General features: G+C 44.1%; 4 protein-coding genes across 4 annotated transcripts; 1 reads left to right on the top strand and 3 right to left on the bottom strand.

Annotated features, from left to right (window-relative positions):
• Positions 1-5,880: 5,880 nt before the first annotated feature.
• Positions 5,881-37,235, bottom strand: dars2 (aspartyl-tRNA synthetase 2, mitochondrial). Its single transcript, XM_056293880.1, has 17 exons — positions 37,061-37,235; positions 35,239-35,338; positions 33,221-33,287; positions 29,631-29,732; positions 25,770-25,865; positions 25,528-25,651; positions 24,870-24,916; positions 22,362-22,468; positions 19,571-19,640; positions 19,059-19,238; positions 17,984-18,091; positions 15,725-15,787; positions 12,996-13,148; positions 11,421-11,639; positions 7,517-7,627; positions 7,154-7,229; positions 5,881-6,939 (listed from the first exon to the last, which is right to left on the bottom strand). Exons 1-17 carry the CDS (start codon positions 37,233-37,235, stop codon positions 6,755-6,757), a joined length of 1,983 nt encoding a protein of 660 aa, XP_056149855.1. The 3' UTR covers positions 5,881-6,754.
• Positions 37,236-41,856: 4,621 nt separating this feature from the next.
• On the top strand, positions 41,857-57,425 carry cenpl (centromere protein L). The gene is made up of 5 exons (XM_056293709.1): positions 41,857-41,873; positions 42,479-42,653; positions 44,029-44,280; positions 50,035-50,628; positions 57,351-57,425. The coding sequence occupies exons 1-5, from the start codon at positions 41,857-41,859 to the stop codon at positions 57,423-57,425; spliced, it is 1,113 nt and encodes a 370-aa protein (XP_056149684.1).
• Positions 57,426-62,967: 5,542 nt separating this feature from the next.
• On the bottom strand, positions 62,968-85,270 carry klhl20 (kelch-like family member 20). Its single transcript, XM_056292985.1, has 14 exons — positions 85,199-85,270; positions 83,503-83,566; positions 80,095-80,352; positions 79,207-79,315; positions 78,724-78,930; positions 73,560-73,718; positions 72,835-72,929; positions 72,191-72,306; positions 71,005-71,188; positions 70,681-70,824; positions 69,739-69,872; positions 69,142-69,350; positions 68,072-68,178; positions 62,968-63,939 (listed from the first exon to the last, which is right to left on the bottom strand). Exons 2-14 carry the CDS (start codon positions 83,523-83,525, stop codon positions 63,855-63,857), a joined length of 1,830 nt encoding a protein of 609 aa, XP_056148960.1. The 5' UTR covers positions 83,526-83,566; positions 85,199-85,270; the 3' UTR covers positions 62,968-63,854.
• Positions 85,271-89,562: 4,292 nt separating this feature from the next.
• On the bottom strand, positions 89,563-97,364 carry LOC130124420 (LIM/homeobox protein Lhx8-like; the record flags this gene model as incomplete). The annotated part of the gene is made up of 7 exons (XM_056293878.1): positions 97,295-97,364; positions 95,919-96,074; positions 95,364-95,485; positions 93,859-94,076; positions 92,480-92,592; positions 90,026-90,121; positions 89,563-89,610 (listed from the first exon to the last, which is right to left on the bottom strand). Coding segments are annotated over exons 1-7 (780 nt in total), but the record flags the coding sequence as incomplete, so codon positions are not given.
• Between the last annotated feature and the right edge of the window lie 14,822 nt (positions 97,365-112,186).

Here is a 112,186-nt window from a genome sequence, read left to right as displayed (position 1 = left end):
AACAATGCTTCTTAGCAACAAATCTTATATCAGGCACCTGATTGTCAGCACCTGGGGTACCAGAAGCTCAAAAGAAAGTATTGTAACGTGCATGGATAAGAAGACACGCTGGCCGCTGGCTCGCGGCTCTGACCCTTTAGTCGAGCGGTATTCGCTACAGTATATTGTTGGTTTTAAGTTTTAGGACGAACATATCGCGATGCGAACCTCAGAATGGCACCAGTGGTAGGCGACCCATAATGTACGCTAAGATATCCACGAGAACGAGAGCACTTAAATACGTAATAGTTTACAAGTAATACGTTTAAGTGTTGTATTATTCATATTGTATTTATGCAGCTCAAGGTGCTTTACATTTGAAGCACTAAAACAACAAATATGGCAAGAAAAAATAATATATAACCGCATACTGTAGATGAAAAATCAAATTATTAAAAAAAATTAATAAAATTGTAACTTGAATAGGGACTAAAACATAAGATAAAACATCTTAACTAAGAGCCTTACAGTAAATATACGTTGTCTTTCATTTCAAAATATTTTTATTGAATTTTTACCAAAAATGAACAGGGTTGGGCACATATATTCCATAATGCTACACATCAATGTATACAAAACAAGCAAAAACAAACAAAACCCTGTGGCAGCGATAACAGTGATATCGTGAAACAGCCCCCCCCGCCCCACTGATTATCTGGAATAATTCTAAGGCACAATGTCTTGGAGAAAAGAAGTAAATAATATAGCTATTTCCATGGAGTCAAGCATTGTTTTTCGTGTCAGGGGCCGAGTTAAATTGAATATCGTGCTCACATTGTTTGGGTGTTACGAAAATGTGTTAAAAAGGGTTCCCAGGTTTTATAAAAATTTTTCCTCTGAGCCACTGACTGAAAATCGCAGCATCTCTAATGTGAGACAGGCCATTATGTCCCGAAGCCACTGACTAAGCGTGGGCGGGGCAGCATCCTTCCATTTGAGCAAAATTGCGCGTCTGGCCAAGAGCAGAGCGAAGGCCACCGTGCGGCGCTCCGCAGATGTCAGAGGAGAGTCATCTCTATCAGTAATGTCAAACAGAGCAATAAGAGGGTCGGGGTGTAGATTTTAACATTTTAGATAGGGTACGAAAAATATCTTTCCAGAAGTTTTGTAAATGAGGGCACAGCCAGTACATAAGGATCAAGGTGTCTGGGTCTGTCATGTCAGTTTCCCGTTTTATTTTGATAGTCTTGTCTCTGTGTTCACGCCCTGTTCCCCATGTGATTACCTGTCCCCGCCCTTATGTGTTTCACCTGTGCCTCGTTATCCCTTCCCTCCTGTGTGTATTTAACCCGTGCTCCCCTGTGCGTCAGTGCCAGATTGTCTTGTCTCCTAGAGCAGCATTTCATGTAAGAGAGTTTCCCCGTGTCTAACTGTTTCGTTCCTGGTTTCCGAGTCTCCGTCTCCTGTTTTGGTACCATCGCCTGTTTGTTAGTCCGCCTGGTTCTTGAAGTCTTCTGCCTGCCGATTTTGTACCTCTGCCTGTCTGATTGGATTTTGACCCTTGGACCGAATTAAAGACCCTGAGAACTGGTTACTGTCTGCCTGCCTGCATTTGTGTCCGCCAGTCTCTATGTTCCTGACACAAGGTAGCATCACTGTTTTTGCATTTGTCACAAGTGGGGGAGATATCAGGGTAGATGCTAGATAATTTAACCTTGGGCATGTGGGCCCTATGAACCACTTTAATTTGCACTAGGCAGTGTCTTGCACGGAAGGAAGATTTGTGTATTGATGTGAGGATGGAATCCCATTGGTCATCAGATATAGTATGCCCCACATCGTGTTCCCAAGCCATTTTAATCCTGTCCAGAGGTGGGCATGCGAGATGTTTCTATATAATGCTGACAATGCACCCCTAGATAATGGGTTAAAGAAAAGAAATGTCTCAGCCGGGTTAGTTCTGCAGGGAAGAAAGGTAAGATGGAGCACACATAATGTCTGACCTGTAAATATCAAAATAAATGTGTTTTGGGTAAGTTGTATTTCTCAGACAGATGACTGAAAGAGATAAAACAGCTTTCTTTGAACATGTCTTTAAACCATCTGATGCCTTTCCTGTGCCAATCCTGGAAAGTTGAGTTGTGTCAAGATGGAATGAAAAGATCATTAGAAGCAATAGGGCTTAGGAGAGAAAAATCTCTGTAGCCAAAAGACTTCCTGAACAGGGCCCACACTTTAAGGGTATGACACACAACCTGGTTGTCTATTGATTTTGTTAGGAAGTAGTTGAGTGGTCAGCCAAGGAGTGCTGGAAGCAAAACATCCGGGCATGATCCCAACTCCAGAAATGTCCAATCTGGGCTGTTGGGCTGAAGATAAAAGTGGGTCCAGAAAGCAAGACAACGAATGTTAGCAGCCCAGTAATAGTGAGGGAAATCAGGGAGCCCCTGTCCCTTTTGAACCTCTGAAGTAAGATCCTGCTAATTCGTGGCTTTTTTTGCCATATATATAAAGAAATAACCGAATATAGTGAAACAAAAATGATTTTGGGATGAACACTGGTATACACTGACATAAATATGTAAATTTTGGTAGTATATTAATTTTTATAGTTTGCCCGGCAATGACAATGTAAGAGGGGACCACTGCAATAACAATGTTTTAACCTGATTTAGTAGAGTCATAAAATTTTCTTTAAAAAGATTTTTGAATTTCCGTGTGACTACTACTGCCAGGTAAGTGAATTGTCTCCAATTTGAAATGGTAAGTCGTTGTAGTCTAGGTCTAATGCTTCTTTGTTAATTAGGAACAGTTCACTTTTGTGCATGTTTATCTTGTACCCCGATAATGATCCAAACTGTTTAAGCAGAGACAGTGCTGCTGGTAGAGAGGTTGTTGGGTCTGAAACCTACAGGAGAAGGTCATCTGCATATAAAGATACTTTACGTTCCATACCCCCCCTCCAAATACCAGCGATATTTGCGTTGTTTCGAAGAGCAACTGCAAGCGCTTGTATGGCTAGGTCAAAGAGGATTGGGCTTAATGGGCAGCCTTGGCAGGTTCCATGTACTAGAGCAAAAGGTTGAGAAACTGCACTAGGGGAGCAACTTGTCAGAAAAATGCGATCGTATATTTTTGGTTTTAAGACGAACACGCTGCAATGCGAACCACAGAATGGCACTAGTAGTAGGTGACCCATAATGTACGCTAAAATATCCACAAATAAGTTACGAGAGCACTTAAATATGTAATAGTTTACAAGTAATATGTTTAAGTGTTATATTATTTATATTGTATTTATGCAGCTCAAAGTGCTTTACATTTGAAGCATTAAAACAAATATGCCAAGAACAAATAAATACAACCGCATACTGTAGATGAAAATAACTGAAAATTTATTAAATGTTTTTTAAATAAAAAAAATAAAATTGCAACTTGAATAGGGGCTAAAACACAAGATAAAAACAGGTTAACTAAGAGCCTTACAGTAAAGATCTGTTTTAAGTGCTTTTTAAAAAAATGTCTAGAGCTGGCCTGGTTGATAGACACGTGGGCAGAGCCATTCACAATGTTGGTGGTTAACACATCAAAGCAGCTTCCTGCTTTGTTTGTGGAGTACTTTGGGCACGATTAAAAGACCAGCATCGGATGATCTAAGGGCTTTTTGAGGTTGAGATGTGTGAAGGTGCCACGTCATCAAGAGCCTTGAAAAGACCTTAAAATTTACACACACACTCCTCCCCTGGTGTCTGTTTATTTACTGTGGTTACATCTTAGGTCACACGCTTGTAGTTACACCAAGGGCAATTTTCAGACCCCGCCCCCAATCACAATGGTGTTTAAGTTCCACTCACAAATCACAAACGTTGCTTTTTTAAATCTGAGTGTTGTAATATTTAAACTGTAATAACTTATTTGTATTTTAATGAATATAATTAATAAACAGTACACCAACTTTCTTTGGTAAATTATTTTCTTGGTTTGCATAGCCTAGGCCTATAGGCTACTTTATTTTACTACTTATTTTACATAACTAGTTTAACAGTGTTACTGAAAAGATATTTCCTCCATTATGAAGTCTTTTTGTTTGGGAGTAGAGATTCTCAGTTCAATGCAATGAATAAGGTGAAGTTAGATGAGGCAGCTCACTGTACTTGTGCAGAAGGACAGATTTATTTTTCTCACACGTTGACAAAGGGTTTACTGTTAATTTAACAAGGAGCAGAGGAGCTACAGGCGTTATTGCCATTTTTCATTTCCTTATGTGAAATGGAAAAGGGTTTATATGAACAGCAGTTGAATACGAGGGGCACATATTCTAAGATGAACACAAAATGTGACACCCAACCTGAGGTTTTCAGGCCTTCACTAAAAGCATACCTCTTTATTAGCCTTTTTTGTTTAGCAGCTGTTTTTTGTTTTAGTGATGTTTTACTATAAAATTAAAAATTATGATTTTGTTTTGAGATTTTGATTTTACTGTAGTCAGCTTTTTTCTTGATTTATCTTGTGAACACATACTGGGCCCCTGCTTCAACCTCAACATTCACCTAAACTAGGGTTTGTATCCAACAAGGTCACTTTTGTGCAAACCTACCCACAAAAAGGAAGTTTGTCGACTGTAACGTTTTTTTCTTATAAATTAACACATTGAAACTTAATTTTGTGCCTCAAGAGCTGCCAAGACCATGAGGGAGTTTGTCAGGATCCTGAAAGATGGGGAGCCAAAGAATCTGTTCTTGACAGTAGAACTCCACCATGCCACTGCTATCGGACACTGTGCCTGTGATGGCCTGGCGACCTGTCCAGGGTGTCTTCCCACCTGCCGCCCAGTGACTGCTGGGATAGGCTCCAGCATCCCTGAGAGCAGGATAAGCAGTTTGGATAATGGATGGATGGTTTTTCATCCAGTGTTTCAGTGGTGGGATGAAAAAATATTGTATACTGCCCGCTGCTGGATTTGTATTTTGCATTATATTTACCAAAGTAAGAGCAGAGATAATTTGTGTCTATCACTGGGGCAACTGCATCCTGATGCTTGTTGTTGGGTGGCTCTCAGTTGGAGCTCCTCAAGACTAAATTGTGGTTCCCTTTTATTACATAAACTCTAACTACATATTCATCAACTGAAGTGATCAGATTTCCTGTCATATCTGTGCATTTACTACATCAGTAATATAAGTTGCCTTCTTCCAGTGTATGCAATGGGATCTCTTTGAACATTTAACACATTTTGTACCATCAGAAGTATAATTTATGGGGGTGCCCGGGTAGCGTAGTGGTCTATTCTGTTGCCTACCAACGTGGGGATCGCCGGTTCGAATCCCCGTGTTACCTCCGGTTTGGTCGGGCGTCCCTACAGACACAATTGGCCATGTCTGCGGGTGGGAAGCCGGATGTGGGTACGTTGTCCTGGTCGCTGCACTAGCGCCTCCTCTGGTCAGTCAGGGCACCGGTTCGGGGAGTGGGAGTGGGAACTGGGGGGGAAGAGCGTGAGCCTCCCACGCGCTACGTCACCCTGGCGAAACGCCTCACTGTCAGGTGAAAAGAAGCCGCTGGCGAGTCCACATGTATCGGAGGAAACGTGGTAGTCTGCAGCCCTCCCCAGCTCGGCAGAGGGGGTGGAGCAGCGACTGGGACAGCTCAGAGAGCAGGGTGATTGGCTAGGTACAACTGGGGAGAAAAAAACGTATCATTTATGTTGCAAAATTGGTTACTGGGGTACTAGGGAGTAGGGCCTTTTCCTTGTGACGCCCCCCCCCCCCCAACTTAGCAATCCTCCCCCATCACCCCTTAAGACACTCATACACTTATAAGACATATGAGACGATACCCATGTCCTGTTATCCTCTATTGGCAGATCATTTATAGGTTCCTCAGACTATAATTAATGGAATTTGTTTAATCTTTATTTGAGCATAATCTCTGTATTCAACATTGCCTTCATGGAACCTTCTGTTGTTTCTTTGCCTTGTAAATCTATACGTTTGTTTATGTCTGTATCGGCCCAACTAAAAAGGAAAAAAAAGATGTAGTTTATATTTAATATTAAGTTTTTGCTTTACATCGACATTTCCTTAATTACTGTGTCATGGACAGGGTCCTGCCAGAGCCGGTGGACAGCCAGACATGTAGTCCCCCAAACGCACCCGCGGTGCCCGTCACAGAACAGCCACACAGCAGGAGTAAGTCCGATAGCTGCCACCCGCTCCACGGCCCACACCCATGATGTCAGGCCGCCCACCCAGGGGTCCCGGAAAGCAGTGCTCACCACAGACCTGCTAGAACGCAGTTGGAAGAACACCACCCAGCACAGAGGACAGACCAATCCACCTGGGCATGGATCCCTCCCGGCCGACCACCCATCCATCTACGTCGACCTGCCCATCCCAGTTGTTTCAGTGTTTATTGTGTGCTCGTGTCATGTATGGAGATTCTCCTGTTGTTTAAATCGCACAACTCCTGAGAATATTTTTGCATGTCATGAAACGCAGTTTCTCTTTTGTTTTACTTTTAACACATATCAAATTTTTTCAAGTAAATGGACTAAAATGCAGCCCTAACATAATCGTCTTCCTCTCATCTTCCTTTCCTTTGGCCAGCTTCTTAGTTCTTATTCCAACACATCCTCAGATGAAATGGCTGTCTCCTCAACTTCTCCCCCTCATCATTCTGTTTCCCAACCTCTTTGCTCTGTTGTCCCAAGTGAGACAGAGGTCCGGGAACACTTCAACGCCTCCTCTGATGTTACAGCTGTCTCTTTATCTTCTGCTTCTCACTTCTCTCTTTCTCCTCTCTCTGTTGGCCAGTTGACAGATATGTGGTAGGACTTCAGTTCCTCCTCTGACACATAGTCAGGTGCCTGGCTCATGCCATCATGACCTCGGAAGGACTTGGGAAAGGCAATGACATCACGGATGCTGGCAGCCCCGACTATGATGGAGACCAATCGATCCAAACCTTTAAAGTAGTGAATGTGATATTTCAATAAATATACAGCCTTCAAATCTTTTTAAAAATCAGTTAAAATGCTTTGTATACTGTTTGCTCAGATGAAGATTACATACATGTATGGTCTGATTACTATTTGAGGCAGAGGTCTGTCTTTCCACAAAAACTGAAAATATTTAGGGAGCTGCTGAATGATTTTGTGGTTGTTCAGAGTCCAACTTACCCAGGGCAATGCCTCCATGTGGGGGCGCACCTGAGTCCAGAGCCTCCAGCAGGTGAGAGAGAAGAGAGGGATCCTCCTAGCGCGCACACATACACACACACACACACAATAGTGTTGAGGTCTTACTAACTGTTGCTCATTATCATTCAAGATTGTGTGTCAACTTCACATACTTGGCAAAATCTTCTGTCTATACTACTGAGAAAACTAGAAACGAGTGTGCAGTTCCTCTGGAAATGGGCAGAGGGATCTGCCTCGAACAGATGTGTAAATTTTCCTGTTTGGGAATTTTGTGGGAAAACTCATCATTGACACCCAGATATTGCACAACAAAATGTTATACGACCAAGGCACATCACTGACCTTGAGTATATTCTTTAAGACGTGAAGCTGCTCTGAGATCTTGTGGATGCGGATGGAGCCTCCTCCAATTTCATTGCCATTCAGCACCAAGTCATAGTGCTGTCCACGAACCTAGGAGAGGGAATCCACAACCTTGAGTTGATTTTGTTTTTCTAACCATTTTTTAAAAAAGCAGGCAGAGGGTTTGCATCTTGATGCCACCTTTGAGTAGCTAGTCAACCAGCCTAACTTTTCTAAGTGTTTAATGATTGAACTTTATGCTTGGGTGAATCATTAAACTAAATAGGACTTCACATGAAGCGCAAATAGGACACACCTCAGCATAGTGCACAAAATGTGTGCATGGTACAAAATGTATTTACATCTTTAATGGTGTAATGTGGTTTCCGGTGTGGGAAGATGGCGGCGCAAACTTACGTTTGCAGCGGCTTCACCCAGTACCGACAGTGTCTTTGTCCATGTCTACATTACATTATATTACATTACAGTCATTTTGCCGACACTTTTATCCAAAGCGACTTACAATAAGTGCATTTAACGTAGGAGATCAGGAGAACTACTAGTCATCAGAGGTCATAAGTGCATCTAAACAAGCATCTAAGAGCAAAACCAGGGCTAAAGTAAAAGTGCAAGAATGAGATTTTTTTTAAAAAAGAGTAAATACAATAAGTGCTAAGAACAAGTAACAGGGTAGTAGTTCTTGAAGAGGTGAGTTTTCAACCTGCGCCGAAAGATGGGCAGTGACTCCGCTGTCCAGACATCAGTGGAGAGTTCGTTCCACCACTGTGGGGCCAGGACAGAAAAGAGCCGTGACCGGGTTGATCAGCAGCAAGGGCCTCTGAGCGATGGGGCAACCAGGCATCCTGAGACAGCAGAGCGCAGTGGTCGGGCGGGGGTGTAGGGCTTGACCATGGCCTGGAGATAGGAAGGAGCTGTTCCTTTCACTGCCCTGTAGGCTAGCACCAGAGTCCTAAACTGGATGCGAGCAGCTACTGGGAGCCAGTGTAAGGACATGAGAAGGGGAGTTGTGTGGGAGAACTTAGGGCGGTTGAACACCAGACGAGCTGCAGCTTTCTGAACAAGCTCCAGAGGTCTGATGGCCGACGCTGGGGCGCCAGCAAGGAGGGAGTTGCCGTAGTCCAGCCGGGAGATGACCAGAGCCTGGATGAGCACCTGTGCCATCTTGTCGGTGAGGAATGGGCAAATCCTCCTGATGTTATAGAGGAGAAATCTGCAGGAGCGAGCAACCGATGCAACGTTTTCAGCAAACGACACTTGGTCATCCAGGATCACACCCAGATTCCTCACAGTCCGAGCTGGCGTTACCACGGTGTTGTCAATGGTGATGGCCAGGTCTCGGTGCGGGCAACCTTTCCCAGGGAGGAACATCAGCTCTGTCTTGTCCAGATTGAGCTTCAGGTGGTGTGTCGCCATCCACTCCGAGATGTCAGTCAAGCACGCAGCAATGCGTGTCTCTACTTGTGTGTCAGAGGGAGGAAAGGACAAGATCAGCTGGGTGTCATCGGCATAACAATGGTAAGAGAATTCATGCGAGCGAATAACAGAACCCAGGGATGTCGTGTACAGGGAGAAAAGGAGAGGACCCAGAACCGAACCCTGTGGAATGCCTGTAGTCAGTCTGCGAGGCTCCGACACAGATCCCCTCCATGTCACCTGGTAGGAGCGACCCGTCAGGTGGGTTGCAAACATTGAGAGTGCAGAGCCTGTGACACCCAGCCCCTCGAGGGTAGAGAGGAGGATCTGGTGGTTCACTGTGTCGAACGCAGCTGACAGGTCCAGGAGTATCAGAACAGAGGAGAGAGAGTTTGCTCTCGCAGAGTGCAGCGATTCTGTCACTGCAAGGAGGGCCGTCTCTGTCGAGTGCCCGACCCTAAACCCAGACTGGTTGGGGTCCAGGAGGTTGTTCTGGTGGAGGTACAAAGGAAGTTGGTTAAAGACAGCACGTTCAAAAGTTTTGGATAGAAAGGGTAAAGGGAAACTGGTCTGTAGTTTTTGACGTCAGAGGGGTTAAGTGATGGTTTCTTGAGAAGGGGGGTGACTCTAGCAGTCTTGAAGGCAGATGGAAAACATCTTGCCTAGAGGGAGGTGTTGATGAGGTGGGTTAGATAGGGAAGGAGTTCAGGTGCTATAGACTGAAGAAGAGGGGAGGGGACTGGGTCAAGGGAGCATGTGGTGGGGCGACTGGATGTGATGAGGTTTAGAACCTCATCGGGGGAGAGGGGAGCGAGGTGGGATAGGGTGGGACATGGAGAGGTGAGGGAGGGTGCAGAGGGTGGGATAGTGCAAGCAGCACTAACTGGGTGGTGAGAAAGGAGCATCTCATGTCGTTTACCTTCTTGTCAAAGAAGTTAGCGAAGTCAACGGGGAGAAGGGAAGAAGTAGGAGGAGGAGGTAGGGGTTGAAGAAGTGTAGAGAAGGTTTCAAAGAGTTTCTTAGGATTAGAGGCAGAGGATAGGATTTTAGAGTGATAGAAGGCAGCCTTAGCAGCAGAAAGGGAGGAGGAGAAAGTTGAAAGAAGAGATTGGAAGTTGAGAAGGTCATCTGGGAGTTTGCCTTTTCTCCATTTGCGCTCTGCCACTCTCAGGCTCCGTCTGTCAGTACGTAATGAGTCGGTCAGCCAAGGGGCAGGTGGAGTTGGACGTGCAGGCCTGGAGGTTAGGGGACAGAGATTGTCCAGAGAAGAGGAGAGGGTAGATCAGTAGCAGTGTCAGGGGGTAGGAGAGAGAAAGATTCAGGTGTAGGGAGGATAGAGGTAACAGAGGAAGGAAGATCAGTGGCGGAGAGAGAGCGGAGGTGTCTATGGGTGGAAACCATGTGGGTAGGGGAAGGGGCTGAGGGGGTGAAGAGAGGGAGAGAGAGTAGGACATGAAATAGTGGTCAGAGAGCTGGAGGGGAGTAATAGAGAGATTAGAAATAGGACAGTGTCTAGTAAAGATAAGGTCCAGCTGGTTGCCGGCCTTGTGGGTAGGAGGAGAGGGTGAGAGGTGAAGGTCAAAGGAGGAGAGGATCTAGCTTGTTAGTGTGGATGTTGAAGTCACCGAGAAGGATAAGTGCAGAGTCATCAACAGGGAACATCTGCGTCTAGGTTTGTGTCATAGTGTGACGTTCTTATTTTGATCTTCAATTTTTTTTCCCATTTAATGGCTGGGAGAGCTGGCTTGGATCAGCTGAGAGAGCTTGGTCTGCTGCATCCTGTGGGCCCAGGGACCACAGCCCTGCTCAGAGTTGCGCCCGAGAGGAAACACTGAGGTGATCTGGCGGCGGCCTCGCCTAACATCGACTGTGCAGTGTTTTTGTCTGCGTCTGTGTTTGTGTCGTCGTGTTGAATGGGGGGGAGGTCTGTTGAAGGTATCCGGCTGGGAGAGCTAGTGTTGCATCGGCTGAGGGAGCCTGGTCTGCTGCGTCCGGTTGGCCCAAGGACCACGGCCTTGCCTGGAGCTGCGTCCGAAGAGGAAGCACCGAGGGCAGTCTGACAGGACGTGGAAGCAGGGCAGGCTAAGCTAACTGCTAGCCTATGCAGACTGGCAATTCCGACAGTCATCCTGGCTGTCTTTCGTTCTCTGCCAGCTATGTTTATTTTGAATTGACGAATTAGAGCTGTGCAAAAACCCACACACACTGCTTGTGTGTGTGGTTTTTTTTTTTCTTCTTCCTTTGTCCCCCCTGTCTTTGGTGGTGTTGTTTTTGGAAATTTTAGATATGTGTTTTTATCTTTTGTGTTGCACTGCTGTGGGCTGGGTGAAACGAAATTTCGTTTCTTTTGTGTATGCAAGTACATGATAGAAATGACAATAAATTGTTCCTGAGTCCTGATTAATGAATGTAAGAAAATTATATCTACAGTGGGATTGTCATAGCACATACAACACTCTTCATAACTAACCTTGTGAGGCTCTGTGTAGAGCAACGCCGTATCTTCAGGCACTGGAGCTGTAAATGGATGGTGGGCCGACTCCAGCTCCTCTGGATTCTCCTCTTTGGGCAGGAAGAGTGGGAAATCCACCACCCATAGGAAGTGGAATGCCGAGGAGTCCTGGACAGGAAAGCCGCAAGATTCCAAGAGCTCTGCACATTTCAGACGTAGTTTGCCCATCAAGGGGCGCTAGGAGGAGAAAGATTCAGGTGGCAGGAAAAGGACAAAGAACAAGGGAAGGATAATACCAGAAGAAAAAAGTATGAAGGAGAAAGAACATTTTTTTTAATTTTATTTTGCATTCTGCATGTGAATTATCACAAAATGAGTAAACTTAGGCAGGAGGGATGTTTCTTTTGTGATGAAATTTATCTCACTGTGTATCAACCATTGCTGAGCATCTCCTTCAAGCTGATACTGTATGTGTTAAGTGGGCATGAGGTTTATAATGGCACATTTCACTGGAGTTGCAATTAGTTCATACTAGGAGGAAAAATGGTATGATCAATCTGAGGTGGACTCACAGGGGTCTGAACAAACATTTCTTTGTTTTGCTTTAAGCCTCTAAAGCCTCACTGAACACTTCGACTTATTCTAACTGAACATATTTAACCATTCTTTGAGACCCCCCCCCCATTCCTTTCACAGATGGACTTGCTAATCACGAGTATGTTAAGGAGTGAGTGAGTGAGTGAGTGTCTTTTCACGTTAGTGGCTTGCCTCGCATCCAAAAAACAGCATCAGTTTAATGTGTGGGCCCTATGAACACGATCGTTTTTCATGTAGATGACGCGTAAATATTCCTTCAAGTGAAACAAAGCATTTTTCATCAATTTCAATAAAGCAACAAACATGGGTGAAAAAGGATGCAAACTCAGGAGATTTCCAATTGATAAACTGTTCCCCCCCCTCTTTTTCTCCCCAATTGTACCTGTCCAATTACCCCACTCCCCCGAGCCGTCCCGGTCGCTGCTCCACCCCCTTTGTCGATCCGGGGAGGGCTGCAGACTACCACTTGCCTCCTCCGATTCATGTGGAGTCGCCAGCCGCTTCTTGTCACTTGACAGTGAGGAGATTCGCCAGGGGGACGCAACACGTGGGAGGATCATGCCCTTCCTCCCAGTTCCCCCTCCCCTCTGAACAGATGCCCCGACCGAGCAGAGGAGGCGCTAGTGCAGCAACCATGACGCATACCCACATCCGGCTTTTCAGACCCTACAGACATGGCCAATTGTGTCTGTAGGGATGCCCGACCAAGCCGGAGGTAACAGGGATTCGAACCGGCGATCCCCATGTTGGTAGGCAACGGAATAGACCGCTGTGCTACCCGGAAACCCTCCAGGCTGTTTTCTTACATTACAATTTTTCTCCACCCTCTCAATTTACTTCTCACACCCGTTACTACTACTTCTCCTAATGCAGTTATCTAATCAACTGTCCGCTGCATCTAGTGTTGACACCTCCTCTCGATCTACTTCCATCTTGTAATACAACGCTATAAAGTGAGAGCCAAGTTCACCTGACCCGGTGAGGTCAGTAGCTTACCACAGTGTTCAGGGGACCGGCTGATATTAGCAGTAGATCCCCTGGTTTGGCCCCAGTCCTCTCCAGCAGCTGCTCTGTGTCTGGAGCAGAGAGTAGTTTACTGAGGGGAGACTTCAATGTTCCATTTGCCCTAACCAGCAGGATGCTTAGCTCCTTTTGGGGTAAAACAAAGCACACATATACACCAACAAAGACACACAGGGAAAAGGGAATGTTGTCAGTAAATATGGCCACATATTTACACAAACATTTATGCAAAGTAATTTACATAACCCAAAAAGTGTTTAAAACCACAATGCTGAAGATTGACGTTTTTGTTTAACTTACAATGTCTTGGTTATAGCATTGGTATATGGCTGCTCTAATTACATCCATCCACTATCCAAACTGCTTATCCTGCTCTCAGGGTCACGGGGATGCTGGAGCCTATCCCAGCAGTCACTGGGCGGCAGGCGGGGGGACACCCTGGACAGGCCGCCAGTCCATCACAGGGCCGACACACACACACACACATTCACACCTAGGGACAATTTTAGTACGGCCAGTTCACCTGACCTGCATGTCTTGGACTTTTGGAGTAAAACAGAGCACCCGGGAGAAACCCACGCAGGCATTAGGAGGACATGCAAACTCCACACAGAGGACGACCTGGGATGATCCCCAAGGTTGAACTATCCCAGGGCTTGAACCCAGGACCTTCTTGCTGTGAGGCGACTACACTAACCACTACGCCACCATCAGGGTGTTCAACAAAGTCGTAAAATTATAGCTGTGACAGGAAGTAGACGCATTTTCGTGTATGTGTTAAACATGCATTGAACAAATCGGGTTTACTGAACGGATCAGGTAATGACAAGGCCCCAGCCCGCCGAACGAATGATGGAAGTAAGAAGGGAATGAGGGAAGGATAGACTGAGGAGGTCAGGAAGTGAGTGGAAGTTGGATGGGGGGGGGACCATGAGTGTGTATGTGTGGGGGGGTGTATGTGTGTGTGGGGGGGTCTGTGGTGGTGGTGGGGGGGGTCTGTTTTTTGCACGCACGGGTGACGGAGGGCGGGAGATGTGTGCCCGGTGTGACAGCTCTAATTCGTCAATTCAAAATAAACATAGCTGGCAGGGGTATTACATCAGCACCTTGCCTATCGCTGACCCAAAGAAAAAAAAAAAGGCTGACCTTGAGCTCTCACAATTTGATGTTGTATTATCTATTGGTAAAGGTCTTCTATGAGCTTGGTTTGCCAAAACTGTGTGTTAACCAAAACAACTACACTTTTTCTTCAAGTTGTCACTACCTCCCTTATTCTTCTTATTTTGGATGCTATGGTAAAGATGTAAAACCCTGTGCCATATCATTTCTTTTTTCCTGGAAAAGTCCTATCAGACAAACCATGAAAATGACCAACAGCAAAAGCGTTCATATTTGGGATATTTGTGGATTAGCTATTGTCTTAAATAAGAACTGAAAGTATCAGGGAAGACATTTTTTTTGTTACGTAAATCTTCAGGACATACATTTAAGCATTCGTTAACAATAACCAAGCCAACAACAGGAGAAGGGAGAGAGAGTCGCCCACCTATGAGTTACTTGGAGCACCAACAACCATCTCTTAACTGACTGTGTAAAGATTACTAAAACTTATAAAACAGGATTCAGGTCAATTCTCTTTCTATTTATTCAACTCAGTATAAACTGAAAGTGCAAAACTTTTGCCACTGATATGGGATTCATTGCCAGTTGACTGGTTAAGAAATATAACAACCCACTCAATGCAAAAGGTTTTGGGGAGAAGCTAACTCATTCAGTTGACTGAAAACAAAGTTAAATAGATACGAGTAGTCTGAATGAAGCTTGCTATCAGCTAGTGACTACTTAACCTCACCTCCTCACCTAGGTCGTCCGCCAGGACGCCTCATAACTGCCTCCACACTGGTGTGTGTCTCCATAATAGGGTTTTGGTTGCGCATGTTTGTTTAAAGCATGGGGCGCTACTCCACATGCAGGTCTATGGTTCTCCGCTAACTGGAGATTTTGTGCCTTTCCGTTGTCAAGATGCATTGATCATCTGCAAAGCCACGATGTCCTCCGGTCCATAACATCAACCTATCATTGAATGCACCTAGGACTACTGCTACCCATAGGAATAGCAGGAATTATTATCGAGGTTTACACCTCTAGATTTGCCATGTTCTGCTCTGTTGCCTCCTGACAACGTTAACAGGATTACCGCGAGGAGGGTGTGGCTCTTCACCATGCACGGATGGTCATTCATCATGGAGAGGCTATATCTTGCACTTCACATGATGCTGGGGTGTATGAAGACCAGTCTATGATGCCACGAAAGGCCATCTAGGAAAGGTACTATTCCTATGCTTTACCCTTTAACCCCCTTAAACCCTTTGACAACTTAAAACGTCTCATAAATATGTCTCAGGTGAGGAACGAATTCTCTGATGGACAAATATTCTCATCAACACCGTTCAGACACATTTTCTGGGTCTTCACACACAGTCGATCAGGTACTCCCATGCTGAAGGAAACAAGCTGTAAAGAGTAGCTCGTCTGAGCTTCTGTTCGGTTGTATCATTAAAAGTCTATCGTCCTCCTCTGTGTGTGGTGCAGTGATGTGTGCAAGCCCACACGTTGCAGTCTGCTCGCTGAGGGGACATGAGTAACTTTCTGTTGTGTTTTTTTTCCATCTCTTTGTTCTGTTTGTGGTGAGCCAAACCTACCTGGTCAAACTGTGTCTTGGCTGTTTGCTTCAATGCTTCCAGATCATTGCCTTTGAAATGCTTCTGCCATGAAATAAAAGAGACTTTATTTTTTGCTATCTTTTAAAATGTCACACGGGACAATCTCTAAGACACAAGCAAGAGAAAACATGGCAGTCACCAAACTGGTTACATATCAAATACAGCTGTCTCTAGCTAAACGGTAAATACAAAAGTTATCGTATCTTTATAATTCTATTATGTAAATCGAAATCTGGGTCCAGCGTTTTTACCATAATAGATGGTAAAGTAGTTTGTTTATTGTACTATTACAATTCTATTATAATTTATATTGTGTTCAATAGCGATGGATAGCTTGATAGGCAGGTTTTACAAACCCCAATTCCAATGAAGTTGGGACGTTGTGTAAAACGTGAATAAAAACAGAATACAATGATTTGCAAATCCTTTTCGACCTATATTCAATTGAATACACTACAAAGACAAGATATTTAATGTTCAAACTGATAAACTTTATTGTTTTTTGCAAATATTCACTCATCTTTAATTTGATGCCTGCAACACGTTCCAAAGAAGCTGGGACAGGGGCAACTAAAGACTGGGAAAGTTGAGGAATGCTCAAAAAACACCTGTTTCGAACATTCCACAGGTGAACAGGTTAATTGGAAACAGGTGAGTGTCATGATTGGGTATAAAAGGAGCATCCCCAAAAGGCTCAGCCGTTCACAAGCAAGGATGGGGTGAGGTTCACCACTTTGTGAACAGCTGCGTGAGCAAATAGTCCAACAGTTTAAGAACAACGTTTCTCAACATACAATTGCAAGGAATTTAGGGATTTCATCATCTACAGTCCATAATATCAAAAGATTCAGAGAATTCAGAGAAATCTCTGCACGTAAGCGGCAAGGCTGAAAGCCAACATTGAATGCCCATGACCTTACATCCCTCAGGTGGCACTGCATTAAAAACCGACATCATTCTGTAAAGGATATTACTACGTGAGCTCAGGAACACTTCGGAAAACCATTGTCAGTTAACACAGTTCGTCGCTACATCTACAAGTGCAAGTTAAAACTCTACCATGCAAAGCGAAAGCCATATATCAACAACATCCAGAAACGCTGCCGGCTTCTGTGGGTCCGAGCTCATCTGAGATGGACTGACGCAAAGTGGAAAAGTGTGCTGTGGTCTGACGAGTCCACAATTCAAATTGTTTTCGGAAATCATGGACGTCATGTCCTCCAGGCTAAAGAGGAAAAGGACCATCCAGATTGTTATCAGCGCAAAGTTCAAAAGCCAGCATCTGTGATGGTATGGGGGTGTGTTAGTGCCCATGGCATGGGTAACTTGCACATCTGTGAAGGCACCATTAATGCTGAAAGGTACATACAGGTTTTGGAGCAACATATGCTGCCATCCAAGCGACGTCTTTTTCAGGGAGGTCCCTGCTTATTTCAGCAAGACAATGCCAAGCCACATTCTGCACGTGCTACAACAGCGTGGCTTCGTAGTAAAAGAGTGTAGGTACTAGACTGGCCTGCCTGCAGTCCAGACCTGTCTCCCATTGAAAATGTGTGGCGCATTATGAAGTGCAAAATACGACAACGGAGACCCTGGACTGTTGAGCAACTGAAGTCAGACATCAAGCAAGAATGGGGAAGAATTCCACCTACAAAGCTTCAACAATTAGTGTCCTCAGTTCCCAAACACTTATTGAGTGTTGTTAAAAGGAAAGGTGATGTAACACAGTGGTAAACATGCCCCTGTCCCAGCTTTTTTGGAATGTGTTGCAGGCATCAAATTCAAAATGAGTGAATATTTGCACAAAAAAAACCCCCAATAAAGTTTACCAGTTTGAACATTAAATATCTTGTCTTTGTAGTGTATTCAATTGAATATAGGTCGAAAAGGATTTGCAAATCATTGTATTCTGTTTTTATTTACGTTTTACACAACGTCCCAACTTCATTGGAATTGGGGTTTTGGGAGTTATTTTGTCTTGATTCTGTTTCCGCTCCTGTTTTAATTCATATGCAGGCTGTAGAAAAAAAAAGAAAATGATAATACAAGTGCCAAATTTAGATATTTGGTCAAATTCTAAATATACTTTTTTTGGAGGCTCGATACTTGTAAGTTATTAGTATTATTGGTATTGTTATTAGCATTATTAGTATTTTTTGTAGAAATAATGCCCCATATGGCATCACAGACATTTTTATCTGTTAGATATATGGCAACAGGAAATGCCTGTTTTCTTACCACTCCATTGGGGACACAAATGGCTTGTATGGAACCTCCTGGCTGGCCGAGAGCTGTCTTGAGGAATTCTATCTTCGAGCTTCTCAACGCCTCACTGATGTCAATCAACTAGGCAGACAAATAGAGGGATGAGTTGAGAGACAGGCATACAGAAAGACAGATGGGTAGACGGACAGCCAGATAGACATACATATAAACAGAATGATGGGCAGACAGTCAGACACGGGGGGGGTGCAGTGTATTTTGGAAATTGATTTGTTGATTAGTTCTACTATTAGAAAAACCCCTATTTCCATCCAGTCTTGTACACTTAAATGTAGCCACCAAAAGTTATGTTTTTTACATGATATACTAATGTATTACTGCTGCATTGTTTCTCCACAACAAGTTACTTTTGAAATTAAATTGGCACAAAAAATGATGTAATATCCAGTCTTAGGGTGTCTGGCTGGGAGAGCTGGTGCTGGATCGGCTGGGAGGGCTTGGTCTGCTTCGTCCGATTGCCACAAGGACCACGGCCCCTGCTTGGAGCTGCGCCCGAGGAGCAAACACAGAGGGCGGTCTGACAGGACGCGTAATTGGGGCAGGCTAGGCTAACTGCTAGCCCATGCAGACCGGCGGTTCCAACAGTCATCCTGGCTGGCATTTGTTCCCCTGGACAGTAATTTTTTTTTTTTTAGTTTGGATATACTGTGTTAGTTTGAATATGTGTGTTCTTGTAGTGCTTGAATGTGATTTTGTCTGTATGTTGCACTGCTGTGGGCTGGGGGAAACGGCATTTCATTTCATGCGTGCAAATACATGAGGTGACATGACAAAGTGCTCCTAAATAGACAAATCACTTTTATGTGTCAGTATAGCCATAGCATGTCTATTTTTCTTCCTGAGTAAAAGAAGATGCTGCAATAGCAGTTGCAGCTATAACGAACAGAATGTTAAGAAGGCTCATGTTTGCTCAATTAACGGATACAAATGCACACAGAGTACTGTTCTCATCAACCCTTTAATACCACCCACCAACCCACACTGAACACATAAAGCGAAACACAATGTCAAGCAACCCAAAATAACCCACCTTCATGTCAAATCTCGTGTCAGGCTTGTCCACACCATAATCCCTCATGGCCTCTTCATACGTCATGGTCTGGAAGGGAATGTTTATGGGACCTTTCTCTGCAGGCCAGGAGTATTGTAACAAGCCCTCCACCAGAGCCATGACACCCGACTGGTCCACAAAAGACATTTCTATGTCTACCTGGAGTGACAGGAAAAGAACAATTCATTTCTTTTTCTCCCCGTGATATCGTGGTAAAACAAATCGATTTGGTGTGAGATTATCAAAAGATCAGAAAAGGATGTTTAGGAATGATTAGGTTAAGGTATCACATGTATCTCAATGTTGGTAGCAGAGTTGGGGGTCAATTTAGCAATTTGGATTTGGAAATTCGTGTGCTATGTAAGGGATGTTTAGTAAAGATTATGTGTGTGTGATAACGTGTGTGATAATGTGTGTGATAACGTGTTCATGCAGTTTGTCCTCATCCCACCTTTCTATTTATGGCCATTCTTTGCCTTCTTCTTCCCTACCTGAGTGAATTCTGGCTGCCTGTCTGGCTTGGAGCCTTCATCTCTGTAGCACCGTGCCAGCTGGAAGTACCTGCCACATTGAAAACAGAGAAAAGAAACTGACATAAAGAGACAGGACTATAATAATAATAACTTTATATAGCACTTTTCTAAAACAATGTTACAAAGCGCTTTACAAAGAAATAAAACCAGGCAAGTAAAAATAAGAATAAGACCAAATAAGTAAGAGTAAAAATAAAAACAGTATGAATAAATAAAAACAAATACCAAACATTTGTAATAGCTTCACAAAAAAAAAAATTAAGACAAGATTTAAAAGAAGCTAGAGAGTTGGTTTGTCTTAGTTCAATAAGAAGAGAGTTCCGTGGTGTGTGGGCTCTAACATCAAAAGCCCGATCACCTTTTGTGCAAACCGAGACTTGGGAATAACCAGCAGGGCTCTATCTGCGGATCTTAATGGTCGAGAGGGTGTATACCATGTCAATAAATCACAAATGCATGTAGGAGCAAGACCATTTAAGGCCTTAAAAGTGAGCAATACATTTTTAAAATCAATTCAAAATATAACAGGGAGCCAGTGTAGGGAGGCAAGCACAGGAGTGATATGGTCATGCCTCTTTGTCCCAGTAATGAGCTGAGCAGTGGCATTTTGTACCAACTGCAGATGGTGGAGGGAGCCCTTGCTAATACCCGAGGTAAAGTGCGTTGCAAAAGTCAAGCCGAGAATAGACAAAAGCATGTACAACTTTTTGCAGATTGGCAATTGATAAAATTGACCTAATTTTGGAGATTACCATGAGCTGAAGAAAGCACGACTGAACAACATGTTTGATTTAATTATCAAAACCGAGGTTAGCATCAAATATTACCCCAAGATTCCTAGCAGCCTGCTTAAAACTACCTGGCAGACCACCAAGATTAGTACCAAAAGGGCTGATGGAATTTCAGGGACCGAACAGAATGACCTCAGACTTATCATCATTAAATTTAAGAAAAATTTCAGACATCCAGGATTTAATGTCAGAGAGGCAAGTTGTGAGATTTGCTAGGGTTCTAAGATCAGTGGGTTTTAGTGACATGTATAACTGAGTGTCGTCAGCATAAAAATGGCAAAACACATCATGATTTTGAATGAACTAGCCAAGGGGCAGCATGTATATAGAAAACAGAAGGGGGCCAAGAACTGAGCCTTGAGAGACACCACAACTCAACTGAGCCATCAAGTAAGTAGAGTTACCCAGAACAGAAAAGTTCTGTTGGTAAGGTAAGAGCGTAATAAACTAAGAACCGAGCCCTTGATGCCAACCCAAGTCTCTAAGCGATCTAAGAGGATGCTGTGATCGACTGTGTCAAAGGCAGCACTTAAGCCTAAAAGAACTAAAATCAAGCAGTCACCTCTGTTTTCAGTCAGTAGTAGGTCATTAGTGACTTTAAGTAGAGCTGTCTTGGTACTATGAAGTGCTCTAAAACCAGACTGGAGACTTAAAAACACTATTAGTGTTCATAAAAGAAATCAATTGAGATGAAATTACTCTCTACAGAACTTTAGATAAAAAATACAATTTGGAGATTGATCTGTAGTTACTTAAGGACAGGGGATCTAAATTAGGTTTCTTAAGCAATGGGTAAACAATGGTATGCTTAAAACTGTGGAAAAGAACCAGAGGCCAGAGAATCATTAAGAATTTGCAGAATAATGGGGCTAACAGTTGAAAATACCTCCTTGAGCAGTTTAGTGGGAATGATGTCTAAGATGCAGGAGGAGGAGTTCATATTGGAGACTGTACTCTCTAACGCTGAAATTGTAACTGCTTGGAACTGGGTAAAAGAGGCAGAATTAACATGGGGAATGGAACGTATGCAAGGGCCAGGCTGGATTTGAGACCTGATATTCTCCGCCTTATTTACAAAATGAGTGAGAAATTTTCAGACAACTCAACATCAGGTTCAAAAAAATAAAGTGGAGGGACCATTAACAGGAGAATCAATTACCCTAAAGAGAACTTCAGGATTGTTGATATTTCTTTTGATATCAATTCTGTACACAAATTAAAACCAGTGGTGAATTGTCTTTTGTGATGCAACAATAGTTTGAGTCAATCTGCTATTCAAAATGCATCAAATCCCCCCCCCCTTTTCTCCCCAACTGTACCCGTCCAATTACCCCACTCTTCTGGGCCGTCCTTGTTGCTGCTCCACCCCCTCTGCTGATACAGGCAGGGCTGTAGACTACCACATGCCTCCTCCGATACATGTGGAGTCACCAGCCGCTTCTTTTCACCTGACAGTGAGGAGTTTCGCCAGGGGGACTTAGCACATGAGAGGATCACGCTATTCCCCCCATTCCCCCTCCCCCCTGAACAGGTGCCCTGACTGACCAGAGGAGGCGCTAGTGCAGCAACCAGGACACATACCCATATTCAGCTTCCCACCTGCAGACACTGACAATCGTGTCTGTAGGGATGCCCAACTAAGCTGGAGGTAACACGGGGATTCGAACCGATGATCCCTGTGTTGGTAGGCAACGGAATAGACCGCTACGCTACTCGGACGCCTCATCAAATTTTAGTTTAATCAATCCAAGAGGTTTCAGCTAATGGACAAGAGTGAAAGGAAGGGGCATGGATAGAGAGGGTTGGTTGGTATTCACAAGTCTCAAGAACAGGGAGAGAGACAGTAAGACTTAATTTTTCAGTGTTTGCATGCATGTGTGTGTGTGTGTGTGTGTGTGTGTGTGTGTATCTATATATTTCAGTGTCTGCATGTGTGTTTGTGTGTGTTATGTGCACACCTGTCTATACCAGCAACCATCAGAAGCTGTTTAAACTGCTGTGGGCTCTGTGGTAGTGAGTAGAACCGACCTGCTTCTCTGGAAGGAACCAAAAACTCTTTGGCCCCCTAAAATACAAATGTAGACAATGCTAGGTATCCAAATTTGTAACACAGGAAGAAGATGTCATGTAATTTTGGTGACACATATTTCTTTGACATTGTTTAAAAGGATTTTGGCAAAAATATGAAATGACATTAAAAAAAAAAATCATCAGACAGGAACAAGGAAAATTAGATCCATGACAAGGCTACAGACTTTCTTTAATGGAGCCTGACAGCTGACTCAAAACCAAGACTGTGCTAACAATTTATCTTGACTATGTGCATTATTTTATCCTGTTGTGTAACGCACCTTGTAACGTTGTTTAGAAAGGTGTGATTTATAAATTAAAGTTTAATCTTATTATTATTATTACATTCCTGTTCTGACGTGCTTGTGTATTTTTGCCTTGGATGTGATGTGCTGTTCAGGTAGTTGTGTGTATTGTGTAATACGTCAAGTCTTTGTTGGCCAAATGTCTGAAGTCAATAACATACAATAATGCTCAAAATTAATAGTTTTAAAGTCCAACTTGCGGGTCTTTTTTTTTTTAGCTCAGTTGAACACTGCAGATATGACCAGATATGATGGCATGGTGCGAATCCCACAATCTCTCCCTTAAAGTAAATAAAACAAGAGATGGTGATTGACTTCAGGAGGACAGGCAGGCACCATTGTACGCTGCTGACCATGCTGCCGCTGTGGAGAGGGTCAGTAACATCACGTTCCCAGGAGTGCACCTGGCGGACGACCTGACCTCAACCATTAACACCTTGGCCATCATTAAAAAGGCTCAACAGCAGCTCCATCCCCTCCGGAGTCTTAAAAGGGCAAGTCTTCCCATTCCAGCACTCATCACCTTCTACAGGGGCACCATTGAAAGCATTCTAACCTATGGTCTCACTTAATGGTTCGGTAACTGCAAAGCAACCAAAGGACACCAGCTGAACAGGATAGTGAAGACAGCTAGCAAGATCATTGGTGCCCCTCTCCCTTTCCTGCTGGAGATTTACCATCAACACTGTGTTTGCAGAGCCTCCAGCATCATTAAGGATTCCCACAACCCTTCTCACAATCTGTTTTCTCTCCTGCTGTCTGGGAAAAGTTACAGGAGCATATGTGCTAAATCCTGCAGAATGCTAAATAGCGCCCACCCACAAGCAGTCAGGATCATTAACAAACTGTGTCCCAGGTGTCAAGGTGGCATGGCAGTCTATTTCATTGCCTACCAACACGGCTTGAGTGTGTTGAAAGTACAGACCGGGCATCCGGCTAGTGTAGCAGTCTATTCCACTGCCTACCAACATGAGGATTGCCAGTTCGAATCCCCGTGTTGCCTCCGGCTTGGTTGGGCGTCCCTACAGCACAATTGGCCATGTCTGTGGGTGGGAAGCCGGATGTGGGTATGTGTCTTGGTCGCTGCACTAGTGCCTCCCCTGGTCAGTCGGTCGAGGCGCCTGTTCAGGGGGAGGGGGAACTGGGGGGAATACTGTGATCATCCCATGCGCTACATCCCCCTGGCGAAATGCCTCACTGTCAGGTGAAAAGAAGCGGCTGGCAACTCCACATGTATCAGAGGAAGCATGTGGTAGTCTGCAGCCCTCCCTGGTTCGGCAGAGGGGCTGGAGCAGAGATCGGGAAGAGTGGGATAATTGGCTGGGTGCAATTGGGGAGAAAAGGGGGGGTAAAAAAAAAAGTGTCCACATTTTGAGTCCAAATTGTGTCAACCTTGAACTGAAACTGGACTGTGTTGTACTTTAATTGACTGTGTTGCACTTTAATGGCTGTGTTAACCGTTTGTGTTTTTTTTTTTAATTTTGTTTTTGTTTTTCTTTCTGTTTTTTATGCTTTTAGTGGCATAATTTTTAGGGAAATTTTATAAATAGATATTTTGTCTTTTCTGTTGCACTGCTATGGGATGAATGGCATTTCATTTCTTTATGTATGCAGGTACATAAGGAAAATGACAATAAACTAAATCTTGAATCTTGCCCTAAGTGACATAAAAGAGAAAAAAATGGAATGAGATGCCAACTCTTTTTGCCATGAATTCATGAAAACAAGCTGTTAACCTGAGAGTTGGACTTTAAATTAAAAATTAGATCTCAACCGTTTAAATAATGTACCTACTCTCACAAAATGATTGACAGCATGAAATGACAGATAAAATCAAAATGAGTGATTGTAATCTTAAATTTAAGTCAGCTGTCTAAATTGCTTATTGACAGTTAAAACACTTTGGCAGATTAGCTTGTTAATGTTTTACAATTACTGAAAAGCAAAAATGATGGTAGTGATTTCCCTTAAAATGGATAGAAGGTGTTCTGTAAACTGTTTTTAATGTTTTTGTACATGTACTTGGCAAAAGAAGGTGATTGTAAACCTATGTCTGTGTTACTGAAGTGGTTGGGGTAGAAGGACTCCTACCCCTGGTGTTCTTTTGAATAATGTAGGCGTTTCCACATCCACAAAACCTGCAAGATAGGAAAAAATAAATAAATAAACAATGCTTTTCCAATGATTTTAGCAGAAAAGCAACTGATAAAACATAATTTTTTTTCTAAAACCAATTCAAATCAATTATTTCTATAGTGCCATTCGGCCTGGCAAGGTGGAATATACACACACACTCTGATTACAGAGACCTTCAATCATCTCAGCTTCATCACCAATGGATATTTAGGCTACAGATCACAACAATTCACAGAAAACTGTGATATACGGTAAAAAAAATAGTAAACAAATATTATTTTAACAGTTTGTCAGCTACTGCTTATTTCCTACAATATAATTAAAATTTCTCGTGGAAGGGAAATGTACACAACTTTGATGGGTAATGAGTCTGAATAATTGTGACCTTGCAAAAACAAGGCTGAAATTCAGGGGGGAAATGTGAGGGTGTAAGAAAACTGACAATTTGTAACCAAATTTTTCTCAATACCACAGCGTCCATATTCACTCCCAAGATGGATTTTTTTTTCTTTAAAACAAATTTGAATTGTTAATAATATTCGTCTGCCATTCTACATGCTGTGTTGCAGATATGCTATTGTAAAACTGGTTATTACACAAAGCTTTCCTTTACCGTGAACATTACAGAGGTATTCTCTCATTTTCATCACTAATTGAGATCTCAGTCTGAGGTTGTGTTGCATCTGCGTGGAGCGCAGGTCCAGGTAGCGATACTGCAGCCGCAAAGCCTCTGATTTCTGGGCAAAACAGGGAAAATAATCCTACTAATTACAAGCATGAACAACACTGAAAACTACTTTAACGATAATCATCTTCTCATTTATAATGTTACAGGTGTATAATGAATCTACTTACCTTGACAAAGTCTTTGATTTCAAAAGGAAGCTTCTTGCACATATTAAGGACCTCAACACTCTCAGCCAAAACTTCTATTTCTCCTGTTGGCATTTCCTTGCACGCACAGAACAACATGAAAGATGAGGCACACTCAATAAAATCTTTTTATGGCCATGTCTACAAATGAAAAAATAAGCCGTAGATGTAAAAACAACTAAAAAACCGTAACAAGTGAAGACCTAAAGTTACTAATCCAAGAAGTCTGTAACTTTACAAACACATCAAATCATGAGAACATCGAATGGATATTTCTGTTGGGTGACAAACTGGAGAGGCTGTTGGTCAGACAATTAAAGGGGGCACAGGCAAGCCGTGCAATTCATAAAATTAAATCCAAAACAGGTGATTTGTTAATTAACCATAGAGAAATAAACAACCAATTTAAAGAATTTTATTCAGAATTATACACCGCGAAGTCTCAGGCCACTAGTGCAGACTTTGCCAGCTTCTTCGACTCTCTTGATCTGCCAAAACTGGATGAGTCAGCTAGGTTAGAATTGGATTTAAATTTTTCGGGGAGCGAATTAATCGAGGCAATTAGAACGTTTCCCTCCGGTAAAGCGCGAGGCCCAGATGGGTTTGATTGTGTCATAAGACACTTGCCCCACTTTTACTCCGGATGATTAGCGATTCCATTAAAAATAACATTGCCTAAGTCCCTACACGAGGCAAATATATGTATTTTGTTAAAAAAAAGTAAGGGGGAAACAGAACCCGGAAGTTACAGACCCATCACTGTCCTCAACTTTGATCAATAGTTGGTTACAAAAATACTAGCAGATTGGGGAGGCATATTTTGTCAATTAAACACCCTGGCCAAACAGGGTTTATCCCAGGTAGATTCTCATTTTGCAATGTACATAGGCTTCTGGACAATTTATATACCAGCCAGGTTGGGGACTCTGGAGTGGCCATCGTGTCCCTCGATGCCGAAAAGGCATTTGATCAGATAGAGTGGCCCTATATGTTTGAAACACTTCAAAGATTTGGGTTTGGGGATTCCTTTAATGCATGGGTCACAATGCTGTATCTCTGCCCATCATCCTCTATCCTCACCAATAGTGACAGATCTGGGCCTTTTGACTTACAATGTGGGGTCAATCAGGGGGATCCTCTATCTCCCTTACTTTTCGACATAGCCCTTGAGCCCCTTGCAAAAGGAATTAAGAATCATTCCAGTATCAGGGGTATTCAGATAGGAAACCTGGAAAGCCATGTGAGCCTTTATGCTGATGATACATTGATATATCTCACCGACCCAGAAGCAGAAGCCTCTGTTCCTCCCTTGTTAGATTTTGTTAAATCATTTGGCAAACTCTCTGGTTACACAATTATTTGAGGTAAAAGTGAGTTCATGCCACTATTGGACAGTATAGACGCAGATTTCCTTAACACTCTACTATTTAAACTTAAGTATGATCATGTGACATATCTAGAGCTCATAATACCACGAAATCCCAAACTCTTATTCAAACTCAATTTTGCCGATATGCTCACAAAGCTTAAACTGAACATAGAGAAGTGGAGGATTCTGCCATTGTCTACGGTGAGGCGTATCAACACAATTAAGATGGTGTCTCTCCCCAGATTTTTGTACTTATTTCAGAATCTGCCAATCTTTCTGACATCATCTTTTTTAAGAAACTGGACTCCATTATCTTTCCATTTGTTTGGGGATATAAAGCTCATTGCATAGCAAAAGCACATCTGCAAAAGCCAATAAATGAGGGAGGCTTAGAACTTCCTGTATTTAGGAACTATTATTGGGCAAACAATGCAAGGGCTTTGATTTACTGGCAATGGGGATTCCCAGATAAGGCATCTCAGAAGCCCCCATGTGGCTAAACACTGAAACTACAGCAGTTTTTAAAAAAAACTCTTCCCTTTGTACTCTACTTTTTTCCAAGACAGAATCCTCTGATAAATTGATTGGCAATAATTCTATTTTAAGAAACTCTCTTAGGATTCTGAATCAGATCAGAAATTTTAACAAACTGCCTAATGTCTCGATATACACTCCTATATGTAATAACCATTCCTTTTTGCCATCTCAGACAGATGGGGCGTTTGCTGTCTGGAGGGACAGGCGTATTGTGACCCTTGGATATTTATATATAGATAAAAAGTTTGCGTCATTTAATCAGTTGAAAACAAAATTTAACATCCCTAACTCCCACTTCTTTCATTATCTCCAATTAGGCATTATGTCAAAGACAAAATTCCAAATTTTGAAAACAGGCCAGAGTTGGCCATTCTATGACCTCCTGCAGCTTCCTCTGGACTCCAAACATCTGATGTCTCACTTGGTGTGTCTGTTTACCACCTCTGTATCTACTAACCATCTGAAGGAAGCCTGGTCTACTGAGCTGAATCTTGAAGTGTCTGACGACATTTGGAATGTAGGTTTGACTAGAATCCAAACTTGCTCAACCAATGTCAGATATAAACCGATCCAATTCAAAGTCATCCATAGACTCCACTATTCAAAGACCAAACTACACACAATTTACCTAGCCGTTTCTCCATTGTGTGATAGATGCAAAGTTGAAGAAGGTTCTCTTGTGCATCTTTTTTGGCTCTATCCTCATTTACACAAATTTTGGTGTGAAATATTTCAGTGGATCTCCGGAGTCTATGAAAGGGACATTCCTCCTGATCCAGAACTGGCACTCTTTAGATGCTCAGAGACTGCTTTAAGCTATACACCTGAGGAACAATCTGCACTGACGGTTGGCATGGTAGCTGCCAAAAAAAAAAGATCCAGAAATGGCTAAATGAAATGATCATAATCATACCGATGGAGAAAAAATGCTTCCATAAATCTAAAGCACCCAACAGATTCTTGAGCATATGGGGTCCATTCATTGACTATCTAAAAAAAAAAGATTTTTAATTACAGTCTGTAGTGATGCAACCCGGTACTCTTTACCTTTTATCTGTACTCTTGTAATACTGTGTAAGTTATATTTTATACCTATATATGTCTGGCAGCTTTTTTTCCCCCTTTTTTTTCCTTTTTGTTGTTGTTTTTGTTTTTTGTCTGTTGATTTTATCTTATTTGCGTGTTACTTGAATATAAAACTGAAAAACTGAAAATAAAATATTTAAAATAAAAAAGGATATTTCTTGACTATGCCTTACAGATCTCTGAAGCCATTATAACTCATCAGTTGTCTAATCAATAACTAATAGCTAATCAGTAGTCCACCTTATATTATACATACTTTTAATAAATTCTTAGAAATTTTTGCAAAACTCACATTTAGCCAACACATACTGGGAGTGCTAGCATTAAAAGCTGTGATTAATTTAGGTTGTCAACCCACAATGAAAAGGTACATAGGAGAGCAAATGTAGGTGAGGGGTCACCGGTGAAATTGACTCCTTAACATTTAAAATGCATGAAATAGAAATTAAGTCCCTAATGAGAGGATTTGTTCAGTTTAATTCAATCGAGTTTACCAAACTTTGTTTGTTGAAGTCCCGTTCACTCTGGTTGGTTGGTTTGCAGCATGTGTCCAAACTCAGTATAGTCTTCAACACAATAAATCCCAATGCAATAAAAGCCAGTTGTAAGGACACTGGATAAACAAAAGCACCATACAGTAGTCAGACTCGAATTTGAGCTCTGAGTCCCGATAAAGGTCTAAATTGAGATGGTCCTTCCTTCCTACTTTGTCCTTAAAACTCAGGTGGAACACATATGCTCCATCATCTGCCCTCGAGCCCTCATCTGCACTGACATGAACATACTGATGGACCAAGATGCTCTCCCATCCTGAGTGAAACAGTCACAAACAAAGCAACACAGCAACACACCTTGTTCTCCTGCCCCTCTGGTCTCCGGCTGATTGTTCCCGTAACCTTAATGACAGACTCGACTGTGAGATCACACAGTGTTGCTGTTAAATGTTGTCCAGACTAAATACAGAGCGAAAAAAGAGACTGGTTACATATACACAAATAAAACCCTAAAAAGGTGTCAGTGTAAAAGGTGACAGAAAACTCAACGATCAAAAAATCTGAACCCCAGTCAAAAATATAGTTACATACACATGTGTTTATATCTTTATATCTAATTTTTTTTTGACCCCTCCCCCCTTTTCTCCCCAATTTTATCCGGCTAATTATTCCACCTTCTCTGCTGATCCGGGGAGGGCTGCAGATTACCACATGCCTCCTCCAATACATGTGGAGTCGCCAGCTGCTTTTCACATGACAGACAGGAGTTTCGCCAGGGGGACGTAGCGCATGGGAGGATCACACTATTCCCCCCAGTCCCCCCCCCCCAAACAGGCACCCCGACCGACCAGAGGAGGCACTAGTGCAGCAACCAGGACACATACCTACATCCGGTTTCCCACCTGCAGACAAAACCAATTGTGCCTGTAGGGACGCCCGACCACCGGAGGTAAGAGGGGATTCGAACCGGCAATCCCTATGTTGGTAGGCAACGGAATAGACCGCTATGCTACCCAGATGCCCTTTATATCTAAAATTTAACTATTAATCATGAACAACTCCACATAGCCACTGAATTACTATTATTGGCAGATAGTAAGTTCCACTCAAGCGCTTACATCTGACACAATGACGACCTTTCACTTTGAGTGACCTTCAGTGTTCAGACTCCAAATCATGGCATTTCAGAAGGTTGTAACACAGAAACAAATAGAAACAGACACTTGGTTTCGGTTACTGGCAGAAACGGATTCTGCCCAAGATGCCTAATTGACTTCAAGGGGTAGGGTTTGCTGTGCCTGGTACCACTTGTCAATCACGAGTTGTTCGACAGATTAAAACAAAGTCAATATAGGAAAAAAGAACTGTAGACAATCACCCCACAAAACAACATGGTCAGTCATGTGACACCATAGACCAGTGGTGGATGATTGTGCATTATAGGCTTATGTGAAAAGAATGAAGAGTAGTTCAGCACTCTTTTCTACCCTGCAATGGTGTCCTCCTGCCTGTGCCGATGAGCCAAATAGTATTTCTTCAGCAAGTATACTAGAGCTTTAAACCTCTTCTAATATCAACTTGTTAGATAACCACTTACCATTCTTGATAGGAAAGATCCCTAAATTTCAATTTACCGTCTGCATTTTTGTAATGTTGTGTTACATCTTTTCAATGTTCTTTCTGAGCAACTCATCAAGATAAATTCCTTGCATGTGCAAACTTATAGGAACATATTTTGATTATTAGCAAAGATGTATCAAGGTAAATTAAACTAAATGAAGTGCAGCCTTAGTTTTCTTCGGTACCTCTTGATGTGGTCTTTTTTTTTTAAATGTCATACATTATGTCTTGATGCATGCTCAATAATACAGGTAAGAAAACCAAAGAAGGTTATATCAGTTCATCTGGATACAACATTTATTGACAGATACGTTTCATCACTCAACTAAGTGACCTCTTCAGTCTAAACTGACTGCAGGTATCCCCACCCCTTATAAACAATATAGTTGCATAATGACCGATACCAAGACCAGTTTCATATGCAAATATGGGTATGACCATTAACAAGAGTTTCAATGGCCATGTGTATTTGGGAATGTTTGCAACCACAGCACTGTAAGATGGTGACAGATGTACTCTTATCAACACACACAGATCAGTACTTGTTTGACTCTCATCATCTACTGGAACACAAACTAGGAGTCATCAGGATGCTGTACCACCAAGCTGACAACATCCCCACTGACACAGCCACCGGGGAAGGGGAGAAATCTGACATTAAACAGGCCTTGGTTAAGTGTGGTTATCCTAACTGGGTGTTTGTCAAAGCCAGGAAGACACCCAAAGAGTGCACCAGCCGACCGAAGAGAGAAGGACAACCACTGCCTAAGCATAAACCGGTGGTGATTCCATATGTGGCAGGAGTGTCGGAAAAGCTGAGACATGTATTTTCCAAACACCGCATTTCAGTTGCTTTCAAGCCCCAAAACACTCTGCAACAGAAGTTGGTCCACCCCAAGGATCACATCCCTTGGCACAAACAGAGCAATATAGTGTACATGGTTAAGTGCCAGGAGGATTGCAGTTACTTGTACATCGGGGAAACCAAACAGATGCTGGCCACGAGGATGGCACAACACAGAAGAGCTAACACATCAGGCCAGGACTCCGCCGCAGTCTACACCCATCTACAGGCCAGTGGCCACTCTTTCAAGGATGAGGATGTGCACATCCTTGATAGGGAAGAACGCTGGTTTGAACAAGGAGTCAAAGAGACCGTCTATGTTAAGAGGGAATGACCATCCCTGAACCGGGGGGAGGGGGAGTGGGCGCCTGTATTTGCACCTATATTTGCATATGAAACTGGTCGTTGGTTTCGGTCTTATACAACTGTATTGTTTATAGGGGGTGGGGATACCTGCAGTCAGTCTAGACTGAAGAAAGAGGTCACTTAAGGCTGTGACACACCAGGCCGACGGTTGGCTGTCGGCCAGTGTTGGGCCGTCTGTGAGCGTCTGTAGCCCTAGTTTTTGCAGTGTGTCCCGCACCGTTGGTACTAGTCGGACCCCTGTCGGCGGCTTTTCGGCCAGTTCAGCATGTTGAATCAGCCCATCGGTGAGAGAGCTCACTCTGATTGACTGTTCAGCTTAGCAAATTAGTGCCCGAGAAGAGAGACGTGAGTTACGAAAGCAAACAAACAATAAAGTCAAGAGGCCACACACAGAAGGCTCTGAACAGGAAAGAGCTGAACGAAATTTTTAAAATTGGAGGTTTCATTTGTCTCCAGCTCTAGACACAGGTTCGGGAAAGCCCCTTGAGCCTGTCGCTGTAATATCGATGATTTCACCCATTTAGCACAATTTCTCCTTATTTTTCACCTCCGCCTCTTCCTTTCTTCTTCCACAACCAAAAGACCAAGGGCTGACAATGCCATTTGCAACTTTTTATCAGACGTATTCTTGATTAGAAGTAGCTATATTACAACACCGTCTGTAGTGAGCGAGAGTTGAGTGACAAATACAGAGTACCGCCACCTACTGGTACGGAGAGTTATTTCCTCTCACGCAGGTGCAGAACTTACATGCTAGTTGGCCGCTGGCTGTGGTCTTTGCAGTGTGTTCAAGTACTACTTTTTGGCCCAGACGCAGGCAATGTGAGGTGATGCAACAGTCGGCCTTCGTCGCCACTAGTTCTCTGATGTCAGTTTGGTGTGCCTGGGCCCTTAGTTGTGTGATGAAACATATCTGTCAATAAAAGTTGTATCCGGATGGACTGATTCAACCTTTTTTGAATGTCATACATTATTTTCGCTTCAATTTTTTGAAAGCATTTTATACCTTTTATGCTTGACTTGGAAAGTGCTGTGTGAATAATATTGTGATTGTACTAGTTATAGTAACAACATTAAGTTAATTTACAATGCTGTGCTTGAATGTTTTTACCCTTACCTCATTCTGAGGAATTAGAATTTGCGTTAAGCCACTGAAATCTCGCAGGATGACAAACAAGTTTTGTCTGGAGGAGGAAAAAAACAAAACAAAAACGACATGCTTAATATACACCAAAGTAAAACACCATCCACCATCAAAAGTACCTTTCAAGTAATCTGACACCACACATTTGTGCATTTGTGGCCCTTGTGGAAGCCTTAAACCTGACCCGTGCAGTGTTAGGGCAGTGCAACACAGGGAACTACAGTTGAGCTACAGTATGATGACCTGCTTAACCCGACAGTATTAGTTCCATGTTTTATCCACTTAGCCTCAAAGGAAACAGATCGCGAAGTACGTCATTCATTCAGCTCCACAAGACCACACAATATCTCTCTCTCTCTGGAAAACTAACAGTATTTACAGTATTTAAGTAAGTTTAAACATCCATCCATCCATAATCCAAACTACTTATCCTGCTCTCAGGGTCGCGGGTATGCTAGAGCCTATCCCAGCAGTTTTCAAAAATAACATATTGAACAGATATAGGATGGATGAACAAAGAGGTTTGTTTGACTTGTGCCATTTTGTTTAATTTGATTTCTATGTGTGGTGGGGAATGCTTCACTGGTAGGTTGAGTGGTTGTGAATGCAGCTCCAGGCCTGACTCCTCCCTCAGCCAATCTCCTCATTACGGCCAGGTTATCTAAGCCACCTGTGCAGTCCTTTTTTCCTTCTCTCTTCCTCGGCCTCTGATGTGTCTGGTAGTTGGTGCTGCAGTTCCTGAACTTCTAGTGTGGAACCCCTAGTGTTTGCTGCCACTGTTGTGCTGGTTATCAGGAGTATTTCCTGGCGTCAAGGTCCCCTGCTAGAGGCGGTTCACCTGCTGCTGTTTTGTTTCTTTTGTTTGCTTTAGTTTATTTGATTACTAACTGGGTTGGCCCTTCTTTAGTTTGGTTTTTTGTTGACCTATTTGATTTATTTTGTTAGTTATTTCCCTCAGCGGTCTGAGTGTCATCTTGTGGGAGGCTAGGCACTTGTGGTGAGGTCCCTTCGTGTGTGTGCGTGAGTAGGAGCACCGGGACACGTGTGGAGAGTTCACCAGTCTGCTGTGCTGCACGTTAGGTGAGGATTGGTAGCACCCCTGGGCACTCCTCAGTTAGTCTGCCTTCCACAGTTGGCCTCAGCCTAGCTTTCTAGTTTGGTTACCATTATTTGTTTAGGCTGGGCATTTTTTTTGGTATCTTAAAGTGGATTTTTTTTTCTCATTTGTATTAAAATAACCTTTTTACAAAATTATTTGTAATAAAGATTCAATTGCTTCATGTTGGTTTTAATCATTTTTTTCTTGATTTCCTTAGCAGCTCCAGTTCCGGTCCTTTCTTGTTTTGATTAATTAAACTAAGTATTTATATTTTTGAACCACGTCTCTGTCCTTCATCAGTAGCGAATCTGTTTGCCTGGCTAAGCTCCAAATCCTTAATTCTGGTTTTAAAGAGAAATAGTATTTCCTGGTGTGCAATTCCCCAGGTGGCGTCGTTGGCCCTTTTCTTCGTCTTAGCCCTCCGTCACATATGTATTGGTCTTTCTTTCCTTTTTTTCCCACTTTTGTTTTGAAAGTTTTGTTTTGTTTTGATTTGATTGATAATCTATAAAAAAGGGGTAGGACCAGCAAAGTTCTTCACTTCATCCTACGCCCTTTTCGAACATGGACTAGTTATTATTTGTGTTGTTACAGAGAGTTTGCAAAATATGTTCACTGTTATTTCCATGTTTTTGTACTCCTGCCTATATATTTTATTTATTTTGTTATTTTAACATGTTCGAAATAAAATCAATCATTCATTCACAATCCTGAGTTTTTCCACCTGCTGCACTCCTGCACCAGGAGGCATGTAATATACAGCATATTAACTATCATTTCACTTTTCATTTCAATATCTTAAATACCCATTTTGATATAGCAAATCAAATGACGATACCATAATTATTCTTTGATCTCAGAACTTTAGTACTGGCATTAGTTAGTATAATACCTCAGGTACTGGACCCAACCACAAAGAGTGACCTTCTCTCCCACATGCTTCGATCTCAGCTCTCCACAGGTGTGAGTCCTCCATGACAGACTACTGGGACCTCAAGACAAAAAACAACATAAAACACACAGACTATGTAAGCTGTCCAGCAGCCTAGATGTTTATTTTCTTTAATAATCCAAATAGCCACAAACTAACATGTATGATAGACAACGGTGGTGAAAAAGCTTTATATCCTGTCAACCATTACCAAATTGATATATCAATGTGATCAATGTGCAAATCTGTACACAACAGGCAAAACTATTTCATTGCTCAGGCAAAACTATTTCACTGCAACATGTTCCACTTATCTACTGGGCACAATCTGCTGTTTCAACATTGATACTGTGGGCGATTCATCTTGACCAGAGCCTTCAGAGACCCTTTCGTCTTTTACTTGCACTATGGATGAACTGGGGCTACCTTTTTCTGGATTTTTGCTGAATGAGGTACTTTGAGATATGAACAGGTTCGAGTGTGTGTATGCATCTTCTCTGATAGATATTAAGGATACTCAACCAAGAACCAAAATTGGAACAGTTACCCATGTGGGTCTATACTACACACTGATCAGCCAAAACATTAAAACCACCGACAGGTAAGTGAATAACATGGATTAACTTTTTACAGTGGTAACCATCAAGGGGTGGGATATATTAGGCAGTAAGTGAACAGTCAGTTCTTGAAGTTGATGTGTTGGAAGTAGGAAAAATGGGCAAGCATAAGGATCTGAGCAACTTTGACAAGGGCCAAAATTGTGATGGCTCGACGACTGGGTCAGAGCATCTCCAAAACAGCAGGTCATGTGGGTGTTCCCGGTATGCAGTGGTCAGCATCTACCAAAAGTGTTCCAAGACAGGACAAACCGGTGAACCGGCGACTGGGTCATAGGCAACAAAGGTTCATTGATGTGCATGGGGAGCGAAGGCTAGCCTGTCTGGTCCGATTCCAAAGAAGAGCTACTGTACCTCAAATTGCTGAAAAAGTTAATGCTGGCTATGATATGATATGTGTTCTAATTTGGATATATGTGTTCTAGCTTGGATCTATGTGTTCTTGTAGTTTTTGGATATGTTTTTACCTTTGTGTTGCACTGCTGTGGGCTGGGGGGAAACGATATTTCGTTTCATTACATGTACACAAGTACATGAAGCGAAATGAAAAAGTATTCCTGATTCCTGATAGACAGATGTCATGACACAGTGCATCGCAGCTTGCTGCGTTATGGGGCTGCGTAGCTGCAGACTGGTCAGAGGGCCCATGATGACCTCTGTTCACCACCGAAAGCGCCTACAATGGGCACGTGAGCTTCGAAACTGGACCATGGGGCAATGGAAGAAGGTGCCCTGGTCTGAGGAATTACGGCCGGGTGCGTGTCATTTACCAGGATGCACTATGGGAAGAAGGCAAGGCGGTGGAGGAAGTGTGATGTTCCAGGCGATGTTCTACTGGGAAACATTGGGTCCTGGCATAGTTGGGACCTAAGCATCGTTGCAGACCAGGTACACACCTTCATGGCAACGATATTCCACAACAGCAGTGGCCTCAGGTGGTTTTAATGTTTTGGCTGATCGGTGGAGTCTGAAATATTACATTCAAAAAATATGTTTTCATGCTTACATTTTGGCCATTTAAATGCTCTCTCGACTATACAACGCCAACTATTTGGGACTCAGTCTCTGGTAAGAGCCGAATACCAACTATACCAGTTTTATCATACCATGAACGCATGTAAATTAATCGGTTAATGAATCAATGACACATGGGACCAGACTAATACCTGTAGTGGAGCTTACAAGCCGCCTGTTGGGGTTTGAGGCGCAGCTCAGACTCCTGATGTCAGGGTTCATCGGACGTACTTGACATGAGGTGGAAACTGTGCCGCCATGCCGAAGTGTTTGAGCTCCGAGCACAAGTAGCGTTCGCTGCATAAATACTCCAATTCTTGTTGCCATTTTCAAGGACATTACATTGATTTCAGTTTGACAAATCCACCAGTTTCATCACCTTCATCTTCTTCTGCTTCTTCTTCTTCTTCATTCGTTTTACAGATGGACTACAAACCAACGTCAACAGTGTATGCCGCCACCTACTGTACTGGGGTGTGTAACACCATCACAATTAGAATCCACTAGTGGCCAAGTGTGCTTATACATACGAGGAATTTGACTCCGGTTTACAGCAGCTTCTCGTACTTGCATATATCACACACACACACACACACACACACACACACACACACACACACACACACACACACACACACACACACACACACAAAACCCAAGAAAAATAAATAAATAAATGGAATAATAGAATACTGGAGGTAAGTATGTATGCACAACAGGTATGTCACAACTATACAGAGCTTTCTTATGGCCAAATGACAACTTATGCTTATATATTATATTGCTTATATATTATATTATATACGTATAATATCATTTATTTAACTTTTCATGCTTATATATTATATTTTATTATATAATAATATTATATTATATTATATACTAAAAATATAATAGTTCTTTGATACACCATGTGGTGCAACCTGGACACATCGTCAGTAATGAACACAAGGTCATCAGGTGTTTCAGATCTTAACATTAGACACCCTCACCCAAGCAACCCAGCCAGGGGTGATCAAACCCCGACTTGTGTCCAGGTAGTGCATTACATCAAGTGTCACTCCTCTTCAACCCAGAACCAACAGGAAGCCTTTTCCACGGCTTCCAAGATGTTCCTAATGGCTCTTCTTCTTTGCAGCCCACATATCCTCAAGAGTCCCAGGACTCGGTGAAGGGGCTGACCTGCAAAGTCCCTGCAGCCCACTTCAACCGACTCACAGTGGACCTTCCACCCATTCCTCTGACACTCAGCTACCAGATCTGCATACCTGGCTCTCCTCCTTTCTTACACTTCTTCCATCCGATCTTCCCAGGGGAAAGTTAGCTCTAGCAAAACCACTTGCTTGGTTGCAACAGACATCAGGACCATGTCTGGGCTGAGTGCGGTAGTTGCGATGGTGTCCAGGAACCTCAGTTGTCTCCCTAGGTCAACCAGGAACTGCCAGTCCCTTGCTGTTGCGAGCAGCCCACCTTGGGCCTTTGGCTGGGGCTTCTCCCCTGCTTAAACAAAGGCGATGGTGCATTTTGTTCGGTGTTGCTGCTTGCTGTAGCTGATCCCAGTGAAGATGGTGTCCACTACGGCCCGCAGAACTTGGTCATAGCACCAACGATACCACCACTCTCCCAAGGCCTTTGGTCAGCAGCTCAGGATGTGCTCCAAGGATCCTTTTCTGGCAAATTTGACAAGCAGGTGAGTCCGCCAGGCCCCAGCTGAACAGGTTGGAAGGGCTTGGGAGGACATCATACACCAACTGGACCAAACACTTGAATCGGTGTGATTCTGCATTCCAGAGCTCCCAGGTGATCTTTCGGCCAGTATGCTCCCACTTCGTCCAGGCCCTGGGGCCTGGAAAAGGCCGGCTTCAGGGGTCCATTCGCCTTCGTAGATGGTAAAAGAGCCTCTGGATTGTTTCTCAATCTTAACAAATGTATACCAGTTAAAAACTACCCATAAAACAATTCATAACATACCTATTAAAACAGGGGTGAAATACTTGGGAATACATCTAACCAAAAATCTAGAAGAAACTCTTTAAACTTGACAGGGAAATCGACAAATTGTAAAAAATATTTTAAACTCTTGGTTGCAAGAAAATCACATCCAGCACCTGGACAGTCAGTACTGATGCTCCCCAGGGCTGTGTGCTCTTCCCACTGCTCCTCTCCCTCTACACCAACGACTGCACCTCAGGAGACCCATCTGTTGGTCTGTTACTCCCGATGCCATGTTTTTATATTCATTCAATTTATTTTATGTATTTATTCGTATTTTGTGTATGGAGTGTAAAGCACTTTGTAACTGTGTGTTTTTTTAAAGTGCTGTATAAATAAACTGTCCAAAGTAACGGGGAGTGCAGGAGAGAGGTGAATAAGAGAGTGCAGGCAGGGTGGAGTGGGTGGAGAAGAGTTTCAGGAGTGATTTGCGACAGAAGGGTACCAACAAGACGTGTGTGTGTGTGTGTGTGTGTGTGTGTGTGTGTGTGTGTGTGTGTGTGTGTGTGTGTGTGGGCCCTGTGATGGCCTGGCGGCCTGTCCAGGGTGTCTCCCCGCCTGCTGCCCAATGACCGCTGGAATAGGCTCCAGCATCCCCGCAACAGGGTCAGCGGTCAGATACTGGATGGTTGAAAAGAGATCTCACTATATTTGGCCGCACTTACCTCAGTAAAGTTGAAAGTATTTCCAGAATCCTGCACCCTCCCTGGCATTGAACCAATACATTATAAGAGCTGTGAATCAACTAAATTTTAATTTTATTTGGAATAACAAAACACGCTAGCTACAAAAAAAACCTGTCTTTGTTAAAAACTATGAAGAAGGTGGTTTAAAACCCATTGATTTTGAATGTATGAACGGAACAATAAAATTGAAATGGCTTCAATGCTATTTAAAATCCCCAGATAGATCGGGCACATTTTTCCAGATGATTTATTCAATGCTATTGGAGGTTAGATTTTCTTTTGAAATGTGATTATAACATCAAGAAGTTGCCTATTAGCAGCTATCATCAGCAAGTCCTCTTATATTGGCGAGTGTTTTTACAACCATAATTTTAGTCCTCATTCCACACCGCTATGGAACAACAGATATATTCTTTATAACAATAAATCCCTGTTCTACAAAGAATGGATGGAAAGAAATATCTGGTCTGTTTTAGATCTCTTAGATACAAATGGAGACTTGTTAGCATACAATGATTTTTGTGTTAGATTAGATTTTTTCCTGTCGTCCTGAACAGTTTGCCAGCCTTACTAATGCTATCCCAAAACCATTCTTACTTTTGGCCAAAAGAGGCGTCCTACATATCAATTCAACAGCAACATTGCCAAATCTGTACATTGGAGAATTCAAATTCCCTGATATTAAATGTAACAACAGTCTGATGAGACAGACGTTGTCCAATGACTTATACTCAGACCAGTTCATCATTAGAGTACTTGACTTTAGAGACACGGACCCTGCAAAAGTGCTACGATTAAAAACGGATTTCTTACATCATCCCCTACTACCCAAAGCTAAGGAAATCCATTTTAAATTAATGAATGATATATATCCCTCCAATGAATTTCTTAGATTAAGATTCAATTTTGAAAATCATGTTTGTTCATTTTGCATTTCAGATATTGAAACCACGGAGCATATTTTCTATGCATGTTGTCACTCCCAACTATTTTGGAAACAAATGGAAGAATGGTTTAAACCAAAGAATGTATCTGCTGAACTCAAACCACATGTGGATGTAATGTATGGACTGGTGATGAGAGAGAAAAGAGAAAATCTGCTGATTAACACAATTCTCATAATGGCAAAACACTATATACACAAATCACCCCACCGTTTTCAATGCTTTTTGTAATGAATTTAGTCTGTATTGTAAATCCCTGACACGTATGAATTTAAAATCTGCAAAGGAACTGCTGAATGACCCTGAATGTATCAACCTTTAATTCATATTGAAGACCAAAATTATGTGAATTTATCATCTTAGCTTTATTGTTTGTGTGGTATTGTTTGATTTATATATTTTGATTCACTTTTGTCTTTACGAATTTTGATTGTGGATGTGTTGTCTTAGACACATGACCAAATGTTTGATGCCATAGTTGACTTGCCTTGTTTGTAAAACATTGTTCAGTAACATTTTAGAAAAAGAAAAAGTAAGGAAATCTGATCACAAGTGGTCAGCAGGACGCAATTGGAGACGCATGATCAATACAGGTGTAAACTTGGTGATGTGTCTCGCATTTTAAAACCAAGTGTAAACTTTCTGTGACGGTTTCCTTACCTGGATTATTGAGCAAACATAAAGATGCTCAGTAAAGCTGAGGGTAAAGCAATTACAAAGAGACAAATGCAAAAAGTATGACAAGAATACTGGGACATAAATGATACAGGAAGACAGCTTTATAATATTCAGAAAATGTTGGATTGGGAAGAAAGCTGGGCAGGAACTGAAAGAAAGAGGCAGACGTTACGACATACTGGACTTAATAAGACACTGTAAACCAGGTAAACCCGCACACTGTGTTCACCCTGGATCTGTCCAGCATGTGCTGCTGGAGTGTAGGGGCTATGCGGAGGAAAGGAAGGACCTGATCTCAGCATTTAAAAAAAAGTAAGCTAAGTTTCACAGCAGGGACCCTACTTGGACATGTAGCATGGGGAATATAGTCACCCAATTAAGTATCTGAAGGAAACAGGGTTAATAGAGTGTCTTGATTCATGCTCATCCAGGTAAGAAAATCTTGCTGTGAGGCGACCGCGCTAAGCACTGCGCCACCGTGCCGCCCACTCAAGGGTTAATAGAGAGAATTTCACACTCCAATCCGGTAGATGGTGGTAATGCGCCTGAAAGCTAGTTGTCAACCGCCAATCGAAACAGGAAGCAGAAGAACGCGCGAAGTTTTTAAATGTTGTTTCCGGTCATACTTAAGCGTTTTATTCCACAAGTATGGATGGACGGGAAAGGTATTACGAATATAGTTTGTTATTTGAAACGTATCTATTTTATGTCAAATTTGTCGTCAATTGTTTCACACTCTGCAGAAATTAACTTTAGATCATTGTTTTGGCTAAAGAGGATAAGCGGTTAGCGATGTATGTAACACCAAAAACAACGATTTATTCTGTCTTGGGGAATCCCAGATCATTACAGATCTTTGATGTATTCACCGCGGCTCATCTTTATATATGACTTAGTTGAGTGATGAAACGTATCCGTCAGTAAACGTTATATCCAGATGAACCGATTCAACCCTCTTGGCTATGTGCCGTTGTTGTCTATGTCGGTGTTTCTTTTATTTGTTTTAGCAACCTGCTCTGGTCTGTACAGCACTTTGGTCAACATGGGTTATTTTTAAATGTGCTCTATAACGAAATTTGACTTGACTATATGTAAGATAACGTGAGTAGGCGGGGTTTAACAACGTGAGCCAGTGTAATTCATTAAATGCTCTAGCAGTGCTGGTTCACCATCACATCAGCAGATATGCCACTGCAACCAGAAAATGTTGAAAATGCATATTTTAAGACATCATCTCCAAAGCCACAATAATCATCTGTGTTTATGTCAGTGTGGCAAGGACCCCACTCAACAATGTCCTGGTACAGAGAAGAAGTGGGAACAGGAGCAACCGGACGTCTTATCGCAGCTGTGTGACTGCTGTCTCGCACCTTGCCCTCACACCAGGGCTGTCCTCATGGAGGCACATAGCCACCAGAAGATCTAGCAGGTCCCGCTGTGTCACTGTGAGTAAACCAAGTGCTGCTTTGTTTTTTTTCCTCTTCTTCTTCAAAGATGCTTTTTTCAAGGTGGAGGCTGACATTTGCCTGATATAGGGCTGTGCAATATGACCAAAATCACATATCCCGATATAGGTCATTTCATATCCCAAAATGATACATATCACATTTTCTGTAAATTCAATGAATAAATAAGAGACCATCTATCTGAAGAGGGGACGACCATCCCTGAACCGGGGTGGGGGGTATACATCTGCCGCCCTCTGACAATGCTATGATTGCAACCATTCCCAAATTCTCTGTAAATACATGTTGCCATTGTAACTCTAATTAATGCTCGTGACAATTTGCATTTGAAACCGACTGTTTTCGGTCGTTATGCCACTGTATAGTTTATAAGGATGGGGATACCTACAGTCAGTTTAGACTGAAGTGACGTTTCATCACTTAGATCTGAGTGATGAAACGTTTCTCTCAATAAACATTGTGTCTAGGTGAACTGATTCAACTTTCTGTGATTTTCTTACCTGGATTATTGAGCATGCGTAAAGACAATGAATAAATAGTTTCTGGCCCCCCCCCCCCCCCAGCATGTGCACACACTGCATGTGGGTGGGGGGGCCCCGCCCTTGCTGAACCACAGAGAGCAGAGGAGAGTAGCGTGACCCTAAATGATAGCAAAACGCAGTAGAAACACTGATCTGGATACAACGGTTATTGACAGATACATTTCTGAATATAGACTGTTAGATAGAATATAGACTGAATATAGACTTAGATGAGTGATGAAATGATTTCATCACTCATCTAAGTGACCTCTTCAGTCTAAACTGACTGCAGGTATCCCCACCCTTATTAACAATACAGTTGCATAACTACCGAAACCAGTGATCAGTTTCATATGCATATTGATTTCATTTGGACAGACTCCAAATGACGAAAAATATTGCCCTGAAGAGTGATTTCGAAACAGCGAAATAAATGATAGAGTATGCTCTATCATTTATTTCGCTGTTTCTATATGAAATGATAGACATTTTTCTATTGTCACACGATATATCGTCATATCACATAGCCCTAGCCTGATGCAATCCATAGTTCTGTTGAGGGGCAACGTTTTCAGAATACAGTTGTCTTGTTGAATCAATATAATGACAAACATGCAAACCACAGTCGATGCCTACTAAGAATGACGAATCTCTCCCTCCAACCACTTGTTTAGTTCTGTGTAGTTAATTGAGTAGGAAATGGTACCTGAACTGCTAGGGTTAAAAGGTCAGGCTCCCACTTGAGTGTTCAACCCTCCATTCTCCTCCCACTCTTTGTAACCAAACTTCCAAATCAGCCTGTCTTAGCCTTTATCCTCCTCCCAATTTTCCAGGAGAAGGTGGACCCCAAACAGTTGGCCTTGCTGGTGAAAAAGGAATGGCAGTTGTCATACGTCACACCACTCTACCGATTTGGATACGCTCAGCTGAAGGATTACTCCAGAAAACTGTCTGCGTTTATTGCGGCTGAGAAGCAGAAAGGGTTAGTGGTGGAGTTGGGGGCAGAGACCAGCTTCAATGTGTCCTTCTCTGTGGTGCTGGGGCTGACAGAGACAAAGGATGATGCTAAAACCATCTTTATACAGGTAAGAAAATGGACCTTTCCCAGCATGGGCCTTCAGTGAACATAGATTTATCAGGAGCTAAATGGAAATGGGGTCCATGCTAAGACTCTTTACATGTTTGCTCAAAAGCAGTTGTTTTCAAACTGGTCCTGTGAGGTCGTTAATTATGATAACCTGTTTTTTCCAGGTCTAAAAATTCCTGATTATCCCCTGGAATACCTGACACAGGTGAACAAAATTAGCTACCTGGCAAAGTAGAAAGCCAGCAGCACTGTGGGTCTCTGAGCACATGTAATGCCAGTTTCGATCCACATCAACTTGAGTGGCGAAGGGAAGTGAGGGGCAATGCAGCCATGCATTTACTCCTCTACTAAATTGTGTGTACAGATTAGGAACTTGGATTAGAGATTAGGTATGTGTTAAGGCACAAAATTATAATCTACCATATATGCTGGGTGAAATAAAAAGGGGTACCAGTACCACACCCAGTCTTTCCTATAACCGTAAAGAGTAAACACACTTAATGGAAAGCAAGAAAGTGTCCATGTCAGTGAGCACATGCAGGCCTTCCAAATTGTTCTGCTATATGTATAGTTGTCACTCTTAACTGATATTTTAAAAGAAAAAAATACTGGATGCTCAAGATTGTAAAGTATTAAACTCCAGGTAAATGCAAGGGGCTCCTTAAGTCAAAAAGGTCAACTATAGAAAAGGGGAGCCCCTGGGGTTACTTCAGGCACACTCGCACTAAGTCAAGGATGTAGTTAAAATCCCTTTACTAGTTTAGGGCATATCAAAGTAAAAAATAAAATAAAAAATCATAAAAGGAAGGTCAGGAGAATGCCAACCGGTTTTGACCCACACTGGGTCTTGTTCAGGGCGTGGCTGGAAAGATGAGTCAACCAGAGTGGAAAGTCACGATTCCTGATATAGACAAATAGTGGCCAAGAGGCCAAATTGCACCAGCATATCAAACAATAAATTTACAACAAATAGGGTATATGGAAAAGAAATTAATAGTCACTAATAATCAGGGATTAACGTTCTCCGTCACTGCGACAGATTTCCATCAATTGTGGTTTCCTTATAATACTTCAGTGCCTAAGCCATTTTGCCTAAACCAAATGAATGGAAAAAACTACCAAGAGTTCTCTACCGCTATGGAGAGAAAGGATACCGTATCTTAATGGAAGACTTTTTTTTTTTTTACATTTAAGTTTAAAAAAAGTGGCTGGTGGCCACCCACCTATCATTGTTTTCAGTTGTTATGCCATTGTATTGTTTATAAGGGTGGGGTACCTGCAGTCAGTTGAGACTGAGGAGGTCACTTAGATGAGTGATGAAACGCTTCTCGATAAAAGTTGTGATTCAACTTTCTGTGATATTCTTATCTGGATTATTGAGCATGCATAAAGACATTAGTCCGTGAGTCTTTCAGAGTCAGTCAGCACTTAAGGTATTTCAATAGTTCAGTTTAACCTGCATGAATTTCTGAAGGCTGCTGTAATGTGTTTTGCTGCCATAGAGAAATAAATTCATAACTCGTGAAAATCAGAATCAAGAATCAAGTTTATTGGCCATATAGGTTTTGCACATACATGGAATTTGACTCCGGTTTCGTGGCTCTCTCTGTGTACTTAACATAGAATAACAACACTACACCACAACAATCTTCAGATATGTTATACACAAGGATTGACTTATACAGGTGAAATAAGAGGCAATAAAGTGCAGTGGTGCAGAGAATATATCAGAGATGCTGAAATAAATGTTAGCAGGTTACTTACATACATGCCTGAGGTAGATGGACATGACAGAGTGTACCAGTATTTGTACAATGTAAAGTACAGTATGTATATACAACTTAATTGGATTTATTTGACAATGTTAAGCATTCATTTGAATGACAGCCCTTGGAAAGAAACTGTTTTTATATCTGGTTGTTTTGGTGTACAGTGCTCTGTTGCACCTACCAGAGGGGAGAAGTTGGAACAGGTTGTGACCAGGTTGTGATGGGTCTGCAATGATGTTGCTTGCCAGTTTTCTGACTCTGGAGATGTACAAGCCCTCCTGAATGGAGGGCAGGTTGGCACCAGTGATTTTCTCTGCAGACTCAACTGTCCATTGTAGTCTGTCCCTGTCCTGTTTGGGGCCAATCCAAACCAGACAGTTATGGATGTGCAGAGGACAGACTGGATTATTGCAGTGTAGAACTGAATCAACAGTTCCTGAGGCAGGTTGAACTTCCTGAGCTGACGAAGAACGTACATCCTCTGCTGGGCCTTTTTGATGATTGTGTCTATGTTGGATGCCCACCTTAGGTCCTGGGAGATTGTGGAACCCAGAAATGTGTAGGTTTTCACTGCAGACACTGTGCTGTTGAGTATGGTGAGGGGAGGCAGTGTTGAGTGGGTCCTCCTGAAGTCCACTGTCATCGCCACAGTTTTAAGCGTGTTCAGCTCCAGGTTGTTATGGCTGCACCGGAGCCAGCTGTTCAACCTCCCATCTTCCACAGCAGTGCAACACAAAGAAAAAAAACACATCCAAACTACAAGAACACATATAACTAAACTACAAAAACACATATATCCAACATATCCACAAAAAAAAAATTTTTTTTTCACTGTCCAAGAGAGCGAACTCCAGCCGGGATGACTGTCGGAACTGCCGGTCTGCATGGGCTAACAGTTGGCTTAGCCTGCCCCGCTTCCACGTCCTGTCACACCGTCCTCGGTGCTTCCTCTTCGGGTGCAGCTCTGGGCAGGGCCATGGTCCTTGGGCCCACGGGGTGCAGCAGACCAGGCTCCCCCAGCCAATCCAGGGGCTGGCAGGGAGTGTAGTTGGTTGTGTGTTGTTGCCGGAGAGGGGGAGGGGTGTGAAAGTTTGCTTTTCAAACCTGCAGTAAAACCCATTTAGGTCGTCAGCCAGTTGATGGTTCCGTGCAGTGTGGGGGTTGGTCTCCTGTAGTTGGTAATGTCTTTTAAACCTCTCCAGACTAATGATGGGTCATTGGAAGAAAACTTGTTTTTTCAACTTTTCAAAGTAGCACCTTTTTGCCACTCTGAGCTCCTTAGTGAGTGTATTTCTGGCTTGGTTGTACCAGATCCTATCTCCATCCCTGTAGGCTTCCTCTTCCTCAAAGCTGCCTGAGTTTTGCTGTGAACCAGGGCGTATTGTTGTTGAAGGTACAGAAAGTTTTGTTGGGCACATATATCCTCACAAAAGCTGATGTAAGATGTTACAGTGTCAGTAAGTTTGTCCAGGTCTGTAGATGCAGCCTCAAAAACGCTCCAGTCAGTGCAGTCAAGGCAGGCCTGGAGCTCCAGACTCGTTGGTCCATTTCCTCACAGTTTTAACCACAGGCTTTGCAGATTTTAGTTTCTTCCTGTAAGTTGGGATAAGATGAATCAGACAATGATCAAGAGAGGCCCAGGGCTGCATGGGGGACAGAACGATAGGCGTCCTTTGATATTGTGTAGCAATGATCAAGAGTGTTTTTGCCCCAGGTGGGACATTTAACATTCTGTCTGTATTTTGGGAGTTTGTGGCTCAGGTTTGCTCTGTTAAAATCCCCAAGGATAATGAGTAGTGAGTCTGGATATTTGCGCTCTGTTTGACCTCCTCCATAGCCTCGCCAAACTCCTCCCACACCCGAGTTTTTGCTTCCACGACTGCCAAAGCCACAGCCTCCCGGTACCTGTCTGCTGCATCAGGAGACCCCTGGGCCAACCAAGCCTGAAAGGCCTCCTTCTTCAGCCTGATGGCTTCCCTCACCGCCAGTGTCCACCAGTGGGTTCTTAGGTTGCCACCTCGACAGGCACCGATGACCTTATGACCACAGCTTCTACCTGCTGCATCTGCAATAGAGGCTTTGAACATGGCTTACTCAGACTCAATCTCCCCAGCCTCCCTCAGGATACACAAGAACTTCTTCCGGAGGTGGCAGTTGAAGATCTCATGGACAGGGGCCTCCGCCAGACGTTCCCAGTTCACCCTCACTACACGTTTGGGTTTGCCAGGTCTGTCCGGCAGCCTTCCCTGCCATCTGATCCAACTCACCACCAGGTGGTGATCAGTTGACAGCTCTGCTTCTCTCTTCACCTGAGTGTCCAAAACATATGGCCACAGATCTGATGATATGGCCACAACAAAGTCTACCATCGATCTTTGGCCTAAGGTGTTCTGGTACCGAGTACACTTATGAACTACCTTATGTTCGAACATGGTGTTTGTTATGGCCAATCCATGACTCGCACAGAAGTCCAATAACAAGGCACCGCTCGGGTTCCGATCGGAGAGGCCGTTCCCCCCCCAATCATGCCCCTCCAGGTTTCTCCATCGTTGCCCACGTGAGCGTTTAAGTTCCCCAGCAGAACTATAGAGTCCCCAGATGGAACCTTATCCAGGACACCACCTAGAGACTCCAAGAAGGCTGGATACTCCAAACTGCTATTCGGTACATAAGCACACACAACAGTCAGAGCCTTCCCCCCAGGGACTTGTCGTCATATAGAGGCGACCCTCTCATTCCCCAGGGAGAACTCCAACATGGTGGCACTCGACCGGGGACTTGTGAGTATCCCCACACCTGCCTGGCACTTGTCACCTTGGCCAACTCTGGTCATAAATGAATAAAATAGATATAAATAAATAGACCTTTATTGTAAACAGGGTTAGTCCTTTTATAATTGTTGTTTGTGTTATTGAGGTTGTTCATTGTTATGGTTATAATTATTACTATGACTATTAATTTCTTTTCCATATAGCCTATTTGTTGTATATTTATTGTGTGATATGCTGGTGCAATTCTGCCTCTTGGCCACTATTTGTCTATTTAAGGAATCACGACTTTCTACTATGGTTGACTCATCTTTCCAGCCACGCCCTGAGGAAGACCCAGTGTGGGTTGAAACCAATCAGCATTCTCCTGACCTTCCTTTTGTGATTTCATGATTATTTATTTATTTATTTATTTTACCTTTGATATGCCCTTAACTAGTAAAGGCATTTTAACAACATCCTTGACTCAGTGCGAGTGTGCCTGTAGGAAGCCCAGGGACCTCTAAACTACCTGGTGTGACTTTTATGTCTGACTTTTTCTCTGAGGAACTTTGCCTCAAAAGTAACTTTGCATATAGTACGTTTACTGTACATGAATTGTTTTCGTTGGTGTTCTTGTTCCCTGGAGTTGTACAAAGTTCCCTGTATTCAAGCTGCAACAAAGACAGGTGTGGATTAGAGTGAGGCTTCATCTAGCTTTTGTCATGAAAATAACAAGATCAATAATGATTCGTGATGGTGCTTTCATTGTAATACTTACTCAAGTAGGTAGATAATTGTGTGTCAGTTTACCCTCTTCTATTATCCACACCAGCTGTCCTTGTGACCTTCTGCTACTTGTTTTATGTTTTAGCCCTGCTCTCAGTATTGACAAACTCTTTCAGGCAAAATTATTACTTGAACTGGTTTGCCCCTGGATGCAGAATGAAATCAGTCACCTGGGTTATTTTTTTACTGTGCTCATGTGTAGCTATGTTTTATCATGAGTATTGTTTTAAGACTACATATGGAACATTTTGATTAAATTCTGATGCTGGAAATGGTATTCAATGCTCTGGGGTTCCATCCCACCACTCCTAACTACTCACTCTCCCTTGTTTTTAGATGTAAATTTCAACTGGAAAAAATTGAAGTTGACTTCTTTTTAAATGTTTGAAAGCCAAAGTTGCCATTCTTTCTTTTTTTTATTGTTTGCTCATTTGCCTTGCATCACAGATCCACTCCAAGCCTATGTATATGGTAAAGGATGAAGCCCAGAAGCTATTGTGGACTGGCTGGCTGACCTGCGTCAACGCTAACCCTGATTACCTCCACTCTCTCCCCAAGGATTTCACCTGTCTGCCAGTCTGCTGCAGCAGAGGGGCCGAATGGCTCGATTCTTTGGTCAGATCTTGGTTCCAGGTGACCTTTGACTGTTGCTTTGGTGCCCTGGAAATTAATTCAACAAACCTACAATGGTTGGCGGCACTATGGACAAACTGCCATTCTGTATCCAACATCCAGCATCTCAGTATGGTGTGGACTCTCCCAGTTACGCCGCCGCTTAAAGTCAACTATAAAATTAACCCCCATGATGCATGGGAACTGTGGAGGAGCGTGAGGGAGCAACCGCAGGAACAGGAGAATGACAGAGGAGGATCGGGGAGAGCAGAGGAGGAGGAGGTTAGTGTTACTATTGAGGAGGTGACGAGGTTCATGGCGGGGCTGAAGAACCACTTCTACAGACACTTCAGAATGGATCTGTCAGCTGGAAATCTCGACCAGGTCTCCACAGCACTGGGGTCAGCCAAACATAATGGCAGTATCAAGGTAACATCTTTTACAAAAGCATCCAGACTAGAAATCATGTTTGACATGCGCGCACACACACATACACACACATTTGCAAAACACAAACTCTTGCGATAAGACAAAATCAACCGTATTGTTACTCAGATATCCACATTTTATTTGCAACCACCGTGCAAACTATACCGTGGCTTTTGGGGGAGCTCACTTTTTTTTTTTTTTTGCAGGGGGGGGCACTGGCACATGCCTCAAAGAAGGCACTGACTGTGACTCTTGTTGCAAAAGAAACATTCATAGCTGTAAGCATGTAGGCCCCCTTGTTTTGTCAGCACATCTGATATGTAATAATCAGTTAATGGCCACATCAAACCTCCACATACAATACGGCCAACTAAAGCAAGGCACGGTGTACTCTGCAGAGTTATGTATTGTGTTCTGTAGTTTATCGGCACAAATAAGACACAGATAGGTCAAATAGCAAAACACAAATGTATGAGCATTAATCAAAAACAGAGCACGCCAAGCTGCCTACAAGGGACTGAGTCCTCAACAATGGTTAACGTTACCCATCACATAGCCTAGTGGTCTATGTCATTGTCTACCAACACGGGGATCTCCAGTTCGAATACCTGTGTTACCGCCAACTTGGTTGGGCATCCCTACAGACCCAACTAGCCGTGTCTGCGGTTGGGAGGCCGGATGTAGGTATGTATCCTGGTCGCTGCACTAGTGCCTCCTCTGGTCATTTGGGGCGCCTGTTCGGGGGGGGGGGGATAGCGTGATCCTCCCACGTGCTATGTCACCCTGGCGAAACTCCTCACTGTCAGGTGAAAAGAAGTGGCTGGCGACTCCACATGCATCGGAGGAAGCATGAGGTAGTCTGCAGCCCTCCCCGGATCAGCAGAGGGGATGGAGCAGCGACCGGGACAGCTCGATGAGCGGGGTAATTGGCTAGGTGCAATTGGGGAGAAAATGGGGGGGAAGGGGGGGGAGTTACCCATCACATACACAATAATTACTCGGTACAATTAAGACATCAAATATGAGGGTCACACATCAACAAACCAGCCCATAGCACACACATGCTTGATAAGGTAAGATGTATTTTATGCATGAGCATTGTAAATATCAACAAAAACAGGCCAGGCTGCCTACAAGGGATCCAGTCACATATAAACGGTGAATAATACAGTTAATTGGGAAATAGCCCTTACCTGAAAAGAGAAGCAACCAGAGGCCTCTGGCTCTGGTTGCTCTGAGTCGATTGACTTAGATTTTTTTTTTTTTTTGGTCAATTCAAAATTTGCAAGCAGGCTTCCTTGTTTTCTTTTTGATGTATCTGTATACTGACTACAAAACAGAAATGTAGAATATTGATTTGGCATGCAAACTGAGTGGGACTAGGAAAGTTTGTTTTTTCTGATATTTGAGTTAAAGTGAATTATTGAGCTGCCACGCTTTGATGGTGATGGCAAAAATAGCATGCATGCCGCTATCGATTAAGGTGAATCAGTGATGAATCGCCCTCATGCACGAGTCATATGTCAGAATCAGAGTCGTCTTTATGGGCCTCATAAAGTATATTTGCATATCCAAGGAATTTGACTTTGGTTTAGTGGCTCTCAATGTACTCACACAGAATAACAACAAAGCGATCTTCAGGAATAAATACAAGGAATGGCTATGTACAGGTGAAACCCTTTCTGTGAACTGTAAACAGGATACAAATAGTGCAAAGAAGTGAAGAGTGAGAAGAGTGCTGAAATAAATTTTAAATGGTTAAGAAAAAGATGTCACTTTATATATAGACGTATACACGTATACACGTATACATATATATATTCCGCTCCTCAGTCGAGCACTCAACACCATTGACGGTTTCGGGGGAAAAAATGCTATGTATGTGTATATATATATATATATATATATATATATATATATATATATATATATATGAGAGAGAGAGCTGGTGTTTTTTTATGTACAGTATACAGCCTGTTCAGCTACAATAATAAGCCTAATTTAATGCATGAGTCATGATGATGAAGATACATAGAAATAGAAATGCATGGCAAAAATAGCATTGTCAATATTTTAAGGACGCCCAAAATTTCACAAATCATGTTTTCAGGGGAGCTCAAAAGTTATTATGTATTATTATCCATCCATCCATTATCCAAGCCGCTTATCCCAACCGGGGTTGCGGTGATGCTGGGAGCCTATCCCAGCAGTCATTGGGCAGCAAGTGGGGAGACACCCTGGACAGGCCGCCAGACCATCACAAGGCATTATTATTATCATTGTGGCAGGATGAGGAAAAAACACAGGAGACGGAAGGCGAGTTTGCTGTTTATTCCTCAGCTCCAAAACCAAAACTAAAGCAGGAACAACCCTGCACCAGCAAGCCCAGGAACGTAAACCACGCCCCCAGCTCACAGTCCTGCTGGGTGAGAGGCATAGCCCCTAGTGTCCGCCACACAGCCCCGCCCCCCCCCCCCGAACACCCAGAAGGGACTCCTGGATAGAAAATTAGTGTCTCACTGGAGGCTTAAGCAGCCTGCCATAACGGCTGCGCCGTCCCTCAGCCGAAACAGTAGGTGAAACACTGTCCAGAGTCGGCTGAGAAGCAGAACGCTGAACCCGTGAAGACACTGCCGGGGTCCTGGAAGGAGGACGACCCCGACGGGGAACCTGGGCCGGAAACACAACTTCGCCTGCCACCCTGTGCGCCGGTTTAAGCCTATCAAGCGTGACACGCTCCCTACGCCCACCCATATCCAGCACAAAACCCTTAGGACCCGTCTCAAGAACCCGAAATGGGCCATCGTATGGGGGTTGGAGGGGCGAGCGGTGAGCATCATGCCGTACAAAAACAAAACGAGCCGACATGAGCTCTGCAGGCACGAACGACCGCGGAAAACAGTGGTGAACGGGGCCTGGAACCCGAGTGCTGTCGGACAAAAAAGGATAAACGGCCGGACGGCGTCGAGGAGCGGAACTCCCAGGCAAAAATTCCCCAGGGACGCGGAGCGGCTGACCGAGCACCAGCTCAGCGGGCGAAGCGTCGAGGTCCTCCTTAGGAGCCGAACGCAACCCGAGCATAACCCAAGGTAAACGATCCACCCAGTTACCATCCGAGAGCGCAGGACGCAGCGCTGCCTTGAGCGACCGGTGAAAACGTTCACACAAGCCGTTAGCCTGAGGGTGGTACGCGGTAGTGCGGTGTACCTGCACACCCAAGGATCGCGCAAGCGCCGACCAGAGCTCTGACACGAACTGGGGGCCCCTGTCTGAGGTGATATCTGACGGAGGGCCGAAACGGGCGACCCAGGAGGAAAGAAAAGCGCGTGCAACATCCGAGGGTGTTGTGGAGGACAGAGGGACAGCCTCTGGCCACCTGGTGGTCCGATCCACCATTGTGAGCAGGTGCGTAAAACCCTGTGAAGAAGGTAGAGGGCCCACCAGGTCCACATGCACGTGGTCGAAACGTCTGGCCGGGATCGGAAACAGTACGAGGGGCGACTTAGTGTGCTGGTGGACCTTAGCGCGCTGGCACGCTACACATGCAGCGGCCCACCCCTTGACGTCCTTGCGGAGGCCAGGCCAGACGAACTTGGAACCGACCAACTTCACCGACGCCCGAACTCCAGGGTGCGAGAGGGAGTGAATCGAACCGAAAACTCGACGGCGCCAGGCCACTGGAACAACGGGGCAGGGACGGCCGGTGGAGACATCGCAGAGGAGGGCAGGACTGCCTTCCTGCATCACAGCGTCCTCCAGCTTGAGGCCGGTACGCGTTGACCTAAGGGCAAGGACGTCCGGGTCGCTGGGCTGGTCGGCAGCCATAGCGGAGAAATCCACACCGAGGTGCACAGGACACACAAGCACACGCGACAGACAATCAGCAACAGGGTTGGACTTCCCGGCCACATGCTGAATGTCCGTTGTGAACTCGGAGATTGCCGCTAGGTGGCGCTGCTGACGAGCAGACCACGGCTCAGTCACCTTGGGCATGGCGAAAGTCAGCGGTTTATGATCCACATAAGCCGTGAATGGGCGACCCTCCAGCAGGAAGCGGAAATGCCGGGTTGCAAGGTGCAGTGCCAGCAACTCCCGGTCAAAAACGCTGTACTTGCGCTCGCGATCTCGCAGTTTGCGGCTAAAAAATGCGAGTGGCTGCCACGCATTCGCCACACGCTGTTCAACCACAGCCCCCACGGCTATGTCAGACGCATCGGTCGTTAAAGCTATGGACGCCGTGGGTGTGGGATGGGCGAGGAGGGCAGCGTTAGCCAGGGCGCACTTAGCTCCGTCAAAGGCCTGGACCCGTTCGGGAGTCCAGTCGACAGGGTCGTTAGCCTTCTTAAGCCGCAGGGCTTCGTAAAGTGGCTGAAGGAGGTGGGCAGCGCGAGGGAGGAAACGGTTATAGAAATTCACCATGCCCAAGAATTCCTGCAATGCCTTAACAGAGACCGGGCGGGGAAATTCCGCCACCGCTTGCACCTTAGAAGGCAACGGGACCGCGCCTTGCGGCGAAATGCGGTGACCCAAGAAGTCAATCACCGGCAGTCCGAACTGACACTTGGCCGGGTTGACTATCAGGCCGTGTTCGTCCAAACGACGGAAAACCTGTTTCAGGTGCGCCAGGTGCTCTTCAGCTGACGGACTGGCCACTAATATGTCGTCAAGATAAACGAACACGAAATCAAGGTCACGCAACACCGAGTCCATCAGCCTCTGAAAGGTTTGCGCTGCCCCCTTCAAGCCAAAAGGCATGCGCATGAACTCAAAAAGCCCAAACGGGGTGATCACTGCGGTCTTGGGCACGTCCTCTGCGCGCACGGGAACCTGATGATAGCCGCGCACCAGGTCCACCTTAGAGAAAATAGTGGTACCTGCCAGGCGTATGGAAAAGTCCTGTATGTGTGGGATGGGATAGCGGTCATTGGCGGTGACGTTGTTCAGGCGGCGAAAGTCGCCGCAAGGCCGCCACGACCCATCCGCCTTGGGCACCATGTGAAGCGGCGAGGCCCACGGGCTGTTGGAACGCCTCACTATACCCAGACGCTCCATGATGGCGAACTCCTCCTTAGCTGTAGCCAATTTTACCGCGTCGAGGCGCCGTGCGCGCGCAAAAACTGGCGGTCCCAGAGTGGGAATGAAATGTTCTACCCCGTGTTTAGTAACCGCGGTGGAAAAGGCAGGCGTAGTCACCGATGGAAAATCTGCCAGCAAACGCTGAAAAACATCCCCTAATGCTAAAAAGTTAGCGTGTGTTAACGGCCCGGCTCCCCGTCTCGCACGGAACAGTGGCGAAAGACACAGCATCAATTAAACGGCGGTTTGCAACATCAACCAGCAGACCATTAGCACACAGAAAATCCGCGCCAATAATAGGAACAGTAATGGCGGCCACTACAAAGTCCCACTCAAAATGGCGCCCGTGGAAGCAAACAGTCACCAACCTTGTGCCAAACGTCGCAATGGACGAACCGTTAGCTGCACTTAACTGTGGGCCGCCGCCTTCGGCCGACCGGTCTGTCTTAGCAGGAGGGAGTAGGCTCTTTTGTGAGCCGGAGTCCACCAGAAACCGTCTTCCTGACATCGTGTCCTTAATGAAGAGCAGCTCACTACGTCCACCAGCGCCCACAGCTGCTACGGAGTGCTGCCCTGGAGTTTCCCGCCGCCTCAAACGTACACGGAGGGACGCAGCGCCTCGTCTTGCCGCCGAACCGCTGGTGGAAGAAACAGAGGCCGCTCCCGCGCTGTCTCCGGACAGCCACTCCAGCCACCACTGCCGGGTCCTCGTCCTCCGACGCCGGCTGCAGAGGCTCCGATGCCACATTCTGCACAGAGAACCGTCTGGTAGCCAGCAGGACCCGATCGGCCTCCTCAGCCAAACCTTGGCAGTCACCAGCGGCCAGACACGGGGAGTTAGCCAAAGCCGCGCGCACAGGAGACGGAAGCTGGCGCAGGAAAACGTGCGGGAAAAGGAACCCACCTTCGTCTGAGCCTAGCAGCGACAGCATATTGTCCACGAGATCCACAGCCGTCCCGTCGCCCAAACCGGATAGGGAAAGGATTCTATCCGCCCTCTCTGCGGCAGATAGGCTGTACCTCCGGAGCAGAAGATGTTTGAGGGCGACGTATTTATCGTGTTGCGGAGGGGCGCGCAACAGCTGCATGGCCCGGCGTGTGGACTGCTGGTCCAGCGCAGCGACGACCAGATAGTATCTGGAGTCGTCCGCGGAGATCCCACGCAGGTGGAACAGCGCCTCGACATGCTGGAACCACGAGGCCGGGTCGCTCTGCCAGAACTCTGGGAGCTTCACAGCCGCGGCGAGAACGGCCGGCTGTGAGAGTTGGGGCGGCGTGGCCGAAGTGGATTCACACTCATCTTCTGCTCCAAACATGTTCAATTCGGGGTCACCAATGTGGCAGGATGAGGAAAAAACACAGGAGACGAAGGCGAGTTTGCTGTTTATTCCTCAGCTCCAAAACTGCAGCAGGAACAACCCTGCACCAGCAAGCCCGGGAACGTAAACCACGCCCCCAGCTCACAGTCCTGCTGGGTGAGAGGCATAGCCCCTAGTGTCCGCCACATCATTATTATTTATTAAGAGGGGCCAAGCTCCCCCTGGCTCCCCTTTAGTTTGCACCGTTTGCAACTCCCTGGCTTACATCCTATGACAGTGCCAACACACAGAACCATGTTTTTAATGTCTGTTTCTTTCCTTTTTCAGATCTCCAACAGCAGTTATCTTATCACCACTTTGATGCTGCTGACAGAGAGTGCCCTCCTAAAAATGCCCCTCTGAACAGAAAAAGACTTTGCAATGCATTTATTATTGGTCCTGCAGTCAGCCACTGCCTGAACATGTTGAACATTTTTAATCTCTCCAGAGTTTTGTGTTTCAGTCTACTGCAAACATACTGAAAAACACACAACACCAAACAACAGCCACAGCCATGTGGGTTCGTAACTGTTTTCCTCCATTTTAGCAGTGAACATCAAACCTAACAATGATGATTGACAGTACTATAGCGGGGGGGGGGGGTCCTTTCATCACTGGTATGGCCATGTGATCTATTTTTGTCTGATTCTGTTAAACTGTGGTTGTCTTTGAAGTGTCCGAAAGATTGTTGTTTACTGTTCTTAACTTTAACTTCTGTAAATAAAGAAATTCATTCAGTTAATTTTGGCTTGGTAGCTTCAAACAAACTCATAAAAGAACATAATTTAATGAATTGTTGTCATGGTGAAGGCATTCGGTCAAGATCGTTCATAGCTCTTATTGGCCTAGACAGAAGTGTTTTTTAACAATTTTAAACTTAATTTTTGTACGAGCATTATTTTATCAAGTCACTGGACAGTAGTGCAGCTCTAATGTAAAATTATGTCTCATCTTGCATACTCCAAAAGCTTGACATCATTTGGCACAAAGTGGCCATTTTGAAACTAAATGCATTTTGGAGATCCGCCCATGCATATCCATTCTACAAACAGTGTAAATGCTCTCAAGTGCCATATGATCAAATTTGAAGAGTGCAGCTGTCACATTTACAGATTTTGTATTTATTAAAGGGATGTGGGTCAAAGAAAGTTCACATCGTGTCCAACTGCATTGCGTCTTAAATGTGTGTTTGAAGACCACAGCAATGCAGATTTCCTCCTTTAGTTCAACTTCATAAATTTAAACTATCCTGGAGAAAGGCAAGTGTTGGACCTCAGCGATACGTTCATCTCCAAGATGTCTGGGAGCCATGGTGGAGCGTGAGAAATGAGCCGGAGGAAGAGGGTGGTGCTGTGGTATTTAGGAGGTGACGGTGTCGATGTTGGGGCTGAAGGACCACATTTGCATACAGGACCAGTCAGCAGAACAAGGTCTCCACAGCACTCGGCATTGTCTTACAGGAAAAGTGAGGATTTCATAAGGAGTTGTGATGGAAAATCCATGCATGTGCACACGCCTACGTACACAAATGGGATTCGCACAAGAGTATGTTCATCCTGTTGCCAGGTCTTGTATATCACTATGAAGTTGTGATAGACTGGCTTCCAACACCAGGCGGTGTTTTTGAGAGATTATGTCAGTGACAAGGTTTTCTTTCAAACAGCTTGGTTTTGCTGTTTTGGTTTCTTGTGAAATGAACCGTATTTGTATGATCACCCTTCTCACAATGCTAACAATGTCCCCCTCTCAAAGTTATCATCCATCCATTATCCAAACCGCTTATCCTACACAGGGTCACAGGATGCTGGAGCCTATCCCAGTAGTCATTGGGCAGCAGGCGGGGAGACGCCCTGGACAGGCCGCCAGTCCATCACAGGGCCCACACACACACACACACACACACACACACACACCTAGGGACAATTTAGTATGGCCGATTCACCTGACCTACATATCTTTGGACTGTGGGAGGAAACTGGAGTACCTGGAGGAAACCCATGCAGACACAGGGAGAACATGCAAACTCCACACAGGATGACCCCCAAGGTTGGACTACCCGGGGGCTCAAACCCAGGACCTCCTTGCTGTGGAGTGACCACACTAACCACTGCACCACCGTGCCGCCACTCAAAATTATCTCATTCAAAATGGCATCTCCGGGGGGGGGGGGGGGGGGCAGCAAACCTAGCCAAACCAATAGCTAATTGCAGATGTAATGTGTAGTCTTTCACGGAAAAACCGTTTTCCAAACCTAAAATCACAGGACACCAATGCCAGTCACAGCAGTCTAAAAATGTACCTAAATAATCAAGCGGGCCGCACCAATTCTATCACTTACACTTCAGCTGCATGTTCTGCTTGATAAAACATCAATCAAATATATTAATTTCCCAAAAGGTAGATTGTTTGTACTCACCATGTGTGTATATAATATTTAACTACATTATTTATATGCCAACGAATGCATTAGTCATGTGTCTGTGATCCATAGCTACTGACAAGTCTTATGTTATAGGCTGCAAAGAAAAGCTTTACAAGATGCCAAGTACATCTGAATTGAATACATGCATGTTCAAAAGGCCCGAATCCTAAGTTAAAATGACAAAAATAAATAAACTGGCCCCACTACAGAAAATGTTCAAGATATTCCCAATGTATAATTTAAAAAGAAAAAAGAAAGACGTGTTTCCACAGTAGGTTTTATCCTTTTTATGGTGAAAACTGATCAGTCCAGAGCTGTGGTTTGATCACAGATGAAGATGGTTGTTTAATACATAAAATTAACATCAGAAATCACAATCAGACATGTTTGTTTGGGTGCAGTGTTCTACGTACACAGGCTATTCAGAGGAACTGCTTTATATAGGCCACCAACTGAAGGCTGTTTAAGATCTGTCCACAATCACAATGCAGCTTCATGTTAAAGGGCAGTGCCGGTCAGTTTTACACCTCAGTTTGTATTCCTGTCATCCAGGACAGTCCAGCTGATATTGTGAGTTCAACAAACTTTACAGAAGCTGAACCACAAAAAAAAAAAGCATGTGATGCCCGCATATACAACATGGACCCCCCTTCAGTAAGGATTAACTGGACAAGATGGTGAACACCAGCAATCAGACTTGGGTCATGTCTGACTTTGCAAGCCAGGTTATCTGGACTGTCCCACACAACAGTACAATATGTACGGCCTCGTAAACCGAGCGGTACTCCCTGTTACCTCTGGCAGCGAGAATTAAAGAAGCAGGCATCAGCAGCTGACCGGATACCAAGAAGTTTGATCGGGGTGATGATATGTTTATGTACGGCAGGACTGCTAAACGTTGTGTGATGAACTCGACAGCATCAAATAAATTGCATAACTTGTGTTCTTGAAATGATCAGGCCAACTGAGTGATCCTGCTACTTGAAATCCCCCTTTAAAAGAGCTTCTGCCAGATATGGAGAAAACTAGGAACAACCACATCTAAAATTGGCATATCACTGAATATCAAGACCAGCGTCCATGTTAGGACATGCTGACCGATGCAGAGGTGGTTAATGTAAGGCGTTACACCACACCGACCCGGTCTTTTCCTTTCCTGCAGTGTCTTTTTCCAGTGAACCGCAGCTATGCCATTGCTCCAAGCACAATCCGTTATCAAGCTAAAGTGCAGATCTGTGTAAGAAACGGGCAGGTCCGCGCGTTGTGCAGAGGCGTCTGAAAGGTTATTTCCATGTACTCGGCCACTTCTGCTCAGCTGAGAGACGCTTCTGTTTGCCGTGAAACGTCCGTTGTCACCGCAGCAGTTTAAACAACCTCGTTCAAACACCACAAATCTCACTTGATCGTTTTTGTTCAGTTTTACCCACATTTGTAAAGGTGAACACCCAGACAATGCTTAGTGTCGCTCATTAAAAAATAAATACAAAGAAGAAAAACTCTTGAAAATTTGATGTACAATACTAACCACAGTGCATTAAATTCCAAGGTTTGTTCAAACCAAGCTGGCGTGTGTGTCTGTGTTTCTCTACATCTGTTAACAGTTTTACACAAAGTGGACAAACCACATCTCTGACTCTTTCACTACACATCTTGTCGACCGCTAACGTGAAAAGGGGAGAAGATGAGCCATTTTCGCAAAAGGTCGGGCACTTTGCAAGGACAACCAAATGAACGAGCAGAAAATGTCAACAAATGAAGAGATGGTAGAATTGTGTAAAAAAAAAAAAAAATCTTGAAAAAGGGAGTTGTGTATAGCTGACAGGACAGGGAGTCCACTTCACAGCAGACACAATTCTAGTCGGCAGTTACGGGAACCGCCGTTTTAGTTCAATCAGGTGAACTTCCCTCAAATGTCAGATATCTGGCTTAAAATACACAAGTCCAAGAGCACTGTGTACGGTCATAGCTGTGGAAAACTAACTGAATGTGCAAAGAAAAAAAAAAACCCCACCATGGTGAGAGTATTGTCAAATCCAGGCTATGTGACGCGGTGTTCCCATCATCAGCAAATGACTGACAGTTTATCATGACAATCGGAGTTGAACATGAACACATGCTAGCGACAACAGCTAACAAAATTCTGAAATGCATTAGCAAACTTCTCACCCAGAACTGGAGAAATCTATCACCTGGCAGAAAGCACAAGGGGGGAAACACACACACACACACACACACACACACAAAACTAAACCATAACCAGCACGTTCTTTAGAAGTTTTGCCTGTGCAGCTGAATTTTTTTTTTTTTTTTTTTGCATCCTCTTGCCCGGCCATGCTGTGTGTTTTAACAACTCAGAATTTCTTCGACGCCTTTACTTGGAGCATCTCAACCAAAACTTCTCAACTCCCAAATTAGTGTGATTCAAATCAGTAGCTACATCATACCCCTTTAAACCTGAAACACAGTGCCAGAGTCCCATTCTATGAAAGTGAAGGGGGGAAAAAAGTGTTCATGAAAAAAACAAAAAAACAACTTCCTCTTCATTCTGATAGCATGACTGGTTGGCTGAGAACGTCCTTCTGCCTTGCTTTTGGTAATCAAGTAACATCTTAGAAAGTACAGGTTCTATCAAGAGCGGTACTTGAAAACCTTACTACTTGTTCTTTTTAATATGCTACAGCTCCATGTGACCTCGGTGTCACATGACTGCTTATTATATGTATGCCTTATTGCAGCACTCAGTCCACTTGCTGAAAGTGAAGGCCAGAGGACAGAGAGAGAGAAACTCCAAGCGACGTTGGTCCTCTGGCGATCAATACACAGTTCTGTCTCATGAACCAGAGAAGTACACTGACTAGCCCACTGCTGGTTAGCTAGTGAGTTATCCTTGCTGTGCAGAGACTGGACACTGATGGTTGGGTTCATGTAAAAACAAAGATGGCGGCGTTCTCAGTTGGTACGTCTTCAAAGCGCTCTTCAAGTTACCCCAACTTCAGTCAAACGTCTGAGCTTCAACTATTCAGATACCATAAATCTACCCCTTCAATCTCAACTGTATTGAGGCTCACCGCCATCTGTTTCAAGGGACATTGTCCAGATCTTTTCCCCATTTGGACATTGCTGGAGCCCGCTGATTCGATGGATGGCACGTCTGGAAAAGTTTCAGCGAAATCGCTGGAGGGGGGGTTTAAATTACCACTGTCCTACAAATGTAAATGGTGGCTTAATGGTACTTTGTTGCCTCGTGCTCTCAGTGCACTTCATATATCCAGCTGAACGTGGCTAGATGAAGATAAAATGCCCCCCCCCCCTTGGATGATGCTGAACGGGTGGGTGAGCTATGGAGTCAATAGTCTGTCTCTCGTCTGTGCCTCTTCTCTCCTTCCCACTTTTCCACTCATCCTTGCATTATTATGACACAATGTCTCTTGAGGAGGCACCAGGGTTACGGCAGGCCGTTTTATCACTTGCTCACTAAAATGCACCAGTCCCATGATCATTAACCACTAGTTCCACTAGTTCTTATTAAGTTGCTGGCTACTCACTTTTCTGCCATCTTGTGACAATTTTAATTTCAAATAAAGTTTTTGTTCCCATTCAACGGGCACTAATCACTTTTTTTTTTACCAGTCACTTTTCTGTTTTTACCAGTAATAATTTGATAAGTACTCGAACTTACTTCACAATTACCAGTAATTTTTCTAAATTTTGCAGTTCTGAGATGTCATTATCAATTGCTAGTATCTAAAACATGTCCAGTAAAATAAAATGACAATGAAAATATCTTAATGATAAATAATAATTGGACTTTATCAAAATACCACTAGTCATTATTCATTATCCATTAGCAATGACGAAAATGTGACAAGTCCAAGTTAGACTAACCAATCGTTATCATATAGTTAGTAGTAGTAGACTGTATAGTTACTAGTAACTAATGCACAGTGACTAGTAGAAATGGATAAGAATCTAGAGCCAATTAAAACCTTTATAACAGCGTAGCCCAATAGGGTTTGGTTAAAACTTGCTTGATTTTTAACTAATAAGAAAAGTTGCATGTAAAAAGAAATGAGTGACAAATATAAAACAGTTACCTGTCCTTATCAAATTATTACATGTTCAAACAGAAGAGTGACTAGTTGCAACAAAATTTGTGATAAGTAGCTATGAAATTGGACCTCGTAGCTATTTTTAGGAACTAGTAAACATACAGTAGCGACTGGTAAATGTCAGCGAAAAATAAACACTAGTGGCCTTTTTTCTGTGACTAGTGCATTTAGGGGACTGAATGATGAAACGGCCCGACATACAGGATCAGTGAAAGGAGGCATCTGTTCCAGCATGGCGGCGATGGGTGGAGGGAGCGGATGTTACCATATGTGGGATTCACAGTGAGTCATTTTAATGACGCCCACCCCTCCTCCTAGTCGGCGGTAGTTCATTCCTCCATACAACCTGGGGTAGAGGGAACACACAGGAAGGAGGAGAGGGTTAAGCGCCTTTTAACGCTGTAGGGTTAATCAACTTTAATGTAAATCACGTTTCACTGCTACACCAAGTAATGTCTATCTATGCAACTTAATAAAACCAGTGATAATGGTGTCTGAGTAAGTGCACAATAACAATAGCCAAAAACAATAGAGTATACGAATGCAATCTGTTTTTGAAGTGGGCCGGTATGCAGTACCCGCACTTCTACATTTTACTCTTTGGTGTACCGTGACTTTTTCTTTCACACCGGCACTTCTCACAAGCTGCCGGTACCCTTTTTTGCCCTCTCCATAATGATTCATAATGGCTCTAAATAAACTGCATTACCAAGGGGGCACTACGAATCCAGAGGGCACTACGTGACGCTCACCTGTTCCCGTTCATGATTTTTTTTCCTAGGATGGAGAAGTCATGACCTGCCCTTACTCTGCTTCTGATTGGCTTACCCAGATATTCTTACCCTAACCGTAACCAATCTCACTCCTCATGCCTAAACCTAATCAACCCAACCAATCAGAGGAAGAGTAAGGCAGGTCACGACTTCACCATCCTAGGAGAAAAAAAATGGGCTTCCCATTCTTGCCTGCCTGCTTTCCTCTGTCAGCGGCTAGTCTAAATAGCGTTACATTACTCTTACAATAATGTTGGCCTGACTGCAAAAAGGCAACACAAAGAGAACAGGAACAGAGTCAGAAGATGACACAAAAGAGCTTCAAAAGTCAAATCCTACGTAGGGATGGGTATCATGAAGATTTTAACAGTACTACTAGTCTTAGCGATACTGCTTATCAATCCGGTACTTTAATGGTACTCTTATCAGGTTTTTTTTTTAAGAGAAAAAACAAAACAAATGAAGAACAGGATTAACATTGCTTTATTTTCTCATGTCTGGACACAGCGTTACTTTTAATCATCAACCCATATTTGTATAATTTAGTTAACTAGGTGTGGGCTCTAGGCGGCTAGCGTACATAACATACCTGAGGTGGATGGGCCAACAAGAAACGAACTACGAGCTAGGCAGTCAAACTGTGCATTTCTCTGCCTGTATTTGATGCACTTTCGCCAGATGTTTCGAAAGATTGCTTGTGTTTCCGTCCTTACATGTAAAAGACTTGTTGCACTTGCGACAACGAGCATTGTCAGCAATCATGGGTTTCGGTCATTATGCAACTGTGCTGTTTACAAGGGTGGGGACACCTGCACTCAGTTGAGACTGACGAGGTCACTTAGATGAGTGATGAAACGTTTCTCCCACTAAACGTTGTGTCCAGATGAACTGATTCAACTTTCTGTGATCACTGTCAGCATCGACTCTAGTGAAGTATAACCAGACGTTTGACCGTTTAGTTCTCTCTCCGCCATTGTCACCAAGAGCAGGTTCTGTGGGTCTGTGTGCGTGTGTGTCTGAGAGAGAGAGGAAGAGAGCTGGCCCCACCCCTCGGCTCACACATATGACAGGCTCTGACAGAGATCTCTCTTCTGGTTTGGGAATAGCAAAAATGCACCATAGACAAATATCTTAACTCATATTGCAAATTAGAAACGAATTTGGTGAGACAAAAAGTGCAAGATAAAATTTATGTAGCCTAAATAAATAAGAATTTTTTTCCATTTTCCGAACCGCTTATCCCGCTCTCAGGGTTGCGGGGATGCTGGAGCCTATCCCAGCAGTCATTGGGCAGCAGGCGGGGAGACAACCTGGACAGGCTGCCAGACTATTGCACAGGGCTGACATACACACACAGACACACACACACATTCATACCTAGGGACAATTTAGTATGACCGATTCACCTGACCTACACGGGGAGAACATGCAAACTCCACACAGAGGACGACCCCCAAGGTTGGACTACCCCGGGGCTCGAAGCCAGGACCTTCGTGCTGTGAGGCGACCGTGCTAACCACTGCGCCATAGTGCCACCCTAAATAAATAAGAAATTTATTTTCTTAATTTCTCCAAAACCGATAGTAGAACTGTTAACGTCAGAGCTTATCAATACTATGGTCTTTAATAATTTAGCACTGGTGCCTGTTTAATACCGGGTTTCAGTACCCATCCCTAATCCTCATCTCATAAACCGCTTCTCCGGGGTCGGGTCGCCGTGGCAGCAAGCTAAGTAGGGCACTCCAGACGACCCTTTCCCCTGCAACGCCCTCCAGCTCCTCCTGGGGGATCCCAAGACATTCCAAGACCAGACTGGACATGTAGTCCCTCCATCCATCCCTAATCCTACGTTACTAAACGCAGGCTGGGACCAGCAAGGTAACGTTAGCGCCCCTCCCTTGATTAAATAAATTTATGTTGTGAACATCAGCAATATCTCTTAGTATCTTTTATTCACTGTAGAAATTCAGAATGTAATAATGATTTGCCGATATCGGCCGATACAAAAGCCAACATGTGAATAAGGTCAGTACTGGCACTTTTTTTTCCCATTTCAAGCACTGAATGCAACACAAGCTTAGGATTCAAAGAATAACTTGTACACTTGTGCTTCAGTGAAAGTACATGCTTTGTTAGGATATCATTGTTGCTTTTACTTTTGTTATGTTTGGCCTGGTATGCTGTGAGCTCTAGACATGCGTAACCAATACCAACTATCATCATTGTGGCTACTGTTATAGTTTTAAACTTGCTGTATCTAATTCTACTTTTAATGTACAAAATAATGTGATGTGGGAATTCTCGCACAAAATTCCAGAGCAGGCATTCACACTGAAGATTAACGCAGACATCTGACTAATGGATGTCCCTGGAGTCACTCATTTGATATCTGGTGGTAACCTCAGCTTTCTATCACAGAAAGTTGAATCAGTTCATCTGGGCACAACGTTTATTGAGAGAAACGTTTCGTCACTCATCTAAGTGACCTTTTCAGTCTCAACTGACTGCAGGTACCCCCACCCTTATAAACAATACAGTGGCATAACGACCGAAACCAACGACCGGTTTCATATGTAAATAGACATGACCATTAACTAGTTTCAATGGCCGTGTGTACTATTCACAAAGGATTGGGGAATGGTTGCAAATCACAGCATTGCAAGATGGCGACAGATGCACTCTTAGACCCCCCCAAATCGGTTCAGGGATGGTCGTTCTCTCTTCACATAGATGGCCTCTTTGACTCCCCGTTGAAACCAGTGCTCCTCCCTCATCCCTGAAAGAGTGGCTACTGACCTGTAGATGGGTGTAGACTGCAGAGTCCTGGCCTGATGTGTTAGCTCTCCTGTGTTGTGCCATCCTCTTGGCCAGCGTCTGTTTGGTTTCCCCAATGTACAAAGTCATGGTAATCCTCCTGGCACTTAACAAAGTACACTATATTGCTGTTTGTGCTGCGGGACCCGATCCTTGGGGCGGACCAATTTCTGGCGTGGCGTGTTTTGAGGTTTGAAAGCAACTGAGACACGGTGTTAGGATAATATGCATCTCAACTGTTCCGACACTCCTGCCACATACAGAATCACCACTGGTTTACGCTTAGACAGCTGTTGTCCTTCTCCTCTCTTCGATTGGCTGGTGCACTGTTTGGGCGCCTTCCTGACTTTGACAAACACCCAGGTAGGATAACCACACTTAACCAGCGCCTGTTTAATGTGGGATTTCTCCCCTTCCCTGGCCGCTATGTCGGTGGGGACGTTGTCAGCTCGGTGGTACAGCGTTCTGATAACTCCTAGTTTGTGCTCCAGTGGATGATTGCAACTATTCCCCAATCCTCTGTGAATAGTACACATGGCCATTGAAACTCTAGTTAATGGTCAGGCCTATTTGCATATTGGTTGTTACGCAACTGTATGGTTGCATACCGGTTGGGGCTGGGGGATACCTGCAGCCAGCTGAGCCTGACGAAGTCACTTGGATGAGTGATGAAACGTTTCACCCACTAAACGTTGTGTCCAGATGAACGGATTCACCTTCCTGTGATTTTCTTACCTGGATTACTGAGCATGCATAAAGACACTTAGCTTTCTATGCGCATGCACCTTTTCCTAAATGCTTTTCCAGCTCTCGCTTTGATTATTAATTTGTTCCTTGACTACCCTCATTACTCATGTTTTAATCCTCTTGCCTTTGGACAGTGTTGCCTACCTCCACGTGTTGGCGTCGGGGTCATAGACTTCTATAGTTTTAAGATACGTTGTCCCGTCAAACCCGCCCACTGCCATCAGCTGACCATTTACCACAGCAAGGCCCACCTAGGGAGAGACCACAGACAAAGAAAAAGGATGTCATACTTCTGCTCCATGTATACCTTAGTAAAAAAAGAAAAAGAAAGAAAGATATAACATTTTGGCATCTTAAAATTGTACAAAAATATATTCAAACAAAAAAAGTCTGTAAAAGAAGTTTAATTATAACAATCGAGAACCTGACTCTGGAGAAGTTTTGAAAACTTTAAAACAGATTTCATCTATGCGCAAGTGCAGTTGTTGTGACATCATCCTCTCCATTAAGCCATGTGGACTCACACACAAATGATAAATCTAATAAATAATGAAGCTGGTGAGTTTGTTCATTTATTAGACCATCAAATCACTCAAAATTTCAAGAAATATACCAGGTTTTCTACTTAGTAAGAGGTGTATTAGTATTCACTTTTAGCCCGCTGGGCCCCTTTACATCCCAAATAATAATAAAAATAAATCTTAAAAAATGTCTTAATTCCAGGGGTTAGTTGACTATCTGAGTGTGAAGCAAGGCTTTGTTTAAACTACCAGAATTATTCATAAACCTTGCCCACATACATGAAAGCCAAAAGATTAACAAACTCAGCTCTGACTTCTTGTTTTCTAATAGAAAAAATAAAACTACCTTCACGAGAAAATGTCTGCTTTAAAGTCCAAGTGAAACGCAATGGTAGTGGACCTTAATTCTTTGCTATTTTAGTGTCTTGACCATGACAATACCCCAAGTTAAATAAATAAAGAATCATTTTGGAATGAGTAAAGAACATTTTAACATCAATAAATTCACAATACATTGATAAGGTTGCATGAACAAAATTGAAACAGTTCTGTAATAGCAGCTCCGACCAGTTAAAACACTTTAAATTTCAATAAAATACAAAACTAGTTAATTTTAAAATAACTTAATTGGAGGAAAACACTTAAGATGATGATTGAATTAAAACTCACCCACACCCACATCATATCACTTACCCCACTCCGCCTGGAGGTCATTGCCACTACAGGAGACCACTGATTGGTTCTGGGGTTGTATCTCTCGGCACTGCTCAGCTCGGTGGTGTCGTCTCTCCCACCTACGGAGTAGATCATGTCCTGGTAGACGGCACAGCCCAGGTGCTTCCTCCTCGTGCCCATGGGGGAGACAGTGTGCCAGCGGTTCTCCTGAGGGTTATAGCGTTCCACTGGAAGAACAAGAGAAAAAGCAATGAATGAATTAATGATTCAATGAGCGATTTCGAGTCCCTTAGGAGGGCCATGTGTCCATGACGCTCCTGAGGGCCGTTAGAACAACACTGCGGTAATTAGAAGGATGGTCTGCAATAGACAGAATTGAAGCCCATGAGAGAATGAGTCAGTCAGAGACATAGGGATAGAAAGATTTAATGATTCAATCAAATCAGCAACATAGTAAATCTTTACTTGCTGATTCAGTCTTGTAATCAACTCAACTATTGAAAGGAAAGTGTCAGAACATTAAGGTTAATGTGCCTTAGGTCCATCTCCCAAATCATTCTAATAACGGCACCGTGTCCACTATGCCGTGCACGTGTGACACAATCAGTAACGTACCTGTGTTCAGGGGTGAGGTCCCATCAGACCCTCCCACAGCGTAGAGGAAGCCCCCCAACACAGCCACAGCTACCCCCAGTCTCCTGGTGCTCATGGAGGCCACTCGTGTCCACTTGTTCTCTTTCGGGTCGTACCTGGAACATGGGATGGTTAACCTGCTGTTAGACGAAGACATAAATGAATGGAATGTACCAGAATGAATCTTCAGTATCCGAGGAACTGTTTATCTGCTTCTGTCATTTTGAATTAAAATGTTTTATACGAATAAAATACATTAAGATAAAAATTACACGTATCTATTGTGAAATATGCTGGAGCCCTGATTTAAAAAAGGTTCGGTAAGAATAAAGGTTTACTTACTTGCTTCCTTTTTACTAGTCACCCAGATAGACTATTACTGACATCACTTACATGTCATGTTTTTTTTCCTCCCTTTTTATCCCCAATTGTACTTGGCCAATTACCCCACCTACTCTTCTGAGCTGTCCTGGTCGCTACTCCACCCCCTCTGCCAATCCGGGGAGGGCTGCAGACTACCACATGCCTCCTCCGATACATGTGGAGTCACCAGCTGCTTCTTTTCACCTGAGAGTGAGGAGTTTTGCCAGGGGGGCGTAGCGCGTGGGAGGAGCACACTATTCCCCCTAATTCCCCCGAACAGGCACACTGATCAACCAGAGGAGGTGCTAGTGCAGCAACCAGGACACATACCCACATCTGGCTTCCCACCCGCAGACACGGCCAATTGTGTCTGTAGGGATGCCCGACCAAGCCAGAGGTAACACAGGAGTTCGAACCGGCGATCCCCGGCATGTCATGTTTGAAGTCACCTTTTTGACATACTGAGGCAGAGAAGCCTTTTCCTGCAGCCTAACAACACACAGCCAAACATGCGTGCACACACACACACGTACACACACTAATACGATTGTTGGCTGTTACCTTTCAACTATGTTAAGACAGGAGACCCCATCCTGTCCGCCCACAGCATACAGATATCCCCCAAGTACAGCCACGCCCACACTGGTTCGACATGTACTGGTAGGAGCCACATCACTGCTCCACTGGTTGGTCTTAGGGTCATATCTGTACAACATATAGAAGGCACAGAAAAGAGTCAAACAGCAACATGTAGTAGGACTATTTATTTGTGATTTATGTAGCCCGGTAAGAAAAGAGATCATAGATTGTAGGTACTGTAAGCCTGGACAGAAAGATGGGAGGAGAATGAGGATCTCTAGAAAATGTTTAGTATTCCCTGCTAACCTTTCCACTGAGTTGAGGTAGGATGAGCCATCGTGACCTCCCACGGCATAGAGCAAGTCGTCAAGAACGCTGACACCAACACCGCATCGCCGCTTGCTCATGGACGCCACCATTCGCCACTCGTTGGTCTGAGGATCGTAACGCTCCACACTGGAAATGGCATCCCCGCTACACCAGCCACCAACTAAGGAACAAATGACAAAAAAACCCCACAACAAACACATTGGTGAGCCAATTGGAAAAACAAAGAAAAATTACATTAGCTGATCATGGCATTGTGGGGCTTAAATCAGAGATCACAGCATCCCAAGATCACCTGTCAACAGAGTTTGATGTAATAGTCTCTTGGGATTCAGGATACAAAATGAGACAAGTCATACCAGTCTACAGAAATATATCGGTGGCCACCAAAGTGCAGGTAACTGCACATTTAAAGGCAACTTTTGAGGCTCTTTAGTGGTGGTTTTCAACCATGTGCAACGGAGCGACATGTGAATGCAGGTTTTCTTTGCAACCCAACAACACATCAGCTGATTTCACGAGTTAACACACTTTCAACCAGACAGGGGAAGACTAGTTAGTGAAATTGGCTGGTGTTGTGTTGGGTTGTAATGAAAATCCGCATACATATGGCCCTCCATGGTGCATGATTGAGTATCACTGCTCTATAATGACAATGGTTGCTTCAAGCTATTGGGAGTCTGGAGGCAGATGGTAGCGAAACCTGCAAGAGTAGTATGTGGATCCAGAACTTCACCAGCTATCCACTGCGGTGGCAGTGGCTCAGGAGGTAGAGCATGTCATCCAGTTACCGGAGAGTTGCTGGTTCGATCCACGGCTCCTCCTTGCAAAAATATTAAGGTATCCCTGAGCAAGACACCTAACCCCTAACTGCTCCTGATGAGCTGGTTGTTACCTTGCATGGCTGACACCGCCATCGGCGTGTGAGTGCGCAGGTAAATATGCAAGGTATTATTTGTAATGTTTTATAAATGCAGTCTTTCTACCATTTACTTTCCTTGGCTCACCAGCCATTATTTTCTCCCATTTGGCTGCTAACTGCCAGTGGCTCTCAGAACTAACCGCCTCATCAGCTACAACCAACTTGGATAAAATTACACTCAAGCATCAGAGATAACGGCTAAAGCTGTGCCATTACCATTTTCTTAGTACTTAAAATAATGACCTGCAAAGAGAACTTCACCACAGCGGATGGGTTTCCTAGGCCGGGTCCTGGGGCCTTGCATTAGAGGTCTCTCCTGTGGTAGCAGCAGGTAGTTCTTCGCTTCATCAACCAAGTCTCTGTAAAATACACAAAAAAATGACCCTTTTATTGAAGGACCTAGGCAATAAATCCTTATCTACAGTTCCTACCTGTAGGTTATTCTTCATCTCCTTGAGCAAAGAGAGATTTGATTACATCTATTTTCCTCTCCAAGTCAGCTTGGTAATAATGACGTTATTAGTTAAGCTTTGTAACCACCCAACAAACTGATAGTATACAGTTTTTTTATTTATAGTTTAACTTTAGCCATAATCTGACAAGCTCAGTGCCCAGGTTACAATTTTAGTTTTCGAAGCCCAAATGCCATTAAGCCACAAGCATGCAGTTAAAAAAAAATAATAAAAAAATCACAATTTATTGCGAAATTGAACATAATCTGTGCGCCTCATACTTGGAATTTCGGCCTAATGGTTTTTTAATCTGCATGTACCAGTTCCACTTATGTCTCTCTCTCTCTCTCACACACACACACACACACACACACACACACACACACACACACACACACACACACACACACACACACACACACACTCTCTTCCCACCTGCATTCTTCATCACTCTTGATGAGAGGGTCTGAACCGACGGTGCCCACCAGGAACTTGGGGCTGAGTAGCGGCAGGCGGACATGCTGCAGGACCTTTAACACACAGGGCACATGTGAGACACAGCAATGCTGCCCATTCTCAGGTGGAGGCCATGTTTTAGCAAGGGTGAGAATTAATTCACTGCTGTTCATAAGGTGGCCGTTAGATGAGTTCAACGCCAAACACAAATGCAAACCTGAAAAAATTAACGAATCATAAAAGCATTTGTATCTTAAGATTTGTTAATATTTTCAGATATGCATTTGTATTGTGCTAATTTGGTGTTGGATTGCATATACCAGCCATCATATATATTTACCTTTGGTTAAACATGCAACAACATTTAGAGTATCATTAAATTCATGCCATCAGGCACATTTCCAGAAGAGGAAGGATAGCTTTTCTTCCATTCAGATTTAAAACCAAATAGCTCAAATTGTCTTATTTAGGTGGTGAAACAATGTCCAAATTTATCCTCGGGTATAAATCTCATCATCACCAAACCTTTGGGAGCTTTAATCCGTTCAGTTGTCTGCTCCTTCCTCCAACTCACTTATCTATGGAAATTGTGGCATGTAATCGTATCTCCATCAGTGAACTGAGGCCATAGCTGCATTTATAGCCATATTATTAACAGTACTGGTAGCAGGGATGGTAGCATTTTTTTCCCCCCAGTATCTAACCTGTGGTAATTGAGGTCGACGCTCCTGAATGCTGTATTTCACCCAGGCCATCACAGCGTTGAAAACTTGTTCCTCGCTACGCACGTTGAGCTCATCGCTGGAGATGATGTCAATCAACTGGTTAGCCGGCAACAGCATGAACTCCTCACTCTCCATCACCTACGAGAGAGAAAGAAAGATATAGGGGAGACCCGTCAATATATCTGCAGTCAGTCTGCCAGAGGAAGGGAGTGAGTGGGAGAGAAGGTGAGGCTCACACGGATAAGACAACCCAGGTCAGTCAGTCAGCAAATTAGTCTACCAATGAATTTATTTTGTCTTTACGCATGCTCAATAATCCAGGTAAGAAAATCACATTAAGTTGAATCAGTTCATCTGGACACGCAACGTTTCATCATCTAAGTGGCCTCTTCAGTCTCAACTGACTGCAAGTATCATAACAACCTAAACTAACGTTCGCTTTCATATGCAAACTGCCATGACCATTAACTAGAGTTAAAATGGCCATGTGTACTATTCAGAGGATTGGGGAATGGTTTCAATCACAGCATTGTAAAATGGTGACAGATGTACTCTTAGCCCCCCCTCGGTTCAAGGATGGTCCTTGCCTCTTCACATAGATGGCCCCTTTGACTCCCCGTTCACACCAGTACTCCTCCCTATAAAGGATGTGCACATCCTCATCCTTGAAAGAATGGCCACTGGCCTGTAGATGGGTGTAGACTGTGGAGTCCTGGCCTGACATATTGGCTCTTCTGTGCTGTGCCATCCTCTTGGCCAGCATGATGAAACGTTTCTCTCAATAAACGTTGTGTCCAGATGAACTGATTCAAATTTCTGTGACAATGAATTTATTTTTCGTAACCATGGGAAGTCAGCCAGCTAGAAAAGGGTGAGAGGTCCTCATTTTCAACTCCCTGAGGAATTATCAGCACAATAACAGCAAGTCTGTTAGTCTATCTGATGTTTGCCCAGTTTTCCATCTGTTGGTAGCATCACATGTTCCTCGTTCATCTGCTGGGGTGTACATATTTACTCACCTGTCTACAACATAATATAAAAGACACATGCCCAAAAACCATACAGCCTGAAGCAGATGTCTTTATGCACGCTCAATAATCCAGGTAAGAAAATCAAAGAAAGTTGAATCAGCTCATCTGGATAAAACGTTTATCAACAGATACGTTTCATCACTCATCTAATGCCCCTTTTCCACTACATGGTACTGGCTCAACTCGACTCGACTTTTTCTTTTTCCATTACTTGAGCCGGTACCATGTGGTGGAAAAGGGACATTAGTAACCTCTTCAGTCTAAACTGACTGCAGGTATCTCCACCCTTATAAACAATACAGTGGCATAATGACCGAAACCAATGATCAGTTTCACAAAATGTTTGCTGTGATTGCAAACGTTCCCAAATCCTCTGTGAATAGTACACATGGCCACTGTAACTCTAGTTAAAGGTCACACCCATATTTGCATATGAAACCGATTGTTGGTTTCGGTCATTATGTATTGTTTATAAGGGTGGGGATACCTGTAGTCAGTTTAGACTGAAGAGGTCACTCAGATGAGTGATGAAACGTATCTGTCAATAAACGTTGTATCCAGATGAACCGATTCAACTCTGATTTTCTTACCTGGATTATTGAGCATGCATAAAGACATTTTGACTCATTTAGGCAAGGATTTCCTTAAACGAGCAACGAGCAAACGGCGCGTAAAACGGCTGACTACAGGAACCACCTGAGATTCAGCCTCAAATGCAGGCGGAGCAGGATTACACCTAAGAGCCTGCAAATGAAATCTTCGGTCAAGGGCCACTGAGCTAACCAGATCCTCCAGAAGGCACAGAGCCAGCCGTTGAACGAACACGTGAGACAATTTTACCATCGACATTTTGAAAGCCAAAGAGGAGCAGATCCAACAGTGACTCACGTCGCGTCTAGATGAGACCACTTTACAACATGTGATCGAGTTCACTGATAAGGCTTCTCTAACTCAACATGAAAAGTCGAAAACCAGGCAGCAAAAGAAATTCAACCTACTAGCTGCACGCCGGAGACATCGGCAGACAGAGAGACGGATGCCAGACACATGCCGGTCATGTGGACAAATGGGTGAAGAATCTGACCGACAGACAACTCACCCAAGTGCAGAAAGACATCCTAGCTAGGGGGCTGAATTTTGCTGTCAAGCCGAGGCAAATGCCCCTAGTGGAACTGATCACAGCCACGGAATCAGAGATCTGTAAAAACATCACAGGCCCGGAAGTGGAGCAACTGCGGATGGAAGTTTCAGGCTGCCTCAGCAATGCGAAGCCACCACCATCCGCCATCAGTAGATGAGAGAAAAGCTCTCACGACTCTTAGTAAGGACAATAACATCATCAGCCTTCCAGCAGACAAAGGCAAATGCTGCTGTATTAAACCAGATAGACTATCATGAGGAAGTTACAACTAAAATTATGGGAAGGGGAGAAATCCCACATTAAACAGGCCCTGGTTAAATGTGGTTATCCTATCTGGGTGTTTGTCAAAGCCAAGAAGATGCCCCAACAGTGCAACAACCGATCGAAGAGAGGAGAAAGGACAACAGCTGGCTAAGCGTAAAACAGTGGTGATTCCGTATGTGGTGGGAGTGTCGGGAAAGTCGCGATGCACATTTTCCAAACACCGCCTCTCAGTTGCTTTCAAACCCCAAAACACGCTGTGCCAGAAGTTGGTCCACCCCAAGGATTGGGTCACCCGGCATAAACAGAGCAATATAGTGTATGCTGTTAAGTGCCAGGAGGATTGCCATGACTTGTACATCAGGGAAACCAAACAGACGCTGGCCAAGAGAAAGGCACAACGCAGAAGAGCTAACACGTTAGGCCAGGACTCCTCAGTCTACACCAGGGGTGTCAAACTCCAGGCCTTGAGGGCCGCAGTGTCTGCAGGTATTTGTTGCAACCATGCACTACACCACCTGATTAAACTAGTTCCTTTCCCTCCTTGATCCAGGAGGTGAGCTAATTAGTGAAATCAGGTGGTGTAGTGCACGGTTGCAACAAATACCTGCAGACACTGCGGCCCTCGAGGCCTGGAGTTTGACACCCCTGGTCTACACCCATCTACAGGCCAGTGGCCACTCTTTCAAGGATGTGCACATCCTTGATAAGAAGGAACGCTGGTTTGAACAGGGAGTCAAAGAGGCCATCTATGTGAAGAGGGAATGACCATCCCTGAACTTGGGGGGGGGGGGTGCTCAGAGTACATCTGTCACCATCTTTCAATGCTGTGATTGCAAATATTCCCAAATCCTCTGAATAGTACACATGTCCATTACAACTCTAGTTAATGGTCATGTCTATTTGCATATGAAACTGATAGTTGGTTTCAGTTGTTATGCAACTGTATTGTTTATAAGGGTGGGGGATACCTGCAGTCAGTTTAGACTGAAGAGGTCACTTAGATGAGTGATGAAACATATGTCAATAAACATTGATGATGAACTGATTCAACTTTCTTTGAGCCTGAAGCAGACTTTCTGGGATCCATTTTTAATTGACTCTGGGACCAGTTTTTTTTTCTTTTTCTGGCTGCTACAGTCAAGGCTTGTGAATGAACTTCAAATGTGCCTATGGATTCACTGGTAAACATATGCATAATTCTTACTGCTCTGAAAGCGACATTGAAAAACCAAATACATCCATGAGCCACACACTGATGGCTTTGTTACCAGCCAGGCCAGCTGTTTATGACCCGAGTTAAGTAGCAGGCAGCAAAAAACCCCAGGAATGAAGACACTTCAGCGTATCAATTTAGAAATGGTATTTTCTTTCAAATTCCAACAGATGGCACGAGATGGTTGTCACATTTAGCACGGAAAACAATCGAGAATACTTGCAATGAGTGTTCTATATTAAGTATTACATTGTAGTCTCCATTTTAATTTTGAGGGGAGCAAAATTAAATCTGAATGCCTTGCCAAATGCTGCAACAAACCAAAAAGCCTCGTGTCCAACTGGAGAACAAAGCCTCTCTGTGCCTCAGTGAATTACTGTGCATAAAGGTATTTTTAACTTCAACTCATTCAGCAAGCAAAATGCCGTGAAGCTACGCATCTGCTAATCTCAAATGCAAGCTTGTAGAAGTTATTTTTTCTTTTTCTGGGCAATGTGAGTACATAAATCTGACACCACACTTCTCAGACTGATGTTTACAATCTCTCGAGTCTGATCATTTCCAGCAGTCTGGGTTTTTAAATCAAGTTTACAATCCAATGGAGCACTTAACCGTCAAACACAGGCACAGGCAGCAAACTGCTGTGTTGGTAGCCTGATCCACATTGCCTACATCTGGTCAATATCTTGGCTGATAAATAGTATCTGACATACCTTTGTGCACATGACACATTGAGCATGCATAAAGACAGTATCTGACAGTTTCCTGTTTGAGGGTAAGGCAGTATTTAAAAACACCATGTGCAGCCTCAGTACATTCTGTCACATGTGCTTGCTTAAGGAACAGCGATGTCATCAGGAAGACAAATGATCTTAACTAATGGTGGGGAGGGGGACAAGAATCATACAAAAGATCTGCACACTGTTGTAATGGCTCAGTCTTTAAAATATAGTTAAACACTTGTGGCGGAACAAGTCTTTGTTATAAAAGACTTTCAATAGGGTTCAAATTGCCTGCGGTAATAAAGACAATGCTGGAAAAAATAAATAAAATGGAATGTATTTAGAAATTAAACTTTTATTAGCACTGACTGAGTTTTGTGTTTGGAAACAGAGCATCTGGAAATGTTGAAATTGCTAAAAAGGAAATAAAGGAGAATAGACTGGTATGAAGAAACAGAGATAAGAGAAAATTGCATTTTAAAAATAGAACTAGTACAAGCATGAGCAAGAGAAACACAAACAGAAACACGGGGGCAGAAACGGTTAAACCAAGCAGAACAAGTCTTGTCATCATGCTTCTCCATGGAGAAGAAGATGAGGAAGAGAAAGGGAAACACCATAGCAGATATTGAAATAAACCAATATTGGAGATTGAAAATACAGATGGAATAATGTCGAGCGAGAGAGAGAGAGAGAGAGACCAAGACTTTGACCGAGACGGGAGAAGAAATACTGGCACACTGAAAGACAGGATGTCTCCTTGGTCTCTTACCTCCTGGAAGTTGTGCTGGGTGAACTTGTCGGCAATCCTAAGCAGCTCACGGCAGGAGTGCGTGTCTGCAAACGCCCTGATGCCCAGACAGTTGGATGGGTCCAGCTGCCTCTTGAGGAACTCACAGCAGGCCTCCTGGATCTCAGCGAGCTGGAGCAGACAGGCAGCGGGGAGTAAGGTCTGCACATTCCCCTCCTCTACTGTAACCTGCGAGGTGGACAGTAAACACATTAGGGCCTGTTGAGAAATGGTGTGTACTGGTATGGACCAACATACAAGTATTCATCAAACACAGTATAAAAAAAAGTTATAACATTTTGGAGAAGAAACTTGAGTGAATTCATTGGGTGGGGTCCATGTGCACTTTCATAAAGCTTAGGCCTTATTGCATACTGCAAAAATGCATTGTCAGATACTGAAATTCCTGAAATCTGCCATTTTGTCACACTGGGACCAGTTTTGTCTGGTCATTACTATTATTACCTGCGAGGTGTAGGCAAAATCAATGAGAAGCTCCATGGCCCTCTCATCAATGTCACGGATAACCACCTCCGTCTGCCTGCTCTCTGCCAGCTCTCCAGTAAACATGGCCCTGAAAGACAGACGGGGAAGTTGATCAAGCTGTTTTCTGGAGAATTTCAACAGGGTGTATCTGTTAGCACTGGAATCACTCCCACGCTGGTTACAATAAACTTTAACATGGAGGAATTAGTTTGTTGATTAAGAAGCCTTTTGATTTTTTTTTGGATGAGTAAGAATTTCTGTGATCAAGTTTCATCATTATTTTTTCAAAAGAGGGGAATTAGTTTCAGTGGAAAACATGGCATGACATTCAGAACATTGCAATTCAAAGGGTAATGAAAAAGTAAACACATCCGAAAGAATGTCACTCACACGATTTAGCGGATATGAGATATTGTAATGAGATCGGACTGGCACTCCAACAAGCACAAAAAGGTGAGTTTATTGGTTTATCACCTGGGTTGGATTGCATCCCCGGCCAGGGGGCAATACATTAGTAAGAGGAAGGACCTCCAACAGGAACCAGGCTTTAAAAGCCTCTAGTCATTGATCAGTGAGATAGTACATCTTTGTCCAACCACAACACTCTTATTACCCACCCATTCCCCTAGCATGAGAAATGGTACATCTGCAAAAGTCATGACATGCGATTTCAAACTGTATAAATATATCTTCCATCTGCTTGTCGGATGCCTGCATATATCTACTACTAGCAAATATCTGTAACCTTCTACAGTTTCACTGCACATTCAAATTAAAAAAAAAAACTGCTTACTATTCAACTATACAAATTTGCTAGTATACTACTTGACAGGTCAGGGCTTTGTTGCACAGGAGCCGTCTTTCTACCTGAAGTAGGGACTGCAGGCAGACAGGATGACACGATGAGCATAGATCTTTTTGGCGCCCACCACCAGCACCACATCACACAGCTCACGGTGTTTTCGCAGCAGGTTGATCACCTCCAGGGTCTGACGAGGGTGCTTGTCTGAGACGTACGGCATGCGCGCGGGCTGGGGGACCCCTTCGGGAAGTTTGTTGGGGTCCCCCAGGGTGCAGCGACTGGTGATGTCCATTCCCGTGGCGTCTTGGCGTGCACTGGTGGCCCTGAGTTGGAAAAATAAGTAAAAAGGCATCCTTGATTTATGGGAGGTAAATATATCACCAGTTTTCACTTAACGTTACCGCCCACCATCCGAGTTCAAACCAGTGGGGTCAGATGTATGAGTACTAGTGTGATTTGGTCCATGCTGAAAAGTGGGGCCATTTTAAGGAAGCGTGAGAAAGTCATTCAGTTACTGTATTGGCAACAGGGAGGATGTAAACAATCGAGGTTACTGGTTGCAATGTTATGGATTAATAAGTCATAGAGGAGTAGATATGTTATAGTATATAAATCAAGTATATAAGAATATACTCAATACCAGTCAAAAGTCTGGACACACCTACTCATAGTAGGGTTTTCCTTTATTTTTACTAAATTTCACTTAAGTACTGTGGGAAACAACTCTTTTGGACAGGGAGCTGTTCAGAATGCAAATTTTTTAAATTCAAAATTGTTTTGGAAAGAAAATCAGAAGTAGGCAATGAATTCAAGATTTTGAAAAACATATTCAATTGGATGTGTCCAAACTTTGACTGGTACTGTATATCAACACCATGATGGAAAAGAAGAGAAGGGATTATTCTATAAACAGAGTTTTTGTTAAAAATAAGTCGACTTCAGCAACCAAAATGTGGAAAGGATGATTTTATTTACCATAGAATGTCAACTAAGTAGAGAGGAACCTGGTAACTGGCCCCAAAGCACAAAAAGAAATACCAGATATCTTTAAGTGTTTGGTGCATTCAAACTTAGTACAGCACCAAAAAAAGCACGGGAAAGTCCAAACTCTACTTCTAGATGGGTGAATTCATATTTACTTTAATGCCAAAATAATCATTTGCATGAATATAGTCAGACAGCGCACTCTCTCTCTCTCACACACACACACAAGTCCTGACCCTTCATTTTCTTTCCAGGCACTGGGACACGGTTTCACTTCAGATCTGACAGTCGGTATCAATTCCAGCAGCTCTTACAATTTAAAAATCACATCTTTGAATATGTTTCTGGCTAGAAAACGAGTCATTTGTAGCTTTTCCCCCGAATACTTAAGTTTTGCAGTCGAAACAAAGATAGCCCACACGGCAAAATGACACGGCCCCTCACATGCACACATGTACACCACTCCACCCACCAAACACACATGAACACACCTCCAACACACAAGACAGGTGGTCAAGAAAAGAAGAAATCAAGAAAAGAAAATCTACCAAAAAAAAACAAAACAAAAACAAACAAGTTATCTGGACATAAACAGTTGACAATGAGCATAAGTGCCTCCAACACGAATGTGACACATACAATACACAAGGCCGACCCCTGATTTTGCAAAATGTTTTTGCAGCCCTTACCCTGTTTTGGGGCATTTTCTCCAGGTGGAAAGATGAGACTATGTCATTCAGCCATTGTTTACAGACAGGTGGAGGAGTTGGTGATCCGCAAAGCCACAACTACATGTTTGTTAGACTGCGTATGGCAATGTAAGTGCTGCCCCAGAGCAACCAAACACAGAAAGTTCCCTTTCATAGATACTTGAGAACCAGTGGAAAATAGCCAGCCAGTATTTGGCTATTGGCTAATCCAGGGCTGGTTAGGAAAAGATGTATAACTGTGTCCTTTTGAAATCCCACACTTGTTCTAAGAGGCAAGATTGTGGGGTAAATCCTATGTAATTTTGGATTGGGTATTGTAAACGGTACATTGACCTGAATTAGATTAGCTGGACTCTACCATTAGAGGAACATAAGTGCATTCGTTCACGACCCTGCTCCCAACCCCCTGCCGCAATACTGCTCCGTGCCATTCTGATATGATCAGGAGACAACTAATTTGCCAGAAAGAGAGAGAGAAAAAAAGAAAGAAATCGAGATATTTATTGTTTGATTTCTGGTGACTGATTTATTATTAAAAGATATAGAAAACTGCCCAAAGAAAGAGCAGAGACATTTGTAAAATTCTGCTTCACAAGCTCCCTTATCTGTAGAAGGTGATAAAGGTGAGATTGAGGTGGATCAAAGTGCGCTCTAAGGTGAGAGATGGATGCAAATTCGCTATCTATATATGTCTTTTATTGTGTTCAGGTCTTCCCCCTTCCAAATGTGAGATGATATCGGTGAGGGCAGGCACAGAGCTATGAATAATTGGGAACCATATCAAACCACTGTAGGAATGTAGGGTGTGCAAGTTTGTGCGCCTCAAGAGTCCCAATGCTTGGACTATAGACCAATTTCTGATGGGTAACTACTTACCAACAATGCTAGCACGTTTTAATGAACATGGGTTCAAGACATAGGGTCAAGTCTGGGACTAAAAGCGTCAGCATACCTGCAGCATGAACTCAATTTGGCCAGCTTGTCAAGAGAAGCGGGACACGGGACACATTTGCCTAACAAAAGTGCAGTGCATTGGCTTTGGCCTCTACAGCATGCAAAGGCTTGCTGGTCAAACTAGTTGAATTCTTTGGACATAAGCACCCACAGCCTGATTGTCTTGGGCTGGTCTATCATGTCACATGATTGGCTGTGTTGCCTGGTTGGGAGACATTTCCATTCTGTTGACTTTATTTGCATCTCCTTGCAAACAATCTCATAGTAGACAAACACCACCAAGCCTCAGCAAGTATACACATTAATTTATACAGTGACTTTTTCTGTGGTGGCTCTGTTTGTTATCATTTCATTTTTGCAGTACTGATGCCTTAAGTTGGCTTATGCCATGAGAACTTCTCAACTGTGCTCCAAAGCTCGGCTTTTAACATGGAGTCAATGTTTTAACACATCCATGATACATTTTACACGTCTGTGCCCTGGACCACAATTTTTCTAAAGAATTGTGGTCTGTTTTAAATGAACAATACATAAGGAAAAAGATTATTTCCCTTGAGGGGAAACTGAAGGTGACTTGTGGTTCCTAAGGTGCCACTGAGGTGTTAAGAGTTGAACAGTGAAATATTTTACCAACATGAAACATTGTTCCATGGTTTCCAAACTCCAATCACCATTCAAAAACCATAGTGCTGACGGCATTGAAACCATGCCTTCATAACACAATGTGTAAGCACTTATGATTTACTGTCTGCTATTGACACCCTTAGGTCAACAACAAGAAAAATCTCACATCTTAATTCAGCCATACTCAACTGCAATGCTTACCTGCGCATTGGCTTTGCGTCCATGCACCGAAGAATAATATTTGGTCCCACACCTGGATGTCAACCTTCAAATACAACAACAGAAAACAGGAGTTTGTAGTGAATGAGTCAGGCTCAAGGCTCAACTCACAAGTCACTGCGCACTGACAGCCAAAATGAAACACCATCTCATCATCATTTAAATGGGGAAATCCCTTGGGCAGGATTTTTAGTTTTAAGACGAGGAAGGTTTCCCATCTTCTAAAAACATCTCTAATTATTTTCAGTCACAGAGTAATTACCGTATATCACATCATATGATAATGTGTTCACCACATCCACGGGATAATTGACAGATAACTAGGGCAGAAATCTCTTCACTCGGGTTCAATTTGTGGTTAAGTGAATTGTATTTTTTAATACTTGAAAGGAGAGGGAACAAACACACACACACAGAAACACACATTACTGCGTGCCATTTCAAATTCTCTCTGCTGATACTCCCAACAGAGGGTTTTATAGTTCGTTACAGGGAGGATGGTACTTGGAATATTCCACTTTCAGTCTCACCAATCTTCAAGGACCTGAATATACCACCAGTCTGGTTCATACTTGTTCCTGACACTGAACAGGTCATCTGATAAACCTATAGGGTCACTCCATCTCAACACAGAACCTCCTACCTAACTAACCTAGCTCAGTATTGATGAAAGGCAAATAGAACTTAAACACACACTGATATGCTGCGTAAACATAGCTGATCTGAGACTATATTGCCTAATAATCAATGTAAATGTGATTGGTTAAAATGATCATGGGTGATCATTTTAACCAATCATACATGACTTACATTACATATAAGTCAGGTGAGTCGGAGATACTAAATTGCCCCTAGGTGTGAATGTGTACATGAATATGTCTGTGTGCCTGCCTTGCGATGGACTGGCGACCTGTCCACGTGTTTCCCCACCTTCCGCCCAATGAGCGCCGGGATAGGCTCCAGCACCCCGCGACCCTAATTAAGATAAGCAGTTTGGAAAATGAGTGAAAAAAGAATGAATCACGGGTGATCCTATTAATAAAACACAACGGTTAACTAATGTGCTTAATTTGAAATACACCAATAAAGCATCCGGATAAACAGACACTTCCACATTAACCAAGTCCAACCATGTCGGCAGCTTGCGTTTGAGTTCCAGCAGATAGACGGAACCAGTCAGCGAGTTGTCAGTTACACAAACGTCACTAAAATTGTCGTATCTAACCGTGGGTTTGCCTTTAATTTATTTTGTTTTCAGTGCACTGGTCTGTAGTTTATTAACTTTGGAGAACTTGACGCTTTTAAAAACCTTATTCGCGTTTTGTTCGCGTTGTTGAAGCCAACTCGGTTCGCCTAGGTGGTCTGACACACGTTGTGATCGGAAATCTAGCTACACATTCTAGACGCAGTGAGTCGGGATAATACAATGAGCACTGTTAAATGGAAAGGACGGGAAATTGCTACACAGATCTGAGCTTAAGAAACCACCAGATGAGACTTTAGAGGATGTATTTCGGGTTGAGCGAGGCCGCCCAGAAAGACGGTTATGAAGTCTGAAACTACAACCGGATCTCAAAATCGGCATTAAAAATGACAAGTAACGCCGTATACTCAGTGGCTATATAAAGCAGCACTGGACTTTTTACTATAGAGGACGTGTATTCAAGTCGTGACTTACCTTATATTTCCATCCCAACGTTAGGACAGCAGTCGCCGAGTTTGCCAGTGTTTACAATTTAACACCGTCTCAAAAACGGGCTTTCCTCGCACAGCGGTCTGCGCCTGCGTGTAGCCACCGATGTCAATTTCCGGTACGGTCATTTCAAAATAAAAGCGCTGACGCCATTCTCGCGAGAAGATGGACTAGCTGCGTCATTAAAGGTAGAACGAGTAGGATTTCCCCTAAAAATCAATGTATAGACGCATACAAAAATAGTCCCTCTCAATCATCACTTATGACCCAATAGAGGTGTGTGGCGGTGTCTGTATCTGCAGAGACCCTGTCTTCTGCCTGTGTTTACTTATTTTGCTGTGTATGGGGCGTTAACCTTTGGGCAGCGGGACTCTAAAAATGTAGCAACCAGGTGCCAGATAGAGATCGTAAACATGCATCCAAGGGGAAGCTACAACAGTGGCGGACACAGCGCCGAAAAGATGCAAATATAGCGTGGCGAAACGCAAGGCGGAGAAAGCTTCCAAAGCGAGAGTGACTCTTTCGCCCGCTGGCTGGCGAACACTGAAGGAGAGGATGGGGATGAAGAGTGACGCGGAGTTGACCTGTACACTTGGGCCGGGAGCCAGGACCAGCCCTCAGGAAGTTTTCTGCTACCTTTTTTTTTTTTACTATTATTTCTTGTTAGCCTATACCTTGGGCCATCACAAGCTGATAACGAGCACCCAAGTTGGGGGTGCTCGTTATCAGCTTGTGATGTTAAAAATTGGAGTTTTGGCCCCCCGAGGCCAAACGGGGCCTGACCACCTCAACAGTCAAAACTAGAATTATGAAGAAAGACTTGTGTGTGTGTGTGTGCGTGTGTGTGTGTGTGTCAAGATAATATTGGATTGACAAACTGGAGGAAGGTTTCATTCCCCCATGCAAATTGGCCCTTTAAGCGGCCTTTGACAAAAAGAAAGGTCACATTCTCTGATGTGTTTTGGATCCCGCTATCAGCATATGGCTCCAGTTTCTGTGTTGTTGAGGCTACACAGAGGGTTTTAATGTTGTACATAGATACACATAGACCGTGAGAACACACACTTGCTTTATAAACCAGAGGCGCTGCATGAGCATGGGTGCAACTGCCCTTCACATTTGTCAAATACCTTCATTCAAGTAACTAATAGCACATTGTTGGTGTTTCTGTTTCAGTCCAGTCTGATGGCAGCCTGGAGTGGCAAACAAAAAGTCACTAAGGGCATTGCTAAAAAGGTGCTCGAGATAGCTAGAATGCTTCCTCTTGTTTTCAGGAACAGGCTATCTTTTCCCTTTTCCCCTGTGTGGTTCATCCATCCATCCATTATCCAAACCGCTTATTACTAATTAGGGTCGCGGGATGCTGGAGCCTGTCCCAGCGTTCATTGGGGGGCAGACGGGGAGACACCCTGGGCAGGTAGCCAGTCCACCACAGGGCCCACACACACACACACACACACACACACACACACACACACACACACACACATTCACACCTAGGGACAATTTAGTACAGCTGATTCACCTGATCTACATGTCTTTGGACCGGAGCACCCAGAGGAAACCCCACCCAGGATCTTCTTGCTGTGAGACGACCGCGCTAACCTGCCCCCTGAGGCCAAACGGGGTCGACTTGGGGGTGCGCGTTATCAACTTGTGATGGCCGCAGGTATAGGCTAACAAGAAATAATAGTGGGGGAAAAAAAGGTAGCAGAAAACATCCTGAGGGCTGGTCCTGGCTCCCGGCCTAACTGGGATGTGTTCTGGAAACTGCGGCTAGGGGGCGTGTTCTTCTGGTGTCGTTAAACCGGGGAGGAGGGGCCAAGTGTTTACGGACCACAACTGTTCTACCTGTATGTTAAACTTGTTTACTGCACCGATTTGAATTAAAGGGGTCCAATTGGGGTTATTACAGAAACTCTTTCATTTTAAAAATATGTTGGTAGCTAAGGAGAAATATGAGATTACATTGCGGATGAACCGCTTCATTATAGTTTGAAATGGGTTAATTATGCGAGGCTTTATTCGATAGTGTGCACTAGCGACACCTGGTGGTCAAATAACGTTAGAGCAGCCAATCATATCTCAGCTCTCCTGCAGAGGAATCATTTTGAGACGACTACTACTACTTTCGGCTGCTCCCGTTAGAGGAGGAATTTTGATAGCACTGTGTTAATAACATTCACCTGTTCCAGGCCAAAAATCAACAGGTGAATGTTATTAATTACCTGGCGTATTGGAAACCACTACACTATGCAATTAAATTCCTACTTTAGTGCCAAGTAAGGCTCGAAAGGGCATTTATAACAAGCTGGAGCAGACATTTTGTTGCGTAACCAGTGAATGCTCCCCCCACTCCTGTACATTCATCAAATATTATTCACCTTACTGCATTATATGGCATATCATATGTGGTTATTAAAAAGTCCGATTCCCAACCAAAAATATAACACTTGCACTTAAGTTTTGCTTGGAATTTCCAAGAGCCCTCCATAAGTGTAGACACACTGCATACACATGTGAAGAATCAGAGTCAGAATTTTCTATTTGCAACAAACTTGACTGGCAGTGTACCCCTATTCCATTTTACTTCTGGGGTGAGAATTAAAATCTGATCCAAACGTCAAGACACACCTGATTTACTGCATGATTATACAAAAACAGAATGACAATGCGCCAACAACAAGAGAAAATTAACTCTTTGTGACTTTTATTATTGGCTGAACACAGAAAAGTTCATAAGGGTCCTGGAGTTGAAGGGAAAAAAAATCTGCCATGTTGTCTGGAGTGCTCGAGTTGCTTGCACACGCGCGCGCGCGCACACACACACACACACACACACACACACACACACACACACACACAAAGCTAGTGTAAACCAAAAGCAGTTACAACCATGTTTACACAGTCATATCCTAAAGTTAACTGAAACAACAAACATTTAAAGAAAAAATTATATTCAATCCATATTTATCTTTCTACAAAGTGCCACATGACATTCTTCAAATAAATTAAAAACCAGGAAAATCGATAACCAATAGCTATTGTATTAACAAAACCAGGTTCACTTCATATACATCTATTTGCTACTAACTGCCAACCTGAATCTCATGTCATCCGTGACGTGAATTGGATCAATTAAAAGAGCTTCATGGATTTAATTTCGTTTTAATGTCTGCACACCAAGAGGCAGGGAAAAGCTCCTTTATCACAAGGACAGAGCTCGTTAATCAACCTCATTCATTCCCATTAAAAATGTTTCTGTTAAGTGCCATGCTTTAATTCTTCATCAGACCTCAGCCACTGCCAGTTGTCAGTGTGGGTTCTCCCACATCGACTCAGACGTGGCTCACTGGCAGCTGTGTCATGGCATTGGATAGGAGGGGCTGGAACAGCAGTGGGTTTGGTGGTTGAGCTGGGAAAGAAAAAAAAATTAGATGCCATGTGATGCCCCCCTCCCCTTATTCAAAATGGCTCACCTCTTGATTAATGGTATGACATCTAAACCATTGTTTTGAAGCACTACATAGTTGTCCATCCATCCATCCATCCATCCATTATTCAAACTGCTCATCCTGCTCTCAGGGTCACGGGGGATGCTGGAGCCTATCCCAGCAGTCATTGAGCGGCAGGCGGGGAGACACCCTGGACAGGCCGCCAGGCCATCACAGGGCTGACACACACACACACACACACACACACACACACACACACACACACACCTAGGGACAATTCAGTATGGCTGATTCACCTGACCTGCATGTCTTTGGACTGCGGGAGGAAACCCACACAGACGCAGGGAGAGTATGTAAACTCCACACAGAGGATGACCCCCAAGGTTGGACTACCCCGGGGCTCGAACCCAGGACCTTCTTGCTGTGAGGTGACTGCACTAACCACTGCACCACCGTGCCACCACTACATAGTTTGTGAACTTGGAAATGAACTTTGACGTCCTTGGAGAATATTGTTCCAACATGGTATTACACCCTCAAAGTCTTGGATCAGGGATTTAATATGCAACACCGATTACCATAGTGTCCTTAAACATAGCATTTTTCTTTACAGGCCACAATATAGACACGACAACATGTTTTCTTGCAGGCCATGCATGGCCAGACAGGCCGTTCAGAGAGCCAGTTTGAATGGTTCCTTGCTGGTGATGGGAGTAATTTCTTCCCATAACCATTATCATAGTAATGAAATGTGTGCATGTTACCATCCATGTAGGTCAGTGTCGGGAAAAGAGGCAGGTCTCCGGAAACATAGGAAGTGTATTGTAGATCATCCATCAAAGGAGGACTCAGCTGGTCAGGAGGAAGTGATGTCACCATTGTAGACATATTACTCGGGCTGACGTGTTTCTTTTGACGAGCTCGGCAGTTTTGGAACCAAACCTGGAAAAGGAGCGAGAGGGGCAAAAAGGGGAATTTCGGTTCAATTTGTCTTAAAATTTGAAGTTGCACCCTGCTATTTCAGTGTTTCCTGCCCTCTCTAATTGAGCCGCATCAAACTAAACATTTGTCAATGCCACATTTGTGTCACCAGCAACAGACTTGCTGCAGATGTAAAGTGGTTTAGCTATTCGCCAAGGGGAAAAACATTCAATTTTTGTGTCCTGGATGTTGCAGTAGTTAAAGAGCAAGTAACACAAGACAAAATGGTGTAGTTCGCTGTCCTTACTTTCAAATCCATCCAAAAATGCAAACCCATACATCTTCTATTCAGAGTTATGACTAGATATGCTTCGTCTCCGGGTGTGGCCAGAAGGATAAATTATGTCAGTAAAAACTATGCGGAAGATGGGCCAACCTGTATGACCCTGCGGCTGAGGCCAGTCCTCTCTGCCAGTAACTGCAGGGTCTGGGCGTCTGGGTTGTTGTCCGTAGCAAACTGGTTCTGCATCATCTGGAAATTGGTTACAAGTTGGAGTGATTATAAAATGCCCCGAGGAATCACCCAACGCCGTGCGATGAAAGCTTGAAATAAATGTTCACATGGCTCTCTGTGCAACAACTTTCACAGGGTTCATAAAGCTATGATCATGACAAATACTCAAAAAATGCATGGACATGCTCCGTCCTTAAGTGCCAAACCCCTTACAAATACCAAGCGTTCAGACGAGTAGTGCACTGATACATGCCAAATGTACAGAGTAAAGATCTGTTTTTCCCTTGACAGAGAAAAGTCTGGAGCTGCATTTCATATCGTTAAAAGACAACAACCAGGGCGTCTGGGTAGCGTAGCGGTCTATTCCGTTGCCTACCAACACGGAGATCGGCGGTTCGAATCCCCGTGTTGCCTCCGGCTTGGTCGGGTGTCCCTACAGAGGCCCTGTCTGCGGGTGGGAAGCCGGATGTGGGTATGTGTCCTGGTCGCTGCACTAGCGCCCCCTGTGGTCGGTCAGGGCGCCTGTTTGGGGTAGGAGCAGCGTGATCGTCCCGTGCGCTACATCTCCCTGGTGAAACTCCTCACTGTCAGGTGAAAAGAAGCGGCTGGTGATGCCACATGTATCAGAGGAGGCATGTGGGAGTCTGCAGCCCTCCCCGGATCGGCGGGGGGGGGGGGCAGTGATCGGGACTGCTCAGAAGAGTAGGACAAGCCTCTCTTAGCTCATGTTGGTTACTATAAGGGAGCATGCAGTCCTGTGATCTCCACCATGACCCGTGTCCTCCAATTCCCCTGGAGCTTTGAATGAAACTACATGGCGAGTGCTTGGAGCTGAATGCACAAACCCAGGAGGAGTGTAAATTCCTGTCATGTCCACTTTAAATAATATTTAAGGCTCAACATGTAAAGATGCAATCCTACAGATTAGTTTAGCCCATTTCATTTCATTTTTTCTTTGCAGGAAAATAAGTGTTTCAATCAAATGTAATGGTTAGGGTTCAGAAAACGAAACGCTGCCGAGTGTTAAATTCTCCAATGCACTTTATTGATCAGTCACATCAGCTGAAAAGCATCAGATCGTCTTGCATCTGTGCTTATGCAGGTTACAAGGAGGAAAGCTTCTCCTATATTGCTAGGTTTGTTCAGTTGTGATCGTTCATGCAGAGGTTCTTTTGTCACCAGTTTTGTCAGCAGGGGGCGCCGTCTTAAGAGAGGACCCTCACCAGCAGTAAATGACTCAGTTTCACGTAGTAGGTTCACTTCAGTTAGTGAAGGTGAAAAAGAGGATTTGTGAGGCTCGAGACATGGAGGGTGTATGAGGGAGAATAGGCACGATTTAACCCATCTAAGAGCCAACTCTGAGCTACAGGCCAAACAACAATAAAACGGCTATTGAACACCTTTGAACAGACGCATTATCGTCTCCCTACAAAGGCAAGTACCTTTAAACGGGGGTGCGATTGTATGTTGTTTCCTGAGGATCTGGAAATGTTTTCCACTCAGACGGCATGCAGCCAACAGCAGGCCCGGGGTTGCAAATGGCTCATTGACGAAGACCAAATGAGGTTGATGTGAGGAGCAACACATGGACTACATTTAAAACCAATCAACAACCAGAAACACTAGTGCTGAAAACACCCAGGAAAGAATTCACAACTTGTTAAACCGCAGCAGAAACGGAGCAGCCGATGACCTTAAAGATCCAAACGTTAAACGGTGCAGACTGGGCACCTTTATAAAGTGAACTGATATTTTAATGCCAGAGGATACTTCAACATGATGCCAATCAGGGCGGCATATCCAATCTGCACAGGATTTCTCCCAGCAGGATTAATGCCTCACCTCACACGAGGACAAGACCGCTCAGAAATGGGTCTACAGTGTCTTACTGCGCTGGCCCGCCTCATTGCTGGAAGTCGACCCAGTCAAACATCTGCATGGCGAGCTGGAACAAGCCATTACAACCGGAGATCAACTGCCAGCAAACGCAACACCGTGCAGAGAGTTTGAGTCAGCGCTGGCTGGCATCCCTGTGAAACACTTGCAAGACATCTCAATCAAGCCATCGTAATAAATTAAGGTTGCTCTGAGGGCAATCGGGGATGCGCCGCAGTATTAGAAAGGTAGGAAGGCGTACCTAACGTTTTCAACTGACGGCTGTCAAAAGTGGTGCGAGGGTAAATATTCCTGCCACTTCCCTGAGACTCAACATCTCTGGCGGGAAGCCCGCCCCGTCTAGCCTCATCATGGTGAGATTATAAATCATTTTTAAAGACCGCTTGAACAACACACCCAAACATACCCGGCGTGTTCGCCAACTCGCATTAGTGTGTGCGATATGCAAACACGGAGCCTTGTTTCCTCAGGATCAGTTACCTGTAACTGGTCCACAGTGAAGCTTGTTCTGGCCCTCTTGGCTGGTTTTGACATGGCGCCGATAACGTCCTTACCCAAGAGTGCGTCGTCGCCATTTTGTGCTCTCTCTCTCTCTAACAGAAAGCACACAGGATACACATTTTAGGATCTCAACAATCTCGATTTTGACCAATTGTTAGATTATGGCAGGTGTGGGGAGACCCCATGGACAGGCCACCAGTCCATCACAGGGCTCACACACACACACACACACACACACACACACACACACACACACCTAGGGACAATTTAGTATGGCCGATTCACCGGAGGACATGGAGGAAACCCACGCAGACACCGGGAGAACATGCAAACTCCACACAGAGGATGACCCAGGACTACCCTGGGTCTCAAACCCAGGACCTTCTTGCATGACTGCTGGGATAGGATCCAGCATCCCCGCGACCCTGAGAGCAGGATAAACGGTTTGGATAATGGATGGATGTTAGATTATGGGGATTACCCGTCACCTGTGGCATGAACCATTCTGCTCCCCAAAAAGTTTCTTTGCATTCCCAGTTCAAACCAATGGGTACCGACGACCGCAAGCTCACAATGCATCTTGCTGTCAGCAGAACCAATCAGTTAAAATAAAATCATTTCCAAATTTAATTTTGGTTAATAACGTGCCTCTACATACAGTTGGGAATTTAGGGGAAAATCGAAGACATCTCTTAACACACAAGACACATGCATATGCACCGAGTCCTAATGAGCAGTCAAATTAGATCGTGTTGCTAATCACTTGATTTAATAGCCATTTTAAAACATCTCATTGGCATGATAATATTGGTCCAAATCAGCAACGAGAGCATTTGCATTTTTTTTTTAATCTCTTCCGCTTGACAATCAGCACGAGGTGATGTCTCCACTGCAGCAGCATGCAGATAGCGCCCATTTCAAAAAGATGACCCCAGGTAAGGTAGACCGAATCTAAAATTTAAAAGAGTTTGCATCCCTCATGCCAGCTCAGACTACTTGATCTTCATTTATCATTACACACTCAGGAGACTGTGCCATACAACTGTGGTGACAAACAGGGGAAAACTGAGAATGGACGCGAGTCCATTGTACATCGTCAGCCATGGTGATGTACCTCACCTTGGCCTCTCGTTATCTCACACAAAGACACAAACACCGTTTCCTTGGTGCAAATGTGCCAAGCAGAACATGCCATCATCCAGTTTATCCATATAACATATCTACCATTTCATCTCTCCCTCCATTTAGCATTAGGTGCACCTGAAGAGGTCCATGGTAACACCCCGGAGAGCAACCCATCGACCAGCACCCATCCATCCATCCACTCGTTAATTCATGTGCCCAGTCCTTTCACTCACTGGTTTCCTGGGTCCGTTTGATACTCTCCATCATCTCGTAGTGTGTGCGGCAGAGCACCCGGTCGTCTATCAGTCCAAATTCCTCCCCGGTGTTGAGCTGGCGCTTGCAAGAATTACAGGAGAAGCAAGCCAGGTGGAAGGTGCTGCCACGCGCCCGACGCACCCAGTCGTTGGAATGGATGTTACGACCACACCGGGCACAGCGGGTCCCATACTTCCTGAAAAACAAAAGGAAAGGCATATATAGCTTCTTTGGGTTTTTTTTATGGTGGCATCCATTTAGTTATTTAACCAAGGCTTCAGAAACGGCAATAAATGCTATCACAATCCACATGATTGTGGCAAAGGCAGAGGGATGAGATATGACCCCCTCTTATTCCTGGTCAGAGGCCGTTCAAAACCATAACCCGGTTATTTTCTTAGGGCACTCGTTCTTTTCTGTTCACCATTTTGGACTGTTTTCAGCTGACCCGTCACCTGTGAAGGATGACCCAGCCTCCACAGCTTCAAAATGTCATACCAAAACTCTCTAAAGGGAGGGAATTGAATGGAGGGCTTGAGAAATTATTGATTTATTTCAAGGATTCAAATACTTAGCATTTTGACTAATTTCAGAAAACACTAATGAATGGAGGAAAGACACCATCCATGTACTGGCAAAGCTGGGATTCACAGTAAAAACAGATTCCAATCAACAGACACGTAATGAAGCTTGTAGGATAGAAATGTCCAGAGAGAAATGTGAGGGGAGTCTGTACTTGGGCCTACATACTCATCTTCTTTTAAGAAAGGACCCGACTCGGATGCTATGCAGGACCATGTGTGTGCAGATTCTTTCAAAAAGAAAAAAGAAAAAATAGTAGAAATAAAACTTTACCATCTGATTTTATTTTTAGCAAAACCTGACAGCGGAGGATTAATGAGTGAAATCAGCCGGAGCAGTCCTATTAAAAAAAAAATAAACATAAAAGTAACAAAACGAGAACATCACTAAGGGATTTTATAGCCACCATGTGCCTCTGTAATACACTACTGGATGGAAATGGTGTTAGATATTGTAAAATCCCTCTACAATATAGCTGCATCGCAAACAAGATCCGAACATCTGCCCCTTTTTTGCGAAGCGCCTTCTTCAGAGCATACAAAGAAAGGTTGTTTTTAAAGCAGCATGGTCCCAACAAAGCAAAACGGTTTCATATACACGTGTGTTTGTTAATAAGGCCCTCAGCTTCAGCGAGGAGCGGCGTTGCAGGCCAGCGGCGGCCCAGGGAATGGCTCAGCATACAGTACAGGAGTCCAAGTACAAAACATCACCCGGCATTTGGGGAACTAAGTGTGTTTTCCTAACAACAGAAGACAACAACAAAAAAAGCCAAGGCCCGTTGAAACGCCACAAATCACTGGGCTTGAAATTTCACTCCAAATGATCGTCATTAGGCACTCGGTGGCGATGCGCGTTAGTGAATTTGAATAAAGCGCAACAGAAAAAAAGGGTCTTGTTTTACCGGAAGTAGTCCAGCTTGCAGAAAACCTGTTTGTCTTTGATGTAGCAGCTCACGTGCCGCCCCAGCGACGCCTGACACGCGTTGCACGACAAGCAGCGCACGTGCCAGCACAAGTTGTTTACCTGTGGTGGGAAAAAAAGGGTAAAGATAAAGATGATGGTGGTGGTGGTGGTGGTGGTGGGTGGGGGGGGGCGACGGTCTGTTTCCTACAGCCAATACATCTAGAACACCGTTGGTTTACGAGAACACTGAAATTGATTTAAAATATAAACGAAACACTCAACGGCGGGGAAAGTGCTGAACAAATAAGGAGCAAAATAATCCAGTGAGTCAAGTCAACTCTTTATGAGGCAGTACAAGCCCGTTTCATGCCATAAGCAACCACCAGCTGTATATATATATATATATATATATATATATATATATATATATATATATGTAAACTACAGAGTTGGGTTCCGAGTGGCTCGTGGTCGTTATACCACCACCCTCAACTCGTGTCCAAGGGCGTTGCGGGGTTCTGATCAGGGACGTGACCTGACGAGACGAACCGACCTTGAGGAGGTATCGGTCCACGATCTCCAGGCCGCAGTTGGCGCAGAGGACTCGGTCCGGCAGGGAGACGTTGGTGGGCTGGGCAGAGGACGACGAAAATGACGAGGTTGGCGAACACGAGTCATCCTCGAAAGCATCGTCGGGCCCAGAAGAACCCTGTTTAAGAAGAAAAACAAAATAAATAAATAATAAATATATATATATATATATTCAAGCCACTTCTTCAAGAACCACACGGTCCGCTCCAACGAGGAGAAGGGCTGTGATAAAATGTAAAGCTGGTTCAGAAAGCAAAACAAATGTAACTCGTTCCAGTATTTGTTTAGGTGTATAACTATAACACGTCAGAATTTTAATAAACAAAAAAAGCACTATTTGCCACTTGCTGAGATTTGTTTCCAATTTGCTGTACTTCAACAACGTTAAGGTAACGTCTGATAAACGCCCAGCCTATTTCAGCCAAATTCGTTGAGTTCTGGCTGTAAGAGGAGCCCATACAGGCCCAGATGACATTAAACACTCGATCTCAAAGAGAGGCTCTTATTAAACAAGTTTGATTTATTAAGCATTATTACGTGTGATGTGTTCACATATTTGAGCGAAAACAAACCGCCCTCGGCAGCCTGGCCTTCCTCCGACATGACGACACAACGCGCGAGCCTCTTCGTAAAAAAAAAAAAATGTTTCCCCGGCAACGAGCAAAAACTCATCCAGAACACCCCCCCCCCCCCAGTGAAATTCTTCTCACAACTTGACTTGTCAGTCTGACGCCAGGTAGCTCCCCTGCTGCGAGCGCAGCTGAAGCTCGTTTGTTTCCAATCAGCGCACCTGAACGGATCGGTCAGCCGGCTTCGCTCGGCCTCCGGGGACGTGACCACCCATCATGTGTGGACGGTGCAAACATAACCAGCTATTATAGTCGATCAAGTTTTAAACGTGGAGTCCAGAGTTTGTGCCCTGTGGTCTCTTCACACCCACACAGTAGGCCACATAGTTCGAATAATTCATTCGTTCCTTGTCCCATTCCTTAACAGCCGTGTGTTGGAGCCAATAAATGTGCAAACAAAACAAAAAAAACCAACAAAAAAAACAAAAAACAAGAGACGCCGTGGACGTCGGTTGTTTTTCTCTTGGCCACCATGGTTTACCATGACAAATACAGAATTAGGCCTGTAATTGAGGTGCGTTTATTTTGGGTGCTGTGCGGTCCTAGAAGTTTTAGAGACAAAATACAAAACTTGTTTAACCGCTAATGACGAAAACCTGCTACGGCTGCAGGCCTAAAAGTTATAATTTTCTACTTGAAGCGTCGAGCAGTTAAATATTTACACGAATTATCACAATTTTACATAAATCAGGTGTTCAGCTTAACTTACCGCGCTGTGGGAGACGGGATGAAACATTGTAACAAGACTTGGCGCGCTACTTCCAATAGTTGCTACATTGTTCTTAATGCAAAACCAATCAGGCCTCTTTCTTCCACAAAGACCACAAATTGTTTTTTAAACCGCTGCAGATTTGAAATCCAACCTCTTCTCTTTCCCCCCTGGTTTGCCAGCGTACAGGGAGGGCTCAGGACCGTCCCGCGTCCTCCTCGAAAGCAGTCCTCCCTCACATGTGGCGCGGTGCGCAGTGTTGTGTTGTCATTTTAAAGCCTGCGTGTCCCTGCGTGGCCGCACCTCCAGCTCCGCGGCATCCCTGGCTGCTCCTGTGTAGGGGGACGCCAACCAAGGCTTGTTTGGCTGTACGCATGCACGACGCATCACTCCTGCCAGTTTTCACATGGTCCGAATTTAAGGGCGCTAGATATTTGCCACCCCCATCCACTCACTGTCCAGGGTACGAACGCTTTATTTTTACCGCACCACTGCGCTGGCAAGCGCGAGTGGGGGGCTGGTTGGTGCACTCCCCGAGTTTTCTGCAGACGGGCCGGATCTGCTTCTGAAGACTCACGTTATCAACCCAGATTCACTTTAAATGACTGCTGGTACGATGGACTGGTCGTTTAAAGTGGAGCACTTTAACGGCTTTGCCAGCGCAGTAATACTAAATAGTAACGATTTTGCAAAAAAAATGCCATTTTTTAAGGCCTTCAAAAGACACCTTAAAGTTGAAGTAGAAAGTTGAAATTTAAAAAATTTGAATTAAACTTTGACTAAGTATGAATAGCCGCAACAAATTTCAAATCCCTAGCTCTTACCGTTTTCGTATACCGGCAGAGAGAAAATTTGGCTTGATTCAGTGTGTACATATATATATATATATATATATATAGACGGAGACGCTTTTTTCACCAAATTGGGGGGCCTTATTTTTTAGAAAACCATCATAGATTCGACCAATTGCGACCACAGGGCTGTTAGATAATCGTTTGGACTATGCATTAGAGAGCTATATCTTCCCATAAAGTCACGATGACGTCACAATGACGTCACCAAACTAGATAATTTCAAACTCGATTTTTGTGTAAACCAAACTTTTTTAAAGTCCATTTTACACCCGGAAGACATTGAGCTGGCCCGAATTTGAAGAAAAATCGTTAGTGGGGAATCATTTGAGGAGTCCAAAAATCAGCCGGGATTTGTTTCTTTTTCTTCCACTGAGAAAATCGCACTTAAAGTTGAATGATTTTTCAGAGGTGACAAAGAAAAACTACGTGATCGGGGCGGCTTATGTTGAAGCTTCTACTGCTTCTCTAGGGTCATGGAGCTCAACCAATACAGCTAAAGCTTCCTTGTGTGCCATAAACCACGTTCAAGACTGGATCTCGAAAAGCTGCACATGGGGGGCCACGCCCCCAAATCGGTCAAAAATCGCTAAAATCACCAAAAATCACGTTTTTCCCGATTTTTTTCTTTCGATTTTCAAGGTTCGGTTATGACTGAACCACGTGTTGGTTGATCTTGAAATTTGGTAGCAGTGTTAATTTATGTGTTAATTGATAGCAGAATTGAAATTATGGAAATTGGGCTTAAGCTACAGTCGCCACGTGCACTCAAAGTTTGCAATTGGAGAAATATGAAATTTCGTAATTTTGTATTTTCTCCGCTTTTGAGTGTCACGAGTTACTGTGGTCGGTACTACGAACATAAATCAGGTTATGATGACAATAATTGTTGCTCTTAGTGTCACGTGATGACAAAATAATTAAGATTTAATAACATATCTGTTAATTTTAGACCGGTTTTAGAGTTAGACCCGTTTTCCTTTAGGGATATTAGTACACTTCAATTGTGTGTTATTATTTTTTGTTATTAATCATTCGGGTGAGTTATTTTGAATTCGTGTTTTCTGATCTTTGTGTGCAGTAGGTCAGACAGAGGGGTTAGTCTGAAATTGGAGCTCATAATGTTGGGCGGCGGCCCCTCAGGGTCTTATCGTGCTGTCACTTTCAAACACCAGTCTTGCACACAAGAGACCCGCATGGTTAAAGCCTAGAAACCTGACATGAGCCAAATTTTGAGTTGAGCATTGTGTTTTTAATGTACAAGTTATAATAACGGCTATTAACACGGACATAGCGTGCTCTGAGTAATTTAAACCGATCGCCAGACATGACAAAATAACCTAACAAACACTGACAGACAATTAAACCTTATCTGACCGAGACGCCCAGCGTGACCCTGCATGGGGCATCCCAAAAATCATAACTTTCTAATTTCATGAGCGGTTTTTATGTAACTTTACAGTTATTTTCCCCGAAAATTATTTCCAAATTGATTTGTATTATTACATATGATTTTTGGGGTGTAAACCACGATCCAGGATCCCAGAGACTGGACCGGTACTACTACTGCTACTACTACTTTCGGCTGCTCCCGTTAGGGGTCGCCACAGCGGATCATCCGTTTCCATCGCTTCCTGTCTTCTGCGTCTTCCTCTGTCACATCAGCCACCTGCATGTCCTCCCTCCCCACATCCATAAACCTCCTCTTTGGCCGTCCTCTTCCCTGGCAGCTCCATATTCAGCATCCTTCTCCCAATAGCATCTCTCCTCCACACATATCCAAGCCATCTTAATCTTGTCTCTGGACCGGTACTCCACATGATTATAAGCCACATTGAGGACCGGATAGGTGAGGGCACTCCTGTTATGATGGTACACAGTAACATGATCTGAGACTGCTATGCTACCCCCTCTGCTGTGAACTGACGTCACGCAAGCTAACGCAACGCGCGGTATCAGCACAAAACGAGAGAGCAAGCCGCGATCTCCAGGGCGGTTCACCTGAAGTCCTAACCCGCCTTCCCTCCCTCTCCCGCTCCAGTCTTCCGTGGGTCCTTACACCGTTCATAATGGCTTGTTATTATTTATTTCTGTCTAGGTCTACATTATGATTCAATCCAGCTTGATGAGTCCCTCTCAATCAACTGTTGTAGGGTAATGTTATGCAGCCAACAGCTCCCCCTGGGGGCACTGATTGATGTATACTTGCCTTGTGTAAGTTGCGTTATGGGCACAGCCGGTGAATACACGTTACTAAGCGACACAGCCCGACTCTGTCTGTTATTTATATGCACCTACACTTGCAACATCAACTCTCCAGTCGTCCCATTCCTAAATGTCCTCTTGTTACGCGTCCCGACACCTAAGTCTAACCTCTTTCCCGCCCAGATGCAACGCTGCACTCGCAGAAGTCCTCCTAAGCGTGCGTGTCGTCGTGTTGCCTGTGCGGTTCTGCCACCTCGCGGCATGGAGGCTCCCGAACTCCAGTACGGTTATACTGGGTCAGCTTCACTCTTAGATCTCCTAGCAGGGATTCGACATCCCTTCACCCAACTTCCGCTTTCCAAAGACCTAAAATCAGAGTCGCATGACTGCCGATCCCTCCTCCCTGATTAGCGGCAGTTTACTCGTATATTGCCTACCGGTTTCCCCTTCAGGCCTTGAGTGGTAGTGCTTGGCACTGAGCTAAAGCCTGATCAGCTCGTCCACTAGTCCCCCTTTCTCGAGACGTATCCTGAGCGAGGGGCGTGCCCACGTGATTCCGACCAGAGAGACTCATGTTATTTGTTGCGTCTAATGGGTTAATTAGCATTAGCAAGAGACTTTAAACGCCTGTATTTGTCGTGCATCTATTGTTTTTATCTTCCCCATTTCAATCCCTAGTAGCTATTCGTATACCTTTCCAGACAGGGATATTGCAATATAATTATAAAATTATATCCTAACAAAATTGAGATTCCAAACTGTAACCAGCTTCTGGCCTGACTCGAGACCTAGGAGCCATGAAGTACCCTTATACTCTTACCGTTACACTTCCACAAAGAGTGATATTTAACCAAAAACCAATACACTGGTTGGCCTTCTGAATGGGGGCTTGATCGTTGAAATTCCTTTATTGTGTGTGAAAAAAATTCAGTCAAGTCTTACTTGTGTCTTAATTAATCTTATGGACATTTTACTTCAAGTACCTTTTGGCTGAGCTTGAAGGTAAAAGAGCATATTGAAGACTTGATATCAGAATGTGGAATGGGGACAGTCCCCATTCACCTGCTTTTGTCCTGATTGTGAATACAAGCCGCCTTCATTATAATGTAAAAATTATTTGATACAATTTTATCTAAAATGATAACAGTAACAAAGTACTAGCTCTTCACATTACATGCAAAAACAAAATGAAAAACTGAATTTAAAAGAAAGACCCATATAAAGCCTATAAAAAGAAGGAGCTTAAAATTAGACCATGAGAGTGCACACTGCACCTTAATAATAACCTTATAGGGACGTGCACGCTTCACCCTCGGGTGGAGAAGGGGCATGAACATTGGATATGATAAGCCTGAATTTTGTGTTGTGGAATTTATTTATTTAGCCTTTATTTAACGAGGAGGATCCCGTTGAGATTACAAACCTCTTTTTCAAGGGAGACCTGGCCAAGATAGGCAGCAGCAATTAGAAAGCACAGATACAAAATCACACAGTTGCAAAATTACACATTTGAAAACACAAACAAAAGACAACCAACATTTAGCACAAAAAGTTAAATTACAAGCAGATTATAAAAAACAAGTACATGTTGTGAAATCAGCTTCAAGTACTCTCAATTATGATTTAAGCTGGCTCAGGGAGATGAACTCTGTACGTTTCCAGTTTGAATTGAACTGGAATTGAACTAGAAATGGATTGTAATTGTGTTGAAAATTGCCATTGTGCAGTGAACCGGCAACAGGCGATAAGGTTCAAGTACAAAACTGGACTTAACTACTAGTACTACCAACTACTGACTAGTACCAACTATTGTAAATTTCAACGATTATTAACACACTGGAGCTTAAAAACCCCAAATTTATGTAGATTGAGTTTGTAATACAGAGTTGAGTTAGATAAATGATAAATACATTTACATTTGTTACTAAGAGTAAGAAAATCACTACACGGACCCTGAGCTGCAATGAAATTTGCCTTATTACTCAGAATTCACCCTCAATATGTAATTGTACACAAAAGCAGGTGAATGGGGACTGTCCCCATCCTAAATTTTGATATCAAATCTTCAATATGCTCTTTTACCTTCTACGCCTTTTAGTGCACCGTTGCAAAGCTCAGCCAAAAGGTACTTGAAGTAAAATGTCAATAAGATTAATTAAGACATAAGTAACACTTGACTGAATTTCTGTCACACGCGATAAAGGAATTTCAACGACCGAGCCCTCATTCGGAAGGCCAACCAATGTATTGGCTTTTGGCTAAATATACTACATCTCTAATGTTGCACTTTCTGCCACTGAAATCCTCATATGACGGCGTCAATTTACAGAATGCGGCCTGAAATCTGTGGGCAACAGACCAAAATCCACACATTTACGGCGTTTTCAGCCCACGTGTATATCTACCAGTGTTGTATCACGGCAGCAAGGAAATCAGATTTTCTCTAAACCTGTGATCCAAATCTATTTTTAAAAAAACATTTTTTTTAAAAATCCTTTTCAATTTAACATGGAAAAAAAGCATCGGACCTTGCTCACAGGTTCCTGTAATTCTGGCAAAGCTTTGAATTCTGCAGACTTTCTAGTCCCTCGGTTATTTGCCTCATCACCATGATTGCCTTAGACAGGCATTGTATCCTGGAGGGACACTTAAAAAAAAATCCATGCACCAGCTTTCCCCCTATAAGGTTCAGTATGGATTCTGTGTTTCCAGACTGACATTATCTCTGTCCTTCATCTTTTGCATGTAGTCCCGGTGGGCCGCTGGGAGCAGGTCAGAGGTCAGCACTGGGACTGACTCAGGTTCAGCAGACATCAACACCGTCTGGCAGCACACGCAGGGGAATGGTTCACCAACACACTGCCACGGCCTTACAAAACAGCCATAGCACGGACGGACTAACACGACTCGCTCAGATTTCCTGTGTGGAAGTTAAATTTAGTCTTGAGGGTGTGTGTTTTATTTTTAATTATTATTATTATTCAATTGGCAATGTTTAAGAGTAACAAGCCTTTATTTATAGGGCGCCTTCTGAGGCAGGAGTTCGGGGGTCACAAGGCACTGTGGGGACAAATGAAGTAGAAACAGGGCGAAAGAGCGGAGAAATAACATGGATGAAGACAAAAATACGACACAAGATTCGTCGAGAAACAAAGCTGCACGTTAAAATACACGTGAGAAAGACGGGGACCAAACAGCTTTTTACACCCTGAAATAAACAAACGTAGCAGATTTGAATCATGGAGTTAAAATTAAAATTACGTTTTTACTTGCAGCAAAATGCTCCTCTAACATATGGGGGACCCCCCCCAAAAAAACCCATCTGCAACCTGATTCTTCACTTCCCCAAACATAGTCAGTGTGAATACAGTGTGAATTTTTCAAGGTAAAATGTTGCATTATGAATCTAAATATAAAAGGCTTTATTTATTTGATGTCTTTTGGTAGAAATGGGCAATTTACAGATTAGAACTGTAAAACTTCTCAAAATCTCCACATCTTGATGGTCCAACATACCAGAACCCCAAACAAATAAATAATAATAATAATAATAATAATAATAATAATGTCATCTCTCGCTGATAAATGAATGCCCGGGGTCTGTAAGCCTGAAGAACTAAATATAACTTTTATTTAATAATTGGGAAATGGTAGAAAAGTGACCACCAACCATCTCTTCTGCTACAACTTTTGGTTCAATCCTCTGCAGAAATACAGATGTGTGGAAAAACCTCTTTCCTATTCAGATTCTGCGTAAAGTTTTATTTTTTCGGGGGGGGTGTAATAACATCACAGCATTCCCACTTTGGCAATAGAAAATTACACTGAGCCACTCAGAGACTCAAACTGACGTGTCGAGTCGTCATTTACTCCCTGCAAGTTCGTCCCACATTTAGGGGCGGCATGGCTCAAGGGATAGAGCGGGCCGTCTAGTAATCAGAGGGTCGCTGGTTCGACCCACGGCTCCACCGGAGAGCGTGCCGAAGGGCCCTTGGGCAAGACACCGAACCCCTAATTGCTCCTGATGAGCAGGTTGGCGCCTTGCATGGCGGCCTCCACCATCAGTGAATGAATGTGTGTGTGTGAATGGGTGAATGTGAGGCACACGCTGTAAAGCGCCGGTAGACTAGAAAGGCGCCGTATGAGTGCAGACCATTTGCACGGTCTGCTGTTCACACCGTCGTTCAGTTGATGCAAAGTGGGCCCAATGCCACAGATCCAAGACAAAGAACGTAGTGGAATGGTGTGAGGGGATGACGTCCCGTGTAGGAGGGAGAGGATCAATTTAAGCAGATGTCGACACGAGTGCATTTCAGCTGATCCACTTCACCCCCGAGAATATTTGTTTGAACAGAAAGTTGTCAGGCTCTCTCTTTTACAAGCAGTATTTTCAGGTTTTGCATTTTGATGACCGGAGCTTTAGTGGAAGTTCAGTGGGGACGCCTATCTTCTGCATGCGAAGGCCGGGAGTTATGTTCCTTATTACATCCTGCCATTCTCACCTCTCACACGTGCTCACTTATCAGCTGATCACATCACCGGTTCTCGTCCATCCAACAGCACAGCGGCGGCACACCTGCATGGTCAGCCTGTCATCTCGCTGCTGTCTTTTCTGCCTCTAGTGTGCTCGTGCTGCTGTTATAGACCCCCCTCCACCTCCCCATCACCACCTGGTCTTCGCACATCATGAATTTCATCAGCATCATCAGCCTCACGGGGTGGCACTGTGGCCCTGTGGGCAGCGCTGTCGCCTCCCGGCAAGAGGGTCCTGGGTTCGAACCCCAGGCCGTCCCAGGGCCTTTCTGTGTGGAGTGTGCATGTTCTCCCCGTGTCTGTGTGGGTTTGCTCCGGTTTCCTCCCAACATCAAAAAGACATGCATGGTAGGGTTAATACTCCTGCCTGTGGCCCCTTAGCAAGGCACTGGAATATCTATCTATCCATCCATCTATCTATCTGCCCTCTCAGCAGAGGTCATCAGCCACCACCAGTGAGTCTCCCTGTTGAGTCTAAGCGCCAAAGACGTTCTTGACATGACATCATTTCCGCCAAATCCTGTTATGATAAACAGTTATCCTTAGGTCAGCCTCTGTCTGTCCAGATCAAACCACATTACCCTTCACTTACACACAGCTAATTATCCATTCAACCAGCTTATTTAGGAATGAAATAGTGCTCATCTGTGGCTCGCCTCTGGCCAACGCGGTCCTCAGCATGACTAGTCCCTCCCCAGTTGTCTTCAGGGGGGTCTGCAGTTCGCTAAACAAGAAAACAAGCCAAAGGAGCCTTTAGATCCGGTCATTGGTTATGAGCGATTTAACATCCAGCACTATGGATGGAAGTCAAAAAGGTATCAGTGTTTAGGCGTCCAGGTGGCGTGGCGGTCTATTCCATCGCCTACCAACACAGAGATTGCCGGTTCGAATCCCTGTTACATCCGGCTTGGTCAGGCGTCCCTACGGACACAATTGGCCGCGTCTGTGGGTGGGGATGTAGGTATGTGTCCTGATTGCTGCACTAGCGCCTCCTCTGGCCGGTCGGGGCGCCTGTTTGGGGGGCAGGGGGAACTTGGGTCGGGGGGAATAGCGTGATCCTCCCACGCGCTACGTCCCCCTGGTGAAACTCCTCACCGTCAGGTGAAAATAAGCGGCTGGCGACTCCACATGTATCGGGGGAGGGTATGTGGTAGTCTGCAGCCCTCCCTGGATCGGCAGAGGGGGTGGGGCAGCGACCGGGACGGCTCGGAAGAATGGGGTAATTGGCCAGATACAACTGGGGGGAAGGGAGGGGGCATCAGTGTTTGACCTAAACCCATTGACATATACATGATAGTGTAAAATGAGTTGATGAATCAACTTCAAACTGCCCCTCGGAGATGAAATCCTGCTACCGATGGTGGTTTTATGAAGTGTAACTTCATTATTCACTATTGTAACATTGTTTTAGGAAGGTGCTATATAAATAAAATTATTATTATTATTATTCATACAACCCATCTACTCTCGGGCTATCAACTTGAGTAGGCCAAACAAAAGAAAAAAATTGCCATCACTCATTGCTCTGTGTGTGTGTGTGTGTGTGTGTGTGTGTGTGTGTGTGTGTGTGTGTGTGTGTGTGTGTGTGTGTGTGTGTGTCATGGGATTTCCTCTCATGTTTGCTGCATGTTCTGAACTGTGCAGTAGTGGTTTGCCCTGCAGGATGCACAGACACCAACTGTAAGCACATTAAAAAAAAAAAGTCCTGCAGCAAAGTAGAGCCGCTGCCCTTTTCCACCCACCGGACTAAACAAGGACGCGTTTTTTCTATTTGTTACTGAATGTTTGTCCTTATGACGTCAAGGTTCGTGAGGGGTGGCGATGTTTGTCAGTGGGCTTGGCTTCCTCGCGTTACCAAAAACAACACCGCTTCTAAAATACACAACTTGTTTTTGGCTTAAAGCAGCCGTCCTTTTGCGGATTGGTCATGACATGCCGCGACTTATCCGTCTGCTTATAATGGTCACAGTAAGGGTGTGCCCCCTTGTGTGTGTGTGTGTGTGTGTGTGTGTGTGTGTGTGTGTGTGTGTGTGTGTGTGTGTGTGTGTGTGTGTGTGTGTGTGAGTGTGTGTGTGTGTGTGTCAGAGATTACGCATCTAGATATAAAGGTGAATCATTTGTTTGTGTATGTGTATGTGTATGTGTATGTGTGTGTGTGTGTGTGTGTGTGTGTGTGACCACCCTCCTTACTACCTCCCAACTTCCCTTTGGTCACCTGACCCTGACAGGAAGTGTTTGGCTGTGACAGGTATGAATAGAAGAATGTGATTGGCTGATGGTGGTCCCTTCACTCTACACGAGAAGCTAAACAACACACGGTAACAATTAGAGTGAAAGGGGTGTGTGTGTGTGTGTGTGTGTGTGTGTGTGTGTGTGTGTGTGTGTGTGTGTGTGTGTGTGTGTGTGTGTTTCTATATACTTACATATTTGTATGACAGTGTACTATTCATGTGCTCGTCTCTCTTTGTCTGTGTGTTTGTCACTAGTTAAGACTTTTTTTAAATTGCCATTTGCAATGCTTTATATGCGAGATATTTTATCTGGCAAGTATAATAAATCTAAATGAACGTCTCCTTGGCAGGAGGGGCACGGAAACACATTAAACACTAACACAATAACACAGTAAATAATGACATACCTGCCAAAAGAGAGCAAGACTTTACATTCAATGTAAGGGCACAGTGCGAGACACAGATATTTTGTAATTATTTGCAAAGGTCTTTTAGATAGCAGGCCACGTGTTTGTTAATGAAACAGCCTATTTACAAAAGAACCCCCCCCCCATTAACATCCATCCCCCAAACCGCTCATCCTGCTCTCAGGGTCGCGGGGATGCTGGAGCCTACCCCAACAGTCATTGGGCGGCAGGCGGGGAGACACCCTGGACAGGCCATCACAGGGTCCACACACACACACACACACACACACACACACACACACACACACACACACACACACACACACACACACACACACACACACACACACACACACACACCTAGGGACAATTTAGTATAGCCAATTCACCTGACCTACATGTCTTTGGACTGTGGGAGGAAACCGGAGCACCCGGAGGAAACCCAAGCAGACACGGGGAGAACACGCAAACTCCACACAGAGGATGACCCGGGATGACCCCCAAGGTTTGGACTACCCCGGGGCTCGAACCCAGAACCTTCTTGCTGTGAGGCGACCGTGCTAACCACTGCACCGCCGTGCCGCCTTTGTATTAGCATGTGTCTTGTATTTGTATTTTGTCTTTATGTGATTTTTCTGGGTTGCGTTTACTCACTTTAAAATAGCAAACCCATCGAAACAAGTATTTACCTACACCCGTTCTTCACCTGCGTTGGAGGATGTCATGTGAATGTAAAACCCTTCTGAGACCTAACTGGGATTCAGGACTATACAAATTTGACTTGATTTGACTCGACAGTGAAAACCTCAGCTGGATTGTCCCCCAGCGCTTAGTGTCTCGACAACCTGCTTAGTACAGTCGTGTCGCTATCTGAGCAACCTGCCACCTGTTGGTTTTGCATGCATCTCATTACCGGTTCTGCACCTTAACTGTTCTTTAACATTCATGGAGCTGAAATGCACCGGACAGAAACGCGGTTGCATCTACATTTTGTTGATAATGGGGCCAAAATGTGTGTCTGATCTCCTCTGGAGGTGACGTGGGTGATGGGATCCCGCATACATGAGTGCATTTACATCTGGGCTGCTTTTGCTGTATCCGATTACATTTAAATCACCCAGGATGCGTGCTCGTGCCTGGTTTTCAGGAGATCTGTGACCAAGGTGACAGACCGGTAGAAGAGCGTGTCAATACGCTTTCCGTCTTCGGCTCGCTGTCATCCCAGCGTCTCTTTCAACCCACCTACAGCACCCCCATCACCATGACAACCCAAATAAACAGAGGGATTCTGGGTACTGTATCGGTGTGACAACAAAGCGAAATGGGGTGGGGCTGCGCGAAACCGGAGGAGGGCCACATCTGGGCTGCGTTAGCTGGCCGGCCAATGACAGATGAGTTTGGTTCCACCTGGCGACACGGCGCAAGGCCGGATGGTGGTCTGCAGTGACACAGGAGGATATGACATCATCGAGGGGAAACTAATGTTTCCTGGGCCTTCAAAGAGTCCTTTTTTTTTTCGGACATTGGTTAATTTGGTTTAGATTTATTTGGACCCCCATTAGGCTGTGCAGTTGCAACAGGCCTTCCTGTGGTCCAAACAGTCTTCATGGGGTAATTAGGGTTTAAGTGTGTGTGTGTGTGCGTGTGCGTGCATGCGTGTGTGCGTACAAATGTTTTGCTGTAATCTCCATCCATGTTGTTCTTTCTTCCCTCTTCTCCTTGTCCACGGTCTTCCTCGCCTCTTCTTCTTCTCTTCCTCTCATGGCCTGCGGTAGTCTTCTTCCGTGTTCAGGGTCTGTTTAAGGTCTGCTGATGAGTGTCCCTGCCTGCGATGCTTTGAAGTGACAGAGCGGTGAAGGAGGAGGAGGTTGATGGAAAAACTGATTGACGGAGGACAGAAGAGGCGGTCGCTCTTTGACCCGGCGTCTTAAAGCCATCAGGTAGTGATTACCGAGGAGGTAAAATATCAAGCAACCGACAGCATGTTGTCCGTTTATCAGCCAATCAGCCGCTCCTGCTCCGGCCAGTCAGGGCAGAAGAAGGAAGTTCGACATGACATCCAGACATCCAGGGTCAGTGTAGGCTTTGCTCAGGTATACTGCTTAGACGGGACAGATTATGTACGAATGTGTCATTGTTGACAATTACTCACTAAGCTTTTTTGACAACGTAAGAATACCATACACACACCTGCCCCTGCTGCCCCAGTGTGTGTGTGTGTGTGTGTGTGTGTGTGTGTGTGTGTGTGTGTGTGTGTGTGTGTGTGTGTGTGTGTGTGTGTGTGGCGGTAGGGTCTTTGGAATTGGGCAGTATGTAATCCACGGGTTTCCCTTGCTGTCAAGTGTGTACTCAATAAAAATCTGAAAAGTAAAGTATGCCCTGTACAGTAGTCTCAGTCCGATTCGTTGTGTTGTAAACAGCCTCAGCAGTTAACGAAAGGAGATCACTCTGTTCTCTCTGTGTGTTTAATGACCAGTTACTGACCAAATCTAACACAAATTATGCTCTATGTTTGAGTTGAAGGCTGGAAACCAGGATTTTTCTCCACTAGTAGATAGTCATTTTATCCATCTGGACCATGGAGTCGGGTTACATAATGCTAACCTGCGTGTGTATCATAGTTGGAGGCACTCTCCTCTATACCGCTGTTGAAATGTTTGACCGGGTAGGACGAACACTGGTGCAGCAGCAAACACCGTCCTACTGAAACAGGAACAATGGATTGAAACGTGACAACAATGTGGTGATGCTTCTGTTAGACAGCTAATCTACTAATTATGCAAGGAGTATTATAGTGCAACAATGTTTCTGTATTGTTTGGTGTTGTTGTGATACATTACAGTTTAGTTGTGCTAGCTTTAGTCAGAGGATGCCATTTTTTCAAGGGTGGGCACTTTTTTTTTTGCTGTGAAATTAGTTTAAGTCTTGCCTTCACTTTTGCGTAGTTTTTTAAAAAAAAATTTATCCATCACATTTTCCATATATGCAGCAAAGATTTTCATCAAATTATCTTCTGCCGTTTGTTTTTCCTACCACAGAATTCTCGTAAGTTCTTGATATTTGATAAATTCCCTGGATCTCTGTTTCAGAAAGTGTGTGTTTAAAGCTCCTTTGCTGCTCCAAAGGAAACACTGCGCCCTCCTCGGAGGCCAGCTAGCGTGCTGCAGCTCCAGAGAGATCAGTGTTCAGTCAAAACCCTCTGTATGGCAGTGTTATTGTTGAAACACACACAGCTTTTGCAGACTCTTTGATGGCGGAGCGTGAATGTTCGGTCGTGAATAGTGGACATAGCTGTCATGTGTCTGATTAAGGATAAATGACTTCAGTGAAACATTAAGTGTTTAAAATAGCCCGAAGTAGGTAATTGTAACCGTTCTTGACTGAACCGGTAAAACTGAAGAAGAAAAATAATCTGTTTTAACATCTAAAGAGTATTGTGAATTTCCTCTCAAAAGATTAATGTGACATGAAAGAGCAGAGTTTTTACTTGACGGTAGCAGCTCCGGCTCCAAGGCAAAGTTGTTAGAGGGATGTTGTGAGTAATGGGGGGGGGGGGGGCGAGAAATATTAACATGGAAAATTACCAATCTGACCACCATCAAAGGCACCCAAACAATATACACTCACTGGCCACTTTATTAGGTACACCTTGCTAGTACCGGGTTGGACCCCCTTTTGCCTTCAGAACTGCCTTAATCCTTCGTGGCATAGATTCAACAAGGTACTGGAAACATTCCTCAGAGAGTTTGGTCCATATTGACATGATAGCATCACGCAGTTGCTGCAGATTTGTCGGCTGCACATCCATGATGCGAATCTCCCGGTCCACCACATCCCAAAGGTGCTCTATTGGATTGAGATCTGGTGACTGTGGAGGCCATTTGAGTACAGTGAACTCATTGTCATGTTCAAGAAACCAGTCTGAGATGATTCGAGCTTTATGACATGGTGCGTTATCCTGCTGGAAGTAGCCATCAGAAGATGGGAACACTGTGGTCATAAAGGGATGGACATGGTCAGCAACAATACTCAGGTAGGCTGTGGCGTTGACACGATGCTCAATTGGTACTAAGGGGCCCAAAGTGTGCCAAGAAAATATCCCCCACACCATTACACCACCACCACCAGCCTGAACCGTTGATACAAGGCAGGATGGATCCATGCTTTCATGTTGTTGACGCCAAATTCTGACCCTACCATCCGAATGTCGCAGCAGAGAACGAGACTCATCAGACCAGGCAACGTTTTTCCAATCTTCTATTGTCCAATTTTGGTGAGCCTGTGCGAATTGTAGCCTCAGTTTCCTGTTCTTAGCTGACAGGAGTGGCACCCGGTGTGGTCTTCTGCTGCTGTAGCCCATCTGCCTCAAGGTTCGACGTGTTGTGCATTCAGAGATGCTCTTCTGCATACCTCGGTTGTAATGAGTGGTTATTTGAGTTACTGTTGCCTTTCTGTCAGCTCGAACCAGTCTGGCCATTCTCCTCTGACCTCTGGCATCAACAAGGCATTTTCGCCCACAGAACTGCCGCTCACTGGATATTTTCTCTTTTTCGGACCATTCTCTGTAAACCCTAGAGATGGTTGTGCGTGAAAATCCCAGTAGATCAGCAGTTTCTGAAATACTCAGACCAGCCCGTCTGGCACCAACAACCATGCCACGTTCAA

The sequence above is a fragment of the Lampris incognitus genome, chromosome 14 (assembly GCF_029633865.1).
Source record: "Lampris incognitus isolate fLamInc1 chromosome 14, fLamInc1.hap2, whole genome shotgun sequence".
NCBI classification, from domain to species: domain Eukaryota; kingdom Metazoa; phylum Chordata; class Actinopteri; order Lampriformes; family Lampridae; genus Lampris; species Lampris incognitus.
The sequence above is the reverse complement of the archived record's forward strand: the minus strand, read 5'-3'. Positions and strand labels throughout refer to the sequence as shown.

Bases quoted from the DNA above. Each gene is read 5' to 3' on its own strand.
- dars2 (XM_056293880.1), bottom strand. From the start codon at position 37,235: ATGGCAACAAGAATTGGAGTATTTATGCAGCGAACGCTACTTGTGCTC. The intron at 33,288-35,238 runs GTATTATACTAA...TTCCTCCTCCAG, and splicing joins GGTTGGGTCCAGTACCTGAG to ACAAAACTTGTTTGTCATCC. The intron at 25,866-29,630 runs GTGTGTTGCTGT...TGTGCGTGCAAG, and splicing joins CAGAGGGGCAGGAGAACAAG to GAAATGCCAACAGGAGAAAT.
- cenpl (XM_056293709.1), top strand. The intron at 42,654-44,028 runs GTGAGTAAACCA...CCAATTTTCCAG, and splicing joins GCAGGTCCCGCTGTGTCACT to GAGAAGGTGGACCCCAAACA. The intron at 50,629-57,350 runs GTAACATCTTTT...TTCCTTTTTCAG, and splicing joins AACATAATGGCAGTATCAAG to ATCTCCAACAGCAGTTATCT.
- klhl20 (XM_056292985.1), bottom strand. From the start codon at position 83,525: ATGGACGCAAAGCCAATGCGCAG. The intron at 80,353-83,502 runs GTAAGCATTGCA...TTTCCAACTCAG, and splicing joins GACGCAAAGCCAATGCGCAG to GGCCACCAGTGCACGCCAAG. The intron at 71,189-72,190 runs GTCATTATTTTA...TTTGTTCCTTAG, and splicing joins TGGTGAAGTTCTCTTTGCAG to TTGGTGGCTGGTGTAGCGGG.